General features: G+C 31.0%; 7 protein-coding genes and 1 pseudogene across 15 annotated transcripts; 4 read left to right on the top strand and 4 right to left on the bottom strand.

Moving 5' to 3' along the window:
• Nucleotides 1-41,777: 41,777 nt before the first annotated feature.
• Nucleotides 41,778-44,749, top strand: LOC137809117 (putative LRR receptor-like serine/threonine-protein kinase At1g56140; annotated as a pseudogene).
• A 2,047-nt stretch (nucleotides 44,750-46,796) lies between these two features.
• On the top strand, nucleotides 46,797-56,120 carry LOC150023322 (uncharacterized). Its single transcript, XM_090297807.1, has 2 exons — nucleotides 46,797-47,851; nucleotides 56,072-56,120. Exons 1-2 carry the CDS (start codon nucleotides 46,797-46,799, stop codon nucleotides 56,118-56,120), a joined length of 1,104 nt encoding a protein of 367 aa, XP_090153933.1.
• A 3,914-nt stretch (nucleotides 56,121-60,034) lies between these two features.
• On the bottom strand, nucleotides 60,035-61,461 carry LOC137810695 (protein transport protein Sec61 subunit beta). Its single transcript, XM_068612098.2, has 2 exons — nucleotides 61,336-61,461; nucleotides 60,035-60,438 (listed from the first exon to the last, which is right to left on the bottom strand). Exon 2 carries the CDS (start codon nucleotides 60,433-60,435, stop codon nucleotides 60,187-60,189), a length of 249 nt encoding a protein of 82 aa, XP_068468199.1. The 5' UTR covers nucleotides 60,436-60,438; nucleotides 61,336-61,461; the 3' UTR covers nucleotides 60,035-60,186.
• An 8,650-nt stretch (nucleotides 61,462-70,111) lies between these two features.
• Nucleotides 70,112-87,752, top strand: LOC137810679 (putative LRR receptor-like serine/threonine-protein kinase At1g56130). 2 transcript variants are annotated; one of them, XM_068612069.2, is made up of 24 exons: nucleotides 70,112-70,506; nucleotides 72,078-72,261; nucleotides 72,412-72,483; nucleotides 72,943-73,014; nucleotides 73,108-73,179; nucleotides 74,054-74,125; nucleotides 74,843-74,914; nucleotides 74,991-75,062; nucleotides 75,350-75,421; nucleotides 75,497-75,568; nucleotides 75,652-75,723; nucleotides 76,106-76,177; nucleotides 76,271-76,336; nucleotides 77,547-77,612; nucleotides 79,542-79,589; nucleotides 80,765-80,829; nucleotides 82,513-82,892; nucleotides 83,643-83,841; nucleotides 83,978-84,136; nucleotides 84,528-84,646; nucleotides 85,397-85,607; nucleotides 85,723-85,951; nucleotides 86,266-86,416; nucleotides 87,070-87,752. In XM_068612069.2, the coding sequence occupies exons 1-24, from the start codon at nucleotides 70,395-70,397 to the stop codon at nucleotides 87,451-87,453; spliced, it is 3,093 nt and encodes a 1,030-aa protein (XP_068468170.2). In that variant the 5' UTR covers nucleotides 70,112-70,394; the 3' UTR covers nucleotides 87,454-87,752. The 2 variants fall into 2 exon arrangements, 1 of the variants encoding a protein (XP_068468170.2); XR_016517242.1 differs by having other exon boundaries at nucleotides 70,117-70,506; nucleotides 83,770-83,841.
• Nucleotides 87,753-93,768: 6,016 nt separating this feature from the next.
• AGO6 (Argonaute family protein) lies at nucleotides 93,769-103,732 on the top strand. 6 transcript variants are annotated; one of them, XM_068639212.2, is made up of 23 exons: nucleotides 93,769-93,954; nucleotides 95,490-95,737; nucleotides 95,812-96,017; nucleotides 96,098-96,307; nucleotides 96,431-96,567; nucleotides 96,652-96,749; nucleotides 96,820-96,917; nucleotides 97,039-97,207; nucleotides 97,327-97,443; nucleotides 97,513-97,620; nucleotides 98,032-98,094; nucleotides 98,191-98,304; nucleotides 98,406-98,571; nucleotides 98,652-98,764; nucleotides 98,872-99,003; nucleotides 99,115-99,245; nucleotides 101,377-101,442; nucleotides 102,486-102,549; nucleotides 102,784-102,895; nucleotides 102,979-103,052; nucleotides 103,149-103,243; nucleotides 103,329-103,360; nucleotides 103,451-103,732. In XM_068639212.2, the coding sequence occupies exons 2-23, from the start codon at nucleotides 95,513-95,515 to the stop codon at nucleotides 103,594-103,596; spliced, it is 2,676 nt and encodes an 891-aa protein (XP_068495313.2). In that variant the 5' UTR covers nucleotides 93,769-93,954; nucleotides 95,490-95,512; the 3' UTR covers nucleotides 103,597-103,732. The 6 variants fall into 6 exon arrangements, 5 of the variants coding, with proteins under 5 accessions (XP_068495313.2, XP_068495305.2, XP_090153013.1 ...); XM_068639204.2 differs by having other exon boundaries at nucleotides 93,776-93,954; nucleotides 96,095-96,307; XR_016517124.1 differs by having other exon boundaries at nucleotides 93,777-93,954; nucleotides 96,095-96,307; nucleotides 97,520-97,620.
• Nucleotides 103,733-103,891: 159 nt separating this feature from the next.
• LOC137831531 (cell division control protein 2 homolog) lies at nucleotides 103,892-107,834 on the bottom strand. Its single transcript, XM_068639248.2, has 8 exons — nucleotides 107,659-107,834; nucleotides 107,134-107,512; nucleotides 105,933-106,103; nucleotides 105,114-105,277; nucleotides 104,936-105,023; nucleotides 104,795-104,848; nucleotides 104,144-104,224; nucleotides 103,892-104,054 (listed from the first exon to the last, which is right to left on the bottom strand). The coding sequence occupies exons 1-8, from the start codon at nucleotides 107,697-107,699 to the stop codon at nucleotides 104,001-104,003; spliced, it is 1,032 nt and encodes a 343-aa protein (XP_068495349.1). The 5' UTR covers nucleotides 107,700-107,834; the 3' UTR covers nucleotides 103,892-104,000.
• A 326-nt stretch (nucleotides 107,835-108,160) lies between these two features.
• On the bottom strand, nucleotides 108,161-113,605 carry LOC137831512 (cold-responsive protein kinase 1). 3 transcript variants are annotated; one of them, XM_068639224.2, is made up of 7 exons: nucleotides 113,376-113,605; nucleotides 112,316-112,470; nucleotides 111,853-111,968; nucleotides 111,527-111,737; nucleotides 111,139-111,376; nucleotides 110,269-110,419; nucleotides 108,161-108,897 (listed from the first exon to the last, which is right to left on the bottom strand). In XM_068639224.2, the coding sequence occupies exons 2-7, from the start codon at nucleotides 112,386-112,388 to the stop codon at nucleotides 108,505-108,507; spliced, it is 1,182 nt and encodes a 393-aa protein (XP_068495325.2). In that variant the 5' UTR covers nucleotides 112,389-112,470; nucleotides 113,376-113,605; the 3' UTR covers nucleotides 108,161-108,504. The 3 variants fall into 3 exon arrangements, with proteins under 3 accessions (XP_068495325.2, XP_090153015.1, XP_068495334.2); XM_090296889.1 differs by lacking the exon at nucleotides 111,853-111,968 and having other exon boundaries at nucleotides 113,376-113,525; XM_068639233.2 differs by lacking the exons at nucleotides 112,316-112,470; nucleotides 113,376-113,605 and having other exon boundaries at nucleotides 111,527-111,770; nucleotides 111,853-111,970.
• Nucleotides 113,606-126,241: 12,636 nt separating this feature from the next.
• On the bottom strand, nucleotides 126,242-136,729 carry RECA1 (recA DNA recombination family protein). Its single transcript, XM_068639189.2, has 13 exons — nucleotides 136,367-136,729; nucleotides 133,927-134,018; nucleotides 133,717-133,792; nucleotides 132,850-132,912; nucleotides 132,611-132,740; nucleotides 132,403-132,488; nucleotides 132,189-132,314; nucleotides 131,919-132,023; nucleotides 131,677-131,733; nucleotides 129,371-129,433; nucleotides 129,221-129,297; nucleotides 128,847-128,919; nucleotides 126,242-126,614 (listed from the first exon to the last, which is right to left on the bottom strand). The coding sequence occupies exons 1-13, from the start codon at nucleotides 136,556-136,558 to the stop codon at nucleotides 126,507-126,509; spliced, it is 1,248 nt and encodes a 415-aa protein (XP_068495290.1). The 5' UTR covers nucleotides 136,559-136,729; the 3' UTR covers nucleotides 126,242-126,506.
• Between the last annotated feature and the right edge of the window lie 7,450 nt (nucleotides 136,730-144,179).

The following is a 144,179-nucleotide window of genomic DNA, read 5'->3' as shown; positions in this document are numbered from 1 at the left end:
TAAACAAAATTATACTATAAGAAAACTAAAAGTACAAATTATAATTTAACTTTTAAATATAACCAAGCAAAATCACAAGAAATAGTCTTTATTGATAAATGTTTTATTAATAGAAATTAGGATAAGAAATTAGGTATTTCTTCTAAACTATTCCAAGGAGAGCATTGATCTTTCTCTCCAGTAAAAATCAAACATGGTCCATCTTCTCTGACTACCCAACTGCATAAGTAACATATATTGATATCCCTGTTTGCTTTGTAAATATCAAACCTATGCAAGACAGATTCCCATTGAAAGGAACAATGGAACAACGTTGTTCTAAAAAAGTTATTTTTGAAACTCCACGAAAAATTATCATGAGGATGAAGATGTTGCACACCAAGATCATCGTCAGCAAATTTGCAGTGAAGTAACAGATCTCGACCTCCTTGTAATTCATTTGTGACAATCACAGTAGTTAGTGGTGATTTTGGTACATGAAAAGCATGGTTTGTTGAAGGTTGCACAAGCAGCCAAAGTAAGAAAAAACTTCTAACAGTAACAGACATGGCTCCTTTTCCAATTATCATGGTCCAAGTTTAGTTAGAATGTTATGATTATTAGTATATTTATAGGTATAATCATCAATATCAATATAATTAATAATATAAAAATTATTAATATTCTATATTTAATATCATTTTTATTATTATTCAAATTAATGATACTATTAATTATTATAAAAATATTATTAAATATTATTAACATTATTAAATAATGGAATATTATTAATATTATTAATATTATAAAAATTATTATTCAATATTATTAATATTATAAAAAATATTATTAAATATTATTAAAATTATTAAATATTATTAATATTTTTAAATACTATTAAATATTATTAATATTATTAATAAATATTATTAATATTTTTAAATACTATTAAATATTATTAATATTTTTAATATTTTTAAATAATATTAAATATTTTTAAATATTTTTAAATACTATTAAACATTATTAATACTATTAAATATTATAAAGTATTATTCATACTATTAAAAATTATTAATTTTATTAAGACTATTAAATATTATTAAAGATGATTAAATACTATTAATATTATTAAATAATTATTAAAAATTATTAATATTGTTAAATATTAATAAATATTATTAATATTAATAAATATTATTAATATTACTAAATATTATTAATATTACTAAATATTATTAATATTACTAAATATTATTAATATTACTAAATATTATTAATATTACTAAATATTATTAATATTACTAAATATTATTAATATTACTAAATATTATTAATATTACTAAATATTATTAATATTACTAAATATTATTAATATTATTAAATCATTACTAAATATTATTAATATTATTAAATCATTATTAAATATTATTAATATTATAACAAATATTATTAATACTGTTAAATATTATTAATATTTATTATAATATTAATACTAGCAAAAAAACTTGTATATGTGTATTCACATTTTTTATTTTTATCATTATATATTTATTAAAATAACTATAAATTTATATGTATTCAAATTTTAAAACATTAATTTATCTATATATGCTCTATAAAAAGAAAAAACACTCATTTAAAAATTTTAATTTTAAATATTTGCTTGTAAGTTGAAAGTTCTTGACCATGGGGGAATTCTTTTAATATTTTCTAAGTACACACCTTCAAGGAATGTTTAGTTGAAGAATTCTTTTACACTAAATAATTGGAAAAAATTTCTTTATAACTCTTCAATTTTATTAACATTTTTTAATATAACGGTCATATGCTAGAACCATTAAATTAAGGAAAAAATAATGGTGAAATTTTTTTAAAATTAAAATAGCAGTGAGATGTAGTTAAACTTAATGAATTCAATTATATTTTTAAAAAACTATATAAATTCATTATTTTTAAATTCCACTAGTAACAATCATAATTACATTTTTTTTTAAATTTTGTTTATCTCATTAGTTATTGTCCAAATTATGTAATACGAAAAAACTTTTAAGAAATTTCTTATGTAAAAGATAAATTTTCAATTTTTTTTATGTTTGTTACTGGTAATAAAATCATTATGATTGAATTTTAAATAATAATAACATTTTTAAATAACGATAACATTTTTCTAAAGAAATTTATTTTAATAGTTTAAATTTATTTAAAACTAAAAATTTAAAAAAGAAAATAATTAAATATAATTTGAGTTTTTTATTCTTTTATAAATTTTTAATATTTTAAAAATTTTGTGAACAAAGAATTGAAACCATGCATTAAACTGGATCAAGTATGACTTGTAGCAAACATGTCATAAGAGAGTGGTGGTCCTTAAGGAGTAGTATAGATGCATCAGTTAACACAAAACTCACTTTTTGGTTATAATAAGTGACATTGTGTTGAGAGGAAAAACCAGATTGGACCAAGATTTGCATCAAACGGATTGGAAGGATGAATTGGGAGTGAAGGAATGAGTTGTGAGAGTGACATAAGTTGGTCATACTTATTTTTTTTTATCAGCAATAAAAAATAAATAAATATGAACCTTCTTCACTTTGATTGAATCCGTAAAGAATTACCAAAGGCTATCACACATACATCAAAAAAGTCACTCATACACCTAAAAAGTACATCATGAATTATCACATGTAAGTCGAAGGGTCAAGACACCAATCAGAGAAGGAGAAATATTAAAGAAATAATAATTATCAAATTATAACGCAATTGTTGTAGGTAATTATTTTACAATATTAATTGCATTCATAATAATTGTAGTGTTTGTTCCAAGCAAAATAATAGTTCTAAAAGTACAAATTAGAATTTAACTTTAAAATATAACCAAGCAAAATCACTAGAAATAGTCTTTATTGATAAATGTTTTACTAATAGAAATTAGGATAAGAAATTAGGTCTTTTTTCTAAAGTTTTCCAACCATAGCATTCATCTTTATCAAAAACCAAGCATGGTCCATCTTCTCTGACTACCCAACTGCATAAGTAACATCTATCGTCATCCCTGTTTGCTTTGTAAATATCAAACCTATGCAAGACAGATTCCCATTGAAAGGAACAATGAAACAAAGTGGTTCTAAAGAAGTTAATTTTGAAACTCCACGAAAAAGTACCATGAGGATGAAGATGTTGCCCACCAAGTTCTTCGTCAGCAGATTTGCAGTGAAGGAAAATATCTCGACCTCCTTGTAATTCATTTTTGACAGTCACAGTTGGTTGTGGTTTTGGTGCAGAAAAAGCATGGTTTGTTGAAGGTTGCACAAGCAGACAAAGTAAGAAAAAACTTTTAATAGTCACAACATTGCTCCTTTTTCAATTATCATGGTCTAAGTTTAGTTAGAATGTTATGATTATTATTATATTTATACGTATAATCATCAATATCAATATAATTAATAATATAGAAATTATTAATTATTAATATTCATATATTTAATATCATTTTTATTATTATTCAAATTAATGATACTATTAATTATTACAAAAATATTATTAAATATTAAATATTATTAACATTATTAAATAATATTGAATATTATTAATATTATTAAATTAATTAAATATTATTAATATTATAAAAATTGTTATTCAATATTATTAATATTATAAAAATTATTATTAAATATTATCAATATTATAAAATATTATTAAATATTATTAATATTTTTAAATACTATTAAATATTAAATATTATTAATACTATTAAATATTTTTAAATACTATTAAACATTATTAATACTATTAAATATTATTAAGTATTATTAATATTATCAAAAATTATTAATTTTATTAAGACTATTAAATATTATCAAATATTATTAAATATTATTAAATATTATTAAAGATGATTAAATACTATTAATATTATTAAATAATTATTAATATTATTAAATATTATTAATATTATTAAATATTAGTAATATTACTAAATATTATTAAATCATTATTAAATATTCATAATATTATAACAAATATTATTAATACTGTTAAATATTATTAATATTTATTAGAATATTAATACTAGCAAAAACACTTACTTGTATATGAGTATTCACATTTTTTATTTTTATCATTATCATATGTATATTTATATTTATTAAAATAACTATAAATTTATATGTATTCAAATTTTAAAACATTAATTTATCTATATATATGCTAAAAAAAGGAAAAAACACTCATTTAAAATATTTAATTTTAAATATATGCTTGTAAGTTGAAAGTTCTTGGCCATGGGGGAATTCTTTTAATATTTTCTAAGTACACACCTTCAAGGAATGTTTAGTTGGAGAATTCTTTTACACTAAATAATTGGAAAAAATCATGAAATTTAAATGGTAGAAACTAAAACAATGTGTATAAGAATGGAAAAATGAAAAAAAAAAAAAAAGTCAATGAACTGCTATAGAGAATGTAGAGCCAATAACAAAATACTTTTATACATTTCTCTTTTAATATTTTTTTTTTTAGAAAAGTAAATTGCTAAATGATGGATTTATTGTATTAATTTTGATATGCAGTTAAGCATATATATTATTCCTTCAAATAAATAGAGTTCACCATGAGAGAAAAATAAAATAAAAATCAATTTTTTTCATAAATTAAGTTTAGTTTATATAAGTTAAAAGCAAAAATTTAAATAAATTATGAATAAAAATCTATAAATTAATTTTAATTTATAAAAAAGTTACATTTTTCATTTTTAACTCTCTTCTTTAAAAATTATGCCCACAGCAGCGCCGGTACCTACACCCACGGCACGAGCAACTTCACCAGTAGGAGTGATCATGGATTGGATTTTACAAAATTCAATCTAGATCCAATCCAAATCCAAATAAATGGATTGGATTTAAAATTCATATCAATTTTAACTAGATCAAATTTATTTGGATTTTTCTTAAATCCATTTAAAGTGGATTAAATCCACTTTCGTTATTAGATTAAATCCACTTTGTCAAATATATTAAATCCATTTTGATACAGACACAAACTAACTTGGCTAGAATTGGGCCTAATCTGACTCAACTTGGACGTGGATCGACGCAGACCAACTCGGTTCGACATCGACCCGGGCCGGACCACTCGACGTCCTGAGCCCGAACCACTCGACATCGACTCGGTCTCAAACGAATCGACATCGGCCCGAGCCCAGACGACACAAAATCGACCCGAGCCCGAACGACTCAACATCGACTCGGGCCTGGACGACTCGACATCATCCCGGACTCGGACGACTCGACATCGGCCCAGGCCTGGACGACTCGACATCGACCGGGCCCTCTTGGCTCGACATCGACCCGTACGACTCAACATCGGTACGGGCCCGTACGACTCAACATCGATACAGGCCCGTACGACTCAACATCAGTACAGGCTCGTACGACTTAACATCGGCCCGGGCCCGTACGACTCAACATAAGTCCGGGCCTGTACGACTCCACATCAATCCAGCACCATACGACTCGACATCAGCCTGGGCCCGGGCCCGTACGACTTGACATCAACTCGGGCCCGTACGACTCGACATCGGCTCAGGCCCATACGGCTCGACATCGACCCGGATCCGTACAACTTGACATTGACCAGGGCCCGTACGACTTAACATCGGCTTGGGCCCGTACGACTCGAGATCGGCTCGGGCCCGTACGACTCGACATCGGCACAGGCTCGTACGACTCGACATCGGCCTAGGCCCGCACGACTCCACATCGGCCCGGGCATGTACGACTTAACATAGGCCCGGTCCCATACGACTTGACATCAGCCCGGGCCCGTACGACTTAACATCAGCCCGGGCCCGTACGACTCGACATCGACCCGGACCAGTTTGACTCTACATTGGCCCAGGTCTGTACGACTCTACATCGGCCCAGGCCCGTACGACTCGACATCGACCCAGACCCGTATGACCAGAGATCTGCCCAGACCCGTACGACTCGACATCGACCCGGGCCCATACGACTCGACATCGACCCGGGCCCGTAAGACTCGAGATCGGCTCGGCCCCGTACGACTCGAGATCGGCTCGGCCCCGTACGACTCGAGATCGGCCAGGGCCCGTACGACTCGACGTCGACCCGGGCCCGTATGACCCGAGATCTGCCCAGGCCCGTCTACTCGACATCGGCCTGGATTGTCTTGGCTCAACTTGGATCGGGCCAAGTCTTAACCCAACCCAAAATGCAATTTGGATAATCCAAAAATGTATCCAATCCATATAAGAGTACATACTACCTAAACACCAGCAACTAGTACTGAAATAATCCACCTCATTATCCCTTTGACTGGTTGTAACACCAGATTGGACACCATCTAGATTGCTCCTAGTGCTACACCAAAGAATAAAAAAAAATACAAGAGGACCTATGTGGCAAAAATATGTTACACTAGATTGTAATAATCTAGTTTATATAATTAAACAATTATTTGTTTGGTATTTTATTTTTTTTATATAATAAAGAAATTATTTGTTTAATATTTTATTTCCCTGAGGTGTGCAAATATTTTTATATAATCCAATTATAGTATGATAAAATTAGTAATTATTTTAAAATATAATCCGTATTGTTTTTAATTTATTAATAATGCAACAAAAAACTGTAGTAAAAAGTACGAAAATTTAACATCACAAATGTTAGTAGTTTTAAAATATGTTTTATTCACTTGTAAAAACTATTTTATTCAATTATACTTTTTAGATTTAGTTCTTCTTTAATAATTTAATCCTTGTATATAATAAAATTAGTATAGGTTTAGTCTTTCAGAACAATTATTTTTAAAAACTAAAAAAATAAATTTTATCTTTCATGAATGTATACCTCTGTCTAGTCCTCAATGGCTTTTAACTCCTTTAATATATGCAAATATACAAAGAGGTAAACTTATTTTGAAAAATTGTTTAGATGAAATAGGACTTTCAAAAGAACTAGAGTAGTTGAAATTATTATTACTTTTTTTTTATTTTTTTTAATAATACTTTTTTCATGTGATGATAAATGATTGTTGTTATTTGAAGTATCAACATAGTTGAGATGTCAAGTTTTTTATAACCAAAATTATTATTACTAATTTAAAATATCCTTCCATTTCTTCCATGTTGGTTCCCCTCCCACTTTCATTTTACCATCACCATCACCCTCTTCCCAATCCCGTTTAGTAACATTAATAAAAATTAGTAAAAATCAAACCCTTTCCTTTCATAAACTTATTCATTTTTAGTTAAACATTTATATATGATGTAAGTTTGAAAATTTTCAGTTAAACATTTATATATTGTGTAAGTTTGAAAAAATTCAGTTAAACATTTATATATGATGTAATTTTGAAAATTAAAGAGCAAAAACTAGAAAATTAAAGATTATTATGAGACAAATAGGAGAGAGAGTTTCAATAGATGGATCATTAATAAATAGAAAAATACATGCTTGCTAGATACCAAGTTGGAAAGATGAAATAGGATGATGGAAGTGCCTCCGAAACGAGATTAAGAAATGAAGATAAATTAGGAAGATGAAATAAGAAGATTCAGTAATGAAAATAAGAAAAGTGATTTCTAAAATTATGTGTGCTTACATGATATAATTCCAAAAAGAACTAATAGAGGAAGGCGCCATAAATAAACCTAAGGATGATCGGCATAATAATTGGTGGATTCTTGATAAGATCACAAGATGAAGGAAAAAACCCTAGCAGAGAAATATTATTTCTTAAAAAATCCCAAAATATTCACCCCTCATTTTGATTTCCAAAAGTGTATAAATACAAATTTAGTTATAGGTCTTGGGTTCAAATCCTAACTCCAAGCAAAATAATAATATTATTTTATTTTAATACTCCAAGTATGTTGTGTATGTAAACAGCTTAGTCTTTTTAAAATATGGATCATTCAACAATTGGACCTCCAAAAGATTAGTCGTCTTTAGCTTGAATGTCTACATCATTACAACTAATTAAAAGTGATATGCGCTTTCTCTCTAAAATTGTTAAAAGTTGCCTCCGAAAATAAATGTGTAAAAAAGTGAAGTGGGAAATCAATGGAATTTGTTGTAAAATCACTTAAACTTACAAGAGGTCTCATAATAAATTTAAATTAAAATTAAATATTTTAGTGTTTACAAGAATATCTTAATCGTAGAATGATTAGCAACACTATTCTTTTCAGAAATCACTTGAAAATTTAAACCCTTAAACAAAATTATACTATAAAAAACTAAAAGTACAAATTAGAATTTAACTTTAAAATATAACTGAGCAAAATCACTTGAAATAGTCTTTATGGATAAATGTTTATTAATAGAAATTAGGATAAGAAATTAGGTCTTTTTTCTAAACTATTCCAATGAGAGCATTGATCTTTCTCTCCAGCAAAAATCAAACATGGTCCATCTTCTCTGACTACCCAACTGCATAAGGAACATCTAGCGGCATCCCTGTTTGCTTTGTAAATATCAAACCTATGCAAGACAGAATCCCATTGAAAAGAACAATGGAACAATGTTGTTCCAAAGAAGTTAAGTTTGAAACTCCACGAAAAAGTACCTTGAGGATGAAGATGTTGCACACCAAGATCATCGTCAGCAGATTTGCAGTGAAGTAACAGATCTCGACCTCCTTGTAATTCATTTGTGACAATCACAGTTGTTAGTCGTGATTTTGGTACATGAAAAGCATGGTTTGTTGAAGGTTGCACAAGCAGCCAAAGTAAGAAAAAACTTCTAACAGTCACAGACATGGCTCCTTTTCCAATTATCATGGTCTAAGTTTAGCTAGAATGTTATGATTATTAGTATATTTATAGGTATAATCATCAATATCAATATAATTAATAATATAGAAATTATTAATATTCATATATTTAATATCATTTTTATTATTATTCAAATTAATGATACTACTAATTATTATAAAAAATATATTAAATATTATTAACATTATTAAATAATATTGAATATTATTATATTAATTAAAAATTATTAATATTATAAAAATTATTATTCAATATTATTAATATTATAAAAAATATTATTAAATATTATTAATATTATTAAATATTATTAATATTTTTAAATACTATTAAATATTAATAATATTATTAAATATTATTAATATTTTTAAATACTATTAAATATTATCAATACTATTAAATATTTTTAAATACTATTAAACATTATTAATACTATTAAATATTATAAAGTATTATTAATACTATTAAAAATTATTAATTTTATTAAGACTATTAAATATTATTAAAAATTATTAAAGATGATTAAATACTATTAATATTATTAAATAATTATTAAAAAATTATTAATATTGTTAAATAATTATTAAAAATTATTAATATTATTAAATATTATTAATATTAATAAATATGATTAATATTACTAAATCTTATTAATATTACTAAATATTATTAATATTATTAAATCATTATTAAATATTATTAATATTATAACAAATATTATTAATACTATAAAATATTATTAATATTTATTATAATATTAATACTAGCAAAAACACTTGTATATGTGTATTCACATTTTTTATTTTTATCATTATATATTTATATTTATTAAAATAATTATAAATTTATATGTATTCAAATTTTAAAACATTAATTTATCTATATATGCTCTGTAAAAAGAAAAAACACTCATTTAAAATATTTAATTTTAAATATTTGTTTGTAAGTTGAAATTTCTTGGCCATGGAGGAATTCTTTTAATATTTTCTATGTACACCACCTTCAAGGAATGTTTAGTTGGAAATTCTTTTACACTAAATAATTGGAAACAATTTCTTTATAACTCTTGAATTTTATTAACATTTTTTAATATAACCGTCATATGCTAGAACCATTAAATTAAGGAAAAATGAATGGTGAAATTTTTTGAAAATTAAAATAGCAGTGAGATGTAGTTAAACTTAATGAATTCAATTATATTTTTAAAAAACTATTTAAATTCATTATTTTTAAATTCCACTAGTAACAATCATAATTACATTTTTTTTTTAAATTTTGTTTATCTCATTAGTTATTGTCCAAATTATGTAGTAAAAAAAACTTTTAAGAAATTTCTTATGTAAAAGATAAATTTTCAAATTCTTTTTTATGTTTGTTACTGGTAATAAAATCATTATGATTGAATTTTAAATAATAATAACATTTTTAAATAACAATAACATGTTTCTAAAGAAATTTATTTTAATAGTTTAAATTTATTTAAAACTAAAAATTTAAAAAAGAAAATAATTAAATATAATTTGAGTTTTTTATTCTTTTATAAATTTTTAATATTTTATCAATTTTGTGAACCAAGAATTGAACTATGCATTAAAGTGGATCAAGTATGACTTGTAGCAAACATGTCATAAGAGAGAGGTGGTCCTTAAGGAGTAGTATAGATGCATCAGTTAACACAAAACTCACTTTTTGGTTATAATAAGTGACATTGTGTTGAGAGGAAAAACCAGATTGGACCAAGATTTGCATCAAACGGATTGGAAGGATGAATTGGGAGTGAAGGAATGAGTTGTGAGAGTGACATAAGTTGGTCATACTTTTTTTTTTATCAGCAATAAAAAATAAATAAATATGAACCTTCTTTACTTTGATTGAATCTGTAAAGAATTACCAAAGGCTATCACACATACATATAAAAAGTCGCTCATACACCTAAAAAAGTACATCATGAATTATCACATGTAAGTCGAAGGATCAAGGCACCAATCAGAGAAGGAGAAATATTAAAGAAATAATAATTATCAAATTATAACGCAATTATTGTATGTAATTATTTTACAATATTAATTGCATTCATAATAATTGTAGTGTTTGTCCCAAGCAAAATAATAGTTCTAAAAGTACAAATTAGAATTTAACTTTAAAATATAACCAAGCAAAATCACTTGAAATAAACTCAGACATTATTACAAACAAACTTGATTAAAATACAAGTCCTAGCTCTTGATACCAATTGTTGGGTTTAATAGTGCCAAAGTTCAAGAGGGGGGGTGAATTGACCTTTTAAAACTTTCTCGCAGAAACAGTGTTTAACACAGTTTTACAGAAAATAAATCGATTTATGTGAAAATGAACAGATTTATTTCAGCACTGTTTTTGTTTGAAAAGCTTTTAATACAGCAAGGTTAATCACAAGACTATGCTGATAGATTTTCCAGATGCACACACACAGATATCAGATTGAAAAACAATGAAACACAAAACAGCAAGCTTCAATTTCAAGCAAGTGATTAAAGTTTAATTGATAGCATGCTAATTAATTGAGTGACCTTTGCAAACAACCTGTTCCAGTGGCTTTTAACAGACTATGAGTGTTCTTCTTGATGTCAATCAATTTTCCAGAAATTAAGAACAATGAATCACAGAACAGCAAGCTTCAACTTTAAGCAATTGTTTAAGGTTCAATTAATAGCTTTGACAGTTTCTTGAGCAACCTATCACAGTCAATCTGTTCCAATGGCTTTTAGCAGATTATATATGTTCTTATCAGATTCAAACAACTTTTTCAGAAATCAAGAACAGTATGCACAGTGCCCAGAAAGAACAGATTTATTTTCAATTGAACAGATTTATTTCTTTGTTGTTTTATCAATTATGCAGAAACGAAATTGCAGAGAGTGAGAGAGAATGAACACAGGCAGTTATACTGGTTCACTCAACTGAGCTACATCCAGTCTTCACCAACAACAGGTGGAAATCACTAAAACACAGTACAACCAAGTACAATTCCCACTGTTCTTGAAACCTACAAGAACTTAGGTACTCTTGCTGAAAAAAACCTATTTCAGCACACACACACCCACTCTTCAAGAACACCTATCAAGAAGAGTGTTCAACCAAACTATTACAAGAAATGAGAAGTGAAACGACTACACCTGATTGAGGATACAAAGATCTGCCTTAAACCAGTAGGCAAGATTGCTAGAACAGTAGCAGCACCTCACACCAAGCTTTTGGAACAAAACCAAGAACAAGCACTTTGTGATTTTCGAAATCTTTGAAGAACAAATGCTAATCCTTTGTAAACACTTAACTCTCTGTTGTCAAAACTTGTTTTTGCAAATGTATGAATTGGTATTAATCTCATAAACAAGTTTGCATTTTATAGAAAGCCAACTTATAACAGATTTTTGAAAAACAGTTAAAGCTGTTATAAAATGAACAGATTGAAAATAAAATGAACAGATTTATTTTCAAAAGCAGTTAGAGAATTTGTTAAGTGAGGAGACTTAGTCAACCATTCTGGTGCTAAGATAAAACTGAAAAACGTTTAAGCTTGACATGGCACCAGAGGCAAAAAGAATCTATTCATTTACAGATGAACAGATTTATTTTTCAAAACGAAAACAGAGAAAGTTTAACTATTTGAAACTCAGTCGTTTTGAAAAGAAGAAGACTTAGTCAAAATACCTGATGCACAAAATCTAATTTTTACAAGACTTAGCCAAGGCATCAGTGTAAAAATGAATCTGTTTATTTTGAAAAGAACAGATTTATTTTATGCAGTAAACGTGTTTTTTGTAAAACATGTGAAAAACAGTTTAAGAAAACTTATGCTTGTTCTTATCACATGGCCAGTGGTTATGAGGTGAGTTACTCAGCAAAAAGCCCACTCTTAGACAACCTCTAAGCACTACCTAAGACATACTTAAAGCAAAGCAAAATACAAATGAAATGTACATATAAGTCTTCATCAAACACTACACATAAGTCAACATCAAACACAATCTTGAAGGGGCAACAACCATCTTCAACATCTGTTTCATCTTGTTTTTGAGAGACAATCCATTCTTGGCTGGTATAGCAGCTAGTGGTGACAATTGTTGCTCTGTTGGCGTAAATGTGGGGGTTTGTGAGGTGACCTAGTAACATGTTGATATGACATATGAGCTTGTTGCTATTGAGCATGTCGCTCCCCATACTAGGATGATTTCTCTAACTTGGGTTCTATTTGTTGGAGGAGAGATTGGGGTTATAGTGTAAAAAGGAAAATCAATAAAAGATCCATTGATGAGATAGAGAAAAGCGAAAAAGGATGTGAGAGACATTCCATATGTGCAATGTGTGCCCCATATCATCAAGTTAACGCTGTTGGTGAAAACTTAACTGAAGGGACCAAATTGAACCTTTTTATAAAACTTTAGGACCAAATTGATTTTTTTTTTTTAAAAACCACTATATTGAATTGAATATTGACCCCAAGAGTAGGGACAAAAAAGTAATTAAATCTTTTACAATTTACCTTATAATTATTAATATTAAATTTTTTTAAGTATATTTGTTCTGAAAGATCACATGAGCAAGAGAAAAATGTTCTTAATTCACATTATTGATAAGGAGCACTAGAGTTTGCCTTCTGAAAGGGACAAAGTTTGATGGGCTAAATCTTCTTATGGTATTTGTCACAAAGCAAAATATTTAAGTAAGGAGAGCAATTTAAAATATATATATTACATAAATAGATAAATATTTTTTTATTAAGAAAATAGGTAAGTCGTGATAATGTGAGACGACTTCACCTTGCTTAAGTCGTTTCAAATAAAGAAGATTTAATTAAACAAAGAAGAACTTGTTATGTGTTTCCACAACTTTAGTGTTATATGTGATTTCCCTTTGAGGTCGTTCTAGGTTGGAACGACTTTGATTGAGTAATTTTTTAATTTTCTATCTCACGCCATCATCAAAAGTGCGTGCAACAACACCTTGTACCCGAAGTTGTGCCTCTCAAGCATAGCCTATGAACCCAACTTGGTCGACAAAGCTTCCAGCAATAAAAATTTGATTTTTTTTATCGACTAAGAATAAATGTAATAAAATAGAGTACTTAAGAGGTACTCCAATCCTTATATAAAAACAATCCATATAAGAGTACATACTACCTAAATACCAACAACCAGTACTGAAATAATCCAGCTCATTATCTTTCCACAACCAAAAGACCTTTAACTGGTTGTAACACCAGCTTGGACACCGTCTAGATTGCTCCTAGTGCTACACCAAAGAATAAAAAAAATACAAGAGGTCTTGTGGCAAAAATATGTGACACTAGATTGTAATAATCTAGTTTATATAATGAAACAATTATTTGTTTGATATTTTATTTTCTTTATATAATAAAGCAATTATTTGTTTAATATTCTATTTCCCTATCAAGAGGAGGTGCAAATATTTTTATATAATCCATTTATAGTATGATAAAATTAGTATTTATTTTAAAATATAATCCGTATTGCTTTTAATTTATTAATAATGGAATAAAAAACTGTAGTAAAAAGTACGAAAATCTAACATTACAAATGTTAGTAGTTTTAAAATAAAATATTACAAATGTTAGTAGTTTTAACTCCAAGTATGTTGTGTATGTAATCAACTTAGTCTTTTGAAAATGTGGGTCATTCAACAATTGGACCTACAAAATATTAGTCGTCTTTGGCTTGAACGTCTGTATCATTACAACTAATTAATAGTGATATGCACTTTCTCTCTAAAATTGTTAAAAGTCGCCTCCGAAAATAAATGTGTAGAAAAGTGAAGTGGGAAATCAATGGAATTTGTTGTAAAATCACTTAAACTTACCAGAGGTCTCATAATAAATTTCAATTAAAATTAAATATTTTAGTGTTTACAAGAATACCTTAATCATAGAATTATTAGCAACACACTATTCTTTTCATAAATCACTTGAAAATTTAAACCCATAAACAAAATTATACTATAAGAAAACTAAAAGTACAAATTAGAATTTAACTTTAAAATATAACCAAGCAAAATCACTTGAAATAGTCTTTATTGATAAATGTTTTATTAATAGAAATTAGGATAAGAATTTAGGTCTTTCTTCTAAACTATTCCAAGGAGCATTCACCTTTATCAAAAGACAAACAAGGTCCATCTTCTCTGACTACCCAAGTGCATATGAAACATCTATAAGAATCCCTCTTTGTTGTGTAAATATCAAACCTATGCATGACAAATTCCCATTGAAAGGAACAATGGAACAACGTTGTTCTAAAGAAGTTAATTTTGAAACTCCACGAAAAATTACCAAGAGGATGAAGATGTTGCACACCAAGATCTTCATCAGCAGAATTGCAGTGAAGGAACAGATCTCGACCTCCTTGTAATTCATTTCTGACAGTCACAATTGGTTGTGGTTTTGGTGCAGAAAAAGCATGGTTTGTTCAAGGTTGCATAAACAGCCAAAGTAAGAAAAAAACTTTTAACAGTCACAGACATTGCTCCTTTTCCAATTATCATGGTCTAAGTTTAGTTAGAATGTTATGATTATTATTATATTTATAGGTATAATCATCAATATCAATATAATTAATAATATAGAAATTATTAATATTCATATATTTAATATCATTTTATTATTATTTAAATTAATGATACTATTAATTATTACAAAAATATTATTAACATTATTAAATAATATTGAATATTACTAGTATTTTTAAATTAATTAAATATTATTAATATTATAAAAATTATTATTCAATATTATTAATATTATAAAAAATATTATTAAATATTAATAATATTTTTAAATATTATTAATATTTTTAAATATTTTTAATATTTTTAAATATTTTTAATATTATTAAATATTAATAATATTTTTAAATACTATTAAATATTATTAATACTATTAAATATTTTTAAATATTATTAATACTATTAAATATTATTAAGTATTATTAATATTATTAAAAATTATTAATTTTATTAAGACTATTAAATATTATTAGATACTAGTTTAAACACTTATATATATGTATTCACATTTTTTATTTTTATTATTATCATATGTATATTTATATTTATTAAAATAACTATAAATTTATATGTATTTAAATTTTAAAACATTAATTTATCTATATATGCTCTAAAAAAAGAAAAATGCACTCATTTAAAATATTTAATTTTAAATATTTGCTTGTAAGTTGAAAGTTCTTGGCCATGCGAGAATTCTTTTAATATTTTCTGAGTACATACCTTCAAGAAATGTTTAGTTGGAGAATTCTTTTACACTAAATAATTGGAAAAAAAATCATGAAATTTAAATGGTAGAAACTAAAACAATGTGTATAAGAATGGAAAAAAAAAAATAAGTCAATAAACTGCTATAGAGAATGTAGACAAGCCAATAACAAAATATTTTTATACATTTATCTTTTAATATATTTTTTAAAAAAAATTAAATTGCTAAATGATGGATTTATTGTATTAATTTTGATATGCAGTTAAGCATATATATTATTCCTTCAAATAAATAGAGCTCACCATGAGAGAAAAATAAAAAAGAATCAAATTTTTTCATAAATTAAGTTTAGTTTATATAAGTTAAAAGCAAAAATTTGAATAAATTATGAATAGAAATCTATAAATTAATTTTAATTTATAAAAAAGTTAAATTTTAGTAACTCACTCAAACTCAGTTAAGCTTTTCTCGATCTCTCATAACTCTCTATCTCGATCTTACGACTCGCATTATTGTCGGTGACGATGCTCAAACACATGTACTTGAATTTGATCTTTCAGTATTAGAAGCTTAAAGTTGTTCTTAAAATTTGGTAGGATTTTTTGTTTTTTTTATTTGATTTTCTTTTTCATTTTTGCTTCAAATTTAATTATTTTATTTTGGATCACTTTATTTTAAAATGTTTATATGAAAATTACTTTGAGAATGAGAGTTGTCTCTGCTTATCATCCTATTTATTACTCTTAATGAAATGTAAGTCTCTGGAATTAGTTATGATTGCAGATTAAGATTTTGTTGAAACAGCTTATTGAAATGAGGATCAGTTTTAGTTCTTATCATGTAGATTTTCTCATTGAAGTTTTTTTGGCCCTCACAGGTTTACTGATTTCTGTTTCTGATTTCTCGTTTATCATGCATACTTACTTTATTACTTTATCGTAAATAAATGTTAAGATAAAAAAATGTTACAATAAATAAATTTAACGATAAATAAATTTAACGTAATATATGGTGTCATCCTTTTAAAATGTCACTAAAAAAATAACTCTTTTTAATTAAATAAAATAAAAATAATAATTAAATGAGTTTGTATTTTCCAAAATTAAAGACTCATTTTACCCTCTTTTTCATCTATTTCTTTAAAGACCCATTTTCCCCTTCTTAGCAACAACAACCCCCAATTCTAATTTTACCACCTCTGGCGTCGCCACCCCTACCTGCAGCGTCACCACCATAACACCTCCGATATTCAACACCACCGCCGCAACAGCCTTTCACCTTCACTGTCTAAGTAGAAAAAAAATGTATTTTAGATTGCACAACCCAAAATACCAATTAATGTATTTAATGTATTATAGATTTTAAAATTTAAAATACAAAATTTGTATTCTAAATTTTAGAATTTAGAATATAAATTTTGTATTTTGGATTGTAGAATTTAGAATATAAATAATAATTTATATTCCTGATTGTAGATTCTGTAGTACAAATTTGTAGTTTAGATTGCTCAATTCGGAATGCAAATTTTGTATTCTAAATTCTATAATTTCGGATGTAAAATTTTGTATTTCAAAACTGTAGAGTTAAAAATATAAAATTTGCATTCCAAAAATTAAAATTCGAAAGGGGTAATTTCAGTAATTTTGAAATTATGGAAGTGTAGGAAGAATTTGCTAAAGAAGAAAAACCCATAGGCAATGTGGATCCAATTTTTTATACTTTTGATAAATTTTAAATGTGAGTTTTTTTTATATATATTGCATAACGAAAAAGTTAAGGGTGTTTCTTCTCTCAAACTTACATTTTTTGAAATATCCAAGTTATCCTTGGGAGTTTTTTTTGAAAGCACAACTTTCATGGTCATGGTTGTTTTACATATGTGATCGTTGCGGTTGGTGCTACAAACATTGATTAGCTTCCGGATTACATAATCCAGAAGTCTTTTCTATACATAAGATTAGCTTCCGGATTATGTAATCCAGAAGCCTTTTTTTTCAGATGTGTTATTAGCTTCCGGATTACATAATCCGGAAGTCTTTTCTAAATATGAAGTTGACTTCTGGATTATGTAATCCGGAATATATCCGGATTACATAATCCATAGTAGGGATGGCAAAGTGGGGCGGGCCATGCGGGCTGGCCCGCGGCCCGCAGGTAAAAAACGCGGGGCGGGCTAACCTTTTCAACCCGCTAACCCGCATTAGCCCGCCCCGCATTAACCCGCGACCCGCGCGGGCCAGCAGCGGGGCGGGGCGGGCTGGCCCGCTAACCCGCAAGAAAAAATAATGTCATTGTTTTAATGTGTGTAGATGACGGAGAAGATTATAATTATGAAAAAATTGATGAAAGTTCTTTTAAGGCGACATCCAATGTTATTGAAATGGAAGAATGTCAATAATGTTTATGTTTAATGTTTTTTAATTAATGTTTTATGTTTTGAAATTAGGTATGTTTATTGTTTTGGGAGTGGAAGAATAGTGATATTTGATATTTATCTTAATGTTTAATTTTTTTATGTTTGACTATGTTTGAAAAGGAAGAAATTTTTTTTTGGATTTGATAGTAACAAATATATAGGTTTAATTTGACAATTTTTTAAGAACAAAATATAAAAAAAATAATATTTAATTTAAAAAAAAATGCGGGCTGGCCCGCAAACACGCGGACCAGCTTTTATGCGGGGCGGGTCGAGAATTCTAACCCGCAATAACTTTGCGGGGCGGGTGCGGGGCGGGTGCGGGGCGGGCCAATACGGGGCGGGCTGGCCCGCTATGCCACCCCTAATCCATAGGCTTATTATTTCAAATTCAAGGGGTGGAAGAAAAAGAATAAAATGGTATTTTTATATTTAGTGTGGGGTGGCACAAGAAGGTATGGAGGTGTAGGAAGAAAGAGTCCATAACCTAAAGTTTAAGGTCCATGAGATATTTTCCTTTAGGCCTTTCTTCTTACAACCATCAAACTTCTTCCTTCACCTCCCCACACTCTAGAAAAATTATTCAAAAAAATTCATTCTAAAACGTATTATATATATGTTCTGAAAAGTTTATTCTGAAAATTCTGTGTAAAACGTTTTCTTTTTTTAATTTCAGAATATAATTTGTAAATTCTGGAAAAAACTTTCATAAAAGACAATCTAGATGTCATTAAAAAAAAAATACTTTTTAAAAATTGATAAGGTGCGGGAAGAATTTTGATAGGGTGTAAGAAAAAATACTCTTTCCTGTATTATAAGTTAAAAAAGAAAGGGTTAATTCTCCCTCCATCAGTTCAATTGTGATTTGCACCCATCCTTTTTTTCAAAACCCCAAAATATTACAAGTCCAAGCCTATTACAAGTCTCATATTAAATAAATTAATATTAGTTTGGATTATTTTGATATTTTCTTCACATATTTCAGTGTAAACTCTTGTTGATTCTTTTAGTATGATAAGGAAATTCAGGTCTAGTTTATCTTTTGTTTTATTTAATATATATATTCTATCCCTTTTTTCTTTATATCATTTTTACTGTATGTTAATTAGTTTATATTGGTTACTTATATTTTATACCTTACCTTTCACGTCTAGTGTTGTTGCATGTTTTTTTTCATAAGTTTTTATTATAAAAAAATTAAAAAAAAATATTTGAGAGATATTTCAACTCTTGCACTACAGCCTAACCCTTCATCTCTCATGTTATACGTTAACTTTTAACATTTATTCATATAGTGTTTTTTGTTTTCTTGCACACTATCCCTAGCTGGATTTTTATCTAGTGTTAAATTGTATCTCTAGTTCACTTAACAAGTAAATGAATATAGAGATGAATCTGTAGTATGATGCACAATTTTACTCAATTCTAATATTATTTTTAATTAAAGTCTTGTAAATTTTTTTTTTCAGATTTAGGATTTAAGAGAGAATATTCTTATTCACGAAATTAGTTTCTTTAATCAGGGTTAAGTGTCTTTTGTGCAGAAAAAGTAGTATAAGAAAAAATTAACAGAAAATCAGAACCTTAATGTAGCAAAACCTCAAAACAGTACTAAATGGTGGTGGTGCTGGTTATTATAGAAATGAAACTCAAACTTAGAATAGAGAATCACACCAAAAATATCTAGGGTAGAGTACACCTACGTCTTGCCTTTATTATATAGGAGTTCACTGTTCTATTTTTATACTATCTTTGTTATAACAAGAGTATCTCTCCATAACATATATCAAGAGACATGGCATGGCATATTTTGTTTTGTAATTACAGCATCAATCAAGCTATCACCGGCATGAATCAAATAAAACAGATAAATGATATGATTATATGTTAATACAATTACTCACAGAACTATGGCACCCAAATACTGTTAAACTATACGCGTGAGAAGGGATTTTCGTTACCAACACTTCATCCTCCTCCATCTCATGGTACAGACTCACACACGAATCCATGTCACCCTCATTGTAACACGCCTGCATCAAGGTCATGTACGTGACCTCATCGGGTGGCACGTTTCCAGCCTCCATTTCGTGGAGCGTGGGCAAAGCGTTCCGCGTTCGCCCGACCTTGCAGTAGCCTTTGAGGAGCGTGTTGTAACTGACGATGTCGGGTTTGGGCGAGGCGCTTTCCTGCATTGATTTGAACACGCGCTCCGCGGAGTCGACGAGGGAGGCGTTGACGGTTCGGAATTAAATGATAGTTGGAATTGAAAACTGAAAAAACCTTTATTAGAGAAACTGTGTGTTATATGATGTACACCAATGAACATAAATGCACACCTATTTATACACTCTTCTATTTAGTTTATTCCAACACTCTTCCTTAAGCTAAATTCTGCAACACTTCTAACTCCTAACCACTCTCTTAGTTCTTCAAATCTGTCTAGTCTAAGTGGTTTGGTGAAAATATCAGCCACTTGCTCCTTGGTGTTGCAATGCTTCACTTCTAACTTTCCTTTTCCAACTTGTTCCCTTAAGAAATGGAACTTGGTCTCTATGTGTTTACTCCTCCCATGTGAGATTGGATTCTTTGCAAGGTTGATGGCTGATTGGTTGTCCACACAAAGTTGCACAGGCTTGACATGATCCAACTTCAAATCATTAAGCACAGATTCAAGCCAAACACATTGACAAGCTGCCTCTGCTGCAGCTATGTACTCTGCCTCACAAGATGAGAGAGCAACTACAGTTTGCTTCTTAGAACACCAAGAAATTGGTGCTTTCAGATATTTGAAAAAATATCCATAGGTGCTCTTCCTTCCCACTTTATCACTACACCAGTCTGAATCACTCCAAGCCTCCAAACAGTCTTCAGATTTATTCAAGCTTACTGGAAACAGTAAGCCATACCCTGTTGTCTCCTTAAGATACCTCAATATGTGCTTTGTTGCTGCCATATGAGAGACTCTTGGATTACACATGAATCTGCTTATTAGTCCAACTGCATAGCTTATGTCTGGCCTGCTGTTGCAGATGAACCTTAAACTTCCAACAATCTGTTTAAACAAAGTACTATCTACTACAATCTCCTCCAAGGCTTCTGTCAGTTTCAAATTTCCAGCAGCAGGCACCCTAGCTCCATTGCATTGATTCATATTGAATCTGTTGAGCACTTCATTAATGTACTTCCTTTGATGCAGGATAATACCTTGATCTGTGTATACAAATTCCATTCCCAGAAAATAGCTAAGCATTCCCAAATCTGTCATTTCAAAAACAGCCTTCAATCTATTTTTGAATTGCTCAATCTCTGTCATTGAGCTCCCTGTGATTAACAAATCATCCACATATAGACATACATAGATTAAGCTTTGACTTTGTGACTCTCTTACATACACTCCATATTCTACTGAACACTTTGTGAAGCCTAGCTTGAGCAAAAATGAATCTATCAGTTTATTCCACACTCTAGGAGCTTGTTTGAGTCCATAAAGTGCTTTCTTAAGTTTGAACACTTTGTGGCTGGCATCCTTTACTTCAAAACCTGGTGGCTGAGTCACATAAACCTCCTCTTCTAAAATTCCATTCAAGAATGCAGATTTAACATCCATTTGATAGATTTTCCAGTTTCTAGAACTGCCCACAACAATCACCAATCTAATGGTTTCCAATCTGGCCACTGGTGCATAGACTTCAGTGTAGTCTATTCCATGTTTCTGCAGAAAACCCTTAGCAACTAATCTTGCTTTATGCTTGGCTATGCTGCCATCAGACTTAAGTTTTATCTTGAAAACCCATTTGACATCAATTGGTCTTTTTCCCTTTGGCAAAGACACTAATTCCCAGGTTTCATTTCTCTCCAGTGAGTCCAGCTCTTCAATCATTGCACTCTTCCACTTTCTATCAACTATTGCTTCCTTCCAAGTGATTGGCTCAATGTCTGCCACAAATGCTAAGTGAACCAACTCTCCTTCATCAGTGATCAAATTATCACTGTAAACTTCATGACCTGTTAATCTGGAAGAAGGAAATCTTTGCCTTTGTGATCTTCTAGATTCTGGCTCAACAGTATTTTCGTGTTCTTCATCTTGTTGTTGTCCACTGTCTTCTAAAAAACAATGAATCTGTTTTACAGATTTACTCCAATTCCAGGATGCATTCTCATCTACAACAACATCTCTGCTGATGAGAATTTGTTGGTTTACTGGGTTGAACAACCTGTAAGCACCTGTTGGATGATATCCAATTAAGATAAGAGCTTCACTCTTATCTTCCAACTTCTTCCTCTTCTCATCTGGAATATGCCTGTAGCACAAGGAACCAAAAATTTTCAAATGACTAACAGTTGGTTTAAGTCCAGACCAAACTGTTTCTGGTACAGCTGCCTCCAATTTTTTTGTAGGACACCTATTGAGAATATAGGCTGCAGTGGTGACAGCCTCTCCCCAAAAGCTATGAGGCAGCCCTTTGCCTTTGAGCATGCACCTTGCCATATCAAGCAAAGTTCTATTTCTTCTCTCTGCAATTCCATTATGTTGTGGAGTGTAAGGAGCTGTAACTTCATGTTCAATTCCTTTTGCAACACAAAATTCTTCCATCTCTTTGGAATTGAATTCTCCACCTCCATCAGTTCTGAAAATGGTTAAGGCATAGCCTGATTGCCTTTCAACCTTAACACAGAATTTTACAAATCTTCCAAACACCTCACCTTTCTCCTTTAATAGGTAGATCCAGATTTTTCTGGTGAATTCATCCACAAGAGTAAGAAAATACCTATTACCTCCAAGTGAATTGCTATCAGAGGGCCACATACATCTGAGTATACAACCTCCAAAGGCTTCTTTGCTCTTTGCAGTACAGAGTTCTTGAAATTCTTTCTTGATTGCTTCCCAAATAGGCAACCTTCACAAGTCTTATGAGATAGGTTGATTGGTGGCAACCCTGTGACCATTTGTTTACTGCTCAGTTGGTTCAAACTCTTGAAATTCAAATGGCCAAATCTGTAGTGCCACACCAGATTTGTTTCCTCCTTATTCCCAATTGAAGACAAGCATTGTGCAGTTGATGTATTAAGATTAGTCTTAAAAGTCCTATTTTTAGACAAAGGTGCCTTAAGAACTAACCTTGATTTCTGATCATAGATCTTGATAGAATTCTGCTCCATTGACATTTTGAATCCCTTTTCCAGTAGTTGGCCTAAGCTGAGAAGATTATTCTTCATTGATGGCACATATAGGACATCACTCATACAACCAACTCTTCCATCTTTACAAGTGAATCTGACCTTGCCAATTCCTTCAGCAAAGATCATACTATTATCTGCAAATCTCACACTATTTTTGACATTAGAATCAAAATCAATAATCCACTCCCTGTTTCCAGTCATATGATTGGAACAGCCTGTGTCTAAGTACCAACTTGAAGCATCTTCATCTTGATTTGTAGTGGCCATCAATAATACTTGATCTAAATCAGAATCTTCATCTTCTTGAGCTAGATGTGCTTCATCTTTCTTGGAAAATTTTCCAGTATTGTTACTGTTATCAGCTCCCCAACATTCAGCTGTAAAATGACCATACTTTCCACAATTATAACACTGCAGTTTTCTTTTATCATGGAATTTCTTGGATCCATGATCTTGACTCCCTCTACCAGCAGCCAATTTATGCTTCTGCACACTATTTTGACTCTGGTTCTGATTGCTTGAAGCAGGCCAATCACTTGATTGACCTCCTCTTCCTCTTCCTCTTCCTTTCTTTTTTTCAGCCACTTCTACCTCTGCCTCTGCCAGCAGTTTAAGCATGGAAAACTTGCTCTACCACCTTTTCTTTACCTTTTCTTGAAAGTAACCGCTGCTCATGTGCTTCAAGAGAATTCTAGAGTTCTTCTACTGTCATTTCATCAAGATCCTTGGATTCTTCAATTGCCACAACAATGTGATCAAAAGCAGGAGTCAAAGTTCTAAGAATCTTCTCAACCACCTTTGAATCAGGCAACTGCTCATCACAGCCTCTCATGGAATTTGCAATTGCTTGGATTTTACCAAAGTAATCACACACTGATTCTTGATCAGTCATGGACAACAATTCAAATTGTCTTCAGAGTGATTGAAGCCTCACCTTCTTAACCCTACCAGTATTTCCATAGGTCTGTTCCAGTATGTCCCAAATATGCTTGGCAGATTCAGCTTTTGAGATTTTCTGGAAAATGGCAGCTGAGACACACTGATGCAGTAACATACGCACCTTGCAATCAATCTTTTTATTTTCTTTTGACTGCTTCTCAGACTTTTTCTTCTGCTCCTCTGTTTCAAGCTTGGTTGAATCTTGAAACCCAATCTTGACAGCTTCTTCTAATTCTTGAAAACCAAGAATGGCTTCCATCTTCACAATCCAATCATCATAATCTTTCCCATCAAACACTGGAAGACTCCCTGGAACCACACCAAATGCAGCCATGACAGCTATCACCTACAACAGTCAACCTTCAATTCTTGGCTTGCAAAACAGCAGATCCTCCTCTGCTCAAAGTTCCAGCAACAGTCTTACCCTCACTGCCAGGAAACCACACAAGTCCCCTCCCTATGCTCTGATACCACTCTGTTGGGAATTAAATGATAGTTGGAATTGAAAACTGAAAAAACCTTTAATAGAGAAACTGTGTGTTATATGATGTACACCAATGAACATAAATGCACACCTATTTATACACTCTTCTATTTAGCTTATTCCAACATTGACGAGGGCGTTGAGGAGGAAGTTAAGGGTGTGGAGGGAGGGGAGCAGGTTGTTGGCCGTCATGGCGCGGAACAGCCAGAGGAGGTCGTGGAGGAGGCCGGCGGCGGCAAGGGTTTTGGCGAGGGAGTGGGCGGCGGGGAGGGTCATGGGTAGGTTGGCGCGGCGGAGGGCGTCGAGGGCGGGAGGGAGGAGGGGCGTCAATTTTAGTAACAGAGAAAAATAAACAGATTAAACTTAAAAAAAAACTGATTATTACTGGTTTTGGTTAAAGACAGAAAATATTTTAGTTTTCAAGAATGAATTAAGAATCCAGTACAATCCAACATAGTTTTCAAAAAGCTTTTCTATTCAAACAATGCAAACACAAAATGAATACAAAGAGTTCAATGCTGGTTATTGGAAACATAAATGTTCCGTAGATAGTAGATGTTCTATTTTTTGGATAGCTTCAGATCCTGCTGATCTTGCAGTAGAATTCTTTGGACACAACCCTGTTTTTGGAAAATAGGAATTTGGATCTTCTGTGGGGATCGTGGGTTAAGAATCACAATGTGGGGGAAGGGATGTATGAGTTGGTCCACAATCGGATAGCAAAACATAGGGAATTTTACCAAAGTGGTGCAGTTTTTTTTGAGATTTACGTAAATGGGCGGATTCAGAAAATATTAAAAGAATTGGCATTTTTTTGTCAAAGTTGCTAATGGTGTAGGCAACCTAAATTAAATTCATTAATCCCTCTACTTTTCTTTTTTTAATTAAAGTTTCCAACCTGATTGACAACTTTAGTTTAAATAAAATTGAATATTGGATTAGCAACTTTAGTTTAAATAAAATTGAATACTGGATTGGCAACTTCAATGTATTTTATCTCAAATGAAATTTCCAATTTTGTTGGCAAATCTAGCTGATTTTTTAAAATAATTAATATTTTTAAAAAATGAAAGATGTATATAATAATAATTTAAAAATTATTTAAATTTACATGAAGTGAATAAAAATAAGAATATTAAGAAAAAATGTATTTTTATAGATAATTAATATTAAAAAATTAAACTAATTTTTTTTTTTCACAAAAAAAAAGTTACCTAAAATTAAGTTGGATTTAAAATAGGTTGTGTAATAAATGTAAAATATTTAGTACTTTTTAAATATTATTAAAATTAAAAATATTTTTGTTGTTTTTAAAAATTTGAAATTATGTATGTGAAATAACGTTTATAGTTGATAAAATTATAAATAAAAAGGGTAGCGTTTAAAGAATATTTATACAATCATATTATACATGATTAGAAAATAGAAATATAGGAAAAGTTGTCATCTATGAGAAGTTGTGCCACATGGTGGTCTTCTTCGTTGTCTTCGTGGTCGTCCTTGTGGCTGTTGTTCGGACCGAAGGGTAGGAGGGGGCGGAGGTGGAATGTCATCATCAGTGCCTTCAATTTCATTGTCATCACTCTGATTTGCGGACACTTGTGAAGGCATTGTTGGTCGATAATACTGCATAGATGACATTGGATTGTAGGCAGATGGGGGGGGGGGGGGGGGGGGTCATGGTAGAGGTTGCAGAGGGATTTGACGGGCCAACAAACAATTGTTGTTGAGATGGAAATGTTGAGTAGTTGAAAGGTGGTTGATGGAATGATGATTGGAATGACATGTGAGATTGATCCCTATATCCGAACAACTGGGTCGGTTGAACACCTGGTGGACGAAAAGATTGTTGTTCAAATGATTGAACTTGAGAAGAAGACCCGACATGATGTTGATAGTGAGGTTATGTAGTCTCCTGTGGCATATCATACTGTTTTGAAAATATGTGTTAATTTTGGATGAGTGAATGAAGAATAATAAATAATTTTGTAATTGAACTTACATCATCATCAGATGATGACTGTATAGGCGTGATGTAGCGGATAATATGGTTGATGTACCATTGCATGTATGTTGAGTTGTCATGCAAATGACCATTTCCGTTAAACTGATTTCCGTGAATTAGATGATTACGACGGTCATTCCACATAGCTATCCATGCGACATGATATTGTGGCCAGTATCGATCAGTTCGTCCTCTCATATCCTCTTTGTGAAGTTGATCACGGTTGAATGGGTCACTTGGAATACTCTGTCGAAATCCAAATTGACGCATAACCCTGTCAACCTGATGAAATTCAACAGTTGCAAAACATATGAGAGGAACTATAGCCCGTGCAGTTGGGGAAACTTCAATAGTGATCAAGCGCCTAACATATTCCACTCGATATGGAGTCCAAAGAAACTGAAAATAAATGTTTGAAACATCAGTAATATGAAATATTTAGTTAAAATGATATGTTAGTTTATATATTTGTCACAACCTCTTTAGCTTTAATGCCATCAAATATTGCTCGTATTTGTGGAACAGTGGTTCCTCCTATGTGCGTCCTATGCCTCCTCCGAGTCCACCTAACATAAGCAAAGAAATATTAAGAACTTCGTTTTCTTATCTCGAAAATTAATACAAAAATAACATACCTTTTACCGAGTGGGAAACCAACTCCTTGTTGAACTTCTTCATCGGTCAATGGTTGAAGTTGTGGAGAAATGCATGTTAGGCGTTCCCATACCCAACACTGTAAAAGCAGCGTGCAACCTCCAATATTATCTTGATTAAAGTCTATTCCGTGATCGAGCGCACGATACAGAGAAGCCAATACAGCTGACCCCCAACTGTAATTCCTTATGTTGTTCAAGTCAGCCAACAATAATAGATACATTAAATGTACCTTACTACCTGAAGAATCAGGCATCAATAGACTCCCAATAAGTGTTAATATGTGGGCTCGAGCATGTTGAGCAATAACATCATCGGTTGCATTATGTGGTAGTTCCTGAAAAGTGTTGTTAAGCCAAGACAACTTAATTGCATTTCCTTTTATCGCTGTTGATGGTGGTATAAATCCGAGCAACTGGTCACATAAAGATACTAAATCACCACTAGTAATCCCGGTGACAACCTGTCCATCAATAGGTAAACCCAATATTAATTCCACATCTTCCAAAGTAACAGTTGTTTCACTGAGAGGAAAGTGAAAGGTATGAGTCTCTGTTCTCCATCTTTCCACTAATGTTGTAATTAGTACATGGTTGAAGTCAATGTGCTTAAATTTTAACAAATGTCCAAAACCAGAATGATCAATTAACCGTTTGACTCGTTGGTCAAGTATATCTTCATGCTTTAGTACCCAACTTGCATGTCTTCTGGGTCTCAATAGTCTTTCATTACCTTCCCATACATATTTAGTAACATGTTTCTCTTGGAGTCTCAATATAGACATATTCGCGGGAAGACGATGAGATGCCATAAAATTCTAATAAAATGATTCCTGAAAATACAACCAATTTTTAGAATACCTTTATAGATAATTCCTATTAAAATGATATTATCAATAAACATTAATTTTCTTAAATTAAAGATAACGAAAATACACATACTAATTAAAGAGTACTGAGTATAACATATTATAAAAATATTGATTGAGAGTAATATATTATTTACAAACAATAAAAATATAAGAAAAATAAAATAAAAATATATTTTTTAGCAATTGTTTGTCAATATTTAATATCATTTTTAAATTCTTTTACAAGAGTATAAGTATTAAATATTAAATATTGTTTGTGTGGATAACTATTAAAATATAAAATATAAGTATTAAAACCATGCAACGGTTTTGCAATATTAAAACCAAAGTAATATAAGTATTAAAATATAAATATAAGTATTAAGAGGTTTTGCAATGGTCTTTCGTTAACAATGAACACTGCATTTAATATTCCATAAAATTCTAACCTAATGATAAGTGATCCGCTACTTCATTCACAAACCATGGCTATCACCACCTCCTTAACACTTTTCTTCTTCCTTTTACACTTTTCCGTACATTTCCAGGACGTACACTTGTGATGTTACATAATGGTTGATGTTTCAAAGGCTAGAACCAAAGTAAAGAGTAAAATATAACCTATATCACATGTACCTTTTTTGTCATTTAATTCATTCAACCATATTCTTTTCTGCACATGGATAACAAGTGGAGAATAGCATGGATAACTCTTTTGCCCATTGACTCTTTCTCTGCTCCATCAAAGATTCTTATTCTATTTCTTATTATTTATAAAATACTTATTGTTTATAAAATACTCTTACTTATTGGCTATAATGAATACATTGTATGAAAATAAAAAATAAAAAATATTAGTTGAGTTTTGTTAATGTTTTTAAAACAGATTTCAAGTAGTTAATTTTGTTTACAAATTTAAAGATATTAGTACATTAGAACTAAATTATTATAACTAAATTCTTTTACATGTAATTTTCTCTCATATATATAGAACTAAATTTTAGTTAAAACTAAGATATAATTTTCTTCTGGAATGAACAAGGGTTTATGAGTAATGTCACCATGTAATACAAAAATACATACAGATCCATCCACAAAAAATACAAAAACAATTTATGAGAGGTAAAATATACTAATAATCTTTGTTAGCATGTGCATATGCTTGCTGCTACAATTAAATAAATAATTAAAATATTAGAGAGAACTTACCTTTTGTGATTGAATGTCACCCTTAAGCACTCTGGAACAATGGCAAAGCTTGAGAGTGTTTTGCATAGGACACAGACTCTATTAAATAGAGTTGCTTGTGTGAGTTTCAAAAAATGAAAGTTTGAATTCAAACTTCATTTTCAAAAGAATCTTTGCCATGAAAACTATAGCCATGACATAAAGCTGGACACAAAATAAAGTATTGTTTGGTGGTGCACGAAATTGCAAACAAAGTTGCCAACCATGAAGGCAACTTATAATATAAGTTGCCAATGGTGAATGCAACTTCTTCCAAAGTTGCCAATGGTGAAGTCAACTTCTTTATTATGAAATTAGAAAAAATAAAAATAAACCAAGTGTAGCGTGGAGTGATGGCTTTCTGTAACAATTACATGAGGACTTGACTTATGAATAAAAATTATTGTACTCATACAGAACATTTGTTATATAATGGAACAACAATGCAACTCTCTAGCCTTGCATTCCTTCTTTGTTCTACATTTTTTCTTCTCTTGATTTCTGCATCCAAGTTAAAAAAATTGAGCACAAGGTTTGTGAGATATATTAATTTCTCCTTCTAGTTTAAAGTTCAAAGAAAGTTGTAAAGGTAATGTAAATTTTCCGTAACATTCTTATTTATCATTTTTTTTTTAAATGCAGATGGACACGTGGAATGTCGGTGGAACGTCACTAAGCCAGCATGAAGAACCAATAATTACAGACATTGTGGACGACATAAGTGAAGATGGAGATAACTACGACTTTGATTTGGATGATGAAGATGAGTTCAACAGATCTTCACAATATATTCCGTCTGGCAGTCAATCCGGACATAACATCGATTGTGAACTTAATGAACACATGTCTTTCATATCAAAGGAGGCGACATTGAATGCCATAAAACGATACCACATAGACAACGGTTACAAATTTGTTGTCATGGAATCAAAGCCAGATAGATATGTGGCTCGGTGCATACATCATGATGTAGGGTGCGAATGGAGATTACGAGCATCTTTTAGTAAAATCCGAAGTCAATGGGAGATAAAAAAAATTGATGCACAACATACTTGTTTGTCAACAAATCTTACGGCAGACCATGTTAATTTGGATTCAACCCATATTGCGTCCATGGTGCTGACTTCAGTCAAAGCAAACCCTTCCGTCCCAATTAAAAGCTTAATTGCAGAAATAAAAAATCTGCACGACTATACTATCACGTATAGAAAAGCTTGGTTGGGAAAACAGAAAGCTCTTGCTTTGGCATTTGGCGATTGGGAACAGTCCTACAATGATCTTCCTAGATGGTTGGAAGCAATAAAAGAAAGCAATCCAGGGACAATTGTGCAGTATATTGCTTCTCCTTGTATGGTTGATGGTGTTCAAAACAATTCGTGTTACACGTTGGATCGGGTAATATTAATATTATTAAATATTATTAATATTATTACATATTATTAATATTATTATATATTATTAATATTATTATATATTATTAATATTATTAAATATTACTAATATTATAAATATTATTAATATTATTAAACATTATTAATATTATAAATATTATTAATATTATTAATATTATGAATTATGATTTTATAATTCTTCATATTATATTAATATTATTAATATTATTAAATATTATTAATATTATTAAATATTATTAATATTATTAAATATTATTAATATTATTAAATATTATTAATATTATTAATATTATTAAATATTATTAATATTATTAATATTATTAAATATTATTAATATTATTAATATAATTATTTATTGTTAATATTATTATATATTATTAATATTATTATATATTATTAATATTATTATATATTATTAATATTATTATATATTATTAATATTATTATATATTATTAATATTATTAAATATTAATAATATTAATAATATTAATAATATAAATATAATTAAATATTATTAAATATTATTAATATTTCTAAAATTATTAATATTATTAAATATTATTAAATACTATTAATATTATTATATATTATTAAATGTTATTATTATTATTAAATATTATTAATATGTTTAAATATTATTAATATTGTTATTATATGAAGAAAAAGAAGATAAAGTTTCTGGAACATAGTAGATAGTGTTGAGTGGCATATTTAGATGTTAGGAGTGAGAGAAAAGTTTATTTTATTAGTATAATGTGTGGAAGAGGATAAAGTTGTGTGTAATGTGTAATATTTATAAAATTATTATTTATTTGTAATGCAAACTATTACAGTCAATGTCAATGAAGATGAATATTCCTTGCTTTGTGTGGTGCATCAAATGGAACGCACGTAATCGCATTGGAGAACTGCATCGACACTTGGCGTGAGAACCATGTGACGTGCTTGGTGTGCCGATATTCTGAGATGGGTATAGAGGAGGAGCTTGTGACGGTGGGAGGAGGTGAAGAAGAAGAAGATGCATAATTCTCAAGGTGGGAGGAGCTTCTGTATAACTAACACACTCTCTCTTCAATTCCTTTTCCTTTAATTCGAACTCTTAATTGCGTTATATGACTGTTGAATTTATCTGAGAGGTGTCGCTCTGCTTCACATGCATGGCCTTAACTCAGCAACGAAGTCTGCATCACTATTACTACTCTTTTGCGGGAGTTGGAAGACAGTAATTATACGAAGATTAGACACGTCTTTTAAATGATGTGTTTGTGTCGAAAAACATATCGGATACTGATACTCGTAGGACATTTGTAAAACATTTATCTAATTGAAAAAATATTTGTTGAATTTCTGAAAATTCTAGTACGATTTTAACATAATTTTAAATAGGAAAAATACATTAATTTTCTAAAAATTCAATTTATTATATATATTTTTATTATGATTATAAAAATAAGGAACAAATCATTTTGAATCCGTCATAAAAAAAAAACATATTTGTACACATAAATCTTTATTATCAATTTATATAATTCATAACTATATAATATATAGTTCCGTATTCCTGTGTTCTACGTTTTGAAAATTATACGTCTCTTAAATAGTGTTTTTGTGTCGGATACATATATCGGATACCGATATTCGTAAAATAGTCGTAAGACATGTATCTAATTGAAAAAACATTTGTTAAATTTTTGACAATTCTAATATGATTTTAACATAATTTTAAATAAGACAAACACATTAATTTTCTAAAAATTCAAATTTATTATACAAATTTTTATTGTGATCATAAAAATAAAGAACAAATCATTTTGAATATGAGAAATATTTTTGTACACAAAAAATAACTAAAACATATTTGTACACTAATCTTTATTGTCAATTTATATAATTAATAATTATATGATATATAAATTTGTGTTCTCATATATTTTACATTTTAAAAATTATACAAATATCCGTGTCAAAGGTTGCACAAGCAGTCAAAAGTAAGAAAAAACTTTTAAGAGTCACAGACATTGCTCATTTTCCAATTATCATGGTCTAAGTTTAGTTAAAATGTTATGATTATTATTATATTTATAGGTATAATCATCAATATCAATATAATTAATAATATAGAAATTATTAATATTCATATATTTAATATCATTTTTAATATTATTTAAATTAATGATACTATTAATTATTACAAAAATATTACTAAATATTATTAACATTATTAAATAATATTGAATATTACTAATATTTTTAAATTAATTAAATATTATTAATATTATAAAAAGTATTATTTAATATTATTAATATTATAAAAAAATATTATTAAATATTATTAATATTATTAAATATTATTAATATTTTTAAATATTATTAATATTTTTAAATACTATTAAATATTATTAATACTAATAAATATTTTTAAATATTATTAATACTATTAAATATTATTAAGTATTATTAATATTATTAAAAATTATTAATTTTATTAAAACTATTAAATATTATTAGATACTAGTGTAAACACTTATATATGTATTCACATTTTTTATTTTTATCATTATTATATGTATATTTATATTTATTAAAATAACTATAAAGTTATATGTATTCAAATTTTAAAACATTAATTTATCTATATATGTCTAAAAAAAACACTCATTTAAAATATTTAATTTTAAATATTTGCTTGTAAGTTGAAAGTTCTTGGCATGGGAATTCTTTTAATATTTTCTAAGTACACACCTTCAAGGAATGTTTAGTTGGAGAATTCTTTTACACTAAATAATTGGAGAAAAAAATCATGAAATTTAAATGGTAGAAACTAAAACAATGTATATAAGAATGGAAAAATACAAAAAAAAAAAAAGTCAATAAACTGCTATAGAGAATGTAGACAAGCCAATAACAAAATATTTTTATACATTTCTCTTTTAATATATTTTTTTTAGAAAATTAAATTGCTAAATGATGGATTTATTGTATTAATTTTGATATGCAGTTAAGCATATATATTATTCCTTCAAATAAATAGAGTTCACCATGAGAGAAAAATAAATGGTGTCATCTTTTAAAATGTGACTAAAAGATAACTCTTTTTAATTAAATAAAATAAAAATAATAATTAAATGAGTTTGTATTTTCCAGAATTAGTATTTCACTAAAAAAATAATAAATATAGATTAATTTAAAAGAAAAATAATAATATTAATGAAGTTAGAGAAAGAAGGTGAAAAATTAATGGAGACTGTAGCACATGTCATAATTATAATTTACCTTGTTTGTGAAAATAATAATAATAATTTAATTAAATTACATGTTAAAATTTAATGGATTTTCTGAATAAAAACGTGTTTGAGAGAGAAGAAGTAGCACATGTAATTATCATGAGTTACCTTGTTTGAGAAAATAATAATAATCATTTAATTATATTTTGTTTAATAAAATAATAATTAATTATTTTGTTTTCTAAAATTTGTAAAGTAATTATAGTTTATGACTTTTATGTTATACAAAATCAGCTAAAATCATGTTACTATAGTAAAACTTTTACGTATATAAAATATAAAGTAAAATTATATATATTTGACACAATTTTTCGTATGAAGTTGTGTGATTTATCTAAATTTATAATATTATTTTTTATGTTAAAATCATATGTATAAATAAAATAAATTTTCAGTATAAAACTAACATTTCATGGATGGTAATGTTGCTAAAAAAAACTTACTTAATTCTATTATTTGTAAAAGTTTATTGATTTGGACACAACTTCTGAGAGCTATTAATATAAACAGTGTGTAGTCACAACTTAAGTTTTGTAAATGCCATGTAATGTCATCTCTGTCAGTAGTTTCCAAAAGTCATTCTCTGCCATCTAATTGTCTATTTAAAAACTAACATGTTGAAAAACACTCAATATTGTTAAAGATTAATCCCACTTCAACATTTGACAGAACTCTTTGATTATTTTACTGCAAAAACATAAATGTAGAAAACCATACTGAAATATTAGAAATATTAGAGAGAAATATTAGAAAATAAAATTATTTTTAGTCACCTTTGCACATCATGCAGAAATTCAATTTGATCTTCAATATTACAAGCTTAAAGTTGTTCGTAGAATTAGGTTCGGATCTGCACATGATTTCCATTGATACAAAGCAACGATACAGAGCAACCGTGTGACAAGATTCCTCTTTCTCTATAAAATGGAAGAACAACGGAAAATCAGAGCAACGAGACAGAGCAACCGGAGAAACAACCATGCAGCAAAGCTTCGCCGTTCCTCCTCTCCTTGGTTTCTCGCCGCCGCCGCCACCGCCAAGAACTGCAGGAAAGTCCAATAGCTTCAGTCCAAAACTTGCTTACATACTTCTGGTTGTCTTCATCATCGTCTTCTTCTTCGTCTCTTTTATATACTTCTACATGCGAAGGAGCTCGATGAACCCCACGGCGGTCGGCAACATCCAAGGGCAAGCGCCCGTGGCTTCGAGACCTCTGACTTTGGTGGTCGTGGTGGCCGAAGCAGCTGGGGAGTGCAGTATCTACCTGGAGGGGGTGGCAGAGGGAAAGGACGTGAAGATGACTGCCCATTGCAGGCACATCTTCCACGCGAACTGCATCGACACTTGGTTGGAGAACCATGTGACGTGCCCGGTATGTCGATATTCCGAGATGGGTAGAGAGGAGGAGCTTGTGACGGTGGGAGGAGGAGGTGAAGAAGAAGAAGATGCAACAGAGTAGTAGGGAGTGAAGAAGATGAAGTTTCTGTGTTGAGTGGAATATGATGTGAGAGAAAAGTTTAGTATAATGTGTGTAATGTGTAATGTGTATGATGTGAAATATTTATAAAATAGTGTATTTGATTCAATTTATTTGACATTGTATCATAATATTTTAATAAATAATCAAATTAAAAAATAGGTTGTGCGGTGGAGGTGTGAAATTGGAGGTTAAGGTTGTGCAGAAGTGTGATGCGTTTGTTGGGACGGAGGACCGGTTGTCTGATTCGGTTCTAGTGCGTGAGGATTTCAGGGGAGTGAAGAAGAAAGAGAAGGTGGGTTTGAATGATTTTTTTGATGATAGGGTTCTTGAGCTTGTTGCCACTGAGTTTGGTTGTGAGTGGCGGCGAAAACAGATGCCCATTTGGGAGATGCTGTTGAGTTTTTTTGTATAAAGAAGATTGTTGGGTGTTGGTGGTTGTTTCTAATGGCAAAGGTGAGTCATGTATTGGTATTCTGAGACCTTTTACTGTGCTTGCTGGTCTCCTGACTGTGTTGGGGGATCCACATGGGGCTAGTGGTCGATGAAACTGGGGAGTGTACTATGTGTCTGGAGGGGGTGGCAGAGGGAGAGGACGTGAAGATGAATATTCCTTGGTTGGTGTGGTGCATCAAATGGAGCGCACGTAATTGCACATAATCGCAATGTAGTGATGCATCAAATATTATTAATATTATTAAATATTATTAATATTATTAAATATTAGTAATATTATTATATTTTATTAATATTATTATATATTGTTAATAATATTAAATATTATTATATATTATTAAATATTGTAAATATTATTCTATTATTAATATTATTATATATTATTAAAATTATTAAATATTATTAAATATTACTAATATTATTAAATATTATTACTATTATTAAATATTATTATATATTATTAAATATTATTAATATTATTAATATTATTATATATTATTAATATTATTAAATTTTACTAATATTATTAAATATTATTACTATTATTAAATATTATTAATATTATTAATAGTATTAATATTATTAAATATTATTAATATTATTATATATTATTATATATTATTAATATTATTATATATTATTAATATTATTATATATTATTAATATTATTATATTTTATTAATATTATTAAATATTACTAATATTATTAAATATTATTACTATTATTAAATATTATTAATATTATTAAATATTATTAATATTATTATATATTCTTAATATTATTAAATATTATTAATATTATTATATATTCTTAATATTATTAAATATTATTATATATTATTAATTTTATTAAATATTATTAATATTATTATATATTATTAATATTATTAATATTATTATATATTATTAATATTATTAATATTATTATATATTATTAATATTATTAAATATTACTAATATTATTAAATCTTATTAATATTATTAAATATTATTAATATTATGAGCAACCGTAACAAGATTCCTCTCTATAAGATGGAAAAACATGAGACGGAAAAATAGAACAACGTTAATCTTAGAAAAGAAAAGAAACCATGCACTGAAGAATGTTCACCGTTCCTCCTCTCCCTCATGCCCCAAACGGTTTCTCGCCACCGCCGCCAGGAAGTGGTGCAGCAAAGGCCAGTAGCTTCAGTCCGACCCTTGCATACATATTTCTCGTTGTCTTCATCATCATCTTCTTCTTCGTCGGTTTGATATACTTCTACATGCGAAGGCGATCCCCCTCGACGAACCCCGCGACCAGCAACATCTAAGAGCAAGCGATGTCGAATCCCGTGGTTTCGAGACCTCTGACGGTGGTGGCTGTGGTGGCCGATGAAGCTGGGGAGTGTACTATCTGTCTGGAGGGGGTGGCAGAGGGAGAGGACGTGAAGATGAATATTCTTTGGCTAGTGTGGTGCATCTAATGGAACGCACGTAATTGCACGAAATCGCAATGTAGTGATGCATCAAATATTATTAATATTATTAAATATTAGTAATATTATTATATTAAGAAGATTGCTAGTTTATCTATTATTGAAATGTTGATTGTTGTTAGAATGTTAATTGGAAATTGTTGAAATATTTTATATATTTTCACCCTTATTGTTTATAGTCTTTTTTTCTATGACTACTCCAAAATGAATTTTTGTGAATTGAAGTAAATTAATTGAGGGAAGTGTTAGATTTGTGTAGAGCTAGTTGGTAACAGAAATGGTAACATTTGGTAGGAAAATAGGCAGTGTAATTGATTAGATTCCCGTGAGCATGATTGTGACACCTTCCCATATCATGATGATGCAAAGTAATCGTACTTATAGTATGATTAGTAATTATTAAAATATAATCCGTATTGCTTTTAAAATATAATCCGTATTGCTTTTAATTTATTAGTACCAAACTGCCCATATCAAATAACATATTAGTAGCAATATTTTTTGTGCGAAAAAACAGAACCTAAAGTTTAAGGTCCATGAGATATTTTCCTTTAGGTCTTTCTTCCTACAACCATCAAACTTCTTCCTTCACCTCCCCACACTCTAGAAAAATTATTCAAAAAAATTCATTCTAAAACGTATTATATATATGTTCTGAAAAGTTTATTCTGAAAATTCTGTGCAAAACGTTTTCTTTTTTTAATTTCAGAATATAATTTATAAATTCTCGAAAAAACTTTAATAAAAGACAATCTAGATGTCATTAAAAAAAAACTTTTTAAAAATTGATAAGGTGCGGGAAGAATTTTGATAGGGTGTAAGAAGAAATACTCTTTCCTGTATTATAAGTTAAAAAAGAAAGGGCTAATTCTCCCTCCATCAGTTCAATTGTGATTTGCACCCATCCTTTTTTCAAAACCCCAAAATATTACAAGTCCGAGCCTATTACAAGTCTCATATTAAATAAATTAATATTAGTTTGGATTATTTTAAGACTTTCTTCACATATTTCAGTGTAAACTCTTGTTGATTCTTTTCGTATGATAAGGAAATTATACGTCTCTTAAATAGTGTTTTTGTATCGGATACATATATCGGATACCGATATTCATAGAATAGTCGTAAGACATGTATCCAATTGAAATAACATTTGTTAAATTTTTTACAATTCTAATACGATTTTAACATAATTTTAATTAAGACAAATACATTAATTTTCTAAAAATTCAAATTTATTATATAAATTTTTATTGTGATCATAAAAATAAAGAACAAATCATTTTGAATATGAGAAATATTTTTGTACACAAAAAATAACTAAAACATATTTGTACACTAATCTTTATTGTCAATTTATATAATTTATAATTATATAATATATAAATTTGTGTTATCATATATTTTACATTTTAAAAATTATACGAATATCTGTGTCAAAGGTTGCACAAGCAGTCAAAGTAAGAAAAAACTTTTAAGAGTCACAAACATTGCTCCTTTTCCAATTATCACGATGTAAGTTTAGTTAGAATGTTATGATTATTATTATTATATTTATAGGTGTAATCATCAATATCAATATAATTAATAATATAGAAATTATTAATATTCATATATTTAATATCATTTTATTATTATTTAAATTAATGATACTATTAATTATTACAAAAATATTATTAACATTATTAATTAATATTGAATATTACTAATATTTTTAAATTAATTAAATATTATTAGTATTATAAAAAGTATTATTTAATATTATTAATATTATAAAAAAATATTATTTAATATTAATAATATTATTAAATATTAATTATATTATTAAATATTAATAATATTATTAAATATTATTAATATTATTAAATATTATTAATATTTTTAAATATTATTAATATTTTTAAATATTATTAATATTTTTAAATATTATTAATATTTTTAAATATTTTTAATATTTTTAAATATTATTAATATTTTTAAATATTATTAATATTTTTAAATATTAATAATATTTTTAAATATTATTAATATTATTAAATATTAATAATATTTTTAAATACTATTAAATATTATTAATACTATTAAATATTTTTAAATATAATCAATACTATTAAATATTATTAAGTATTATTAATATTATTAAAAATTATTAATTTTATCAAGACTATTAAATGTTATTAGATACTAGTGTAAACACTTATATATGTATTTACATTTTTTATTTTTATCATTATCATATATATATATATATATATATATTTATATTTATTAAAATAACTATAAATTTATATGTATTCAAATTTTAAAACATTAATTTATCTATATATGCTCTAAATAGAGAAAAAAACACTCATTTAAAATATTTAATTTTAAATATTTGCTTGTAAGTTGAAAGTTTCTTGGCCATGCGGAAATTCTTTTAATATTTTCTAAGTACACACCTTCAAGGAATGTTTAGTTAGAGAATTCTTTTACACTAAATAATTGGAAAAAAAAAATATCATGAAATTTAAATGCTAGAAACTAAAACAATGTTTTTAAGAATGGAAAAATAAAATAAAAAAAGTCAATAAACTGCTATAGAGAATGTAGACAAGCCAATAACAAAATATTTTTATACATTTCTCTTTTAATAAATTCCTTTTTAAAAAAGTAAATTGCTAAATGATGGATTTATTGTATTAATTTTGATATAATGTTAAGCATATATATTATTCCTTCAAATAAATAGAGTTCACCATGAGAGAAAAATAAATGGTGTCATCCTTTTAAAATGTCACTAAAAGATAACTCTTTTTAATTAAATAAAATAAAAATAATAATTAAATGAGTTTGTATTTTCCAGAATTAGTATTTCACTAAAAAAATAATAAATATAGATTAATTTAAAAGAAAAATAATAATATTAATGAAGTTAGAGAAAGAAGGTGAAAAATTAATGGAGAAGTTTAGAATTGGTGAATGTATAAGTTTATATAATGCATGAGTTTATTTAACTGTTTGAGAGAGAAGAAGTAGCACATGTCATTATCATCAGGTACCTTGTTTGTGAAAATAATAATAATAATAATTTAATTAAATTACATTACATGATAAAATTTAATGGATTTTCTGAAGAAAAACGTGTTTGAGAGACAAGAAGGAGAGTTTTCGTTTTTTCAAAAAGAGAATTTTGATTCATGTTCAAATTCATGGATTTTCAACTTTGAACTCCACCCGTGCCCTGGATTTAGAACCTGATGGATCTGCACATGATTTCCATTAAACCCTTAGATACAATAATCAAACTCCAAACACAATCAAAACGTTTTCTCTCACATTCTATTTTTGCTATAAAGATGAAAATGTCTCAGAAAATTAATAGCATCCCAAGCATCTCAATCAAACTCAAGTAAAGGACAACCAATTGTTGAGGTTAAACTAGAGTTGCAGAGTTCATTCTACTAGGAGCAACCGTGACAAGATTCCTCTCTCTCTATAAAATGGAAGAACATGAGACGAAAAACAAAGCAACGAGACGGAAAAACAGAGCAACCGTAAATCATAGAAACTTAGAAAAGAAACAACCATGCACCGAAGAATCTTCGTCGTTCCTCCTCTCCCCCCAAACGGTTTCTCGCCGCCGCCGTTAAGAAGTGGTGCAGCAAAGGCCAGTAGCTTCAGTCCGACAATTGCTTACATACTTCTCGTTGTCTTCATCATCGTCTTCTTCTTCGTCAGTTTGATATACTTCTACATGCGAAGGCGCTCGACGAACCCTGCGGCTGGAAACATCCAAGGGCAAGCGGTGTCGAATCTCGTGGCTTCGAGACCTCTGGTGGTGGCCGTGGTATCCGAAGCAGCTGGGAGGGGGTGGCAGAGGGAGAGGACGTGAAGATGACTGCCCATTGCAGGCACATCTTCCACGCGAACTGCATCGACACTTGGTTGGAGAACCATGTGACATGCCCGGTGTGCCGATATTCCGAGATGGGTGGAGAGGAGGAGCTTGTGACGGTGGGAGGAGGTGAACAAGAAGAAGATGCAGAAGTTGTTTCTGGAACAGAGTAATAGGAAGTGTTGAGTGGGAGGAGGTGAAGAAGAAGAAGATGAAGTTAAGTGTTGAGTGGAATATAATGTGAGAGAAAAGTTTATATTTTATTAGTATACTTGTGTAATGTGTAATGTGTAATGTGTGTAATGTGAAATATTTATAAAATAGTGTGCTTCTACTATTTGATTCAATCTATTTGACACTGTATCATAATATTTTAATGAATAATATTTATATGTTAGGGGTGAGAAAAATTTATTTTAAGGTTATTAGTATAATGTGGGCAAGAGTATAAAGCTATTGTGTGTAATATTTATAAAATAATCATTTATTGTGAGATACGATTGACTATCACTCATACTCATTCTTAACCAGTCTCCTTTACTTGATAAAAAGGTTTTGTCCCACATCCTATTTTTGTAATTTAGATGAAAATATTTCAGAAAATTATTAGAGTCACCATTTAATGCTCGATTAATTGCAAAAATGAAATGCCCCCTCACACTGTACTACCCTCTGTCTTTGTGCCTCCTCTCCCTCATGCCATAAACGGTTCCTTGCCACTATAAGGAAGTGCAGGAAAGTTCAGTAACTTCACTCCGAAACTTGCCTATATCTTTCTCATTATTTTCATCATCCTCTTCTTTTTCGTCTTCGGATTGGAATTTTTCTACATGCAAAGGCGCTCCTCCTCGACGAACTCTAAGGCCGACGACATCCACTGGCAAGGGGTGTCGAATCCCGTGGCTTTGAGATCTCTGACGGTGGTGGTCATGGTGGCCGACACGGCTGGAGAGTGCACTATATGTCTGGAGGGGGTGGGAGAGGGAGAGGAGGTGAAGATGACTGCCCACTGCAAGCACACATTCCACGCGAACTGCATTGACAATTGGTTGGAGAACCATGTGACGTGCCCTGTGTGCCGGTATTCTGAGATGACTGAAGAGGAGGTGCTTGTGACGGTGGGAGGAGGAGAACAAGAAGATGCAGAAGTTTCTCGAACAAACTTGGAGTAAGAAGTGTTGAGTCTCTTAGAGGGCATATTTATATGTTAGGGGTGAGAAAAGTTTATTTTAAGGTTATTAGTATAATGTGGGCAAGAGTATAAAGCTACTGTGTGTAATATTTATAAAATAATCATTTATCTTGAGATACGATTGACTATACCTCCTACCCATTCTTAACTAGTCTCCTTTACTTGAAAATAGGTTAATAGACTTCTTCAACTCAAGCGTCAAGATAGGATGAGTGATATGGAAAGGTTTTCAGGATGTTGAATGGATTTGGTCTTTGGAATGGAGAAAGTTGTGGTTCCAATGGGAAAAACCACTATTAAATCATTCAATGCTAGAAATTAACCAAAGCATACCAAAACGAGATGAAGTGGATACCTGGATATGAAAAGTAACAAGGTTTGGGAACTAATGTAGATAGCAATAGTATGGTCCTTATGCTTTGAAACACTTATACAGTTGTGAAGAAAATTTTATATATTGATATTTGGAATTTTAGCTTGTTTAATGTAATAATTTTGTTGGAACTATTTGTTCTTGTAGGGGACACTAAATGATGGAAGAGCTATTGCTGTGAAACGACTATCAGTAGGATCCAATCAAGGGAAGAGTCAATTTGTGACTGAGATTGCTACCATATCAGCTGTGCAACATCGTAATCTAGTCAAACTATATGGGTGTTGCATTAAAGGGAGAGAAAAACTTCTTGTTTATGAGTATCTAGCAAATAAGAGTCTTGATCAACCATTATTCGGTATAAGAAATTGATAAGTTTTATGTTCTCATTTTCATTTTCACAAATAACAAAGGTTTGTTTAGGCAGGAAATCGTTTAACACTTAATTGGTCCACACGCTATGATATTTGCATGGGTGTTGCTAGAGGTTTAACTTATTTACATGAAGAATCACGTCTCTGAATCATACATCGTGATGTGAAGGCTAGTAACATTTTACTTGACAATGAGCTTATCCCAAAAATATCAGATTTTGGGTTGGCCAAATTGTATGATGATAAAATGACCCATATGAGCACTCGTGTGGCTGGGACAATGTGAGTCTTCATCATCTTTCATGTATTTTTTTTCTGTATCTCATTTATATAAAATATTGATATATATACTCAAATTCTTTGATGAAGTGGATATCTTGCACCGGAGTATGCCATGCGTGGACACCTTACAGAAAAAGCAGATGTGTTTTCCTTTGGTGTTATGGCTCTAGAGTTATTCAGTGGCAGACCAAATTCTTATTCAAATATGGAAGAAGAGAAGGCGTATCTTCTTGAGTGGGTATGCATGTTCTCTTCTTATACTAATTATATGGTAAAATTTCTATATAAACTAGTTTTAAGTAGTTGTATCTTCTTGATTTTTTAAATTGTTTGATACAACAAAACATTGTTGTCATTTGAGCTTTTTGGTTAATGTTTTGTTTTTAGGCATGGGAACTTCATGAGAGCAACTGCATAAGCGATCTGGTGGATCCTAGACTGATAGAATTCGATGAGGAAGAAGTAAAACGCATAGTAGGAATAGTGCTTTTATGCACTCAAGCATCACCAATATTACGACCATCAATGTCACGTGTTGTGGCAATGCTTTCAGGAGACATGGAAGTGAGTAGTGTCACTACAAAGCCTGGATACCTGACTGATTGGAATTTTGAGGATGTGAGCAGCTTCATCACTAACATAACAAGTTATGAGAATTCACCATCAAGTGCCACCATACTTGATGGACTTCACCAGTCACCAATAAGTGCTTCTAAACCGATCCTTTATAAGAATGTTGCAGATAGTTAGCCTTCAAATCATGCATGTATAGAAACAATTTGATAATGTCATTATGTTGCACAAATGGTTTGGTTATTGTTTTGTCTATAATTTTTTTAATCTATTCTTGTATTTATATAGGCAGTTAAAAATTAAAGTTGAATTAAAAATTAAAAATTATTCTTGTATAAACAAGAAAGAAGTGTTGAAGATGGTTGCTGCCCCTTCAAGATTGTGTTTGATGAAGACTTGTATGTTGTGTTTGATGAAGACATTTATGTTCTTTCCATGTATTTGTGCTTTGCTTTAAGAATGTCTTAGTTAGTGCTTAGAGGTTGTCTAAGAGTAGCTTTTTGCTGAGTAACTCACCTCATAACCACTGGCCATGTGTTAAGAACAAGCATAAGTTTTCTAAAACTGTTTTTCACATGTTTTACACAAAAACACGTTTTACTGCATAAAAATAAATCTGTTCTTTTCTAAATAAACAGATTCATTTTCTTCACTGATGCCTTGGCTAAAGTCTTGTAAAAATTTGATTTTGTGCATCAGGTATTTTGACTGAGTCTTCTTCTTTTCAAAACGACTGAGTTTCAAATAGTTAAACTTCCTCTGTTTTCGTTTTGAAAAATAAATCTGTTCATCTGTAAATGAATAGATTCTTTTTTGCCTCTGGTGCCATATCATACTTAAACGTTTTTCAGTTTTATCTCAGCACCAGAATGGTTGACTAAGTCTCCTCACTTAACAGATTCTCTAACTGCTTTTGAAAATAAATCAGTTTATTTTATTTTCAATCTGTTCATTTTATAACAGCTTTAACTGTTTTTCAAAATTCTGTTATAAGCTGGCTTTCTATAAAATGCAAACTTGTTTTCTGAGTTTAATAACGATTCAAACAGTTCATACATTTGCAAAAAAAACAAGTTTTGACAGCAGAGAGTTAAGTGTTTCAAGGATTAGCATTTGTTCTTCAAAGATTTCAAAAATCAAAAAGTGCTTGTTCTTGGTTTGGTTCCAAAAGCTTGGTGTGAGGTGCAGCTACTGTTCTAGCAATCTTGCCTACTGGGTTAAGGCAGATCTTTGTTACCTCAATCAGGTGTAGTCGTTTCACTTCTTATTACTTGTAAAAGTTTGGTTGAATCCTCTTCTTGATAGGTGTTCTTGGAGAGTGGATGTGTGTGTGAGTGCTGAAATAGGTTTTTTCAGCAAGAGTACCTAAGTTCTTGTAGGTTTCAAGAACAGTGGGAAGTGTACTTGATTGTACTGTGTTTTAGTGATTTCCACCTGTTGTTGGTGAAGACTGGATGTAGCTCAGGTTGAGTGAACCAGTATAATTGCTTGTGTTCATTCTCTCTCTCTCTCTGCAATTTCGTTTCTGCATAACTGATAAAACAGCAAAGAAATAAATCTGTTCAATTGAAAATAAATCTGTTCTTTCTGGGCACTGTGTATACTGTTCTTGATTTCTGAAAAAGGTGTTTGAATCTGATAAGAACATATAAAAACTGCTAAAAGCCACTGGAACAGATTGACTGTGATAGGCTGTTCAAGAAACTGTAAATGCTATTAATTGAACCTTAAACAAATTGCTTAAAGTTGAAGCTTGCTGTGTTGTGATTCATTGTTCTTAATTTCTGGAAAATTTCTTGACATCAAGAAGAACACTCATAGTTTGTTAAAAGTCACAGGAACAGCTTGTTTGCAAAGGTCACTCAATTAATTAGCATGCTATCAATTGAACCTTAATCACTTGCTTGAAATTGAGGCTTGCTGATTTGTGTACCACTGTTTTACAAATCTGATAATTGTGTGTGTGCTGCTGGAAATTCTCACTGCATAATCTTGTGATTAATCTTGCTGAATTAAAAGCGTTTCAAACAAAAACAGTGCTGAAATAAATCTGTTCATTTTCACATAAATCGATTTATTTTCTGTAAAACTGTGTTAAACACTGTTTTTGCGAAGAAGTTTTAAAAGGTCAATTCACCCCCCCTCTTGAACTTTGACACTATTAAACCCAACAATTGGTATCAAGAGCTGGGACTTGTAGTTTAATCAAGTTTGTTTTGTAAAAATGTCTGAGTTTAATGTGCTTTTTGCTGAGGGTTCTGCTGTAAATAGACCACCTATGTTTAATGGTTTGAATTATGCATTTTGGAAAGTTAGAATGAGAATTTTTATGGAATCCATTGATGCATTAATTTGGGAAGCTATGGTCAATGGACCTTATGTGCCAATGCAGATTGTCAAAGATGAACAAGTTGAAAAGCCAAGGTCAGAGTGGAGTGATACTGAAAGGAGAAAAGCTCAACATGATCTGGTGGCCAAGAATATCATAACTTCTGCATTGACAATGGACGAGTTCTTCAGAATATCTCAATGTAAGTCAGCAAAGGAGATGTGGGAAGTCTTAGAAGTGACTCATGAAGGGACTGAGGATGTAAAAAGGTCAAGGAAACATGCACTCATCCAAGAGTATGAGCTGTTCAGAATGCAACCCGGAGAGAACATTGCTGATGTGCAAAAGAGATTCACCCACATTGTGAATCACCTCACTGGCTTGGGAAAAGAATTTGATAAAGAGGAGCTCAACATAAAGATATTGAAGTGCCTCGACAGAAGCTGGCAACCAAAGGTGACAGCTATATCTGAAAGCCGTGATCTGTCAAAATTGGGAACTACTGCACTGTTTGGAAAGCTGATGGAGCATGAGTTAGAGCTTAAAAGACTTAAAGAACAGGAAACAACAGAGAGGAAACCCAAAGGTTTGGCACTGAAAGCAACTGAATTGGATGAGATCAAGGAAGAAAAGGAAGATGCTGAAGATGATGATACAATCAACCTTCTTACAAAAAGATTCAGCAAATTTCTGAGGAAGAAAAGCAAAAATAGGAATCAGCAGAAAAGAAGGTATCCTAAACCTAATGATTTAAATTCCTCTAAATATACTTGCTTTGGATGTGGCAAAACAGGGCATATCAAAACAGATTGTCCAGACAATCAAACTAAGGACAAATCTGCCAGCAAGAAATTTGAAAGGAACAAAGGAAGAAGAGCCTACATCTCATGGGAGGAAAATGAAGTTTCCTCAACCAGCAGTTCTTCAACAGAAGATGAGGAGAACAATCTGTGTTTTATGATGAAGGATGAGGAGTCAAGCTCTGAATCAGTAAGTAATTTCTCTGCTGATTCTGATAACTATGATGATTTGCTTGCTGCCTTCAAGGAAACACATGAGGAAGCCAATAGGCTAGCTGTAATATGCAATAAGCTGCAAAAGGTAAATAATGTGCTTGCACCTAAAGTAAAAACACTTGAGGAAGAATTGCATAAGGCCAAAACAGATTTGGTAAGCCTTGAACTGACTTGCTTGCATGCCTCTATTAAAAACTGTGAAAACTGCAAAAGATTGGAAAAACAAGTTGAATATTTGCTGAAAACCCTTTCCAATTTCACCAAGGGAAGAGAAAACCTTGAGTCTCTCCTTGGATCACAGAATGCTGTTTTCAATAAGAATGGACTTGGTTATACCCCTGGAAATACAACCAATGTCAAAAAGCTTTCAAGTTTTTTTGCTCCAGCAAAATCAGTTTTTTCAGCTTTTAACAGTGGCAAAAAGGCATCTCATGTAACCTGTTTTTACTGCATGAAATCTGGTCATACATCTAGGTCTTGCATTGCTAGAAGACATCTTGTGCCTAAGAACTTAGCTAAGTGGCTACCAAAGAGAAGGTGTTAATCTGTGCTGGACCCTATACTGAAAAGGGTACCATTTGTATATTTTTTTTATTCTGTTTTGCAGATTGGAAGCAAGAAGAACCAGTGGTACTTGGACAGTGGCTGTTCCAAGCATATGACTGGAGATCTTACAAAGTTCACCAGCTTAAAGCTCAAAGCAGAAGGACATGTGACCTATGGTGACAATAACCGAGGGAGAATTTTGGGCAGAGGAACTGTTGGAACAGGAAATTCAACAACCATTGAGAATGTGCTGTATGTAGAAGGACTTAAGCATAGTCTTCTCAGCATAAGTCAGCTTTGTGACAAAGGATACAAAGTGAATTTTGAGTCAAATGGCTGCACAATCTCAAGTAATTCATCTAGTAAGGCACTGTTTACTGGTAAGAGAGTGAATAACATTTACTTGTTGAATATCATGGAAACTAACTCTTTAAATGAGTGCTTGCTGTCCAGAAGTGATGAGTCTTGGTTGTGGCACAGGAGGTTAGCTCACATACACACAAATCACTTGAATAAATTGAAATCTAAAGATTTAGTTTCTGGTTTGCCTAACATTAAATTTCAGGATAACAGGCTTTGTGATGCTTGTGTGAAAGGTAAACAAATCAAATCCTCTTTCAAGTTAAAGGATATTGTCTCTACCAAAAATCCATTGGATGTGTTACATATGGACTTATTTGGTCCATCTAGAGTTGCTAGCTTGGCTGGAAATTTGTATGCTTTAGTTGTTGTGGATGATTACTCTAGATTTACATGGACTCTATTTCTTGCACATAAACATGATGCTTATTCTGCTTTTAAGAGATTAGCAAAAATTCTGCAAAATGAAAATGGTTGCTGCATTAAATCAATTCGAAGTGATCATGGGGGAGAGTTTCAAAATGCTAAGTTTGAGAGGTTCTGTGAGAAGCATGGGATAGCTCATACCTTTTCAGCCCCTAGGACACCCCAACAAAATGGTGTAGTTGAAAGGAAAAATAGATCACTAGAGGAACTTGCTAGAACTATGTTAAATGAATCTAAGCTTCCTAAGTACTTTTGGGCTGATGCTGTTTATACTGCAGGTTATGTCTTAAATAGGACCTTAATAAGACCAATTCTCAAGAAAACCCCATATGAATTGTATAAGGGCAAAAAACCTAGTGTAAGTCACCTTAGAGTATTTGGGTGTAAATGCTTTGTATTGAATAATGGCAAAGAAAATCTTGGTAAGTTTGATGCTAAATCTGATGAAGGTGTGCACATTGGTTATGCTTTGAATGGTCATGCATATAGAGTCTTCAATAAAAGGTTGCTTATAATAGAAGAATCAATGCATGTTGTTTTTGATGAAACTGATCATAGCCTATCTAAAACTGCTGATGAACCTGACAGTAATGAATTTAAATCTGTTTTAAATCAAAATGAATCGATTCATTTTGATACTGCTGATACACATGCTATACAAGAATCTACTGCAGCTGCAGGTTTGCCAAAAGAGTGGAAAACCCCAAGAGATTTAACACTTGATAATGTCATTGGAAACATTGAGAAAGGAGTGTCAACTAGAAAATCCTTGAACAATTTCTGTGAAGCAATGGCCTTTGTATCTCAAGTTGAACCCAAGAATTTGAAGGAAGCTCTCAAGGACAGCAACTGGATTTTAGCTATGCAAGAGGAACTGAATCAGTTTGCTCTTAATGAGGTCTGGACTCTTGTTCCTAGAATACCTGAGATGAATGTGATTGGAACAAAATGGGTATTTAGAAACAAAATGGATGAGCATGGAGTGATCACCAGAAACAAGGCTAGGCTTGTAGCTAAAGGGTACAATCAAGAAGAAGGAATAGACTATGATGAGACATATGCACCAGTGGCTCGGTTAGAAGCTGTTAGACTGCTGCTTGCCTTCTCCTGCATCAAAGGGTTCAAGCTATTTCAAATGGACGTGAAGAGTGCCTTTCTAAATGGCTATATAAATGAAGAGGTATTTGTCTCACAACCACCAGGTTTTGAAGACCATCAACATCCAGAATATGTGTTCAAACTCCAAAAGGCTCTCTATGGACTCAAGCAAGCTCCTAGGCAATGGTATGAGAGGCTAAGTGATTTTCTCACCTCACAAGGCTATGACAGAGGCACATCAGATAAGACCTTGTTCATTAAGAAGAAAGGAGATGACTCAATTCTAGTCCAAGTATATGTGGATGACATCATTTTTGGATCAAACAATGGAGAATTGTGTGAAGCTTTCGTGAAAGTCATGAAGAGTGAGTTTGAAATGTCAATGATGGGTGAGTTGAACTACTTTCTAGGTTTGCAGGTCAAACAACTCAAGGATGGCATTTTCTTGAGTCAAGCAAAGTATTGCAAGGATTTGCTGAAGAAATTTGAAATGGACAAGTGTAAACCAATCAGCACACCCTTCTCAACAAGCTGTCATTTGGATCATGATGAAGCTGGAATTTCTGTTGATGAAACCAAATACAGAGGACTCATAGGATCACTACTGTATCTCACTGCCAGCAGGCCAGATATAATGTTTGCAGTGTGCATGTGTGCAAGGTTTCAGTCTGCTCCTAAAGAATCACACTACAATGCTGTCAAAAGGATTTTGAAGTATTTGCAAGGAACTAAAGAAGTTGGCTTGTGGTATCCAGGTAACATTTCATTAAGCTTAACTGGATATTCTGATTCAGATTTTGCAGGTTGCAAAATTGATAGGAAGAGCACAAGTGGAACCTGTCATTTGCTTGGATCAAGCTTGATCTCATGGCAATGCAAAAAGCAGGCTTGTGTAGCTCTTTCCACTGCTGAAGCAGAATACATTGCAGCAGGGAGTTGCTGTGCTCAAACTATATGGCTAAGACAACAATTGAATGATTTTGGTATCTTACTTAACCATATACCTCTGCTGTGTGATAATACAAGTGCAATCAACTTAACCAAAAATCCTGTCATGCATTCAAGAACCAAACACATTGGAATAAGGCATCATTTTCTAAGGGAACACATATCTAATGGAACATGTGATATTAAGTTCATTGGTACTGATTTACAACTTGCTGATCTGTTCACAAAACCATTAGCCAAAGATAGGTTTAATTTTCTGCTTAATGAATTGGGTATTTTAAATGTAAATTGTACCTAGCAGTGAAAAATTAAATCTGTTTATTCGCAATTAAATGTGTTTATTTTTTGCACTGATACGCATTGATGACTAGGAAAGAGAAATTCTGATCTTTGACTGCTTTACTGACTTAGTGGGCATTAACCTCTGTATCTTTGACGGTTTTGGTCATGGTTATGTAACCGATTTGATGGTTTGGGTGCTCAATAAGAATTTGAGTGTATGCATCGTGACCCTAAAGATTTGGTGCTTATTTTCAAAGATACTCTGCACAAAATTCAGAAGCATAAAATCTTCATGCATATCTACTCATAACTGCCATATCAATCCATTTATTCTGCTATAAATCTGTGTGAATACTTGCTACCCACATTGGCCATTCTCTTTCTATTCTCACCATTTGAAATCAAGAAAAGAATTCAGGTTAACATGGCTTCGTCTTCAAGACAAAAACAGAAAGGCAAGGGAAAGCAAACCACTTCTCAAGGTGTGTTAGAAGGATGGTTCGCTGGAAATGAAGAAGGCATCAATGCCTACATTCATGAAACAAGCAGGAAGCAGATCAACATACCCAAGGTGCTGGATTTCAACTGGCTGAAATCTGAAAAATTGGTAGAAACAAGGGCTGTGTTGAAGCACCAGAAACTGAAAAAGATGCTGGAATTAACGGGTAATGTCTATCCTGACTTGGTTAAGGTGTTTTATACTAACCTCACATTGGATGGGAAGAATGTTGTCTCTTATGTGAAAGGGACAAAGATGAAGATCACAAGTGAGGTGTGGAATTCTGTGGCTGGAATAAAATATGCTGGACTGAAAGTAGGGAAAGGGAACACCAGTGGAATTTCAAAATTCAACAAGCTGCAATATTACAAAAGTTGCATGAGGAATCCTACAGAAAGCATAAACAGATTCCATGCAGGGCATTTGAACCTCACTCCACGTCTAGTTGCATACATCATAGCTTGGCAACTGATTCCAAGAGGAACAAACCATGCTGTCCTACATGAAGAGGATCTAATTCTCCTATATTGCATCATGAACCAGATTAAGGTAAACTGGGTGTTCATTGTCAACGAACACATGCTCAAGTCAAAAAGGTTGGCTGATTACAGGTTTCCCTATGCTATTCTTGTTTCCAAATTAATTGATTACTTTGGTATTGATGTTACAAATGAGAGAAATGACCCTATCAAAGCTGTAAGTGAGATTGATACTTCAACTCTCACCAAAATGGGTTTTCACAAAATTGAAAACAAGTGGGTGGCTCTCAAGGAGAAGGACACTCAAGCAGAACATGAGGATGAGGATGAAGCTGTTGCCATGGAAGATGACTCTCCTGCTGCCCAATCTGAACATGAGGAAGTTGCTTGTTCCTCTTGGAATCAGTTGCCAAGCTATGATGTATGCAACTAGACGTGGAGTGAGGTTCAAATGCCCTGCATGGAATCTGTTTATGCTTTCTGTGGGATTCCTCATGCAACTTTTGTAATATTGCAGCTTGTTGAATTCTGAAATTCCACTGGTGTTCCCTTTCCCTACTTTCAGTCCAGCATATTTTATTCCAGCCACAGAATTCCACACCTCACTTGTGATCTTCATCTTTGTCCCTTTCACATAAGAGACAACATTCTTCCCATCCAATGTGAGGTTAGTATAAAACACCTTAACCAAGTCAGGATAGACATTACCCGTTAATTCCAGCATCTTTTTCAGTTTCTGGTGCTTCAACACAGCTGCAAATGCCATAGTTGCCTATCAAAGTCCAGAATACCGTGGGGAACCAATGTCTATGTTTGAGAGGCAAGTGTTGTACCGTCTTGATGTCATGTCTGCAGAACAAAGGGCACACTTTGAGGCTACTCATGCAAGGTTCCAACACCTTGATCATCAGATTGAAGGAGTTCAGGCACAGCTTGCAGAGCTTTACTACAAGGATCAGTAGTTTTTCTGTTTTTAATGCTTTCCTTATCAGTTTTCAAGTTTATGTAATGTTGAACAATTTGGTTTCCTGGTTCTGAACTATTATGGTTATAATTTCTGCTTTATACCCCTGTATTCCCTATGCTTATATGCTGTTTGATGAATCCAAAGGGGGAGAAAAATAGCTCACCATGCTAGGTGATGCTAGCTGTAACAGGGAGTTAATTCTGCACCTTTAAATCAATTCATATGCTATGCAATACTGCTGTTTTTTCTGGTTTAAAATCTGGTGCAGTGCAGGTGCAATTTTGGTTTAAAATCTGGTGCAGTACAAGTGCTTAAAGCAACAAAGCTATGAGGTTTAGCTATGGGGATTTGTCTCCATCAAACAGGGGGAGATTGTTGAAGATGGTTGCTGCCCCTTCAAGATTGTGTTTGATGAAGACTTGTATGTTGTGTTTGATGAAGACATTTATGTTCTTTCCATGTATTTGTGCTTTGCTTTAAGAATGTCTTAGTTAGTGCTTAGAGGTTGTCTAAGAGTAGCTTTTTGCTGAGTAACTCACCTCATAACCACTGGCCATGTGTTAAGAACAAGCATAAGTTTTCTAAAACTGTTTTTCACATGTTTTACACAAAAACACGTTTTACTGCATAAAAATAAATCTGTTCTTTTCTAAATAAACAGATTCATTTTCTTCACTGATGCCTTGGCTAAAGTCTTGTAAAAATTTGATTTTGTGCATCAGGTATTTTGACTGAGTCTTCTTCTTTTCAAAACGACTGAGTTTCAAATAGTTAAACTTCCTCTGTTTTCGTTTTGAAAAATAAATCTGTTCATCTGTAAATGAATAGATTCTTTTTTGCCTCTGGTGCCATATCATACTTAAACGTTTTTCAGTTTTATCTCAGCACCAGAATGGTTGACTAAGTCTCCTCACTTAACAGATTCTCTAACTGCTTTTGAAAATAAATCAGTTTATTTTATTTTCAATCTGTTCATTTTATAACAGCTTTAACTGTTTTTCAAAATTCTGTTATAAGCTGGCTTTCTATAAAATGCAAACTTGTTTTCTGAGTTTAATAACGATTCAAACAGTTCATACATTTGCAAAAAAAACAAGTTTTGACAGCAGAGAGTTAAGTGTTTCAAGGATTAGCATTTGTTCTTCAAAGATTTCAAAAATCAAAAAGTGCTTGTTCTTGGTTTGGTTCCAAAAGCTTGGTGTGAGGTGCAGCTACTGTTCTAGCAATCTTGCCTACTGGGTTAAGGCAGATCTTTGTTACCTCAATCAGGTGTAGTCGTTTCACTTCTTATTACTTGTAAAAGTTTGGTTGAATCCTCTTCTTGATAGGTGTTCTTGGAGAGTGGATGTGTGTGTGAGTGCTGAAATAGGTTTTTTCAGCAAGAGTACCTAAGTTCTTGTAGGTTTCAAGAACAGTGGGAAGTGTACTTGATTGTACTGTGTTTTAGTGATTTCCACCTGTTGTTGGTGAAGACTGGATGTAGCTCAGGTTGAGTGAACCAGTATAATTGCTTGTGTTCATTCTCTCTCTCTCTGCAATTTCGTTTCTGCATAATTGATAAAACAGCAAAGAAATAAATCTGTTCAATTGAAAATAAATCTGTTCTTTCTGGGCACTGTGTATACTGTTATTGATTTCTGAAAAAGGTGTTTGAATCTGATAAGAACATATAAAAACTGCTAAAAGCCACTGGAACAGATTGACTGTGATAGGCTGTTCAAGAAACTGTAAATGCTATTAATTGAACCTTAAACAAATTGCTTAAAGTTGAAGCTTGCTGTGTTGTGATTCATTGTTCTTAATTTCTGGAAAATTTCTTGACATCAAGAAGAACACTCATAGTTTGTTAAAAGTCACAGGAACAGCTTGTTTGCAAAGGTCACTCAATTAATTAGCATGCTATCAATTGAACCTTAATCACTTGCTTGAAATTGAGGCTTGCTGATTTGTGTACCACTGTTTTACAAATCTGATAATTGTGTGTGTGCTGCTGGAAATTCTCACTGCATAATCTTGTGATTAATCTTGCTGAATTAAAAGCGTTTCAAACAAAAACAGTGCTGAAATAAATCTGTTCATTTTCACATAAATCGATTTATTTTCTGTAAAACTGTGTTAAACACTGTTTCTGCGAAGAAGTTTTAAAAGGTCAATTCACCCCCCCTCTTGAACTTTGGCACTATTAAACCCAACAAGAAGGTCATGTGCTCCTCGTTCTTAATATTCTTTTGTCTCTTCGGTTTTCGTATCTGATAGGTTTCGATTGTTGATCTCCAGTCAAAGTGAGTGTACCTATAAAAAGGTCATTTGATGCTCAAGTTAGTACACAATATTTGGTAGTTAAAAGTAATAAATGTTATTAAATGTGTATCTTGACTTAACATTGGTTAATCTATTTATATTTTTTATTGTTGATCTCCAATCAAAGTGAGTGTACCTATAAAAAGATCATTTGACGCTCAAGTTAGTACACAATATTTGGTAGTTAAAAGTAATAAATGTTATTAAATGTGTATCCTGACTTAACATTGGTTAATCTATTTATATAGATGTGTTGACCCTCAAGTTTGTAGGCCTAGATTAGCACAAATATCCTAGTTAATCCTTGTATTAGTTTGACATCAAGTACAAGTTCTCTGCGAAACCAACTATTAATTTACTTTTAAAAGAAATTTTAACTTGTTTCCCTTGACATTGTTGACAAACCTCTCACGAGATTATGTTTCAATAGGTTAGAGATTAATCTTAAGCTAGCGTAACCACACTTCTCGTGCCACAAGCAATTATCTTCTTTTTCAGACATGAGACTCTTTGATCTAATAACTCATCCATATCTATTTTATAAAGATTTTGTCATCTATTGGTTGCAAACATTTTGGTTTCATTATTATGATAGATTGTGCAATGGTCATTGTAAAAAACAACATTGTTCCCATTGTCGCACAATTGATTTATGCTTAGTAGGTTGTATTTAAGACCATCTACTAATAAAACATTGTTAATATACATGGAAGGTTTCAAAGTTACCTGCCCACCACCAATTACTTGGTCGTGCTGATTTTCATCAAAAATTACTTTTCCTCCTTTCTTCATTTTCAGGTCTCAGAATATAGACCTTCCTCCTTTCTTATATGAAACCCATATGCAAGAGGTATTATTTCTCCTTTAGGTAACCACACAGATCTATGTCCTTTATTGTTAGGCTTTCCTAGTTTATTCTTAGAATGACTGTGAGACGAAGTACGGTACTTTACAGAGGTTTTAAAATGTATGGTACTTTACAAAGATTTTGAAACTCATGGTATTTTATGGAGGCTCTGAAATTTTCATTTTATGAAGGCTCTGAAACCCATTGTATTTTATGGAACCTTTAAAATTCATGGTATTTTACGAATGCTATGAAACCCATGGTATTTTATGGTGGCTCTGAAAATCATTGTGTTTTATAGAGGCTCTGAAACCTCCATTAAATACTTGAGGATGCAAAACCGTTGCTAATGTTAGCTTTTCTTGAGGTTAGAAAAAATCTCAAGGAACACGTTCCCAACGAATGGTTTGCCTGGGAAACAATAACCACGATTAAAACTATATAGATTGATTTAATAACATCGATTTTAAAAGGTAGACTCTATGTAATGTCGACACTAATTTTTAAATTGGCTTTTACTTGAAGTAATTTAGTGTCACCCAGTCCAATACTAATGCCTTTTGATGTTAAAATTTATTTAACTTAGTGTTGGGCTATCCAACGCTAAATGAAATTTATTTAAATTTATTTTTAATATTAATTTAATTGGTATTATTGTAACTAATGCTAATGACAATAATTTAAACAAAATCTTGTACAAATATTTCATCTTCAAAAAATAAAACAAAAAAAAATGTAGATAAAGGAGATAAGTGCAGATGAAGGAGATGGGTGTGAATGAAGAACATGGATGTGAATGAAGAAGATGGGTGTGGATAAAGGAGATGAGTGTGAGTGAAGGAGATAGTTATGGGATGATTTGCATAGAAAAGTAATTGAAAATATTGTGAGTGAAGAGATTTGTTATCTTTAAATATGGATCTTTGGATTAAAAATAATTTGCGATTCCTATTCGTTGTTATGGAGATACACAAATTCATAGCATATAAATTAGCATTTGTTTAACCGATACTAACTTATATTATAAGAGTGTCAACCTACTTGATACTAACTTAGATAAATTATAAAATAAATAAAATTAGTATCAGCCTAGTCGACACTAACTTAAATAAATATAAATACAAAAATTAAAGAAGATTAACATCAATTAGATTAACAAGATTAACATCAATTAGATTGATATCAACAATTGATATCAACCTTATTTATTTTTAATATTTATTTTTGTTAACATTAGCTAAGCAACACTAATATAATTATAACACAACTATTTTTACTTTTAAAAAAGTTAAAAAATTATAACACAAATATTTTTACTTTTAAAAAAGTTAAAAATAATTAGTGTTGACTTAAAGTCGAATAAATTAGCTCTACTAATGTCTAATGAGTAGACTCAATATTAATCTGACATAAACACAATTTTTTTTATTTATTAAAAGGTTAAGATCAACTTAGTATTGACTAAATTGACTCTCTTTTTGTATATAGCGTCAACTTAACCAACATATACAGTTTACATAATATAAAATTTAAAAGTAATTTTACTAATTTTAACTTTTAAAAAATAATTAATATTTTACTTTGAATTAAAGTCAACTTAACAAACTCCAATAAAAATGCATTTTGATCAAAACTATTATTTGGAAGCTAATTTAATGTTTTAGTGTTATAATTGTTTAACATGTAAATTTCAATTAATATTTTCTTACAAAATTTTAGTTGTGTTTCATGCTAGTATTAGGTGACACAAAATGAAAGTCGGAATATGAAATCAACTAGAATGTACAATATGAACCCAAAGATAAACATGAAATATAGTGAACCAAAATTTAATAGAATACTTGAAATGTATATTAAAATATTTTCAAATACTTTCTAATTTTATACAAGATTTAAACATCAATACTTAGACTTTAACCTAGATTTATTTTCTCTATATTTTTCAAAAAATGCTCTAAATTAGTGATTGCATATATCTCTGATTTTTTAAAACTTTCTAGTTAAACATGGTTCATATGAAAACTTTCTAATATTGTTTCTACCTTAATCATTAAGGCTTATTAGTACTAGAAGCACTTTGCAATCATCATGCATAATATATTTTTCAGGATGCTTTGTTTTTCGTTCAAAAATACGAAAACTTTCATAAGATTAATCAATCAAATATTTTACTTGAAAAAATTAATTTTTGTAAATTAATATCATCAAGTAAGGTTCGAAAACATTAAAGCAATGTTACAAAAATATTCTAAGACCATAGCAATCAAGTATAGACACTCTCTTATACATTAGGTAGTCTAACGTGTAGATGACGAAGTGACCGTCTAATATGTATAAGTTCCAGTGACCGTCTAAGACGTTTATTAGCATTGTATCGTTTGACTTTTTTATGTTTTTGGAGTCGTTTGGCATGTTTAGCCTTAAAAGACGGTCTAAAAAAAATCGTTTAGCACATCCTTGTACTGTGAGATCATCTAGTACGTTTGTGTACAATTAGACTGTCTAATGGGTAAATGCTTTATATTTTTGTTGCTTAATTTTACTAGTGAACCAAGTTTTATCCAACCCTTGCAACCATGGCAACCTGTTTGATCATCTAACCATGTTAAAATTTAATAGAGTTTAGAAGTTTCTTACCAGGAATCTTGGACTCCTGTTCTGTGAATACCTTTCAGATAATTCTAAAAATTAAATGCTTTAATAATTATTTATATTTACAACCATCAATTATTATACTCGACTATAACCAGAATTAACTTTTGTTAAAGTAAATTTACTAGAACAAAAAATATAATTAATTTTCTTTAGGTAATAGAAGAACAAAATCAACTTTTATATAATAAATTAAAAAAAAAGTATGAAAAAAGAAAAAAAAAGTTAATAAATTTGAGAGTAACTCAGTTTTTTTTCTCAAACATAAAATAAACTTCTAGAAAAATAATCATAACCTTCATTTAGATATATAAAATAAAAAATGAAAACAGTTTTCTTTTTGTAAATTTAAACAAATATTCTCAAAACAAAAACAGCCGAAATCCAAAATTTCAAGTCATCCCTGACATGCTCTAAGTAGGAAGTAGCAGCAAGGCAAGTTGGCTCCTTGGGAGATACATGCAGCCAAAATCAGTCCAAGTCATTATTATTACACCAGTAACACCTTCAGCCTCATAAATTTGAATAAAAGGTTTGTTATCTAGAAATTCTGCTATGCATGGATTTCTTACTGATCAACGAAGAACAAAATATAAAAGTTAGCCTGGTTAGAAATCAATTTACAGTAACTTCTAATACTTCAGTTTTCATCTCAGTTAAGCGACTCAGGGAAACTAAAACACACGTCACCAATTGAAAAAACGAAAAGATCTAACAAAATACTTCTTACCAAAGTATTTCAACTGTTTTTACCTTTAAAAATAGCAAAGGATTGTACCAAAATACAAAAGCAAGGAAAAAATTTGAGACTGTTTCATAAGAGAGACTGTATTAAAAGTCCAAAAATAGACCTAAATCTCTTCTCTAAGCCTCCCTACGCACAAAATACAGCTTGCCCATCACATGAAGGACAGCAACAAATGCTATAAAGCCAATGCTCATTACAAGAACCACATTTGGGGAGATCTTGAGTCCAGGGGCATCATCAGTGTAAAATTGGAGCATAGTTCCAGCTGCTCCTCCAGAGGCCCCACCACCGGTTGTTCTCCTTCTCCTCATGTTTGCAGTAGCTGCTGCACTTCCTCTTGGGGGAGCTGTTCCACCTAAAGCCATTTTCTGAGACACATTTTCATACATACATTAGGAATCTTGAATATAAAAAAAACAAAATACAAAACCTCAGAAATCAAGTACTACAACTAAATCTTCTCACGCTAACTCAGTTTCCCCTCCAGAACAAGTAGAAACTCAAGATAAAGGAAAATCTCAAGAACTCACAACTCTCAAATGAATGAAAAAGCAATGTATCTCTAATTCAAATTCAAGATTTGACATGTATACATTTAATTTTAACAACAAACTCTTCAAACTCATTCATTTATGCTTCACTAAAGTAATTCACAGAATAAAAGCTTGCATCAAATCAAAGGTCAATATAGATTACTGAGATGAAACGGTAATTCTGATAGAAGAACAACACTAAAAGCATCTATGAAAATGCATCCAAAACTGCATCTGCCTTTTCCCTTTAAGAAACTGCATCCAAAACTACATCACCCAACAGTACTAATGAAGTTAGAATTCCAGATCTGCAAAACTCTAATCTTCTCTACATCACAAACCTACCCAGATCCCAAAAACAAAAACGATCAAATTTCCCGATCGATGTACTCTGTTAAACAATCATAAAACCTAAAACCTGAAAATCGATGTACCCCTTGGTTACAAAAAAGGAAAAACGAAATTGGATCCACAACATCACAGTTAACACTGATTACAACAGCAAGCGGGATCGTTCACGATACGAATACTAGAATCATCGCAATTTAACATATGGAACATTTCAAAACGTGGAAATATACTACATTCACATTTAAAAAATTAAACGATACACAAAAGAAATCATCGAAGCATAACAGAGGGAGATACAGAAAATCAATTTCAAAACCCTAACATTTAAAAGGAAAAAGCCTCAGATCTATTATCAGCAATAATACATGGGAATAAAGGAACCTTGATATGAATTTCCGGTGAGTGATGTTGGTGGCTGCTGCAGATTTGAGAGAAGAAGTCGCCGGAGATATAGAATACGGTCACCGAGTCGTTTCACGTTTACCACTGTTTGACTTTACAATAATATGTATATATATATATATAAGTATAGAAGCTGAAATTTGACTTTGCCACGTGAAAACAACCAATCACATTATGCAATGTCACCATGTGTTGCTGATTGTTGATACTGTGTTTTTTTTCTGCACTCCAGTATTTTTCTTCTTGCACCCCTACATTCTACATTCATGTGTAATTACAAAAGTATTTTTGGAAATTTTTAAAAACCCTAAAGTAGAAGTAGCATGGTGACTCTTTCTTTCAGCCTTCTCAGCATGTGCACATAGCAAACACAAAGCAAGGAGTCGTGGTGCATTGGGTGTTCCTAGTGGTTTCTCTTTATGGAGTTGGTTTGTTTTTCGAGGTTTGGTGGTGGTTAAGTGGTTTTTGCGATGACTCTATTCAAAGAGGAAGGTAAGTAATATTTTTTGTTTACAGATTGGGTGTCTCATATTTTTTGGCGGATTTGGGATTTCGCAATACAATTTTTAGGGTACCGAAAGAGGCATTCTGTAATATGCCATTAGATTGATTATTTTGAAAATTAACCGGACTGATGTGTTTGGAATAAAATCGGATTTGCAATTTTAGTATGCGATTTTGTGTAGTATCACTTGTTGAAATATCTAAAAAGCTTAATCGTGTTCATATCAAATGCACTAACAGCAATGGTATGCTCCTTACACCAAATGAAGCCAATTCGTAAGCACAAGCAAGCCCGTGGGTAGATCTAAGGGTGCACCGACAACGAGATCTATCTAAACCAACATATTCAACTCGACCACTCTCTTATGCAATATACGACAAAGCATATTTTGATACAAAGTCAAACAATTTCTTATATCTTATTACATTAAAGACATGACCCACCACATGCAAACTCTTTTCTGATGAAGATTTAATTGCATTATATTGGAAGATGATCCTCTTGTTCATGGAATCCCAACAAAAGCATAAGTCTCTCATTGACATCCAAGACATTCTCTTGAGACTCCAATGTGCATACTTAAAACCTTATTACTTGTCGTGTTGTCTAAGTGCATGACCTTATCTGTCAAAGCTTAACAAACTTTTCTTTGTGTGGATTTAACCTGGTACACATCACATATTCAGTAAACATAGGTCATGGTGAACAAACAACATGAAATGCCTTAACACGATGCTCATAGGCCTCTACATTATCACAATCGACAATAGCTCCCCAAGGCTTCATCACATTATCTCATGTCTCTCTTGGATGAACAATCATTTTACGTTTTGCTTTGACATTTTTAGTAATGTGGAAACGACATAACAAATTAGCAACTTCGGGAAAGACAACATCTATTGCATTCATTAGAGTAATATCTCTATCACTGACCACGACCTTTGACTATGAATCAACTCTCAAAAACAAACCTCAAGGACCCATACAAAGTTATGATATAGTTTTGATGCAAGTAACATAAATGCAGCACTGAAGATCAACCCTGGTGAGGTAACACCAACAACTTCAAGCAAGGGCATCATGTACCTATTAGTTTTGCACGTATTGTCTATCATCAACACAATGTTAAAGACATTTAGCTTCACTAAAGCAGAGTGTGTCCAAGATAAATCTTGCACGACATTCATCCCTTCCTCAAACCTAGACCAATGGACATACATATCTCGCTCAAGTAACAACATCAACTATTGCATTTCAGTTCTGTCACCTCGATCTGATTTTCTATACACATATCGTGCATTGTAAACTTACTTTAAGGTGGTTACATCTTTCTTGTTATGCTTTTTCATTATCAACAAAATATTTTTAGACTTCACTACATTCTCTATCATATCCATAAGCATTAACTTCTCACCGGATGTGAACCTACCAGCATATGGATGACCAACCAACGTATTTGCCAAGTTATGATTATGAGACTTACAAAGTAATTTCAACATTCATCCTTCACCACCTTTTATTGGGGTTTTTTGACCATGATGGGGTTATTTTTTTTTGTTTTTACCAAAATGGGTCCGTTTAAAAAAAATTACAAATTTAGGCAAGTCGTGCCAATTCGGTACGACTTCATATGCAGAAGTCGTCCCAATTAGGTACGACTTCTGCCATGTCATACTAAAGTCGTGTCAACTTGGCACGACTTCTGTCCCGTCATACTGAATTCGTGCCAACTTGGCACGACTTCTGTCCCGTCATACAGAAGTCGTGCCAAGTTGGCACGACTTCTGCCACGTCATAATTGTTCGCACAGACAAGCGTAATAATAAAATTCAATTCAAGTTTGATTATTAATTTCCTCATTTTCTTTATCTATGTATTCATTCATTCATAACACTCTTAGAACATTCATTTTCTTTATCTATCTATTTATTCATTCAATTCAAACATGATCCATACACAATTATCCAATTTTTTTGTTCCTTAAAACTAACACTCTTAGAAAATTATGTATCAAATTAATTTTTAACATTACATAACTTAATACCCAATATATAAACAATAAAATTAAAAAAAAATAAAAATTATGACGTGGCAGAAGTCGTGTCAAGTTGGCACGACTTCAGTATGACAGGGCAGAAGTCGTGCCAAGTTGGCACGACTTTAGTATGACATGGCAGAAGTCGTGCCTAATTGGGACGACTTCTACATATGAAGTCGTGCCGAATTGGCACGACTTGCCTAAATTTGTAATTTTTTTTAAACGGACCCCATTTTGGTAAAAACCAAAAAAAATAACCCCATCATGGTCAAAAAACCTTTTATTGGATGCCCTCATAATCTAAATGGGCACTCACATTTCCCACTTACACTCTCAGTAACCTGTAATTCCTTCTTACATCGCTTGTATTTACCTCCTCTCTCACAACCTAATAATATAAATGTCTCCCTTCCTCGTTGGCCATTTGAAGTATCCAACCTCAATATAACAATAACAAAGCAAAAATGAAACATAACTTTTCTAACCCATGTCAACCGAGTAGGAAGTATCTACAGAAGTTATCACAAGTTCATATTTAATTTACCAAATAACAAACAACCTAAACATACTTTACAAGCTTCAACTTTACCTCATTTGTAGTAAACACATTTGTACATTCATATGACTTTCATATATTGTTTAATGCTTTGTTGGATATTGACTTCTCAATATCATCATCATTTAGACCCTCCCACACATCAACCTCATCATATAATCCTTGTTTGAATTCTTAAGTATTGTCCATAGTTCTACAAATTAACATCTTACCATCAAATTTCAACAAATTTTTAAAAACCATAAGAAACACATGGAAAGTTAAAAAATCCATTATGGATCCACCAATCCATATGTCAAAAAATGCATTCTGGATCTACCAATCCATAAGTCAAAAAATGTATTATGGAACTATCAATCCATAAGTCAAAAAATGTATTCTAAAATGACCATTCCGTAATGATTTTTTTTTCAAATTTGTGAATTCGTTATACATAAATGCATATGGAACACCCCCTCATCTAGAATACAAAAACTTTACTTATGGAATACCTAATTTGTATTTCATTTTTTCACTTGCGGATGGTTGGTCCATAATACAGTCACAGAACCCGATTTCCAAGAACCTCTAAATCCCATAACAACCCAATCCCAAAAACAAAACTTAAATCACCCTCTACCAACACCAACAATCAACCCCCAAAAACAATGGTAGCCATGGACAGTGCCTTTTGAAAAAAAAATAACAAGGTTAATTTTGGTATTTTAAAAAATGTAGGGGTGCAGGAAGAAACACCCTTATTGATATATTCTCCTAAGAAAATTTGGTTTTGAGCCATTTAACTCGGTCCGGTAAAGTTGGGATTTGGGCCCATTAGTACTGGTTAAGCAATGCGGGCAATTTATTCCTACACTTCCATAATTTCTTCTTGTACCTTTATAATTGATTTGTTTCCAAAAATATCTTTCTCCAAACATTATTAGGTTAAGGGATGTTGTTGGAGTTGAATAAGGTTAGTGGTGCAGTGGTGTTGGATAGGTGTAGTGGTGGCTTGTGGTTTAGGGTTTAGGGTATTTACTATTTTCGTTGAGAGTTGCAATAGTGGATTTAGGGTTTAGGGTATTTACTATTTTCGTTGGGAGTTGCAATAGTGGATTGTGGTTGTTTGTAGTGGTTAGTGGTTGTTTTTGGTGCCTTGTGGTGGTTGGTGGTGGTTTTTTCTTGTAGTGGATGTGGTGGTGAGGTAGCTTATTTTATTTAAGGTAATGTGGTGGATTATTTTTTTGAATTAAAAATTCTATAATTCATAAACAGTTTTGAATTTTACAATTTGGAATATAAGTTTGTATTTAATTTAGAATACAAAATTATATTATGAATTATATAATTCGAAAGCTTTTTCTTTTACAACACAATGCCTTCTGAATTGTATAATTAAGAATACAATTTTGTATTTCAAATTCTACAATTTGAAATCCAATTTGTGACTCCATAAAATACCTTTTGAATTGTAGAATTTGGAATAGAAAATTATATTTTGAACTCTACAATTTGGAATATAACATTGTAGACAGTCCAATTGCAATGATTATTTTTTAATTTTTGATAAAATTATAATAAATCTATATTTCTTATTTATTATTGGATGTATAGGAGTGAAACATTAATTATGAATAATAAATAGGAACTTTGGAACAAAATATCATATGAAGTGGATAAGATGTCTGAAATGGACCACTAGTTAATGAATTATGTTGTCAATGGAGACAAGGCAATTGCTTCCTGCACCCGATCAATTGTGACTAGCACCCGATACACTTTTAAAAATCCTAAAATGCCCTTGTCTTCTTCATTTACGAATAAAAATATCCGGAACTGCTCGTTGCTTACGGATAAAAATATCCGGAACTGATCGTTACTTACGGATAAAAATATCTGGAAGCCACAGTTGTGCCTACGGATAAAAATATCCGGAAGCCAGCCACAGTTATGCCTACAGATAAAAATATCCGGACCCAACTATATTCCGGATAAAAATATCCGTAAGTCAAAACAAACTTACGGATAAAATTATCCGGACCCCAAATCCCTTACGGATAAAAATATCCGCACCTCTCAAAAGTCACTTGCGGATAAAAATATCCGCAACTCTCACTCACTTATAGATAAAAATATCCGGAAGCATGACGTACCTTCGAATCTGGTGCTCTGCCTGCGATAATGGAGGTCACGGTGGGTGCAGAAGAATGGAGAAGAACGTCGCTCACGGTGGTTGGACAATAAGCTTGCTCACGGTGGCTGCACAACACGGTGGCTTACGGTGGCTGCGGCAGGCACAATGAAATGGAAGAACAGAAGAATAGGGTTGGTGCAGGTCATTGGGTGCATATCACAATTATAGTTTTCAAGATTTCATTAAGGATATATTCGTCTTTTACTATTAAATGATTGGGTGCCAGTTAGAATGTGTTGGGTGCAGGGAGAATGTGCCTGGAGACAAAATGGCTAAAGGAGAATGTTAGGCCTTTTAAAACAAATGAGGTGAAAAAAATTAAACTCATGAAGAGTTATACCCCTAACCATGAAATCAAATATTTAATTCAAATATTTTCTAAATCTTGGTTAATTAATGTCTTTAATTAGATAAAAAATTATTCTTAACATTTTAAATTACTTCACTATAATTAATAATTAAAATTTATGTTGTAAGTGTTGATGATGTAAGTTTTGTATATTTTTATTTTCAAATAATACAAAATATTTTAAACTATTATTTCATTTTAAATTTAAATTTAAGAAAAACAATCTAATAGGTTTGTCTTGCCTTATTTTGGCTCGTTTTACGAAAGCGGGTGGATAAACTAAATATGATAATTTGTTTTGCCAAATTAGTGGTAGCACACTATCTCTTTTGTTTTTCTTCTTAGACTCGAATAAATTAAAAAAAAAATCTAAAACATCATTTATTAGTTTTTTAATCCCTAATTTGAGCAGTCTGTAAAAACAAATTTTTTATTGCAAATCTAATCATTATAAAAGAAAAAATAACGACTAATAATTTGCTATTTATTATAAGTAAATAAAGAAACATGAAAAAATATAAAGTTAACCCTGAAATAAAATATAAATTTCTACTTATAAATATTAATAGCAATAAAATAATAAATAAAAATATTTAACTATATTCAACGGACAAAAACAATATTACACAACAATTAAAATTAAAAAAATAATATCAGTTGTGAGATGAGATGATCCGAACTTTGATTCGTCCAAACTACGACTAACTTTTAGGGATAATTCTCACACTTTTATTTTAGGCTTTGTTTGGATTAGAGAGTGGAAATGAGGGAGTGAATTTAAGATGATTTGAAGGAAAAGTGTGAAGAAAGTAATGTTGTTTGGATTAAGGTAAATAGAGTAGAAAGTTTAGAGAAAGTTTATGAAAGTTTGTGAGTGATGTGATAGATGTGATTGAAATTATATTTTTTAATTGATAAAATTATAAAATTATAAATTTACAAATTTACTTTTATATTTAAAAATTATTAAAAAATTAATTGGATTTATTTATTTATAAATTAAATAACTTTATTATTTTTATCTTTATTTTTTTATAATTAATATAATTATTATATAATTTTTTTATTTAAAAATATATTTATTATTATTATTATTATTTATATTTATTCTTATAAATAATTAATTATGTTATTTTATAATAAATATTTTTTTACAGTTTTAATTATATTTTATATTTGAATTATAATCTTATTTTAAATAAAAATAATAATAATTTTAGTTTAAAATAAAAAAACTAACCTAAATTATAAAGCAACTTTCGTTGCAATTCTCTCATACCACGTGGAAGAAAGTTTTAAACAGAAAATTCCCTTCGTTTTTTGTGTGTTTATATTATTTAATACCTCATTTTTTTTTTTCTATTCACAAACAGTAAATTTTCTCTTTTCTGCTTCTAGAAATAAACGAAGTCTTAAAGCATATTTTTGTTCTTTTATAAATAAGTATTTTATAAGTGTCACACATAAGATATGAGTGTCTTAAAGCATATTTTTGTTCTTTTATAAATAAGTATTTTATAAGTGTCACACATAAGATATGAGTGTCTGAGTTTCATAGTTCTTATTACTTTTTTAAACTATTTTTATTATAATATTTTATTTGAAAAAACTAATTAAATAAAATCAAATATTCTATTTACTTTTTAATCAACTTTTTCATGCTTCTCGAGACACAACTATAATTCACTTGTAATGAATGACTAGGTCAACGTTAAACATATAGAAAACAAAATCTAGAATTATCCGAACTCACACAAAGAATTTGTGTGTACAAGGACAGCGCCACCTAGGATACCAATATTCAACTCTGAATTCAGAGTCATAAAACGGCACCGTACACGCGGCCCAAAATAAATACGGTTCCATCATATAACAAAAAATATAAAAATAAATGAATATGGTTCCATTATTTTATTATATGATTGTAAATAAATATAAATCATAACATTCAACATTCACCAAATTAACGCAGCCAAAAAGTTGTAATTTTTTAAACATTGCAAATAATCACGTTTGCAAATTGCAATGCCAAGTCATTCCCTATTGGATTAGTTAATTCATGAGAATGCTTAACTTTAAATAAGTATTTTTGAAGTACTTTTTTAAATAATTACTTATACACACAATAGATAGAATTTAGCTATTTAAACAAAATACTAATTTTAAAATAAACAACCTTTGACATTTAAATATACACAAAACCATTATTATTATTATTTTCATTAATATAAAGTTATCACATGTGCCAAAAAAGGTCTATGTACAAGCAAAGACATTCACATGTATAATTAGTAAAAAAAATACCTACCTTAGACTTAATATATTTATAGTCTCTTAATAAATTTGTACTTAAAATTAATAAATCTAGATTAAGTTCTCCAATTATTTTCCATATTATTAGTTTTAAATATAATATCAAATACTAATTATAACTACATTAACAAATACTTAAACTTTTATTGTGATTGCCTTTCTCATTAAGATTGAAATAAAAAAAATGTATTTCTCCCACCAAAAAATTATTAAATAAAAAAAATTTTACAAAAAATAATAATTAATTATTATAATAATTAAATTAGATAATATTTTATAAACTAAATAAATTATCGATATTTAAAATAATTTTTATAAAAATTTATAAACTATTTTTTACGTTAATATCAAATTATTATCAAAGTTTTAGCTATTAATTACTTTAAATTTTAAAATTGGATAGTTTAAATGTTGATAGTTAATTATATATAAATAAGTTAATTAGATATCAATTTAAAAATTAATTTATAATTTTTTATTAATAAAAAAAACTATTTCAATATTTATAATTTTTTAATTTATAAAATAATATCTAATTTAGTCAAAATAATAATTTATTACTTTTTTATTCTAAAATTATTTTTATTTAATAATTTTCTAGTAATATTTTATAAACATTAAAAAAAATATTTATAATTTAATGAAAAAACACACAAACATGAATACATAATGCATATGGCAATGATAAATTCTAAAGATATTTTTAGGGTAAAAACAAAAAAAATGGTACAGTACCATTATTTGCAAGTTGGGTGAAAAGAATGTGGCCAACTAAATTTTAATTATTGGTATTATAACATGGTGTTATGTTGACAATTGATGCTTCACGAGGCCATTTGGTGTGCCATGACAGAACCTGACGTAAGCTTTTGACATAGCTCAAGCTGAAAATTGAGGTCAGAGACGCCATTTTTGTCTCTCTTTTTTCACAAAAGTCTTATAAATATAAAGTAGGGTTCCAATTTTTCAACCCAACACTGCCGTTTCTCACCAAATACCATCGTTCTTATCATTCTGTGAGGTCGATTCCTCAAGTTTCAAACTACTACAAAACATTTTTTTAAAGATCGTTCTTCTGGGATAATCAGTTGTTCATATATCAGGATGTCACAAGGGTTTGCTTTTGCACTTGTTGCTGTGTTCTTCTGTCACTTCAGCTGCTTTCTTAGCTCTGCACAAGCTCAATCTGCAAACGCCACCACTGACCCTTCTGAAGGTAAGTGTTTTTCTTTTTCCCTTTCTGGAACAAGTTTCTTTCTTCTGCAGAACTTCATGCAAACAATCAATGGGTTTGGGTTTCTTGTTGGGAAATTTGAAAAAGAAAAACTTTTTACTTTGATTCAACCATGCTATATGATGTCAAAGGTTATCTTAAAAATCCCATCGACTACACTAGAATGAAAACCTTACTCTCGATAAACCGATTTTATAGAATTGATTTAGACTTAAAATACTTTTTTAATAGGTTAATCAATTTAAATTCTTCTTTTTAATAGCTTAATCAATTGATAAATTTAGTGTAAACATAACCATGCCATTGATATATATTTCTCTTCATATTTTCTTATTTTTCTGTTGTTTAGCTCCAATTCACTAAAAAAATAGAGAAGACATAGTTTTTCCTCTTTGACCTTTGATGAAACAGTAAAACTCATTTCACTAATTTCTGAATCTGAATATGTTAGAAACTAGTCTTAAACAAAGTTAAGTCCTTATCAAAGAAAACCTTTAAAAAAGGGTGAAAAGAGCATTTAGTGAATAATTTGTTTGGGTAAATTTTTGTTTGTTTTGTTTAATGAATAATCTGACAGAGAAAAATGAAATTATTGGTACAGTACTACAGACCAGAATGTTTGGCATATTCTGCAACACTCTGATATGTGATATTGGTATTTAATATTTAGATTATGATATTTTTAAATGTTATCCACAATAAATATTAATATTTATAATAAAAGAATTTAAAGAAAAAGAAAATAATTCTTAAATAAAAATAAAAATAAAATATAAAATGTTTTAAAATTTAAAAAAATATAAATTTTTATAAATAATTAAAATATTAATATTTATTGGTGCAACTTACAAATTGTAAGGTGGGGCATGAGAATGGAATAAACAATTTTGTTAATATTTATATGTTTTTTATTATATTAACTTTTTAATTTGTAGTTGTACCTACCAAAAACCAGATATTATTCTCAATAGAATATATGTTTGACTTTTTGACTCTTCATTTTATAGTTCATACATTCTTATATGTAACAATCCTTCCACTTAATACAATAAAGTTATTAAATAAAAATAAAATTAATAAAAATCACTAAATTAACTAAATTATATATATTTTAAATATTAAAAAATTATTATTATATAAAATCATTTCTGTTCTTAATAAACTAAATTAATAACTAAAACTTGATAATTAATTAAATATCAATTATTATTTATTAATTATATTTAATTTGGTTAATATATTAGTTTATATTTAGTGATTTTGGTGTAGTATATTTTAATAGCTTTCTTTTTTTATTTTTCATATTTTTTATTAAGTTCGTATTATTATTATTATTACTATTATTATTTAAATTTTGACTTAATATACTAAATTCTCATAATATATCTTATTAAAATTGTTTCTAAAACTTCATCCTTAATTTTAAAGATACCATTTCATTTAATTATTTATACGTGATAAAAAAAATCTCATTTCACTAAAATATTAATAATAAATTAATTCTATGGTTAAACTGAGTGCATTTCCCTGAAAAAGTGAAGTTCTGAATGCAGCAAGAACTATAAATTCAATCTTCAGCAAATGGGGTAAATCCGCAGACACAAGTATATGGAATATAAGCGGTGAATTGTGCAGTGGAAGAGCCATTGATAGTACCTCCACCCCTGAATCTTACAACCCATTTATCAGATGTGATTGTTCCTTTGACGACGGAACTACTTGCCGCATCACAGCACTGTATCTCTCTCCCTCTCTCAACTTTACTTTTTCAGTTTTTCAGATAAAATTTCTGTGTTGATGTGTTGTACATTGAATTTGGAAGCTTACTATTGCTCTAAGCAATATAATTTTTACTTTTTTTGGGCTTTTATGCTTTGAATGGTACAGGAGGGTCTCTGCACTGAATGTGGTTGGTGAAATTCCAGAAGAGCTATGGACTCTCACCTATCTCAACAATTTGTATGTTTTCTTCCTCATGAACTTCGTTAGAATAAGTTCTGCACATGCTTTATTTTTATTACCAGAGGAAGCTCAGACACTCATTCATGTGGGTTCACATTTTGTTCCGTAATAAATGTTACTGCATTAATATTCGATAAAAAAAACAGTTATGATGAGAGTAAAATTGTAAAAAAAGGTTTGTATAAAAAACAATGATCAAAATTCGTATATTGATATAGATTACTCTAAACTTAATTTTTGGGCACTATCAATGAATCTGCCAACCAATTAAAAAAAAATTATTTATGATTTTTAGGGTAGTTATTATAAACAGTTAACAATCTATCATACATGTTAAAAGTTATGATTGAGTGAGAATGTAAAATTATTTTGATGCACTTTTAGCTTTTGATTTGTTATTCTCAAGCAAGAATTACATGCTTTTTTGCTGTACTAAGTTCCATCAATTGCAAGCAGAAATCTTGCGCAAAATTACTTGACGGGTTCTCTACCTGCAGCTATTGGAAATCTAACTCGTATGCAATACTTGTAAGACAATTCGACCCAATTTCAGTTCATAATATTCTATGAATTTAATGTTGTGACACATAAGTTCTAACAGATAAGTTTGCTCTTTGTTAGGAGCTTTGGAATCAATAATTTATCAGGGGAGCTTCCAAAGGAATTGGGAAATCTTACAGAGTTATTATCACTGTATGTTGTTTGCTTTGAACTTTTCTTCCTATGGTTATGAAATTGCCAATGGGTTGATTTTTCAGGATCAATTAGTCACCAAAAATATTTGGTGTCGGTTATGAGTCTTAAATTTGATAGAAAATGAAGTGGTATTTAAGCGATGGGGTTATCCCACATAATGAATTAGTATTTTTGGTTAAGTTGCCTCTTTGTGCCTAAGTCATAGTATTGTCTCTTGCAGTACGAGTGCATGTTTGGTTTCGTTTTGGATCAATTCAAATGCAGATCCATAATACACATCTAAGTTGAAACTATTTTGAATAACTTTCACATCTGAAACAAGAATCCGAGGCTCCAAAGGGAAAACCAAACACACAATGAGTCTTGGGTGCTAGTTAAAAGTTTAATTAATGGTGTGAAAGTGAGATGGACCCAAATGTAAGATGGAGGCCAATGCCTATTCCGGCCTTTAAATTAGAATGACATATACACATAGACAAAAGATATTCTGGTCTTGTGATTGATCTTATGATATGACAACTGGATTTTGTTTCCTGTAGTAATGAGTATGAAGTGTCTAATAGATAAGGGGTGATTATGAGACAATAAATGATAAATTTAATTAACCGAAAACATATATTGTACAAAAATTGAGTCATGAATTGATAGAAATCCACATGGAAAATTTTGGTTTGAGAATATTTTTTTCTTTAGACACACAATATTAGTTATGATGAGTACCTAAATGGATAAAAGGAAATTTAATGTTTTTCATAAGAATTTGCTCGCACAAAGCATAAACCAATATTGTTCTGTTGTGGATACATGATGGTGTGCATGACAAATTTCTCGTGATGGCACTAGTGAGATTTATTATTTGTTAAATTTGTAGGAGTTTTTCGTCAAATAAGTTCTCAGGATCTCTCCCATCTGAACTTGGGAAACTCACAAAGTTAACCCAGCTGTAAGTATTTCTGCAGTCTTAGGTTCTATTTGTATTATATTTTTTAATCAAGTTTGAGTCATATAAGGTTGCTATTTTACATATTTTTACACACATATCTATTGACTTTACTCCTTTATTGTTTCCTATGGTATACTAAAATATTACACCTAGCAAAATGTTTTCTTCTATTAGAAGTTTAGTGGCAAAAGTGAAATTTCTGCATGTTATATATATGCAGCCAGTTTAAATTTTGGAATGGTTGGGCACATGCCCCCAATGCATTCATCCTTGCATTTTGCATCTCAAATACTTTTAGTCCAACATTAGTAAATTCTTTCTATTTCTAATGGTAGTGAATCCTATCTCCACGTTGAAGTGATACCCCCCTATGTAATTTTCTATATCTTTGTGTAGAATATAGTCATGGAGATGGATGCATATATTACTACTCTTTCAAATATGGTTTGTGTCTACAAACAGCAACAATATCCTAGGGGAACTACGATACAGTATTTTGGTTACTAAACACATGTTACAAGCAATTATTTATTATTGTTCATAGTCATCAATTAGACTTGTCATAACTTCATAAGCATACATTGTAGTAAATAATGAGTTGGTCGGTTCTCAATAATGCAAGTATGTGGTCATTTTCAAAATTACACTTTGTTACGCAGTTTCATACCTTTGTTGTGAGCACAAAGAGAATATTAATTTCACAATATTTCCTTGCAGTTACATTGATAGTTCAGGAATTAGTGGTCCAATTCCGTCCTCATTTGCGGACCTAAGGAGTTTGGAACGAGTGTAAGATACTCCCACTTAGATGTGCCTAAAGAAAGAAAACCTTGTACAACAATAAAGATTTTTCTTTTCATTTCAGATGGGCTTCAGACACGGAACTCAGGGGCAATATACCAGACTTCATAGGGAATTGGACTAGACTTCAAGTCTTGTAAGACAACATTACCAGTCAACTCTGTTTTCCTCCTTAATTGAATTACCTTGGTGGAATGGAACACTTTTTGATAAAATAAATTATATTGGGTGTGGAATTAAAATTTTCTTTTTATGGCTACTTTCGTTTTCTGTTCCAGAAGTGTGTACTAACAGTTTTTGTGAATTATTGTCTGTCTTGATGTTCTGTTACCAGGAAATTTTAATTTTCATGGTTACTTTCGTATTCTATTCCAAAAGTGTGTCCTCCTGACAGTTTTGGTGAATTATTGTATGTTTTGATAGGAGGTTTCAAGGCAATTCTTTTAATGGCTCAATACCCTCATCATTTTCCAACTTGACTTCTTTAACAGAATTGTGAGTACCAACTTGTTTCTTGTATGGGTATTATTGATTGATGAAACCTAATAATTATGTATGATATAAATGTAGGAGAATAAGTGGTTTATCTGATGGGAACTCCTCACTGGAATTTGTACGGAATTTGAAATCTTTGAATATCTTGTAAGCCCCAACTTTGCTAATCTTCGTAACTCACTCTGCTTTGCCGACTTAATTTTTTTACTTATTTGTTACAATTGTTGCAGAGAATTGAGGAATAACAATATTTCTGGTTCGATTCCCTCCTCCATTGGAGAGTTGCACAATTTGACCCAGCTGTGAGTATTACCTGTTTGTGTCAAACTATATTCAAATGAAATTATGTAAAAGGTGTTGACTAGAAAGAACCAAATTAGTTAATTCTTTGTGGCTATTCCACATATATCCAATCTGATTACTGACTGGTGGTTATACGAGGGATATCTTAAAATAAGTATTACTCAACATGTTCATTACTTACTTGTGTTCATTTAATTTTTTGTCTTAGTAATTTTCATTGTTGTATGGTAGAAAGATACCAGTTTCCTACTAATTTATCTTAGGGATAACATAATTGGACATTTTCTTTCCTTTATTTGAAAAGAGAAAACAAGTATCTTGTCTTATAGTTCTATCCTTTCCCAAATCAAGGAAATTATATATTTATGCTGGTTTTTACAGGGATTTAAGCTTCAATAACATCGAGGGACAAATTCCGGGATCAATTTTCAATTTGAGTTCGCTCTCTACCTTGTAATATTGCATTTCTTAGAAATTGCATATTCATTTGTTGATACGCTTTGTACATGGTTTAAAGGACGTTTTGGTTTTTTCATCAAATTGCAGGTTTCTTGGAAATAATAAGCTAAATGGCACCCTTCCAACGCAGAAAAGTTCATCATTTCAATTTATGTGAGTAAGATTGACTTATTTGAATTATGGAGGATGAAATTCATTACTTTAGGATTCAAAATACTAGGGCCAAATCCAAGGTGCCCCTAAACTATTGGTTGCATGTGCTTTGAACCTCATAACTATCGGTTGCATGTGCTTTGAACCTCATAACTATCGGTTGCATGTGCTTTGAACCTTATAACGATTCCTTAAACTCACCAAACTCCAGTTATTGACCAATAAGGTCTTTTTTTGCACATGCAATCCAGGATAATTTGGTGAATTCAAGAAGTTTAGTTGGTGATTTTTAAATCATCTTGCATTGTCGGCATATGACTCATAGTTGGATGGGCTTCCCAGTGTCCTGCCCAAATTTTTTAGCTATACACTTAGTTGCTATTTTAAATTTTCTAAAATTGCACCATCTGAATATAAAAGAGATTGATTGGAACTTTGTCCTACTAGTTTAAAGACTAAAATGAACAGAAAAAATGTATTATCATAATGAGAGGAAAGAGCGTATGCTTTCCCATGTTGTTACTTGTCAATTTTCTATTTGTATTTATTTTAAGTATGTGTCCACATGTCGTAGTTGTTTTAATACAACTTGGATGCTTTAAAATTGGTGTTATATGTGTTGTTGTTAGATAAGTATCTGTATTCCTTGGACATCATATGAAACTATAAGTATACATCGTGTAATTTTATTTATTTTTTAAATCGTTTGCTGATATGTGTGGGTAATCATATGTATTGGCTAAATGGTAGTATCTATCAAGTCTATAACGACTAAATACTAATGCTGAAAAAGAAAAGCCAATAACATCTATGTTGAAGTTTATTTGACTTTCTTCACTTTTCTTGCTCGTGGAATTGTTCAACATATAATTTTTTTAATGATGTTTGCAGTGGCTTTATTTGTTTATATGATGTTTTCTTGAGATGATTTACAATTTACATAATTTTTTGTTAGTGTTTTACTTTATCTTATCATACTTCATTCGTAATTTTTCCTATGGGTGTCATATCTGACACCTCTGTCCACACTTGTATGTATTTGTTTTACATTAATTTCTACAGGTTCAATCAATATTTAGTGTACTTGTAACACACATAGTTTGTCAACTCATATGAATGTTAGAGTTGGCCTATTTTGGCTACACCCTTTTCAATTGAAACCATCATTCCTCAAGTATCCTTGATTTGGTTTGACTTAACATGCTTGCAGAGACTTGTCATACAATGATCTATCAGGTAGCCTCCCCTCTTGGGTAAACGATGCAAATTTACAACTGTAAGTAGTGTGATTCTTTTTCTCTCCCTTACATATCAATTTGTTCGCAAGCTCCCAATAAAATGAGTCTAAGTTAGAAAGATAGAGAAGGAGTAGTTTTGGATTGGATGACATAATGGTCTACTAGGCTACTAAAGAGGAGAGGAGACTTAGTTAAGTAATTAAGAATTGTTAGAAAACAGACCAAGGAAGTTGAACATATCATTCTTGTATTCATTTTATTTATTGTATCACATATGAACATGGGTCCAAAGATAGAGGGATTTTTCAATAAACTATCATTCTCTTCCTACAATATGATCCACTTCTATTTCAATTTCAACAATATTGTTAGACTTTGGGATTATACGTATCCAATATTGTGAGAAGTGGATCATATTGTAGTATTATGAGATGTTACACATATCCAACATTCCAATCCTTTTATACGTCATATTTCCTATGATTTTGTTTGATATTATCTAGATCAATTTTGATTTTATTTGATAATTTAACATGCAACAAGTTTCTAGTGATTGAAGGAGCATGCAACAAGTTGTTAAGTTTAATAGTGATGTTTGAATTAGTAGGTGATAGAAATGAAGAGGAACCAACATAAAAAATACATAAACTTTATTGTTCCCTATGAAGATTTGATTCAGACCATCAAAATGGCTAAGTTGATTGATATTTTGTGGCTCACCGGTCACATGGAAACCAACACCTAAATCTGGAATCCAAGAGGTGTTGCCATTGCTTTGAGAGCTCAAGTTTTTTAACGTTGCACTTGGTTGAGTCGTTTCCTAGAATTAACTTCCCACGCATCATGTGTAGTATTAAAAATAAAGGAAAAGAAAAAAATAGGATAAATTCCCTTGTGTATATTGAACATATAAGGTTATGTTTTTATAGAGAAAAACATACAAAAAAAATATGGGCTAAGCCCATTACATAAATAGAAATATCTATAATATCTAACATGTAGGATAGACATAATCAAGTTTATAGTTCTCATTGGTGAAATAGCGCTTCAAAACCACCGGATTTACAACAAATCGTTGTAACTTGTGTGATTTGATCATTGGTTCTATATGCTGCTTCTAGTCATGATAGTTTGAATCATTGAACTTCTTAACCATGGACTTATAAATGATTGAGAGATTGAGGATTGAGATTTTGAAGCCATGAATGCAAAGATCGAAGGCTCAGAGTGGATGAAAACCTTAGAATGTTCGAAGAAGAAAAGGCTTCAAAAAAAGGGCTCTAGATGCCCTCTAAAATAAACCGACAAGAAAAATGTAACTAAATGAATGGAATTTTATTAGCTTGAATGTAAAGATGGTTACAAGAATAATGTTTATAGCTATCTATAGTAGAGAAGAAGGTTAGCCTTTGCTAACAGCTCTAAATATACTAATAGTCAAAAATACAATCTCAAACACTAAAATGATTAAATGAATAGCAAGAGTTAGCAAATGCAAGTTGAAAATTTACTTTAGTGACGAAATGTTTACTAAAGTGATCTACATTTGAAAGAAATTATAATAAATATAAATACAATTCAAGTTAATGACATAATTTTTTTTACTCATTTGATCTTCCTATGATTCATTATACTAAAATAATAAAATTGTTGATGTCTCCTCTCACCTTTAAATGTTCAACTATTTTTGTTCATACTTTAACATCATATATTGAAAACTTGCTTGATGATTATCTCTCTTTACATATATATGTGTGCACACTTGTGTGTTCTCTAAGAGTAACACTGAGAGAGTTACTCCTCATCATCATTTAGTGTTAATGAGTAACTAATTATAACTATTAGATTTCAAGAAAATAAAAGGTGATGATCTTGGAGTAACTTGACCCTTATTTATATATGTGTGTGTGAGAGAGGGAGTATGTATTCTGAAACTCATTGCAATAATTTTTGGGTTTGAGATGCAGGAATTTAGTTGTTAACAACTTGACAATAGATGATGATTCAGATACCAGGTGATTATTATACACTTTCTCTAATGATGATTGTTTTAATAGTTCTTTTAAAACATACTGCATATAACCTATTTTTGGCTATAATATGAATTATGATCTTGCTTGGATTCTGTTCCTCAGAGTCTAGTTTAGATTCATATGCTAGTTGCCTCCATTTGAAACATTTTCCTTTCCATATAAGTGTACTGTATCTTGCTTGCCATCAGCCGAAACGCATATCTTATTTAACAACTTCCAAAATTTTATTTCATTGTAGTTGATGTTTTCAGTACCCCGTTTATTTCTAATTCTCTAGCCCATGGTTACATATATTCTTCACTAATATCTTTTTGCCATGCTTATTTGATATGTTTATTAATTGCTTTATTAGCTACAAGTTAACTTGTGTAATGTGTATTTGATACAATGATTAATTGATTAATTTGATATTTTCATTAATTACTTTATGTACTTTTAATTTCCAAAGTAGATTGTCATCACTAGATGATAAAAGTGAAGAGCTATTTTACAAGAGTTTTCTATTTCGAACCTCCTTTACGATTTGGATAATCAGAACAAGGATTCAATCTTTAAGGTTTTTTTTTGTTACAGAATAATCTCTATGATTAAATATAAAGACCTTTTTTGACAAAACAGAATAATCTTTAAGGCTGTACTTTTTTTTTGTTTCATAGATCTACCAACTTAGGGATTTCTGCAAAAACTAATTCTCATTTGGTAACACTTAACCAAAAAATGGTTCAGTAAATTCAAAATTGTGACCACTCTTCAAAAGTTGTTAATACGTGCTTGGTTGATTTTCCTAAACTTCGGAGATATTTTCACAAGAATCACGAAGTTGTAGTTCTCATTTGTATTGGGGTATAAGTAAAAGCCTTAACATTTGTTAGAGATCCCACATCGAATAGAGATTAGAGCATTTTATAGTATATAAGTGGGTGCAAATCTCACCTTATAAGCCGGTTTTATGAGGTTGAGTTAGGTTTAAAATCCACTTCTTAATTAGCACTCGGATCTGTTTCTGATTTTGAAACAAATTTGCAACATCTGTAATATCTAGTTATATCTAATAATATCTAACAGCATTCAAATCTTAAGATCTGATTTCTATTTATATATGACTTGGAAAATTCATTTGTTGACCAATCTTTTATTTGGTAACTTTTCTTTTGCAGTGGCTTGCCAAATGGGCTCAACTGTCTCCAGAAAAATTTTCCTTGCAATCAAGGTGTTGGAAGATGTAAGTTTGACTTTAAGCTATTTTTTTTCATGTGTATGTAAGTCGTGCTAGGCACTAAAACTCATAAGAAAATATTTTCTAAAAAGAAATTGTTTACCATTATAGATATCTTAGAGGGCAAGCCTTTGGGCAATGGTAAAGTCCTTACCTCGCCCTTTTTACTATTAATTATATCATAATTATAAACCAAATTCTGAACTCAAATGAGGCAAAATTTGACGTTTCAGAGTTAATTGGCCATCACATGTATCTACTAATACTATGGCCTTTTCAGGAAACAAATACCCTTCAATCCAATTAATTATTTCTCATAAGATTCTCCTAGTTACTTAATTTAATACTGTAAATCAGATAAAATTGAAGGTATAAGTTTCCTTTACAAGGAAAAGTTAATACTTAACAACCAGAAGCTCCACTACTAGTAGAAAATTACAGTAAAAATTTAGTAAGGAGAAAAATAAATCAAAACTGAAACTAAATATAAGTTTGAATTCAAGGAAATCTACTTTCCAAAGAAAAATAAGTGCTAAAAAAATAGTAACACAATTACTGGAATGGAAGGTTAAATGAATACAGCCTCTGCCCTCTTGCCTTGAGCCACCTAACTATTATTGAAATATCTGTTCTGTTCTGTCTCTATTATTTTCCATCCCTTATTATTCACTTTTTTTTTCTCTTCTATCATTGCTTCATTCTCCTCTCTAATTCATTACTGTCCCTGTTCATTGTGTTACACTCTCCTGATGCTATTTTCTCCTCACATCTGGTAACATTTCCATTGAAAATCATCTTGTTTCCTTCAAGTTTTTACCTTCCCTAAATCTAACTATTTTGTCATTTCTATCCACAATATAAAAGTTTATGTTGCTTCTATCCATTGTCTTTACACATTATGGATTCTTCACTTGGCCAACCACCATTATTTAATTATTTTTGTTGGACTTGTTAGAATAACCTACCTTAAAATTTAAAAAATAAATTCTTAACCTTTGTTGGACTCGGATCTGTTTCTGATTTTTGAAACAATTTTGCAACATCTGGATTAATAGATTGACAAAGTGTTGGTTACTGGCTCAAAATGCTAGGAAACTTTCTGTTCTAATACTTTCAATGTGAAATCAGGATGACCTAAAGGATTACTAATGGGTATTGTTCACTCCAGTGTATAAGAATGTTGTCTGCAGTACTATTAAGGGACATGCAGGAATAATAATAGTTTATTTCAAATCAGTCCTTTATATCTATAACTAATTCAAAATCCCTGACTATTGGATTACTATGACTGAAGGATTTCCATGTCTTCTTTTTTCATTACATAGAAAAGAAATAGGATAAATTGTGTTTTAGGTCACTCAATATTTGGTTAATATTGGTTTTAGTCCTTACCATTTAAAAATGGTGGTTTAATCCTTTCATTTTCTAGCATATGGTGAATCTTGTCCTTGGTCAAATTAAAATGAATCACGGGATTAAAGATGAAATTCATCATATTTCATAAGTACAGGATTCAAAACTACTGTTTTCAAAATGTAGGAACTAAAGTCTGAAACCATTTTGACCGTATCTAAACGAACCTAAATCACACTTCACTCAGAGAAATATGGGGCTCTATCTGAAGTCAATCCTGTTATTTAATACTCCTTTTCACTCATTCATCAGTTTCTTATCTATGATTCTATGCAGATTCTGACTTTGCAATCAAGTGTGGCGGTTCCCAAATTACGTCCACAGAAGGAATAGTGTATGAAACGGAGAATGAGACACTTGGTCCTGCTACATACTTTGTTACTGATACAAGTAGATGGGCTGCTAGTAATGTTGGATTATTTACGAACAATAATAATCCAAAATTCACAAAATCTGTGACTAATCAATTCACTAACACTATGAATTCGGAGCTCTTCCAAACAGCACGACTCTCTCCTTCATCATTGAGATATTATGGCTTGGGGCTGGAAAATGGCTTTTACAACATCACCCTTCAATTTGCAGAAACAGCTATTGAGGATTCTACTACAAAATGGGAAAGTCTTGGGAGACGAGTCTTTGATATATATATTCAGGTACTTTTGTATTTACCAAAATACTTGAAAATCATAGATGATAGATAGTGCAACAATAATGACAATGAAGAACTTGTAGATCTACCCAGGGTGTTAAAGTATCATCTGCTTTTGTTCTCTTATTTATGGAAATTCGTACAACATATAACACATTTCCATAAACGAGGTATAAAAAGAAGATGATTTATATTTGATAGACTAAAACTAAATATTTTTTCAATTTCCAAGTACTAAAAGCATATTTAACTAATTTTATAATATTAATGTATTTGTACACGTTAGGAGAAATTTCCTAATAGACTAATAGCTAATTTTTTCGGAAGTGAATCCAACATCTCACATAAGACCAAGTGCTGGTGTCTTTGTGTAACTTATATTCTATTTGGTGTCCTAATCTGGTGAAGAGAAAACTCTTCATTAAGTATTTAAGATGCCATCACCTTGAAATTTCTACTAAATATTATAATGATTTAAGGTCATGTGTGCATTATTCTTAGCTTACATTGGCTGGATGAAAATTGGTTGGAAAGGATTTTTTTTTTCTTAATTATCCAATTAAATAGTATTCCATCTCGAGCGAGCATATTTCGTCTTTGTCCAAATGAAATTTGTAGAACCAAGTTATGTTTTATGTTAAATATTTTGAATCCATGTTGTGTCATTGGTTTGGGACAAAAAAACGATTGTTTGACCCTCTCTTTTCTTGCCTTTTATTCTACCTTCATTTTTCTTTACATTTGAATATTCTAGGGGAATCTTTTCTTGAAAGATTTCGACATACAAAAGGAAGCTGGGGGCATATCATTCAGAAGTGTCCAAAAGCAATTTAGGTTTGAAGTGTCTGAAAACTATCTTGACATCCATCTCTTTTGGGCAGGAAAAGGGACTTGTTGCATACCAAATCAAGGTACTTTTGGGCCCTTGATTCAAGCCATCCATGCTATCCCAGGTAAAACTATAAAAAAAAAATTGGCAATTCAGTTGTTTAATTACTAACCTTTCACAATGTATAATCTCTTGCAGTAAAATATTCAAAATTTGTTTATTTTTATTTTTATTTTGATAAAGTTGCCTGTATTGTACAGATTTTATACCTAGTGTCAGTAACGAACCTCCAAGCAATAAAACAAATAGAACTGGCCTAATTGTTGGAATTGTTGTTGGAGTTGGAGTTGTATGCTTCCTATCAGTTTTTGTGACTTTTTGTATCATTCGGAGAAGAAAACGTCAGCATGAGGATGAAGGTAAATACACATCAGAGTATTTGTATAGTAATGCTCTCGTGATATTTAAGCTGTAACAACTTCTAGGAGAAAAAATTAAGAAAAACTAAAATAAGTTTCTTCGTAAATTAAAATTAATTTATGCATAAGTTAATTTGTAGAAACTTTCATATAGCCTCTCTGAATTTTTATTTTTTAACTTATAAGTTAATTTTAACTTATTGAGAAACTTATTTTCTTGTTCTTCTTATTTTTCTCTTATAATTTTTTTTATAGAGAAGTTTATCCAATCAGATCCAATTTAGAGAAAGGATTTCTCTAAACATGAAAAGCAAGAAAGCATCATCCCAACTTTCATCAAAATAAGTCTCGGGTTCCCTAACTTTAACATTATTCATGTATGATTTTGCAGAGCTTTTAGGAATTGATACAAAGCCATACACTTTCAGTTATTCTGAGTTGAAGAATGCTACTAATGACTTCAATATCGAAAATAAGCTTGGAGAGGGAGGTTTTGGACCTGTTTATAAGGTAATATTCTGTCCCTTTAAGATAAAGGTTATGTTCTACTTAAAAAGTTATCATTATAAATACTGCTTCAAATAATACTCATGGCAACTGGTAGTCAATGTTGAGCCCACAATCATTCTAGAGGAGCTTAAACTCCTTTGATTATTTTATTTAACTAAAAAGCATTTAATTAATGTTTCCATAAACATTTCCTGCTTCCTAGTTACCTTAAGACTTTAGTGCTTGTTGTTGTAGATATCTTTGGATATGCCTTTGGCTTGTTTAATATAACTATTTTGTTGATAATTAAGTTTTAGTTCTCAAAAGACAAATGGAGACTTTGTTCTTCCCCTAGCCAAAGTATAACTTAGCCTCTACTAATAGTTATACTTATGATATGAAAGTAAATTTGTATCCTAATATTCATTTTTTTGGGAAAATATTAGAAGTAAAGGATAGTTTGTTACAAATTGAAAAAAATAAGTGATTCTAATGTAAAATATTTTGGTGATTATTTTTATAAAAAGCAAAAGCTAATTTATGTTTATTTGCATTCATAGAAACCACTTTTTTCTAAAAATAGTAGATGCTTTCATGGAAAGTTATTCAAAATAGCTTCCAATTTAATCAGATTTAGATTCTTTAAAGTATCTGATTACTTTTAAAAGCTGAAACAACTGCATAGTGATTTTTCTGAAAGAGAAAGTTGTACCAAACAGGTCCTGAATCCTTTCTCTAAGAGAATGTTATTTTTCTTTTTTGCTCTTGTAGGGGACACTTAATGATGGAAGGGTTATTGCTGTGAAACAACTGTCAGTAGCATCCCATCAAGGAAAGAGCCAGTTCATAACTGAGATTGCTACTATATCAGCTGTGCAACATCGTAATCTGGTGAAACTATATGGATGTTGTATTGAGGGAAACAAAAAGCTTCTGGTGTACGAGTATCTGGAGAATAAGAGTCTTGATCAAGGATTATTCAGTATGAACAAAATATATAAGTTTTGTCTATGTGCATCTAAACTTATGAATGCCTACTTGTTTTCTCATTTGCTTGTACACAAATGACTAAGGACAAACTTGGTTTGTTTGGGCAGGTAATTCTTTAACCCTCAATTGGTCCACACGCTATGATATCTGCTTGGGTGTTGCCAGAGGTTTAGCTTATTTACATGAAGAGTCTCGTCTCCGTATTGTACACCGTGATGTGAAGGCTAGCAATATTTTGCTTGACTATGAGCTTGTCCCCAAAATATCAGATTTTGGGTTGGCCAAATTGTACGATGATAAAAAGACCCACATAAGCACTCGTGTGGCTGGAACAATGTGAGTCATCAATACTTCGGGAATATGGCTACAAACTTCTCTTAGCAGAAAAAAAAAATGAAATTTTATCCATGAGTTAAAATTATAAGATAATTTGATACAACTCTCATAGTTTCTCTGAACTTTTACTTCTAAATTATACATAAGCCAATATGAATTTATGGAGAAGTCAATTTCATTTTTCTTGCATACTTGTTTAAGAGTCCTTATGGAGAAGTTCGTCCAAATAAAATCCTTTAAGTTTTTGTGGTTGGAATTCATTTTTGTCTTAAATAATTCTAAACTGTTGATATACTCAAATTCTTGTGATGAAGTGGATATCTTGCACCGGAGTATGCCATGCGTGGACACCTTACAGAGAAAGCAGATATATTTTCATTTGGTGTTGTTGCTCTAGAGTTAGTCAGTGGGAGACCAAATTCTGATTCAAGCTTGGAAGGAGAGAAGGTGTATCTTCTGGAATGGGTATGCATTCTGCCTCTGTTTTCTATATTGGTTAATGTTAATATCTGTGGTGTTTATCTTAATTATACCTATATTTTCTGCGAAGCATTACAATCCAAAGGTTAATACCTTTTCATCTCGATTTTGGTATTGCAACCGAGTTCAAATCTAATCTCATTAACTGTTAAACAAGTAAAATGCCATTTGGTTTACAGGGTAACTTTTTTAAAAAATTGATATTTCATTTAATAGGACAACAAACGAATCTCACATGATTACGAACATGGTAGTTGAATCGTGAGTCCTATGTGAATCGGAGAGCTTTCAAATCATGAATCAAATTAAACACTTGTAAACATACATCTTTATCTTTTTAATGTCAGTTTACTTGAAAAACATATGTTTTCAATTTATATGGGTTGATTTGTCATGGGAAAGTTAACAATTGCTTTTGCTTTCTAATTATCAAGACAAATATCCAACTACCATAATATGAAGTCATTTTCTTCTGAACATTTGTAGGAAATGTTGTATGTTGATAGTAGTTGACTCATGTTAAAGCTTAGTAAAATGAATTGAGGATTCCCTCCTCTTTGACACCAACAATTGTGCACTGAACATTCAAAGACATGTTTGTCATTTAACCTTTTTGTCATTGGTTTTCTGTTTCTTAGGCTTGGCAGCTTTATGAAAACAACCTCTTAATGGATCTGGTGGACCCTAGAATATCAGAATTCAATGAGGAAGAAGTAAAACGTGTTGTGGGAATAGCACTTCTGTGCACTCAGACATCACCATCATTAAGACCATCAATGTCCCGTGTGGTGGGAATGCTTTCAGGAGATATTGAAGTGAACAGTGTCACTACAAAGCCTGGATACCTTACTGACTGGAAATTTGATGATGTGACCAGCTTCATGACTGAGAATGCAATTGAAGGATTGAATACAAGTCACCAGTATTCATCAGGAAGTACCAGCATTGTGGGTGGTACAGACTTTTCACCATTAAGTGTTTCAAAACTGAACCTTAATGATGGTCTTAGTGAGGGTAGGTAAGAATTGGTGTACTCATTACTGTTCAGATCAAGTGTAGAACAATTATCATGTCACTGCTCCAAAACTTGTTTTCTTTTTCTCTTGTTTTGCATTTTCTTTAGCCATTTGTTTTATTGTGTAGTTAATGTAAATAGCCCCCTAAGTTTCAAGAGAATGTACAACAATGTGTCGCTAATAGGCCTCAACCAGGAAAGTTTATAGGGGATTTTTTTGTATAAACACTATTTTCTTTGTTGTGATTTTTGTTTTGAACTACCCTTTTCTACAAATGAAGTCATGGAATAAATTATTTGTTGTAATTGATAGCTGTTTGGAATTTAGAGTGTGAGATGTATTCAATCCATTCAGGAGATCAACCTTTAAAAGTGTTAAAATTTTAATGATTTTGGAAACTAAATTCCTTAAGTCTTAAAATTGTAACATCAAATTCTAGAATTGAAACGAAAGGAAGAACAAGCACCACAACTTGAAACCAGAAATTAAACATTAGAAACTTGATTAAATGTTTAGTTTCCTTAAAAAAGGTGTTTTTAATTTTAGTTCCTATTATTTTATTTTGTTTGATTTTGTCCCTTTTAACTTTCTTTTGTTGTTAGTCTCTCGAGTTAACTTTCCTCATTAAACTTAATAATAATAATATAATATAATAATAATAATAATAATAATAATACAATAATAATAGTGCCATAATAACATTATCACATGTCAACAAAATAGTGAACAAGAAAATGATTATTACAAGAAAATCATTAAATAACAATTAAATTTAGAAAAAAAAATAACTAGTCAATATATTGATTAATTAGATATTATTTTAGATACTAAACAATTATTGATATCTAAAGTGATTTCTATTATTAATAAAAATTTATAAAATGATTTTTAAATTGGTATCTAAATTAGCTATCAAGATTTTAATTATTAATATTTTAAATTATAAATTAGTCTCTAAAAGACTAATAGAGACTAATTTAAAATATAAAATAGTTAGTAGTTAAAACTTTGGTAGCTAATGGTTAGATACCAATTCAGAAACTACTTTATAATTTTTTATTAATAATAGAAACTACTTTAGATATCAATAATTTTTTTATTTTATAAAATTCTCTTTAATTTAGTCAATATAGTAACTAATTATTTTGGTCTCCAAAATTAGTTTTTATTTAATGATTTTCTTGTAGTGGATGATGTTATTAAAAATATTTCATTAATACACGATGTCATCATGTACTCCACAAAAAATAATATGTGTAGCCATTTTTTAAGTAGTACATGATCCAATACCTATCAAAAGATCTCATTATATGAGTATTTATATGATTTGGTTATAACAAACACTATAAGGTGTGTTGTGGTATAAAAAATCTCACTCGTGTGAAGTATAAATTAAGACTAAAATAATAGAGTAGATGAGAAAGACTCACCAGCCAATACAACAACATAAAAAGTTGTTGGACGAAACAATGAAACATGCTCACAACAGAAGAACTTAAGACAATCCAACCTTCATGTTTATACTTTAAGTGGTTAATATATTAAAAAAGAACATTGGAAATAAAGAAGTTGCGCATGAAAGACATTTGATATAAAAAAAAGAATTGTTGATCGTCTAGAGCCAATTACGGCTACGGTTGACCATCTGCCTATTTCCAGTGAAAGGTTGACCTTTTAGATCCCATTTATGCAGTTTTTCATCTTTTTAGCTCCCAAATTCTAATTCTCACTTTTTCGCATTCTTCCATGATTTTTAGGTCAAATCAACTCCAAATTAGCTATTCAAAAGTAAATGATTTGGATGAATCAATTGGGAAAATTGGGATTGTGGTTCATCCTTCTCATTCATTTGTATTTTTAATGAATAAAAACATATAACATTTCATCTTGATTGACATTGATGCACATATAAAAATCATTCATATTGATTCCTCATATACAAAATTATTAAGAATGTTTCTTAAATATCGATTCCTCGCATATTTATAAAAACCTCTTATCATTACGAGCAGATGTTATAAAATAATTAACATTTCAAATTTATTCCTCTCATTCAAATATGTTATGCATTATCATTAGGTAAGATACATAGAAGTACTTTTCAGTCAAATCTAAGAATCAAAATCATGAATAAAGATTCAAACTTTAATAATAAATTGACAATACCAATCATCAATTAAGAACAAAATATTATAAATAAATATCACCTCAATACATAAGAGTTTGAAGAAACTACTCTCAATTCCATAGGGTATTATTAGCCACTCATATTGGCAATTACAAGCATGAAAAGCAAGAAAATAATATCCAAGGTGTTACTCCTTGACGGTTGTCTCCTCTAGGGTTTTTTTTATCTCTCTATATCCTCCCAATGATGTTTAGGGTTATGTCTCACACCTTCTATTTAAACTAATTGAGTTTAGGTTAAGAGACATATCGCTCAAGTGATATATTGATTGCTTAAGCGAGTTTCACGAGAAAAAGTCCAACTTCACTGGAGTGAACTCGCTTAAGCGAGTCTTGGGCAAGTTCCTCTAAAATGATCTTACTTAGGCGAGTTTAAGCGAGTTTGACTGAGTTTTCAATGTTTCAATTTTGTCTTTTCATCTTGTCTTTCACTTGTCCATTCTCCTTTAGCCCTTTTATCTTTATTTCCTCCCAAATTCCTAAAATTAACACAAATTTGAGAATAAATTGTTCATATTCATCTTATAATCCAAAAAATGTAAAAAGGCTAAAATTTCTAAATTAGAGGTTGAATTATAAATATTTTATCAATCAAAGTGCATAAGTGTCTATCATTTTGTATAAAATATTATTAAATAATGATACTTATAAAGAAAACAAGTAGAATACATAAGAAAAAGAAAGGTTGAAATTTGCATTGAAAATTTTCGAAGATTTTGGTAATATCAACTTATGATGAAATATGGTCAGGCGTAGTTTTAACTTGTCACATGTAATGTGGAAAATTGTTTATAAATCTTGTGGAAATGTGGTAATGTAGAAACACATTTAAAACAGATTCAAGACATTCTAAAAAGTGAGAATGGAAGAATAAAAGTTAGAACAACTTATCTCTTGAAGACCTAAGCTCTTGATACCAAATGATGCAATCTTAGCTTGCATTGCTATGAGTCTTTTATTTTGTATTTTGGGGTGCGGAATTTGGTGGGATTGGGTGGCTAAAATGAGTAAAAGAAATTGTGTTGGTGTATGGAAAATGATAATGAAGCTTAAGTGAGGTTAGGCCAACTCCTAAGAAGATTCAAACAAAACACTAATAGAAGTGCAAAATTGAGAGTGAGAATTTGAAGACAAATGAGCTAGCAACTTGGACACCATTTCATTATCAATTCAAATCTAATTTACAAGGGGGCTAGCACTTGTATTTATAGTGCTATGGGCAGCCAATGTGCAAGCTTTAACCCTAAAAATTCTTCAGATGGTCTAGAGTTGCATTGGATCCAAGGAGACCCAATTGTAACTCTAGCTAGACTCTTTCTTTTTCTATTTACATCATACTCTAATTGGCTCAATACATGACCCATGAAAATTGGCCTATGGCCCAAGGTAATGACCGAAATACAAGCCCAAAAAAAGTCTATACTACTTTGTACAAATTTATAAGACTAGGAAATTTGGAAGAAAAGTTAAAAATTAATTCTCTATAAAAATAGAGTTTTCTGAACTCCTTCTTCTTCTTCCACTCTTCTAGCCATGGTCCTAGTTAAAGGCACAATATGTGTCCTTCCGGATGGTCCTCCATCATTTATTATCCTCGTTCTCTTCGTGTTCAACCATTTAGTTTTCTCTGTGGGTGGTTTTTTTTTTTTTTATGAATTATGAAACCTTAACTCTGAAACTATTTTCTAGAAAGACATGTTGTCTTTAAACCTTTCTTATGAGATATTTCTAGAGTCACCATTGTTCTTACATTTAAATAATTTTTAGTATAATATTAGATCTTATGAAATGCTTTAGGAAAATTGTCCAGAGTTATCTTTACTTTGAATTTGAAACATAGTTCCTAATGTGATGAAGTTTTAAATATAGTTCATATTTCATAAGTTGGTTAGAGAAGAAATGGTAATGTATGTCTCTAAAAACGTATCACTCAAAGAATGGATAAATCTAAGAGAATATGAGAATCCCCTAGGTTAGAATTCCACAAGGATGTAAATATCGAGAATTTGTGGAACAAAGGAGAGAAGCACTTATCAAAATGTTTGAGCTCAACATTATGTCTGTAGAATAAAAAAAGAAAAATTAAAATTTTTTTAGAGACAATCACACCTTACAATTCTTGAGTTCGATTTAGTTACTTAAATCTATATAAGATATGATTTATTTTATTATTTTTTAAATACCATCTTATAAAATGTTTAATCATAAGATCATTTACTTTATGTTATTTTACCCATTCTTCATAACTCTTATCCAACACACCCCTCTCCCATAGGTATACACATAATAAAAGTTGATTAAAGTACGTAACATATAATTAAAATTAAAAGCATTATTTACATAAAATATTATATTGTGTATGAGTATAAACTAAAATAATATATATTATTTAGAAAAGTAAACTAAGGATTAGAGAAGACATAAGACTTAAGTCTAGAAAGAAGTAAATTGCCCTTAGATGAGGACAATCTGATAGACAATCTCTTACCAAAATTTCATAAGTTCGTTAAATAAAACTAAATCCTTACCTTTCGAATTAGTTACTTCTTAAATATGTTTTTCAGTGTATAATGGGATGCTTGAATTGATTTTCCCCTATAAATACTATATTTGTATAGATAAAATGAGTCTAGATAGTAATTGAAATTTGTTGTACAATTGTTGATGTGCTGGTTGCCTCTTCGTTCCTCACTTGAAGTGTTCTCTTTTAATTGTTGATGCTCGGTTGGGGTTAACATGAAAAAAGTACTCTGTGTTAAGAGTGTATAGTAAAAACCGATTAAAGCGTATCTTACGCCTCCATAGAGGGTTTATTTATAGTGTTTAGTCATGGATCTTTGTTGTAAGTGATCAAATAAGAGTTAACTGATTTATAGCATGATTCCCAGATTTATAGGGAGGTATGTTGGTATATCTGGAGAATGCCAGAATATATTTAATAAATCAATATCTTCTATTAAATCAGTGTTCTAATTTTCTCAAAAGTATTACCCAAATTTGATGGGATATGATCATGATTCGTGGGAGTTCTCATAACTGTCATTGCTACCATTTATTGAGCGCCTTAAATGTATATTCATGTAATCGATCACCAAAATCGAATGATTAATTTGTCCAACACCGACAAGTAGAAATACAATACATCCCACATTGAAAGGAATACTTCGAACTTTTTAACTTAAAAATCAATCTTACTTTGAATAATAGACTTTTTCTCACTTCATTAAAATTTGTGAATATTTTTTTTTTCTATTTCCATTAAATTTGATAGGTGAAGAAATTTATTCTTTACCTATTTTAAAATAAAAGAATATTTACCCGTACTTCTGAATACACATCATCATTTTTATGAGTTAAATTATAATGGAAAACATGTACAAACCAATAATCAATTTCAATCATATTAAAATATGAACAACATTAAATTTAATGGAATGTCAAAATAAAACCAAGTTAAATTTAAAACATTGAAGACAAAATTAATCTTTTTTAAAAAATAAGAAATTAAAATGAATCTAGAAAATAATTTAAAGAATCAAATATGTAATTTAACCTTTAATTTTTTTTTAAAAAATGTCTATTAAAAAAAAGCAATGAGAAGCAAAAAAGTTGCATAATTACAATATAAAAACGTAAATAAGCCCATGTTTATTTTGTTAAGTACCTCGTACAGGGTAGTGTATTACTAAAGTGTGAGAAAAAAAAAAACTCTAGTAAATAAATAGAATATAAGGTTAATTATTTTTTTTAATGATTTTTTTTCAATTTAAAATAAAAAAATATGATTATAAAATTTGAACTAAGGATGAGGTATTGGTTATTCATTTCGTATATTCTTGTTCTAATGCTGTTATAACTAATTTGATAAAGAAAACACATGAACTCATTTAAAAAAAAGTGAAATTAAATTAAAAATGTTTAAAATAATGAGAAAATACTTTTTTTTAAAAGAAACAGTATAGTATCAGACCTAATACAAATTGTAAAAATAAATATATTTTATGCTTTGATGAATTTTTTAATATTGAATTCCCCTCAATTTAATAATGTAAAACTAAAGATTAAAAAAACATGAAATAAAAAAATGTGAATTTCGGAGATTAATTAATTTATTAATATTTAATGTTACGCTTTGTTGAGAATGGAGGTGTTGAAAGTGTTGCAGTGGTTTCCCTCCTCTCACACTTCCACCATTTAAACGAAACGAAGAATCGTTGATGCAATTTTCGAATTCTTCTTCTTCCCCAAAACCCTACTCTGCAACTGCGACGCTTCGTCTTCTCTGCATTTGGTTTGATCGCACCAACTTGTTTTGAGCTTGTGAGTTTGTAATGCGTGCATTGTCTTTGTTTGTGTGTGTATCGCAACTTGATTTTGCAAAATGCTGGTAACATGCATGGTGTTGTTGTTCTTCTGTGGTGCGTTTTGGTCACATTCGTAATGTTTTTTTTCTCTTCAAGTTAAGTAATGGGTTTTCCGGAGCCTACGTGTCTGTGTTTTAACATACTACTGATTGCCACTGAAAGGGTTTTTTTTTTTTTTCAGTGTGGTGAATCGAGATTTTGTTTTGGTCTATGTTGTCCTAAGGTTTCTCTTTAGTAAAATTTGATTTAGGACTTGGGTTAGTGTGTTAATTATTTGTGCTCAAATCGTTGGTTGTGGTGAATCAAGGTTTGAACCCTCTCTGAGTGAAGTGCCAAATACAATTGGGTTTTAACCCTTCTCATTCTCAACAAAAATAACCCGCGCTAGAGCAACACAAATTGTTATGATTTATAATTTGCTCTATTTTGCTGATTCATTGTCTGAATTTACGAGAGGACAAAAGTTGGATGCAGTAGCTTAGGTGCCTGTGGTGATGTTCTACAATCAGTGTTTAGTTTCACTATGAGAACTTATACTGACTTTTCATGTAAACATTTATTATGGGATTATCGAAAACTAAACTCCTATTCTAATGGAGAAAGAAACACTAAAAGTGCTTAAGGGACTGCATTTAAGTATCTTTACTGAATGGAAATTAGGGCATTGATTTGTGTAAAACAGTTTGTTATTAGTACTTTTAGTTATATGTTATGTACGTGTATAATCTTTAAAATGACATGTCTGCAGTTTGACATTTTGTTTCTAATATGCTTTTGCTTTGCTAGCTCATGTTTTTTTGGTTGAACTAATAGTTTGGTAATCTTCATCTTCTTTTTAATATTTTATACTTCAGAATAAATATATTGTCTTTGTTTGTTTGCTTTATCTTGGTATATTGTTAAAATGGTTATTCACTACAAATGATTTGTTTTTCGTTTACACAATTGGTTCATATTGACAGGGATTATGATGCCCTACTTTGGATTTCTTAATGGAAATTTATAAAGAAAGTACTGTCACTAACTAATATTAAATCCATTTCCTTTTCTGACATAGTTTAGTATTAAAATTACCGTTGCTTTATCAATCAATGATTTTAGACTGATAATAAAAAGAAGACGACTGTGCCCATTAGTCAATACTAAACATCGAAGTAGCCTAAACAAATTTGAGCAATTTGTTCTTGTCTTTAACTACAGACCCATATTTTAGTAAAATACTTCATCTGTTTTCAGAAACCAGATAATGGTGTGTATGGCGTAGTTTTCAACAATGGGTTGCTCTAGAGAACAATCATGTGGTGTTTGTTATATGGTGTCAAACTAGCATTTGACTTACTAATAGGCAGAAAAGTTGAAAGGATATTTCTGATAATTGTACAACTGGAACACGTTATTGTAGAATCTCTGGAAATCCTTACCTTGTAACAGAGTATATCAGTACTTCAAATTTTAACATGGTCTATTCGTTTTGTGATTGATGATTTTCAGTGTCATTTGTTGCCAAGGAAAGAATGACAGAGGTAGTTCCTAGAACTGAAGAGGCTGCTGAACCTCCAGCATCACCTCAAACATCTCCTGATGTGCCACATAATATGGAAACAGAACAATTCACTCCTACAAAGTATTCTATTATCAGTAGGAATGGGGTTGGGACCACAGGAAAACACATATCTTTACTTGTGAATCATTTCAAAGTTTCTGTCAATGCTCCAGACACAGTGTTTTTCCAGTATAGTGTATGTTCTGTATTTCTCCCTCTGCAATTTCGTTGAATCTTATCTTAGACCTTAGCTCATTGTAGCATTTCCAGGTTGCTATTACTTTAGAAGATAAGCGAGCAGTTGAAAGCAAGGGCATTGGGAGAAAAGTGATTGATAGGCTTTACCAAATATACTCTTCTGAACTTGGTGGCAAAAGGTTTACCCATGATGGAGGGAAAACTTTGTACACAACGGGTCCTCTGCCACTAAATAAGTATGAGTTCAAAGTGTTTTTGGAGGAATCGTTTAGAAAACGGTATGCCTTTTGTATGACTATTTTATTTATTTGTGCCATGTTTTTTTCCCTTTAAGCTTATACTGTTCCAACTCTAGCAGTAGTGCTGGTGCGGATGGAAGTCTTCGTGAGGAAACTAAACGGTCAAAAAATTCTTTTCAGTCAAAGACATTCACGGTGGAGATAAGTTTTGCTGCTAAAATACCCATGCAGTCCATTGCTGTTGCTCCGAAAGAGGTTGACTCAGATGCCAATTCTCAAGATGCGTTGAGAGTGCTTGATACTGTACTGAGGCAGCGTGCAGCTGACTGGTACCCAAACATCTTCTGAAGATAAAATTCGAAGAAATATAGTGATTTTTTTAGTGGAATTTAAATTTTAATCATAACCTCTTTGGTCTAACTTAATTGAACCATTTTCTTTTGAATGTGAAGTGGATGTCTTTTAGTAAGGCAGTCTTTTTTTCATGATGACCCAAGAAATTTCACTGATGTTGGGGCTGGTGTAACAGCAGTCTCGGGTTTTCATTCGAGTTTTCATCCCACACAGCGAGGATTGACTCTCAATATGGGTAGAACGGTTTCATACATATCTTGGAATCTTATTATCGTAAAATTGTATTCTTTTCGTTGTTAACACTTATTTTTTTTTCTAGACGTGTCAACAACTATGATCATAAAACCTGGTCCTGTAATTGATTTTCTGTTATCAAATCAGCAAGTGAGGGAATCCCGTTATATTGACTGGGAAAAGGTGATGAACTTTGTCCATGAATCAAAATTAGCAATTACCTGGTAATTTTTTAATTCTTGATAATTTGTAGGCCAAAAAAGTGCTTAAAAATTTAAGGGTGCAAGCAACTCATCGAAACTTGGAATTTAAAATTTCTGGCTTGAGTGAGAAACCATGCATTCAGCAACTGTAAGTTCTTGCCCTTTGAAATTCAAGTGTCTAGTATATTTACATGAAATAAGAAAAATAGAGAAATAAAATCTTAGGGTTCTATTGACCCAAAAAAGCTCGAGTCTGATTTCTTCTGCAGTTTTAGTATGAAGGTTAAAAATGACAACGGCAATAATGAAGGACAGACGGTGGAGATTACTGTATATGAATATTTTGCCAAACATTGTGGCATTGATCTGACCACATCTGCCTATCTTCCATGTCTTGATGTTGGAAAACCAAAACGGCCCAACTATCTTCCTTTGGAGGTTGGTTGAGGTTTTATTGTGGCTAAACCTTGTTTTTATTTTTACTTCAGTCTATCCCTTTGGACCAATTATATGTGACTATTGTTTCCTTCTCTTTTTCTTTACTTTTGGTGGAGTAGTTATGTTCACTTGTGTCCCTCCAACGCTATACAAAGGTACTCTCTCCGATGCAAAGAGCATCTTTAGTTGAGAAATCACGCCAAAAGCCTCAAGATAGAATCAAAATTCTGAAACATGTAAGTTTATAATTATTGGTATGTTGTTCCATTTTATCATTAATATGTTAAACTCATTAAAATCTATAGGCTGTAGGAAACTATTGCTACGATGATGATCCTGTTCTTGCTGCATGTGGAATTTCTGTTGAGAAAGAATTTGCTCTTGTTGAAGGTCGTGTTCTTGAGGCACCAAAGGTACACAGTGATTGAATATATAGTTCACATTTTTTTTGTGCACATGAAATATAGAGTTGACTAGTGAGATGAAAGGAAAAATGGCATAAAAGAAGTGGTTTTCTTATAGATATCCATTTGTTGTTAATTTAGTGTCTGCTGGTGAGGTAGTCAGCTAGTTATTTTAAGAAATAAGTCATGTTGCCTTTAAATAAGAGGGGTTGAGAGGGAGTGATTTCTAGTCTTTTGGTGAAATATAATTGGGATTTGGGACAGACCTGAATAGCTTGAATATTCAGGAATTCTTTGAACAGATACACTCAATCAATAAAGAAATTCTATTTTCTTTCATTTTTCATCCATTTTCTATCATTTCTTTCAATTATTTGAGAAATAAATGCTCACATTGATACAATTCTATTTGAGACACAGTTGAAGGTTGGTAAGAATGATGTTTGCATCCCATGTAATGGAAGGTGGAATTTTAATAAGAAGGTTTGTGTTATTCTTTCACATTCAGAAAGTGATTAGAGTTATCTAAAATATGGCTGACTAACTCAGAAAAGATGATGCTATATTTCCTTTTCGTAGACACTTCTACAACCATCGCATATTGATTATTGGGCTGTTGTCAACTTTTCTGCAAGATGTGATACTAGTTACATATCAAGGGAGCTGATCAGATGTGGAATGAGCAAGGGCATTGTATGTCTCTGGGCATTATATTCTAATATCTATGCTATATTTATCTGTTTCCTGTTTTTAGTTTGATTAATCATTTCAAATGTACTTAAATATTTGTGCAGAACATTGAACGGCCGTACTCTTTGATAGAGGAGGAACCACAGTTGAGAAAGTCTAACCCTGTTGCAAGGGTTGAAAGAATGTTTGACCTGCTGAAGTCAAAACTAAATAAAGAACCAAAGTTGATTCTTTGTGTGTTGCCAGAGAGGAAAAATTGTGATATATATGGTATATCTTTAGGCAAATGTTTCTAGGGTTTCCTTTACATCAATTTTTTTTTTCATCTTACGATCATTTATCAACTTTAGGGCCTTGGAAAAAGAAGTGTCTGAGTGAAATTGGGGTTGTCACACAGTGCATTTCCCCTGTCAAGATCACTGATCAATACCTTAATAATGTACTTCTTAAAATCAATTCCAAGGTAACTGAGTACTTTATGATTGATATTTGTACAAACATAACTTATAACTTATTTTAACTTGGTAACTTTATGTAAAGTTTAACTAATTTTTTATGACTTCAATATAGCTGGGAGGAATAAATTCTCTGTTGGCAGTGGAGCATTCTGGCCATCTTCCCCTTATTGAAGATACCCCAACAATGATTTTGGGGATGGATGTCTCTCACAGAGGTCAATTAGATATTCCATCAGTTGCAGCTGTAAGTCGAGTTTGGTTTTGTGTTTTCCTCTATCTTCGTTGTTACAAAAAGCTTCTTGTACCTTTGTATTTGCATTTTTTGTTATCTCCGCAGCATATTGTTGAATTGTAGGTTGTTGGATCTCGATGTTGGCCACTGATTTCAAGGTATAGAGCGTCTGTGAGAATGCAGCCATCTAAGGTGGAGATGATTGATGCTCTATACAAGCCACTGGAAAATGGGGGTGACGATGGTATTATCAGGTTAGAATAAAAATATATATTGAACTACTGCTTTGTATTTTATAAGGAACATGCACAAAATACCCTGAATTTCCATCTCATTTTGAAGTAGCCTGATAGGATTCTATGTATTAATTTTGTAAAAGAAAAAAGGTCATGGGTTAGTTTAAGGTAAAAAAGAAGAAGAAGTGATACTGGTATAAAATAGTTTATTGATTATCTTTTAGAGATTTTGAAAGAAGTGGAAGTTAGATAGCTCACTTTTTAAAATTAGAATTCTTTTTGAAAGTGAAGCAATTAATTTTATGAGAAGCTGTTTTAAATAGCTTCGGACTGTGGCCATTTTGTTTAAGATTAAAAAGGAAGTGGTAAAACAATAATTTAGTGATTATTTTTTAGAGATCTTAGAAAAAATAAAAATTAATTCATGTTTGTTTTTACAAGAAAAAAAACTTTTTTTAAGTAATTAATCTTATGAGAAATTGTTTTTAATAGCTTCCTTCTGATTATAATCAGATTTCTGATTGTTTTGAGCTTCTTATTATTTTGAAACCTGTAATAGACATAATTTTTTTAAACCATGTGATTCTTATTACAATATCATTCAATGAAATTTGGAGAAAGAAAGGTTTTATTAACACTGAAATATTCAATAAAGCACATATTAGACACTATGACAGTGCTTTGCAAGCTAAGGCTACTGTGTTGACTTAGTACTGATGTGACAGTTAACAAAACAGTTGTAACAAATTGAGATATTGTTTGTAACCAAGTCAGATACAGTTACCGATATTAGGACCACCTACTAAGATGCTATTGTACTTTTGTGTGGACTACACTAAATGACATATACTAACATTCCTTCTTCCTCGCAAACATAGGATTGTTGAAAATAGCCAATGACCTTGAGTTTTTCTCTTACACAAAAACCAAGCCTTGGTAAGAATATCAACAAGTTTGGTCACATTTAAGCACATGAGTAAGGACGAATTTAGAATTTTCTCTCAAACAAAAAGGATGTCCAATTCTGTGTGTTTTGTCCCAAAGTCAAAACAAGATATGATCAAAAAAATAGTGCTTTGATTGTCATAGTAAATGATTGGGGAGGCACAATTGACATTCAGGTCTTGAAGCAAGGATTGAATCTAGAGAGTTTTTTCGAGGCTATGATGGCAATACTTTGTTATTCTACCTTGGCAATGGCAATTGTCCTGGCAACCAAGGATTGCTTCTTGGGCCACGAAGTGATCACCTACTTTAGAGACTATTGTAGTAATGTGGACTACACTAACAATTCTTGAGTGGAAAAAGCTAAACAAATGGGATTTATAATCAAATTTCCTATTCTTTTTGGTTTTTTTATTTTTTGTAAAGTTGTAACAGACACAAGATAAAATAAGTGATTTCCTTGAGAGATTATTTAGTGAAGGAAACTTAAATAAATGGGACTTATATTGTGTAAATGGGCAAGTGGAGGAACAATCGTAGTTATTGGACTGTCCAACAATACCATGTATTTGAGGATATATTCTAGAATATAGAAAAATTACCGAGGGTAGAGAATGCTATTGAGCTGGTTGAAGTTTTCTTGACATAGTGGAATGATTCTTGGGAGGTTAGGGGAATTTCGCTAATTGTGTGAGAAAAAGTGCAGTCATCTATGTATCCAATGCTATAACAAAACGACATTTTAATATTCTTACGTTTTCTAAAAAAACACAATTTGGAACACTATGAAAAAAAAGTGTATTTTTTGGGATGAAGATTCTGGAATGTGTAATGAGGAATTATTTTTTACTATTCCAGTTTGATCATTTTGAAACACCCATAATAAAATGTCACTACAAATAAGGTTTCCAGAACTATTTAAAATATATTCTGGAATGTTAAAATTAAAAATTAGAACTTTCCGGATTATGCTTTCTGGAAGATAAGAGGTGTGGAAAGAAATTAAAGAGGTGCAAGAAGAAATTGTCCTATATACATTGTGGATAATTGTTATACTATGTTAAATGTAACAATTATAACTTATATATGCTATTTATGCTTCATTATTTTTTGTACCAAATGTAGTTTGTTCATATTGTTATCTATTTATCACTGGCACATCAAAGTCATTGTAAATTGTAATGATTAAAATATTTTCTTACAGGGAATTGCTTCTAGATTTCTATGATTCAAGTAACGGCCGCAAGCCAACTCAATTTATTGTCTTCAGGTGTCATTCTATCTGATAGATAATCCAATCATATATGTTCTTTTGGTGAATTTGTTTGTAGGTCAAAATGTTATAAATTAGAAGATGCTGATGTTACATATTATAGCATCTCAAAATTATTAATCAATGGAGGAGACCACTAGCATTGTTGAGTTGAGTATGACATGGATATTTTTAAATAATTATTCTCATTTTAATATCTTGTCATTCTACTATTTGGTTATGTATCCCTACCATTATTATTGGTTGTAAGGATTGCATTGTTCAGATACTTTATTTGATTTTTTCTTTTTCATCTTTTTCTAAAATAATTCCTTGTGTATAAAAGGCAATGTAGAGATTGACGATGGTTCTTTTGAGGTTTTATGCATGGTTGTTAGCTGGTGTGATCAAAAGTATTTTATATGTTCCGTATTTTCCATGTAGTTCAATCTTGTCTCAGTTTTGTGTTCAGTTTTGTTTGGACAATGAATTTATGCCTACTGTTAGTTAGTGTTACTAGAGATAGAGAGCATGTGGGTCAGGAAGGTGGAGCTATCAGGCGTTGTGGGAATAGACCTTGTTGGGTGGATGGATTAATAAATTGGAAAGGTTCTTTGTGTAGCAAGACATTCACCCATGTGAAGATACAATGGGCATTCTGGAGTATGGAGGGTGAAGCCATGCTTTGGTTTCAATGTTGGTGCCAAGAGGATTTCTTTAGAATTTGTTTGAGAAGGTGAAGAAGGAACCAAAATATTGTCCTTAGAGGAGAGAGGGAGATGCCACTAAATTCTGGGAAAAATGACTGAGCAACGAGAAATTGAAGTGTGGTAGTGACAAGACCGATTCTTGGTCCTTAAGGATTTCGGCCAGCCTTGTGCCATCATTGAAATTTATCATAGTAAAAATTCCATGGGCTAAGCTAATATTCAACAAATTATATCTAAAACTAGTACAAACTCTACCAGTATTCCTTAAATTTATGAAATATGGATTCACTCTTGGTGATCTCAATTTCCTTTATCACTTGTTAAATATCTGAACTGTGTTTTCGTGTTCAGGGATGGAGTTAGTGAATCACAATTTAATCAGGTTTTGACAGTCGAGCTCAACCAGATAATCAAGGTTACACCGCAACTCTTTCACTGTTCATTTTGATAATGTGCTTGATTGCTGGAATCTTACGTACACATTGTTCTGAGTGGGTGCTTAGATTACACATTTCTCTCTTTAAAGAAAATGGGAAAAAGTTAATATTTTCTACAGCCCCTACCTCTTAAAAAAAATAAGAAAAATGTAGGTGAAAAATGCAACCAATTAAACAGATGTTTCCTCCTAATTATAGGATTATAATTTCAGGCCTATCAACGTCTTGGTGAGGATGATGTTCCCAAGTTCACCGTGATAGTGGCACAGAAAAATCATCATACTAGGCTGTTTCAGGCTAATGGTCCTGAAAATGTTCCTCCTGGTATGCTACTTGTTTTGTTTACTTACTTGCATACAGGTAACGCACAGGATCATTGTAATATAAATTTTGCTCTTCTTCTTCAGGGACTGTCGTGGACACAACAATCACGCATCCAAGTAATTATGATTTTTACATGTGTGCTCATGCGGGGATGCTGGTATGTTTACGTAGCATGAGGTTTTAGAGAAATGTTTGATTGTGAATTAAATTGGTATTTGTTGTTTTGTTTCCTGACCATATAATAAATACATAGGGAACATCTAGGCCTGTACATTATCATGTGCTACTTGATGAGATTGGTTTCTCCGCAGATGGCTTACAAAATTTGATCCATTCGCTGTCCTATGTGTATGCACTCAATCTTTTGTTTATATACATGCTTTCATTATTACCCTAAACCCTACTTAGTTGCTTCTTTATATACTTATTTCAGGAACCAAAGAAGCACAACTGCAACCTCAGTTGGTACATATACAATAATAGTGTTTTTTCATCTGACAGAAGTGATGTGATTAATTTGTTTCTAATAATTTATCCTCATTTTTTATTCTTCAGTGGCACCAATATGCTATGCGCACCATGCTGCGGCTCAGATAGGACGGTTTTTGAATCTTGATGATTTATCAGAAACGGGCTTAAGTTCCATCCCAGAGCTTCCTAGATTGCATAAGAATATCAGGAGTTCCATGTTCTTCTGTTGAGCTCATCAAATCAAAGCGTAAATGTACATTTAGTAATACTCAGCCCAAATTCTGTTTGATGGGGGAAATGGATTCTTGGGCATTGAGACTTCTTTGCGTACATTGTTAGCTATGAAATACGTATTTCTCTTCAAAATGTGATTTTAATTCATGCGTAAGATTTAATTTAATTTTATGAATTAATAACTTAAACAATGACAATATTTTTGCTCTATGCTTCTGAGTGAAACGACAAGGACAGATATTTGAATGCATTAAGAGAATTTTGGAATACAGTTTTGATGGTACCAAAATAGAAAAGTAAAGCTTGGCTTTGAATTCTCTCCCAATTGTACCTCATTCAAATGTAAAGAAGTAAAAGAATTGTAACTTTATTAGAAAAGTAGTAAAGAAGGTGAAAAAAGTCATGGAAAAGGAATGCATCTCATCCACGGCTCCATTGTCTTTCCTCCAAAACTCTAAATGAAAATAAAAGAAAGATTAATCAGTTCAAATCTAAAACCATCAAACCCCACATATTGGTCTAAAACGTAGATTATGAACATACGAAATCCTCATCCATGAAGTAAGGATGCTTTAGAGCAGCTGTCGCAGAAATCCTTTGGCTTGGATTCAAGCAAAGCATTGCCTGCAAAAAAAAACCGATAAATATGGCATCAGAACAAGAATTAAACAGTAAACTTTTTCTTTAAGGAACATCCATCTTTTCCTTTCTACAATTTTCCAATTCTTAGTATCATAATGACTTAGTTCTTTGCAGAGTTTCATGACCTTTTACAAAACTTAACAGTAAGACCTAATGACCTTTTACATATGTAGAAGCCAAAATAAGTATCCCTTCTTCCAAGGATTAAATTGAAAACGACTTAAATATTTAAAAATCAAATTGATTGCTTATCCTATTTACAGTATTCATTCTATAAATTTTTTAATTCAAAACATAATTTTTATTTGAAATATTCTCTTTATCAATTTTTCTCTTGCAAAACATAACCTATTTGTATAAGCAATGTTGCATAAATTTTATTAACCAGTATTGCTCAACTTGGAGTAACCTAGGCTCCAGACACTTGAATTCCTAAAATAACACACATCTCCAAATTGCTTCTTTAAGGACAGATACTACAGAAATTTATTTATTGTTCGTAGAAACTGTCCGTTGCTTAGAACCAAAACAAAACTGTGGAGTAAAACTTACTGATAGAAGATCGAGGCCATTTCGTTCCAGTCCAGGAAAAAGTGTTTCCAGGCCCTGCATAGCAGAGTAGAGTTGTAACTTTTAAAGATTCTATGAAAAGGCAACGAGCCAAATAGCCATTGAGAAATGAGAATTTAGTACCACTGGTTGAAAAATCGGGAAGAGATGAAGGTTACGTATTACTCCAGAGACTCCTGGCCATGTTTCCTCTGTGGGGGTACCTAACAGTCTTCACAGAGAAAATTCTTTCTTGTTTCAATCATAAACGAGAATTGCATGCAAAAGTCAAGTGGATATTTTTATGTGTGTCAAATCATACCTGAACATTACGTCTAACTCATCCCGGCCTTCAATCAGTTGGAGCAAAGGTTGTCCAAGTAGCATCTCAGCAAATATACAACCAACAGACCACAAATCAATTGCAGCTGAATATTGATAGTTGTCACACAAGACTTCAGGTGCCCTGTACCAGGAAGTTCCTAACTGACTAGTGTATTAGTGAGGTGTCCACTTTATAATAAGACTTTTATTTATATACCAAAGCTAAAACTATACCTAATCATTTGTGGAACATCATTATTTTGTAATAAAGCTTTTATACCATACAAATGTCTTACTAACCAATCATAGTTTGTGACAGAAAGAACAAGTTGAAGAAAACATGTATGCAAGTTACAACCGTCATCAAAGTTTTTCTTTTACTTTTCTCTATTGATAAATCAGTTCACGAAAACAAATTTCTAGCATATATTTTATTCATTATAAATATTAACATAGAAGTAAAATATTATTAATAAAAGACTAATGAATATTATCTTGAATTTTTAATAATACATATAAATCAAACATATTTTTTAAATCTCATGATTAAAAATAAATGAAAGGAGTAGCATATTTCTTATTTTACATATAAAGAGGGACCGTGATTTCTATGTTTATATGCTATGTATATATATGCAAATGAAAGGATAATGCAAGCAAAATATACAGTTCAAAGGAATAATGAAATACTGGAAGATATGATATTTATAATCACGGGATGAACTTAAAAAGAAAAATTAGAAACTTGAAAACATAATATATAATTAACCTAAATAAGCCAGAGAGAATCAATATGTTCCTTTCAAGTCAATTATACCTTCTCAGAATACATCAGGTCATCTCTAAACTCTCTAGCCAAACCAAAATCCGCCACTTTGATCAACATTGTAGGTTCATGAATCAGCACATTCCCTGGTTTCAAATCTCTATGCAGAACCTTACGCGAATGGCAGAACTCCACAGCAGAGAGTATCTGGTACATGAAACTCTGCAAGCAAAAGAAATTTAATCACGGCAGTTACAGGAGTTTTAGAATTTGAGATTCGTTTACCTCAATCTTAAAAGTATTTATAGATAAAGTGATTTATATATAGATGGATAGATATAGATATATATCATTAGTGAGAATGTATGTTTGATCCGTTAATGATAACAGGAGTTTATTTGACTTCAGTCAAATCTTATTTTACAAAAGGATAAACCCTCAAGTATTAATATTCTATAAAAAAAAATCTGAAAATATAATTTGTTTTTCTTTTTAATAGTATCCTACATACTTAAATAATTGTTTTCCACAAACTTAATTATTTACTACAGTTGTATTTTCTAGACTTAACCTCTTACTGTTTATCTTAATTTCTAAATTTAATAATTTACTTTTATTTTAGTATCTACACTTAACTATTTATTATTATCAGTATTATTGTTACTATTATTATCTATATTCTTAAATTCAATTTTCGGAGTGAATATAGTTAAGTTTAGAAAGTAACATCATACGGGTTGAGTTCAGAGACTAAATGAATATGCAATAGTTAATTTTAGTAACCAAATTAATAATAAATGGGTCGTTCAATTTACTAACCACTAAACTAAATTAATATACAAATTAAACCTTTTAGAGATTTTTATGAACTTTAATAATTTTAGAACTTAAATGACAGTTCACTATACAATCTATTTATCCTTCTTAACAGTGATAAATGTCAGGTTATTCTAAGCAAAATTGATTTTAACACAAAATCACAATTTAATTAAAAGTGATGATGAACAAAATTTACTCTAAATTTTATAACAAAATGCCTTTTATTGAAATATCCAAACATAAATCACTTTATTAAAATCAACTCTAACTAAAATCAATTTAAATCTAGGTTTGCTTTCAGAATTCACATTTAATGCAAAATTTCTTTAGATTCAAAAGATCCTTTAAAGATCCACATCCAACAATGCCTAATGCATTTCTGAACAAATTAAAATCAAATTCATAAAACAGTAGTAAAAGCGCACTGTCATACCTTTACAGTCAACGCATCCATGGAAAAACGACTGTCATAAATGAACTCATGAAGGTCGAAATCGAGATGCTCGAAGATAAGATTGACATATCTGTTTTCGGTGAATCCGACTCCAAGCAGCCTGACAATGTTGTCATGGTAGAGGTCTTTGAGGAACGACACTTCGCGGATGATCGAAGACGGAACACCCTGGCTCATTCCGACTAATGTGATCTCTTTCATGGCGACGAGTGCGCCGCTGTTATGATCAAGGCACCGGTACACTCGCCCGTAGCCACCTTCCGCCGCCATCTCCAGTATCTCCAAGTTCATTGCCGACGTTTCACTGTAATCGTCTCTGCCTTTATCGCAGATGTTGCACCATGCCAGACGTGTCATCCTACTCCACCACAAATATAACCATTAATCACTCAGATGTAATCGAAAGAGGAAAAAACACAGAAAAACGATAAACATCGATTAGGTTATCGAATCCAAATATCACTGTTCTTGAAGCAAAGACGAGTGATAAATAATAATAATTACAGAGAATCGAAGGAGTCAATCCAATTGCCAAACCACCACATTCTGAAAGATTGTTTGATACAGAGAGACGATAGCAACTGTAACAGAATTTGGACCAAACTTTGAAAGAAATCACTGATCACTGAACCCACTCCATTTTTATAGCTTTCTTTGAGTTACAATTTCCCGCGAAAAAGAATAACAAACTTTTCGCTAACCAGTAGAGGTCTGCCACGTGGCAAATATATTGTTAGTTTATTGCTGTTAGGTAACGGTTACTTAACCGAGCAAAATATTACACGGGTATATATTTTTTTTAATTATTTTTTTATTTAGATAGCTAATTGATGCTTTAATTGTTTAATTCAAATAATTTAATGTAATAATCTATTCATATTTGAAATTTACTTAATTATGTTTCCTTCTTGCACTTTTTTTTTCTTTATTTTAATAGTTATTTCTATCAAGAAATTTACATGACTAATAGAGAAGGAACTTAATCTTAATTGAAAAAAAAATAATATAAAAAAGAATTACAATTTTATTAGGACAGAATATTAATATTGAGGATTATATTGAAACAAAATATTTTTGAGGATGAAACCATGAAATCAAGTATTTTGTAATTTTCTGAACCCTTATATACCTGCATGGTTTCTGAACCCTTATATACCTGCATGGTTTCTGAACAACAAAGTTCTTCATATTTACAAAATAGTGTACATTGGGCAAAACTTCCTAGTCACGAACAGAAGAAAATATTAACACACAAATTTATGGCACCCGCAGCAAATTTACAAGGGAAAGGGAGACCTCAGAAAAATGAAATAATTTCGAATCAAAGTGGCAACCATGGACAAATAATGTTTACAAGCTTGGATCATATTTAACAGAGAAGGTTGCAGTTGTACTTGCACTTGCAGCATATGACATGGTGTTACCCTGGCTATCTGAAGCAGAGGATGCATTGTAGGAAGATGAACCCTTGGTATCATTATCAACATCTTTTTTGTCTCCTCTGATTTTCAGGTCCATGAAATCTGAAATCAAGCCTGGTTTTGTTATCTTACTTTCATCAATGTCCATTTCTCCAGTGAGCATCTTCACCACAGAAGACATTGGTGGCCGGAGTTTGGATGTGTCCTGAGTGCAGAGAAGTCCAACTTTCAGAAATGTACAGGCCTCCTCGGCATCGAAATACCCGTCTAGGGATGCATCTACAAGCCCTACCAGTTCCCTTTGCTGATAAAGTTTCCATGTCTGGACAGAAATGTTAATCAAGTGTAAGTTAGAGTCCCACATTATGTAGAAATGAATGAAATGAACAATATACAAGAAAAAACTTGTAAACCTATTGTCTTAAGATTTTTTGAGAGAACCCAACAAGAAGCTCAAATTAAGAGCTGGTAGAAAACTATCTTAATGTCATAGAATATGAGTACTTGTAGCACAAACACTAAACAATACAGCACTACACAATGCGGACCCGGACACTTCAACATGTGTAATCTTCAAAATGTAAGACACGAAGACACGAATCTATATATTATTTCATCATTATGAATTATATAAATTCACAATCAGGATTTATGTAAACAAGTTTAGTCAAATATAAGAAAATGAATCTAATTTGTCTATCTAAAATCCTAAAGTGAAAAAAGAATATAATTCATTTAGGGCATTTTATCCCTTTCTTGACCATCATTATTGAAAAGGACACTTTAGTTTAAATTTATTTAAAGACAAATTAACAACTTTAAAAAATTTCACATTATATGAAGATGTGATAATTCAAACAACAAATATTCTTTCAGATATGATACAGTCTTTTGATAGTAGTATCAGAACTGTCAGATGGGTTTACCAAATATAATTTTAGTCTAGAGGTAGACTCTCACAACTTCTGGTTCAATGTTCCCTATTTAAAGCATAACTCTAAAATTTCAATGTTTTTTCATGCTGAAGGAACAAAAGAAATTTGAATGTTGAGGCTTCCAATCAGGTACACCTTAAGGTGGGGTTTATAACTTCTTAATCAATCACAATTGAATGGAGCTTGGATGGAAAACTAAAGTAGAAAGAAGAGAAAGTGAAGTTCTATAACAAAAAAATTAGTGGAGACTAGAACTTGGACCTATTTGGATGAGTTTCTTCATAAGCACTTCTTGGGGAGAAAAATAAGAAAAATTAAACTTAGCTTCTCTATAAGCTAATTTGTAGAAGCTTTCCATCTAGCTTCTCTAAATTTTTATTTGCATAAGCTAATTTTAGCTCGTGAAAAATTTGTTAACTGAAAAGAAAAAATAACTCAGAAGAGGCTCCATATTTATTGATCAAGGTTTACAATCATTCTGTTGTTTAAACTCACCATCTTCTGTACAGTTTCTATACATGCAGGACCAATTTCACAGGTGAAAGGTAGTTAAAATCCACAAAAATTGAGTTTGTTAGACACAAGATAGTGTAGTATGAACTAGCCATCACTGATGAGGTTGCAAATAAGGCAACCCCCATAGAAGACACAATTAAAGCTTTCCAACATTTTCCATACAACTTGAAGCTTTCAATAAAAGGTTATGTTATCACATACTTGGCAGTGAATAAACAACTAAGAAAATAGAAATGACATACCGTTTCTAAGAGAAACTGCTCTCCTATCGGTAATCGTGTATTAGTGTGACATCTTCCACTCACTATCTCCACAAGGAGTACACCAAAGCTGTAAATATCTGCTTTACGTGTCAGGTGCCCCCTTAATGCATACTCTGGTGCCAAATAACCTCTGAAATAAAAGATGCAGCATTAAGTAAAGGAAGTCAATAACAGTAACAGGAGAAGAGAAGCTTTCCTCTTTATCATGTGAGAAGTGAAAGTTTATGAATGAATACACGGGACATAATATACAATTAATCTCTAGGTCCAACCAATTTTGCTGTGATAGATTCTGATAAATTCTGACACTATCTTAGAAAGTAAACTTCAATATAGTAAGTATTATTCAACCATATCTCTAGTCAAAGTGGGATTTCCAACTCAAGAGGAAGAGAATTGCTCCAACAAATTTATCAACCAATTTATGTATATTTCAATAAAAGAATCCCTGATCTCTATCAAGCACTTCAATGATCTCAGTTGTGTAGTGGTTGATGATGAATTTACAACAAGCAAGATTTCGTGTGTGCTGCATTTAATGGACTAAAACTCTTGCAGAGCAAAGGCTCAACCAAAGGAATCCCTTGTCAAGATTAAAGAAAAATACTAACAGATAATCTAAAGTAAGTTGAACATAAAATTCAAAGTCACCAATTTACAACAAAATGAATTCATATAAATATTGAACAGAATCAATAAAGTCAATTACATTCTAACATTCTCAAATTTTTCAGTATTATGCTATATAATTCTTCTGACCATTCAACAGAGATGAAGTCTTACTTTTGGGAAGGAAAAGGAAAGTAAAAGTTTCCAATTTATGCACAGGATGTTTATTAAAATACTCACATTGTTCCTGCCACACGAGTGCTGACATGAGTCATGTATGATGGAATAAGCTTTGCAAGACCAAAATCTGAAATCTTAGGTGTAAGGTCTTTGTCAAGGAGAATATTGCTTGCTTTTATATCCCTATGAACAATATGTGGTTTTACTTCTTCATGTAGATAGGAGAGCCCACGTGCAATCCCAATGCAAATCCTAGATCTTGTTTTCCAATCAAAAATATTGTTATTGTGACCTGAACCTGCAATTGAAGAGAAAATAACTTATTCAGAAAGCATAGGTAAGGAAAATAAATTAATATAACAACTCCATGATATTCTAAATGACACAATAGAATTTCTGTTCTCAAATTTTCTCAGAAAACTTTACCACAAAATTTCAAAGCATTTACCTAAAATGGTTTGCGCAAGGCTATTGTTCTCAAGAAAATTGTAGACTAATATTCGGTTTTTCCCTTCCACACAACAACCATATAGCTTAACCAAATTTTCATGCTCTATTTCTGAGATGACATTAATCTCTGTCATAAATTCTTTCACCCCTTGAGTTGATTCTTCTGAAAGAACTTTTATAGCAGCTAGTTTCCCATCTTTTAGTAATCCCTGATCATCCACCATAATATTGTTAAGTTTTCACTGATAAGGAAAGGAAGAGAAAAATAATGATCAATCAAATGGATACGATGATGCAACCAATATTCAAAAGCTACTAAATTACCTTATAAACAGAACCAAAGCCACCCTGCCCAATTTTATTGGACTGACTGAAATTGTCAGACGCAACTTTTAGTTCTTTGAAGGTAAAGATTCTTACATTTTGAATGCCTGAGAATTCTGTTCACAAACATATTCAGTCAAAATCAAGCACTCTAACTAGATTTTTTATGCATTTTTTCATAGGTATATTGATTCTACAACAATATTCTTAGATTATGTTAAAGATTAAACTCAAAACCATCAGTTTTATTTTCAGTAAGCAGGAATTTGAATGACCAAGAATAATTACTTTTAATGCTAGTTTTACATATCATTTATAGCATAATTCAAATTTTGAATGTCATTTATAACATAACAGTTATCAGGAAACAAATGTGAATTTGAGAAGTCTATTGTTCGGAAACTAAGTGAAATAAAAATATATTATCAGTTCCCATATTAATCTAATATTATTGTTAAATTACCTTCATCAATATCTGGATCGAGTTTTGGTGCAGAAGGCACTTTCCTACTAAATGAGAATGGGAAGCAAGTCATGACTAGAGGATGAAGTATTCGAACACGGCCAATAATATGAAATGGAATAAATATCTTTGAATTAAACCACTTAAAAGGTCACCTGGAAGAACCACATAGAAGTGTCTGTCTTAGAATAATAAAGTGGAAGTCCAATATAATGATAACCATAATGCTAAAACTTCAGATCTTAAAACATGAAAGCAAACAAACTACATTCACAGATTGCTAATTACTATATCAGATGAAACATACAAAAAAGTAAAAAAGTAATAACTAATATCATGGTCAAGGCTCCAACATTTTTTTCAATATTCCAAAGATATCATCAGTTCTATTAAACTAAATTAAATGCACAAACATCAGCATCATATTGCAGTTCAAGTAGTCAGATTTTCACTGATTACAAATACTTTCTTTTCAAGCAAAACATGTTTGAAAATTTTATGAAAGACGCAGGTGACAAAAAAACAAGTATATTTGACAGTTCCCAGAGCCATATAGCTAAAACAAACTAAGGATGCATCTATAGTCCCCAAAATCATTCTTCTTTTGCTGCCTTCCAAGAGGGTTCCTGAAAAGATGACTATTTCTCCAAAATTGACCCAAAACCCCCTTCTCCACATCTATTCTTAACTAAACTAATTATCTGTATCTCAACCACTGAATTCAGAATTTCCATATGTCGGAAAAGCATAATCTTAAATGAAAACCATTTTTTTCACCTATATCCTAATTTTCATACAGTTCTCTTGCTCTAAACTACAAGTTTGAGCATTTCGTGCTTCATTTTGTGCTTGTTTTTCAAATCTCAAAGAGCATTGTGAATAAAAATGTGAACTTGGCTTCCTCGGGAACTAAAATAAACTATAAGAGAGAGAATCAAGAGCCCAATCATAAATTTAGAGAACAAGTAAAAAATTAAATGAAGCAAAAGATTATCCACAGGAACACCCATAACAGAAGGATAACGAGAAACTAAAAGTGCATTACATGGCAGAAACGAACCTTGGAAAGTAGTGAAAACAAGAACAAAAATTGAAACCAAAAAGAGAAGATTTTTCTGAGAGATGAGAAGAAAGGGTGAGAGTTAATGGGTTGGTTGGGTTTGGTCAACAAGGAACAGTGTCTGAGATTATTACGATGATGTGGTGTTGTGGGTTTCTATTCTCTGTGCAGCTTATTAATACATCTTGCCGCGTAGTGTGAAGGGACCGCGTTTGGAATGTGAAATCGCTTCTATCAATGCAATTAATTGACTTTCTAAATAAATTAACAAACTACTAACCTTTGATAATTCTGAAAAATAAGTCAAGTCATAACTACTGTCTTCTGAATATTAGTTAAAAAATTTAAATATACTTTATTATTTTATTACAACTATATATATATATATATATATATATATATATATATTGCTGTAAAGACTAGTTTCCCAACGGTCAAGTTGCAAACTTTGACTTATCGTACATAGAAATAGAAATGTTGAGAGTATATTAAAAAGGTATAAAGTATACTGGTAATAATTTAATCTAAATTTTATTTTTGTACAGTTCAGTTGTCACGTGAATTACTATTATATGAAAGTTGTGAATATGAAAGCTAGAATATGTCATTATACTCGTTCTATGATATATGTTTATAATGCAAATGTTTGTCGAAGTTGGCTAGGTTTAAGAAAAGTGAATTTTTCTGTTCTGATCTTAAATTTGAGAGATATTGTCGATTTTAAAAGTAGATATTTTGTTACAGTTTTATCTTTAAAAGATTGTCTTGAGTAGTGTGAGACTACTGGAGACTATATTGAGGGATTATATTAGACTATATTGACTGAAATATTATATAAGTGTTCCAGTATGCTAATACAGTCCCACATCGTTTAAGAATGGAGGTTAAGGGCAGTTTATATTGACTTAAGGTCGGAACAATGGCGTCCACCGTGAGGTCGAAGAGGTTCCTTCGCCCCTCAACTAGGGGATCCACTCCCCTTAGACCTCGACTGGGGGGCTTGTTCCTGTATGCCAATACAATGTTTAACCCGCTTAACTCACAACAACAAAAATCAACTAGATTTTAATATTATTGAAATTGAACAACAATAAAAATGTTTCGAAAGTAAGACAAGAAGATGATGATTAATCAAAAAGTTTTTATGGATTTTTAGTATGTTAGACAATAGTTTCTTTTTATATTTCCTTTTTATGAAAGATTTATTTTTGACATATTTATTTATTTAATTTAGATGTTAATCTTATCTTTATTTAACTTAAATGGTAGAGTAATGTAAACATATGAAACATTAAAACAAAATTATTATGCATGTAGCTTTTATAAAAGATTTTTCTTATGCAAGCAGGGTTGCACAGTCGCAGATCAATTGTGACATCCCTTTATATATATTTATATTTATATACGATTTCACTTCAATTCAAAACTTAAATATGTTCTTTATTTGTAAAATTAAATTTATATTACATGAGGTAATTATATCTGTTTTAATTTGATATCTGTTTTCTAGAATTTTTTCCTTTGTTTTGAACTTTTCAATAGTATTATAATTTAAAAAAGAAATCACATAAGAGTTTGTACTTTTCAGTTGTACTCTTTCCCAGAGTCACCTTCCTTATTGTGTATAATTTAATAATTATTTAATTACAGTAATTGATTTAATTTTTTAAGTGCGTGAATATTTTATCAACAAAAATGTTTAATTATTTTTCAACTTGCTTGTGCCACATACTTTCGTTAGGTGAGATGATCGCTGCAGGCTTCATGTGCACGTGGTCAATATTCAACATCAACAATTTTTTATAATCAAAATATCAACAACTTGAAGGAAGAGATTATAACAAAAAGGCTTAAATATGGATTTAAATTTAATTAATAAAAAAAATTATTTTAAACTTTTTTAGAAAAGTTTTATTTTACTATTTTAGTCCAGAAAGTATTTTAAAGAACGTTTTGAACAGTAGAATAAAATGGCATCAACAGTATTTTTGAAACTAAAAATAATTAAAAAAATATAAATATTAAAAACGATAAATGGAATTTGTTATTTTGTTGGTCATTATAAAAACATTTAATTTCTTTTGGTTTATCTTGATCTAACATTTTAGTTTCTTTGGAGCTTCCGATCTTGAGATATCATTGTTTAAATAAAAATACCTTTTATTGTTTATGTAAGAAATGAATAGTTGTATTCTTTTAAAATATAAATAAATTATAAATATATTAATAGTTTAATTATTTAATGTTTTTAATTTTATTAATATATGAGATAGTAGCTTATAGTTTTGTCCAAAATAAACTAAAAATTTGAGTTTAAGTCTAATTCATCTTAATAAAATTATTTATTTAAAGTGAAGTTTATCCTCACATATATACCATAAATTGGTCATCAATATAAAAATTTAACATTTTCTACATTTCAAATACTAAATTGTACCCTTTTAAAAAATCATGATTTATGTAAGGGTTTTTGACCATAATGGATTATTTTTTTCTTTTTACCAAAAATGGGGTTCGTTTAAAAAAAATTACAAATTTAGGCAAGTCGTGTCAATTTGGTACGACTTCATATGCACAAATTGTTTCAATTTGACACGACTCTGCCATGTCATACTGAAATTGTGCCAACTTGGCACGACTTCTGCCCTATCATACTGAAGTCGTGCCAACTTGGCACAACTTCTGCCACGTCATTTTTTTTAAAAAAAATTATTGTTTATATATTGGGTAGTAAGTTATGTAATGTTAAAAATTAATTTGATACGTAACTTCTAAGAGTGTTAGTTTTAAGGAACAAAAAATTGGATAATCGTGTATGGATCATGTCCGGTGCCATTAAATATTAAAATATCAAAAAATTTGCCCACATGAGACATTAAATATCAAAATATACTTTTTGGCTAGTGGGAAACCATGTCAGGCGACAATGTCCTTAGGAGTTAATGGCTCAAAGTTTGAATAAGCTTATTATCCAAACATGATCCATACACGATTATCCAATTTTGTGTTCCTTAAAACTAACGCTCTTAGAAAATTATGTATCAAATTAATTTTTAACATTACATAACTTATTACCTAATATATAAAAAATAAAATTTAAAAAAATATGACGCGGTAGAAGTCGTGTCAAGTTGGCACGACTTCAGTATGACCAGAGCATAAATCGTGCCAAGTTGGCACGACTTCAGTATGACATCGCAGAGTCGTGTCTAATTGGGACGATTTGTGCATATGAAGTCGTGCCGAATTGATACGACTTGCCTAAATTTGTAATTTTTTTAAAATAGACCCCATTTTGGTAAAAAGCATAAAAAATAACCCATCATGATAAAAACCCTTTATGTAATCTGTATATTTTAAAAATTATCAAAATTATTATTGATAAAAAATTATTCTTTAAATAATGAGTATTATAATTAAATATAGTTCACTCTTAACCAAATTAATTATACTTTTGTTAATTAAAATTAACTAGACTACTTTTTAACTTGATAAATTTGAGTAAATTTAGTTATTTGAAAATATTGATAGTTTTCAATTTTGGAACAATATTTAGAAAATAAAATGACTAGATGAAGATGTGATGTGATGTGATGCTTCATTAGATTCTTTTATATAAAATCCATGACACTAAATTGATATTCCAATTAACACAAGCCGTGGTGAAAAATTAGTGTCTTACAAAAACAAAATTAATATAATATTAGATTTTTCAATTTTCTGTTGACCTTTTACTCACTTTTTACATTTTTATGTATTCGAGAACCGGGCTGGCTCTAGAGAATTATTGAGAAGATTTTTCTTTATCTTCGTCGGTTGGTCGTAGTGCACTTCAATTTCATTCTTTGCTAGCTTCTTTCTTCTCCTTACTTGTCGTCGTAATACAGACTCGGATGGTACCTGCAGAAGGCAATCTGATGCTCAAGTCAATAAAGGTGTTCGACACTCGGTTGTCAGAGCACGGTAGATGATGACGTACCTGGACCTTGAAATGTGTGCTATTTATATTACCTTTAGTGGACTTTCCTTATTGGACCATGTTAGGGAGTTGAACCGCGATTAAGGATGCATTACCTAGTTCTTAATCGTGAATTAGCTTTATTGACTATGTTTAAGCGTAACTGGATTTGAGGTGTTGATCGGCCCATTGATATAGTTCATGACATTGGTCGACCCAATAATAGAGACTGATACATGTGATAGGTCGTACAACTTTCACCAGTATATTTTATATTATATTTATTACTATCTTTTGTTTGAGCGTAAATCCATTTACATCGTTTAAATATTTAATTTTTTTTATTATAATAATGCAGTTTGAAGATTAACTTTATACTGTTAAAAATATAATTATGAAAATCTAAATACGAAAGTTAAGTTATTATAAATAAAAAAACCCACAACATAATTTTAAGATCTTGAGGTTGCTTATTATTCATTATAACATGTTTAGCACTAAAAATACTTTTGTCTGAATCTAGTTGTTCTTCGAAACTCTAAAAGAAATAAACTAACATTCCAAAATATTTTTACATTAATTATCTATCTGATAATTTTTTTATTTGTAGAAGTATAACTTTATGAAACGTGAAGATATTTCTCACTAATTTTGGTGTAATTCTATATTTTAATTATTAAAATAGATATTTTTTAAAAAAAATTAAAAAATAGATAAAATATGACAAAATATCAAAATGATATGAATTAAGATGGCACCAATTGAAATCGTCTCAACACCACACAATATAATCAAATTTTAATTAAAATCATATTATCTTAACGTTACTTATTATTTTAATCATTTTTAAAAAAATATTCATTTTATTATTAAAAAATAAAATTATATTATATTAATAAAAAATTTACTATATATATATATTATGTGTGTACTATTCTGTATTATTTTTGGGTGCTATAATCTATTGATGTAAAATAAATTTTAACAATAAAGTATAATAACTTAAATGTAAATTTATTGATAAAATATTAGAATTAGAAGCATACCTACAAGAATTGATGGCTTCAATAATAAGTAGTTGTTTTTATTTATGATAATAGTTTGAGTTGTGAAGTTGCAACCAAACTTCTTGAAGCCATCAGAAACCCTATCATTGACTTTTCTCAAATATATATTATGTCATCTTGATGATGTAACACTCAATATTCATTTCTTTACGTCTGCAACTTGCTTTCTTGGTTAGTTCCACTTAGTATTTAAAAAAATAAAATTGTATAGTAAATTATAAATTTTAAAATAATTTCATTTTCATAAATTTTAAATAATTCTTTAATTATCATTTATTTTAAGTGGATCACGATGGCTTAAGAAGAGCATGTGAATGACTGTGATATTAGGGCCCTTGGTCTTTAGAGAGGCTACATTATTGTAGAGAGACTCTCCTGGGTCAAGCAATTCTTTAGAATATTTAAATTAAAGTTATTAATAATAGATATAAATAACTATTATTTATTAATTAGATAGTATGATACTCTTACTTGCACTATTAAGTGTTGTAGGAGGCACTTCACCACTTCTCTTTGTAGATGGCATAATGGATGCCATGCTCCCACCTAGTTGGAAAGGCCTAACAATTGACCAATATGATGGAACTACGAATTCAAATTTCTATGAGATCCAAATTAGCTTGCCTATGTCGCTTGTTTTTCACATCTTTAAAGGGTGACATTGAGTTAGTTCACTAGGCTTCCACCCTTCTTGATTGACTGTTTCAACATGTTTGTAGCCAAGTTTGGAACACATTGCGACCATCTAATCACATCACTTGACGTTCATTGCCCTAGAAAATATTCAAGAGAAAAAGGGAGAGTCATTAAGACATTTTACAAATTTTTTGGGAAGGTATCTTTGAACATCTGCAACCATAACCCCGAAGTAGTCATGCACCATATAGTCACAACCTTGAGATTGAGACCTTTCATAGATAGCCTGTGCAAAAAAAATAGTGGTTGGCCTAGACGAACTATGACAATGAGTCGCGAAATTCTTGCAACTAGAAGAGTTGTACGACTTCATAAGTAAAGTAATGAATGAGATGATACTTAAGAAAAAGCACAAAAAAAAGGAGAGATCAGGTCGAAATCATCATGTTGTGAGGCAAAGAGAACATCGGGGACCAAGATTCTATTTGTAATCCCCCGTGAATGCATACCGAATTGGAATCCTTGAAGATGTCTTTAGTGTCGAACTTATCCCAACTCCCAAGAAAGTACCCACCCTACCAAATGTTGACACCAACAAACCCTATAGGTATCATGGAATTTTGGTCATGCCACCGAGGAGTGCTTGGCCTTAAAATACAAGATCAAGAAATTAATATAGGCAGGCCACCTACAAAAGTTTGTGAAGGATTTCAGATATCAGATAGTTGGTCACTTGCCTAGGCGAAGGGAAAATGCACTCTCCCGAGTCATGACGAACATAACCATTAAAGCGATTTTGCACAAGATGACAAAGAACAACATAGGTTGAACCAATGTTCCCAGTTAACACAGAAAGAGAGGGACCGAAAAACACATCTATGAGGTGTCATTAACACCATCGCAGGAGTTTGCTAGGGAGAAGCGTCGACTTCCACAAGAAAACGACATCTCTGGATAGTACAATCATTAAATGTTGTGGCATCATGCCCCCTGAAAGTGAATGTCGCCCGTTACCTTCATTGATGTCGATTTGAAGGCCATAGACCCTATGCTGGATGACCCAATGGTCATCACGATATAAATAGAAAAAATTGCAGTTATGAAAACCCTAGTCGATCAGGGAAGCTCGGTGGACATCCTCTATTAGAAGATGTTCCAGAAGCTACAAATCCTCAAAAAAGGATATGCACTCTTATGATAAGATTGTAGGGTTCTCGTGAGAAAAGGTAGATACAACATGTTACATTGACTTGTATACAAAGTTTGATGAAGGTGGTCTATGAAGCAAAACTATCAAGATTCGTTATCTAATTGTCAACACTAACACCTTGGATAACACTCTCTTAGGGAGATCATCTCTAAAAAATTTAGGGGCGATCATAACAACACCTTAACTAGCAATAAATTTCCCTCTGCGTCAAGTGACATCATCACGGTCCATGTCATGAACCAAAGGATAACAAGAGAATGTTATGCCACCAATTTAAGGATCACACCTCCATCTCTAAACCATGAATGGCCATGACCAAAAAGGGACAATATGGTAGCCATGAATGATTTCGACCCAAGATTAAATAATGGTCTCTCAGTAGAGATCGACGAAGACACCACCCTATTGTGGCTCAAGAATGAAAGACAAAACACTAGGTTAAGAACCTCTTTAACCAAGTCTGAGGCTGAGATGCTATCTAAAGTCCTAAAAGACAATGTCGGTTTATTTGCATGGATGATATCAGATATGTTGGGTGTGAATCCCGAGATTTATCATACACAAACTCTCAATTACAAGGAAGCACGACCAATGTCAAAAAAAAAAGAAAATTAGAAGAAGAAAAGAAGAACACAGCGAAAGAGGAGGTTGATAAGTTTATCAACGTCAAATTCATTCGAGAAGCTTGGTATACTACTTGTCTGACAAGTGCAATTACGGTAAAGAAAGCCAATGAAAAGTGAAAGATGTGCATCGACTACACGAAAACACTGACCATATACATTGAAAAATGAAAGATGTGCATAATTGAAACTATATACAGATACAAGATTGACATGGTCTAAGACTTGCACGGTTGAAGAGATCTAGGAAGCTTATCGAATACATGTTGGAAACTAACAAATAATTAAGTATGAGATTAATCCATAATCAAACATGTTAAACCATTTGTATTACTATAATAACACGAGGTTCGACACCTTTGACCATATCGATCGAGGCCCATCCTTGTGAAGGCACATTACCACTTGTCACCATTGGTGTTGCAACTTCTTTGGAGAAATTCATGCTAAATTTCTTAACAAGATCACTACATTACTTATTATTATGGGAGATAAAGAAAGAGTTTACCAAAATAATCACAACTGAAGCATACAAGGTTCTTTTTCTGTACAACAATACATGGAATCTCAAATCTTGTAAGCACAATTTGAGAATATGAAAATTTCTTAAAATATCAAAATTTGAATTGCTTTTGTGATTGTAATAGTTCTATAAAAGATTGATATAAAATTTTTGTTAGTTGAATTTGAAAACAGTTAACACTTTCTTTTTTACTGATTATGGATGTGTTAATTAATTATTTTCACTTTACAATTAATGCAAATAAAAATGTTTAATCGATTATGAAATAGTGTAATCAATTAATATCTTGTAACATGGTTTTCGAACTCTCTCGTTTAATCGATTATTAAAGAGATAATCAATTATCCTATTCTAAATTTCATTAGGAACTAACTAATCAATTGTACTAAAACTTAATCAATTAATAAAGTTAAAATCTTTTGAAAACATTTGTTTTTCACTTTTAAAAACTCATTTAATTTTTAATTCATTTTAGTATGGTTGGTTCCCAATTATAATGTTATGAATACTACATGTGAAACACTCAACAACAAACAAACCATGAAAATCAAAACTATCTAGACATATCTAGACATCTTGAGCATCTTTATCTTTAAACAATGTCATCAAAACATTTTTACATGAGACATGAATCACTTTTCAATTCCAACATCTTAAAAAAACTCTCATTTAAGAAAAATATCTAAAACTTCCACAAGCAATTAAGAACAGTTGTTAATTATGAAAACTATAGTTGTACTTTTTTAAAGAGATTTGAAAACCATTTTTGTTAAATACTAAAATAATTATAAATAAATATAATCAATTATTATGTTATTAATGTGATTTATAAAACATTTAGAACCAATTTAACAAATTATTATTAAATATGATTAATTATTTAAAAGAAATCAAATTGTTTAAGATAAATTATTATTATTATTATGTTTAATTAAATACAAAAATTAATTTTCAATACAAATTTACTGAAAATTATTTTAAAAATTAATTAATATTTACATTTAATCACTATAAAATAGTTGAAAGTACCCTCATCATCCTCTACGTCATCAAATGTAATCATGAATATGTCATCATTAAGTGCCGTAGTCATCTCTTTCTTCTTGAATATCTAATAATATATAATATACAATATTGATTTATTTTCATTAATTATCTAGATAAAGATAATAAAATACAAACCTTATCCCATTACATATTTATATCATTATATAAATGAAATTATAAAGAATTATACTTTCAAATATTAAAACAATTTGAAACAAATTTTAAATATAAGAAAATATATCTCACCAAGACATCGTTTAAACGACAATTGTTTTTTTCAAACAATTTTTTAATAAAAGAAAAATATTATTATTTTTCTTATTCAAAGAAGTGCTCAAATGACAATATATCACTTCAGTTATGAAACTTATTGGACAAGAAAAATAATTACATATATATTTTAAAAAGTGGTTTCTCAAGTCTGCAAGTTTAACAGTCAAATATGCTAAAATGAAACTAAATCCCATTAAAATAAGTGCTGAATAATATTATCGGAAAAGTAAGAGGACATAACATACATTAAGAAATATTTTTTTTATGTTAAATAACGATAAATGAAATTTATAATATAAAAAATAATTCACAATCTTCATCCAATTATGTAAATCACGTGAAAAGACTTAAAATTCCTTTTAGTTTAAAAACTTGAAGTGAATTCTACTTTTTTATCTCCAAGCTTAGATTTAAAAAAATATATTAAATTTACTATTCAGGGAATTAAAGTGTAAAAAAAAATGTTCCTTAAATTAAGTTTTTAGATTTTTATTTTTTAAAGATTAAATTGTTTTCTTTTTAATTTGGAAGAATAAAAAAAATTAAATACTAAAACGTTATAAAAATCTGATCCAGAATTAAAAGATAAATGAAATTAGATAATTCAAAGAAAGGCTGCGTCCTTAAAAGCTTTTCCATGTATCTTAGTTTTTCAGTTATAACTAGTATGCATTTTTTTATTATTACAATCATTGTCAAATAATTAATATAATTGTATTAATAGTATTGCCCGCTCAAATATTTATTTTTTTTATAAAAAATAATTTTTTTATTATTATTAAAATAGAATATGAAAAATCACCTCAATGCATGTTGATTGAATATCATTCTTGAGTTCTGAGGGTAAATTTCTTGTGAAGAAAATTTTCGTATGGATGTTGTAATAATGAAAGTTATAATTATGAGTTTGGAAACTTAGTTCTTGAAGTTTTCTTTAGCAAATATTGGAGATCTTTTGGGTTCATCAAGAAGTTTTCATATGTGTTGTATTTGGTTTAGGTGTAATTGTGACATTTTTGCTGGTTAGGGGTTCTTGGTTGGATTTCTTGTGTTTTGCTAGACATGGTGTTCAATGTTGTTTTCTGTAATACAGTTTTACTTTTGTATATTGAGCCTTTTCTGGTAGGATGCAAGAAAATGGTTTTAATATTTTGTAATATTTTCTTTTGTTAATAAGTTTGAGCATATAACTATAAGAAGTAATTCTCGAAAAAGAATAAACCAGTATAAATTTTCTGTTGTCTCGTCCTTGATCTTTTAATTTATGCACTAATTAGTTGTTATCAATTAGTTTAGAAAATTAACTTGTTAAAAGGTTATCTGTGAATCTTTCAATCTAATGATTCAATATAAGAAAGATTATAATTTTTTAAATTTGCAAAAAGGTTTTAAAGTTCCATTCATCCCACCCGTCTTAAACTTAGTTATATTATTTCTTACCATTTTCGATTAAAATTTATCCTTTCTAGCGTACTATTTATGTTTTTTTTTTTTCAGTTTTAGGGTTTGTGTTTACATGTTATACTTTTAACTTTTAAAAGGTTTTAAAGTTCAAGATTTAGGTTTATGGTTTAATTTTTCAAGTGTACAATTTAGGTTTCTAAAATCAATTTTAATTAAATTCATTTTACACTAAAAAAACAACTTAATCTTTCTTAAATTATTCCATTACTACAATTTTCTATTCATTCAATAATTATTCCATCATTCAAAATAACAAAAAACAACTTTGTTTTTTATAAGAAAAAAAGTGCAAAAAAACTTAGAAATGCAAAAGTCGTGCATGATAAGCACGATTTCAACATTTCGTGTTCAACAAAAGTCATCTTCCACACTCACGATTTCATTGTTAATCAATCTCGTGTGCATCATTCACAATTTCTGTGTAAAGCTTGTTCATACTGAAACGTGAACCTTGAACACGACTTCTATTATACAATCTCATGCATGTTAGTGCACGACTTATCTATTATGGAAATATTTATTTTTTACCTATTTCAAGAATTTAGGTTGTAAATTGCACCAAATTGATAAAAAACGAAAGAAAGAAGGAGGAAGAATAAAGAGCGAAAACTTACTTTTAAAATACAAGAATGTATTCATGTGCTAGGTACTTAGGATTTAATTGTATCACGTTTATCATTTTAAGTAGCTAAATTTTTCTTTGTTGAGATTGAAAAACAATATACTCATTTGTACTCTTTTGATTCAATACGTAAGTATATTTTCTTCTTATCTGATTTGATTTATAATAGTTAGTTTTTACCACTCTAACATTAATGCAAAACAAGAGATTCATTATGTGCATGTGTTACAAAGTCTATTCAAACTCAACACCTTATTATACTTCAACTTCTTCCCATTCCCATTGTATACTTATTCTTATTATTCTTAGTTCTTGGACTTCTTCCCATTATATACTTATTCTTAGTTCTTGTCAAACATTACTACTTGGTCCACTTACCGAAAGGTAAAATAAACCATCATCAAGTTTTTTTAAGTGGAAAGGATGAGCATGCCTTTATCATAACATATTTCAAATTATAAAAAAAAAATATCATATTACTTAATATAAAATAATTCTGAATTGTATAATCCAAAATCTTATTTTAAATTACATAAAAACAATTTTAGATTATCTAATCAAGATCAAGATTATGTAATTAAGTTATAGTATCAGATTTTATAATTCAAATTATCTAAAAATTTCCCAAATTTCATATTGTAAAATATAATTTTATATTGACAACAAGTGTTATGATATTAGGGGATGTAAAAAGAAAAAAAAAAATCGATTTCTTCCTGCACCCTAACAAATGTCTTCTTGCACCCATCATTTTCAAAGAAGATTGTTTTACCTTTTAAAAAATGACTTCCGAATTGCTCTATGGAATATATTTTTCAAAATACATTTTATTAATTCCAGATTTCCCAATCCAGAAATCAAAAAAATGTATTCCAAAAAAGATATTTCAAAATGACTTTTTGTATTCTGGATTTCTTATTCCAGAAACACGTTTTGCTTACGAACTCCTATTCCAAAATCACTTTTTTGCTTATGGAACCCTATTCCAAAATCACATAAAACTATTTAAGGATAATTTAAGTATTTAAAAGAATGTAGAGGTGTAGAAAGAAAAATGTAGGGGTGTAGAAAGAAAAATGTAGAGGTGCAAGAAGAAACTCCCCAATTAGTGAACCTACCAGCAGAATAGCTCAACAACCCAAAAAGAATAACAAAAATGGGAAGCAATAATAAATTTTCTACACCTCTAGAAAATAAAATGTCATGTTTAGTGAATTTAAATATAAATAAATTTCAATTTTCCTAGTACTGTCTAATGCAGTTATTTAAAAAAAAAACTACTTACATTTAAACTTAAACACCATCTCCAATAAGGATAATTTATAAAATATATTTTATTTTATGAAATCAAGAAAACTAAATGAAATTAATTAACATTCTTTATCAGAATAAAATCTAATTTTAACCAGAGTTTTTTGAATCAGAGGTTTTTCAGCTATAACAGAAACCAAATATAAAAATCTAGATTGCATTACTTGGGACTCAAGAACATTTTGAGTTGAAAATCAGTCCTTAAAAATCCTATGTTTCACTGTTATCCTTTTGTGCATGTCTCATGCCATCAGTTTCCTTAACACTTACCAATGGATGAAGATGGATGAGCCAATAATTGGTGTAGCCATCAAAGCCAACTCCACTAACATTTGTTGTGAAGAAAGAATTTCCCAGTTTCTGGAACCAACCACCCAAACAAGTAATAAGTCCCTTATCACTGACTTTCCTCAAATATATCATCATCTTCATGTAGCACTGGACTATTCTTCATGTGTGCAAGGCTTGCTTGGTTACTTCCATCAACCAATGAAGACCTAACTACCTGCAAATAAATCATTTCTTTTCTTCATCAATCCTATAATTGTGTGTAACATAGTAGAACAAAATTTGGAAACATAGTTTCCTGAGAGAGTTATTTTTTAAAAATATACCAAACATGAGAAACAAACATTCTCTACATTAAATTTCTGGAAAACTAATTTTTTTTTACTGACTGTCCATTACAGTAATCTAGTTACTTATAACTAAAATCTAAGATCAGTGTAGTCTAAAACCAAGTATTAATAATATTGGAGATCCCATATCAATTATAAATTAGGACATTTCATAGTTTATAAGTGAGTGCAGACCTCATCTTATAAGTTGGTTTTATAAGGTTGAGTTAGACATAAAATTTACTTCTTAATATGATATCAAAGTCATTTAGAGTCTATCCAATGAGAGAGGCTACTCTTTGAGTTGCATCAAAGAGATGTTGAATGTCATTAGCAAAAATATAGTGCTTAGAATTTCTAAGACATGTTCAACTGATTGCCATGGGAGATCATACTACTCGAGACGCACATAACCGATTTCACCAGAACAAAGCCGATGGTGGACAGCAGCAGCAGGGCAGTGATTACCAGAGATAGTGGACAGAGGTGACCAGGGCTATTGATACCAACTTGAACAAATGAGATGGAGAAAGTACAGTGTATAAAACTTACACTGTTTTACCTTTTTATTGATGTATGTGTGTGTGTGTATATATATATATATATATCTCAGTGGAAAGAGGCAAGGCACTTAATTGGAACCCTAAACTAAAGCTGGGTACATACAAAAGAAATAATAATAAAATAACATTACATTTCAACACATGCAACATACTAAATAATGGCGACATATAAAGAATGCACCAGGTTGCAAACTCCTATATGAAGACAAGGTGACAGCTAAATTGTTTGTTAACCTAATGGCAAGAGATCTAACTATAGTTATGCGTTCTTGTAGGGGGAATTTGATCTCATGGAGAACTAAGATGCAAAATACAATTGCTTGATCCAGCAGAGAAGTTCAGTACTAAATTGAAATTAGCTTCTCCACAAGTTAAAATTAACTTATGCATAGACTCATTTGTACTCTCATAGCTTATTTGTTTTTTACTTGGGAAAAAACTAATTTTAGCTAAGAAGGAACTTATTTCTTTTTTTTCTTCTTAATCTTCTAGAAGTCCTTTTGGAGAAGCTCCCAAACAGGCCCTACATGTTACAAGGCTTAAGCAACATCTCCAGTAGTTACAATTTGGAGATATTTAGGGACTGACCTATCCATGACAACCAAGTTGCTCTTCATATTGCATCCAATCTAGTCTTCCGTAAGTGAACTATACACATAAGATAGATTGTCCTTTCGTGGGAGTAACTGCTCTCAAGAAAAAAAGCGACTAACTTTGCTAGCTCTAGTGACCAACTGATCAATATTTTCACAAAATCTTTCATGGGATCTTGCGTAGATTGTAACAAGCTTGGTGTATGACATATACACTTTAGCATGAGGAGGGTATTAAAGATACGGTTGTGTAAATAGGGAAATATTGTATAGTCTTAATTTTAAGGAGTATGTTTTATGTTTCTTTTGTTTCCTACTACTGTATCATTACTATTCCTTATAAATATAAAATCATGCATGTGCTCATAAGACAAATTCCTATAAATCTTTCTATATTCAAGATACAATATAGTTTTGTATATTCTAAAAGATCAATGATACTCACAACAAAATCCTTGCTTCTTGTTCAAACTCAAAAAAAGAGACATAAGTAGTCCAGCATGTATGCTTTATAGCTATTATGTAACCCAAAAACAAATTGTTGCTTGATCAAATGAAGCTCAACCCTGAAATCTACCATCAAAATGGTAACTGCTTTGACCATGACTAAATCAAACTCCAAACATACCATCAGTGACTAAAGATCTTGGCTTTAACTAAGACCTTCGATGAGTCCAAACAACAATTGCCAATCCCAGTAGGCTTCACCACTTCGTGACCAGATGTATTTGGAGACATATAGATTACAAACAGCATAAAACCGGGTACACAATTTATACCATAAATTTTCTGGGCAAGATCATATGATATTACATTCTCTACCGACAATAGACAAACTAGTATAAAAACATAATCAGGAAGCAAGCACACATGCAGTTTATAATTTTAAGATACAAAAGAATATACAGCATAAGATCTAATTTTAAAGTCGATAATAGCATATAACAGGCTCAGATAATGCAACCTTTTCAATTTCTTCTAAAAGATTCGTATTCTCCTTTAAGTACTGTATTGCTTTGTCCCTTCCCTGTCCCAACCTGTTTCAAGACACCAATTGGATGGTTAACATTAAACCATGCAGACTTACATATAAAAACAACCCACCAACCATTTGGACAAAGAATGGGGAATACAAGGTAAAGGGAGAGAAGAAGGCATTGAAGAAAAACCAACTTTTGTTTCACAACTGATTAGCTTGCTAATAAATTTTACATTATATATTATTGCATTGTTAAGTCCTTAATTTGGAGGACACACCCAGATAACAGAGAGAACAATGAAAGAGATCATTAAATAAGTAAAAAATAAGTACTAAGATTCAGAAAGTAGAGACAGTACCGATGGTCTCCATAGCTGTACCAAGAGCCCTTCTTTAAAACAATATCCGTCATTTCTGCACAATCTAAAATGCATCCCTGCATTCAAAAGAAAGAGTTAAAATAATGATATAGACTAACAGGTCTAAAGCTTTTATGCTGCAAGACTCACCAGCTTACTGATTCCCTCTCCAAATATAATTTCAAATTCAGCTAGTTTGTAAGGCCTTGATACCTACAACAACTTATTGAGTTAAGGACCTCTTAAACATAGTTTAAAGTCAATGAAAATACAGCATAATATTTGCTAAAATATCAAAGATATATCTCCAAATATCTTGGTTTTATCTTTAGAGTAATTTAGAGCACCTTAGATGAACTCAGGATTGATTTCCATATTTTATTATATCTCCTAATTTGAAATTAGGGGTTAGTGCTTTGTATAATAGTGACATCTCTTAATGTTGTGTTGTATACCATACATATGCTATATTTAAAATCTTATAATAGGGCACACGAGAATAAATCATGGATACAAAGAACCAATCAAAATCCCTAATTTGTAGTAACCTATATTTCCATATTTGCATGTAATAGATGTCCTCATTCAAAAATATTTTTACAACACTCCCACCTTAAGCTGAAGCAAACATGTCATATGAACCAGGCTTGTTAAAATATAGACAGCATATGATCCTTTAAATGACTTTGTGAACATGTTGACCAGTTGGTCACTACAGCTAACAAAGTCCGTTGTAATTTCCCTTCACAAACCTTTCTTACAAATCTACAGACTATCTTTATGTGTTTAGTACATTCATTGAAGATCTGTTTTGACTCAATGTGGAGAGCAACTTGATTGTCACAAATAGGTTCAGTATCTTCAATGTCTCCAAAGTGAAGTTGTTGAAGGAATTGCCTAAGCCATGTAATTTAGCATGTACTTGCTATCAATAGTATGGGAACCACCAAAACACTAGCGCTATTGTTTCAATTGCACACACTAGTAACTCATTTGCTAGCATCTCTTAGTCTTCTTCCCTTGGTCCTGGATTGTTGACACTCTGCATTTAACCACATTTCTGGTAATTGTTCATTTTCTCTTTCCTTTTCTACATTTGCTTATGCCAATGATTCCCAAACCTAGTCCAAGGGGATCAACACTAACCACTAACCAATCCCATTACTGTTTAATTACCTTTACAAAAGACATTGCTACCACGCATGCCTAGAGTTTAGGACAGATGATTGTCATTGAATGAGTCTCATGGCCTCTTCTTTTTCTCTACTCCATCATGCTTACTACTTGGGATACTTTGTCTCCCTTATCTTCAAATATTGGTCCCACAGATGAGGTTTCTCAATAGGACCTCATGCATGGACATATTAGAGGTTGGTAGAACCCCTCCGTAATGGTCTTTAAAAGGTTGCTTGGTGGGACCTCACATTTAATTTTACTGAAGGTGTTGATAGGAAGCACCTTTGTAAGTACTACCTGTAACTAACCAGAAATTTGTATTGCTTATCGAGGAACCAGGTCCTAGCCACGTTCCGACCATGGGAATTGATTACGATGAGTATGATCCTTCAAAGGTGTTTGATTCCTAGAATTAGGAATGGCCAATTATTTTTTTATACTATCAAGGTTATTTTTCTTATTTTTGAGTAGTAGAGACATGAGGCACATAGTTTTAATTCATTACTTGTCATGGACAATCAGTACTTTATCAACAAATTCCTTCATTTCCTTTTTAATTCTCCTATGTCTTTGGATGTATGTTGTTTCGGTGGAGCAAAGAAAAAAGAATTACTCATTTTCACAATAAATTAGCAAGGAGTTTTGTCTAAAACTGAAATTTTCCGTTAGTGTTTGTGATGTAGTGAAGATGGCTTGTTACATGAAGAATAAGTGGAAGGGCAGAGTCCAGTAAAGGAATTGGGACTGGGGAAGAGTCTGGCATGGCCTCACAGGCAGGAACAGCGGCATGTTCATGCTCCACAATGGATTATTGGTATCACTGGTATGTTTGAAGAGGGAGTCCTCATGTTGAATTTCCTAAAAGACGCAAAAGAAGGACAAGAGGAACAAGAACAACCATTGAAAGAGACTCAGGAGATAATGTAGCAGACTTAAAAGTGTCACACAGCTGAGGAATCGTCGTGTTGAATCTCCTAGAAGACATAAAAGAAGAACAAGAGTAACAAGAACAACCATCAAAAGAGACTCAGGAGATAATAGCAGATTCAAAAGTGTCACACTGCTATCCAATTTTTATACACTGTCACGATAAATCTAGAATAAATTATCACAAGAAACAGAGAGACTGATAAATGACAAGTAAAAATGAATCAAAATTGCTAACTTTGGAAAGTATAATAAAGGTCAAGTTTCAAGGGATTATGTTATGCAGCACTATAAAAAATGAACAGAAATGTTTTAAACAGAAAACTTCAAAATTTACAAATATTGTCGCTTACCTTGCTCTTTTGTACTCTTAAACGAACTTTAAGGCCAATTTCTTCATCTCCTTTAGCCTAAAAGAAATTGAAACCAAAATGAAAATGCAACCAGTGATGCTTCATTCAAACAACTTTGACATCGCAGTCAAAAAGATAATTTCAGTAAAACTGCTGATAGTTTGTAGTTGAGATGCCTCTGGGAAACAGGAAGGTTTAAGATGATATAAAAGATTATGCTATGATGGTGTTATTGAGCTTACAGACTTTATCTTCCCTGCAGGACGAACTTCTAGCCGAAGTGACGCAAAGAACTTCAATGCAATCCCACCACTGGTCACTTCTGGATTTCCATAATAGACACCAATCTACAGAAGTAAATTAAAAAAAAAAAAAAAAAAAACTAGAGGTTTAAAAAATCAAATATAGACATTGAACTCCATTGATTGAGGAAGCAGTTGGAATTTACCGTAGTCATAACGAAATGTATGCAGTCATCCAAAAGGAAAGTTAGACTAATCAAACACAAGTACCTTATATCTTATTTGATTCAAAAATATAAGAGTGCAACCAGCTTTAGATGCATTCCCAGACATTTTACGCAAAGCTTGGCTCATAAGACGAGCTTGTAATCCAATTTGTTGCATTCCAATCTCCCCCTGTGCATTTAAACGAAAAATCTAGTTAAAAAAATGCACTCCTTAAATTATAACCAGGAGTACCTAAAATCAAAAAGTAGTTGTTTACTTCAATTTCAGCTCGTGGAGTGAGAGCTGAGACAGAATCCACACAAATGAGATCTATGGCTCCAGATCTACACATTCGGTCTGCAACTATAATATGGAAAGTTCAATCAATTCATAGACACCAAACAGCACCCTGCTATTGCAATATGGACAGCGCAAATATTATCTTTTCCATTTGAACACAATCACATTAAAGGCAAATATATTACTCTCAAGAGCCATCTCGCCATGATCAGGTTGGCATACAATTAAATTTTCTACATCCACTCCTAATGCTTTAGAATATGCAGGATCAAAAGCATGCTCTGCATCAACAAGCATTGCATTGCCTCCTAACTTCTGCACATCATAAAAAAATAGCATATTGATCCAGAATTCTTTTTTTATATTAAGTGATTCTTCATGATCAATAATTAATGATTTGAAAAACTCCAAACAGAAAAGTTACCTGCACTTCTGCAATAGCATGAAGAGCTAGGGTGGTTTTCCCACTACTTTCTGGTCCAAATATCTGGAAAAGATATAGCAGATAATATCAGCTTGACCCATGACAGAACAAATGAGTTAATAGTGTGTGTGAATGGGGATTTTAAGAAGGTAATATACTTTTATAGAGAATTTGAAATATTTTATGATAAAATATGTTGTTTAATAAGGAATTTGAAAAGAAATTGAAATTCTAAAATTTTATGAGTAATTTGAATTTCAAATTTCAGCAAAAGTAAGAATTCAAACTTTTCATATGTTCAAATTTATGTCACTTCCATTTGTACTCTCTCCTTGGCTCAGCCTTAGTCAAGGCGCCATCAACTCAGTTAAAACCAATCAAGGTGTCGTTAACTCAACATCGTGTTTTGACCAATGTTGGCAAAGATTTCTTTTAAGCTAAAGTCAACCGAAGTTATTTTTCATCTGACCTCGTTTCGGTTATTTTATTGTCAATGTAGGCCAGTGATACTTCCCAATCAAAGTTGGTTAGGGTTTATTTGGTCAACATCAATAGTATTTTTCAACTGATGGCAAACACAATTTTTCGGAGTCTCGGGCCCACTTCTCTCTACCACATAAGCAGCACTTGACGCGGTAAGGTGAGATTTAATGGAAATGACCAATTTGTGTACTTTTTAAAAAACATAGGGACCAAATTGATTTTTTTAAAAACCACTATACTAAATTGAATATTGACCCTAAATGTAGGAACAAATAAGGTAATTATACCATAAATATATATCTCATTCTTCCCAATCCATAAATGTAAATAGGTTATATGATCACAAAAAGAAAAGAACAACAACGAGATGTATAAAGGCAATACCTCTACAATTCTTCCTTTAGGAAGACCACCACCTAAAGCACAGTCCAAGGTCAAACAACCACTGGGGAAAGTTTCACTGCAAACATTCAAGATGAAATACAAAATCTGTGATGCCATTTGATTCACAGAAAATAGTGACAGGGTATATAAACTGATGTTTCTCTACAATTTAGGTGAGACAGAGAACATATATATGGAGAAAATGCATACACCAAAGCTCCACCAGCACTGCCCAGTCTTGTAACACTTCCCTTTCCAAAGGAGCTGTTTATATCATTCATTGCTGCTTCCAGTGCTTTTTGCTAGAATGGAAATTTATTGTCAGATTGAATACACTTAAAATTAGAAACATATCTCATCAACAATTTATAACTAAGGAGAAACCCTGGTAGAAGAATAAACTACTAATTTTATGACCGTGACTGACTATATTTTCATCAGAAACCTAAAATCAATTTAGGCTTAAATATGTTTTTAGTCCCAGCAATACGATTAGTATGTTTTGATTTTGGTTCCCTAAAAAAATTGTTTCTTTGTTTTCCATCCTATAAAATTTGAAAGCACTAAGTTTAGTCCTTATAAAATGTGAGTTTCAATTTAGTCCCAAAAAAATATTTTTCACTGATTTTCATCCCTCAAAAATTCCAAATCACCATTTTTAATGCCTACTATTCATTTTAAGATAGATAAATATAATTTATTTTATGAATCTTAAGAGTTTCTTTTACCTGTTGCATGCTAACATTACATCACAATACTGGTAATGTGTCACTTGGAATGGTCACTTAACCTTTTGTTCAACACATAACCAGTTCATTAGTGTCATGATACTAGGGATCAAAAAGTAATAATTTCCAATTTTAAAAACAAAGAAATTTTTTTACAGGGACCAAAAACAAAACTCACTTATTTCACAGGGACTAAAACCATATTTAAGTCATCAATTTATAACAAATATGGAACCATATATCCTAAAATTGACATGCTAAATGAATCTAATGGACCAGTAAAGGAAACATTATACTTCCATGAGTAATGAGATCAGGGAAAGTGCATAAAAGATGATATGGTGAAATTTTCTATATCCTTATGTCTATCCAAAAGGTGTATTGAATATACGATGATGTCAAACATTTCTAGAAACAATAAAATATCATACAACATCATACCCAGATAGAATAACTCTTCATTCTTTTAGAGTACCATATCTCTTCTATTAAACAACAATTCTTGATAAGCAGAAATTTATTCAATTCCTTCTAGCACTATCCATAAGCCCCACTAACAGAGCATGATGAGATGGCATTGATTAATGACTATAGGTTGCCTACCAACAGTTGACATGGCTATAATGTAGCTTAGGTGGGTAAGGACATAAAATTGATTTTGTTAGGAGGTTGTGGATATTTTGATTAGTTCTCTTCTTAACTTTTATTTCTTATGCCTAACCATAGACACAACCAACTAGACCAGCCACCACTGCTATCATTACCAACTTCCCAGTTCCCATGTCATCTACAGAAAAGGAAGGCAAAGAGGAGGCCAAGAAGGAACGAATGGATGTGAAAGCAGGGTACATGACTAAATGAGGAAATAGAAGGAGGATATTGAGCCCCATGGTGAAGACTAACTAAGACCATGGTATCTGTGGCTGATTTAAGAACCATATTAAGAACATGATAAAATTGCAATGCTCATTTCACAAGTCAATATTTTCTATGCAAGGATATGAGAATTTCCACATGCATACTCCTCTTCGCTTCTGTTCACAGGAAAACGAACACATGAACAACATCATACAAATTCATTTTACATTGCTCACTTTGAATTTGGTATCCTTACGGTTTAAAGAGAGGATGAAGAAGAGATTTAGATTTCGTGTAAAATGAACTTTTAACCCCAAGTGATTACTATCAAGTATAAGTAGCTAACTAATCTGTAAAACCTAACTGAGTACAAACAAGTATATAAGCTCTATAAAGCTAACTTAGAGTTAGGTAGGAGGTTAGAAGACGCAGCTGCACTACTATAGTAGCCGTTATACCTATACTATTGCTGTACTAAAATAGAAAAGAAAACTATATTTTTGCAGACTAACTATACTCTAATATAGCTCAATAGAGAATGTCACAAAATGCAAACAAAACTTCGTTTCAACATTTTTTAGTGATTGTCGTCCCCTATCCCACCTACATGGCTAGAGATTTTCAGAACTATACATACAAAGAAATCAACAAGCCCACCAAATTCAAGTAAGCCCTTAGGCAATGTCTTATGAAATGTCCTTCAAAACCTAGATTTTTGTTAGTCCAATTTCTCTATCTCAAGTTAAAGCAACACAGCCACAGCATAACATCAAACACATATATCCAATGATCACTGAACCAAGCACTTAGTAATGCAACTCAAAATAGTACAATAAACAAACAAATAAAAATCTCTTCCAAGTATGTTTAAACAGACAATAAAAACCACACAAAAAAGTCCTGAAAAGGTGATCTTTTTTTCCATAAGTGAAAGTACCAACAAGAGCACAAACGCAACCACCCACTTCAAAAGGAAAGTGAAACCTTCGTGAATGAAATATAACCAGGGCCCAGAAAGCAAAAGGGTTCATAACCAATAACAACAGCAGCAAAATGGAGCATACCCTATCAATGAAGCGAGGGTCGAAGTCACCGGAGAGAGCACCATTGGGTCGGCCTTCAAGTTCGCATTGAATATTTGCATGCTTGAAAGCGGTGACAGCACGAAACCTTAGAGGAAGAGGGAACAACAGAGAAGAAAAGAGTGGTGCCTTGAGAATAACACTATGGGGTTTCAGAGGGAACATCAAATCCATTATTGCTGGAACAAAAATGAAGATACAAAAAAACGTGTTTTTTTGTTGTTGTAACAGAGATAACAGGGAAAACAAAAACCTGCCCAGACAAAAATCTATATCTTCGGTCTCGTTAGTTGTTCAGTATAAACATATAAACAGGGTAATAGAACATAAATCATGAAAATCAAATAATCATCTAAATGCACTTATTAATATTTATAATATAATATTAGAATGTAATACTCTAATATATTTTCAATATTTCTAAAAAAAATATTTATCTAATTTAAATTAATGTTGAAAAAATTACTATTTCAATTTTTTCAGACATAAAAAACAATTGGTAGAAACTAAAATCAAAATTCACTAATTTTTTTCATAATTAAAAAGAATAATTTTAAATTTTAGAATAATGAGAAACGAAGAAAAATTATATGTACCCAAATAAAAAAAATGAAAATAGAATACTAGAGTAAACTTATAATTTTTTCTAAAATTCAAGAATTAAAATAACAAAACGAAAATAGGGAGACTAAAATCTCAAATAAGAAATTAAAGAGACTAAAACTCCAATTTAGCCAAAAGAAATAGTTTCTAAAAAGATGAGTTTTAAATGTAAATGTAAAAATAATAAATTGAAATTGGTTTTAAATAAAAATCTAATTTTAGTTTTTTCAGAAAATTAATGATTACTTTAATAAAATTGTTAAAGAATTAAAAGTAAAAAGTTTTTATATTCACGTGCATAAGAATAAGAATATGGTCCTTTCATTTTCTAAAATGGACTGGTCCGAGCTGAACAAGTCACATCATTCAACATTGGAAACCGATAAATTGGATGAATTGGTTATATCAAATAAAATAAAAAAATACGTAATAAATAAGGTAATATCCTCTAAATTTGGTAACTATGCGATAAATCAGGTAATATTATTTTATTAAAAATATATATTATATATGACCCATAAATGAAATAACTCACTATTAACATTACAAATAAGCATTGCTATGCAAGAGAATGTACGCTTTAATCAATATATTATTCACTCTTATACAGAGTACTTACTTTATCATTGGAGAACCTTTTACAAGTTAACTCTCGACCAAGAACTAAGGAATGAGTACGAGAAAGGACGAAGGAGGAGCTATCATGTACTATCTAGGCCTTATAACCCTATACAGGTACAATTGGCGCCCACCATGGGACCAAGATAGAGTCAAAGAGCAGCAAATGGTTTCGACAAGGCATATGGCAAGCGAGAAAATGAAGGAGGCCGAGCAAATAGCTATGCTCCAAACCTAACAAAGAGATGGCAGAAATGTGCCAGAAGAACATGGAGGAGATATGAGTCCTACGTCAGAAGAATAAAGAGGAAATATGAATCCTTCGAGAATAGAATGATCAAATGAAGCAACAACTAGCCGAGATCGCATCTGAACTAGGACCTTGAAGGCCAGACCCAAAAGTCAGGAGACCACCACCTAGATGGGGTCCTCAAGGATTTGAAAGTTAGAAGACAAGCCTCCCCAGAAAAATTCGAGAATACAAAAAATTAGGAGAAGACTACCATTCTTCGAATTCAAACTCATCAATCCTCCACGCCCCATTAATCACAACATGCTCTCATTTTGGAAGAGGAACATATGAGACATCCCTTTACTGATCAAATCATGGAAGCAAAACTTCCTCCTAATTAGAAAGAAGAATGGAAGGAAGATCAACCAAAACTTTATAAATAGAATATGACCCCCAAAAAGTGGAGCCCCCTTCATCTCATTGTGACTTCCACACATCTAAGAAGTTTCAATTACGACGAAATTTCGAACCCCATTCGGCTGAGGAAGTTTTGTCTTAACATGACAATCCCTCTTGATGCCCAAAGACTTGACTCGGTTAAGGAAGTTTTACCCTAACAAGGCAATCCCTCCCGATGCCCCAAGGCTCGGTTCAGTCAAGGAAGCTTTTCCCTAACATGGCAATCCCTCCTGATGTTCCAAGGCTCGACTCGGTCAAGGAAGCTTTGCCTAACATGGCAATCCTCTCGATGCCTAAAAACTCGACTCAGTCAAGGAACCTTTTCCTCGACATGGCAATCCCTCTCAATGCCCTAAGGCTTGGCATGGTTAAGGAAGCTTTGCCTAACAATCAACAATCCCTCCCTATGCCTAAAAATCTCTACACTTCGGCTAAGGAAGCTTTGCCCCAATGTGGCAATCCCTCCCGATTAGTGATAAACCAAATAGTTAGCTCGGTAAGGAAGCATTGTCTCAAACGACAATCCCTCCCAGCAACTAACCTAAAATAGCTTTTAACCACTCCTACATGTGGGATCATTAAACAAGAAAAATGCAAGGTAAAGCAACTAATCAAAATTCAACTTATTAAATTGAGCGGAGTAGAACGTTCAGTCGAAATTCATACTTATGAAAAATTGCAAAGCAAAAACACATGGTCAGCAAACCATTAATGATCAAAATTGTCACTTCCTACCTCGAGACACCAAATGGTCATATCTAGGATCTTCTGGAAGGTTCTCCCTTAAGCTTGGGGGACAAGTGTACCAGTCGGAGCCGAACGAGCCACATCACTCGACATCGGTGACCGATCGAATGAATTGATTATATCAAATAGAAAATAAAGAGATACACGATAAATCATGTAATATCCTATAAATCTGGTAACCATGCAATAAACCAGGTAATATTGTTTTATTAAAGAAACGTATCAAATAAGGCTCATAAACGAAATCGATCATTATTAACACTCTAAATAAGCATTGCTACACAATAGAAGGTAAACTTTTATCATTATATCATTCACTCTTATACAGAGTACTTACTTGATCGTCAGAAAACCTTTTGCAGGTTAACTCTCGACCGAAGGAATGAGTACAAGAAAGGACAAAGGAGGAGCGATCAAAGGATCATAGATAATTGTTCCAACCAGTATCATGTACTATCTAGGCCCTATAACCCTATACAAGTACATAAAGTACTCTAATGATTTTGAATAAAAAAACTTCTTTTTTTTAGTCTTTATCTATAGGTTGGTATGGTTATATTATTTGTCCCTTGGTTTCTCTTTGTATTTTTTTTTCATTACAAGTGTAATAATTTTATGTTCTAATTGGTCTAGATTTGAGGTTCTTTTTAATATATGAGAATAATTATAGCGAAGTGACTGATGGCAAAAGTGATTATAATAATGATAATAATATGTTCATTGATTATTTAATAAAAGCATTTATGTTAGAGAGGTGATACATTTATAGCAATACTTATCTCTACACCACTCCAAGATGTGATGTGGCATTTTAAACAGCATGGCATTGGACGTGTTGGTGGATGTGTGGCAAAGTATGAGGAGTAGAAAAAGGATAGTAGAGAGCGTGAAGGGTTATGTGTTGTCCCTTGTGTGAAGGTGTGTTGAGCTTAAGTTATGGCTTGTGTGTCAGAGTGGCGGTGTGGGCGACGAAGGCATAGCAACGAGGTGGTTCAACCAACATGGATTGTGAAGGTTAGTTACTATAAACTATGTTTTTTCAGAAAAATATTGCAAAGTAGAGGGAAAAATTATTGTTGGTGAATGTTAGGGTAAGGGTGAATGTTGTACCCTTTTGGAAGGGGGCGTGGATGCATAGGGGGCGATTGTATTTGTGGCATTATCAATGATAATTTGGTGCCAATTTCCATATTTGTTTTGAAGTCATGTTGGAAAGTCGTTGTAGTTGTTGATTTGGATAGCATGGTATGTACCAAAATTGAAAAGTAAATCGCTAGTTGTTGTTTAAGGAAATATCTAGCCATGGTTGAATTAAGATGAATGTTGGTCCATTGAGAAAAAGTAGGCGGATCATGTTGAATGTTGAAAGTACCTTTTGAAGTTGAAACACTCCTTTGGAGAATAGGAGAATAGTGGAGTATTAGTGAATATAGATCAGGATAGGTTGGCCTAGAAAAGAATTAGATGTGTGTTGTGTGTAGGTAATTTATAGTAATGTTGTAGTTGATAGTTGGATTTGATAGTTGGATCATAGGAAGTACATTTAAGAAGGAAACAATAATTGGGAAGTGTTACAATATAAAGTATTTATGTTTTCTTATATATTTTGTTATTTATTGTTTTGTAGATGCATTTGAGGCATGAAAAATGAAGGAAATGGATGGAGGATTGATTTGGTGCAATTTTCGCTTAAGCAAAAATAGTTTCATGCAAGCAAAACTAGGGTCGAAACCAATATAATGTCACTCAAGCTAAAACAACAAACTATAATGCAATTTCATTACTAGTTTTTTCACTCAAGTGTGGATTAAATCGCTCAAGCGAAACAAACAATAGTGAGATGATAAATGTTGAGGTCGATTTCGCTCTAATGAAATAATGTTGTCTTAAGAGAAAGAAATAAAGCAATGTCAAGTTTCACTCAAGTGAAAAAAAAAATGTCGCTTAAGCGAAACCAAGATTGATACAAAGCCTACATTTGAGTCCCATATCACTCAAGTGAAATACAACTGTGTTAAGTGAAAAATGGTATAGGTTCACAAATTTGGACATGAGGCGACTTTCGGTCAGGCGAACCCATCATCGCTTAAGCAACCTCGTGCATGGATTAAAAGCTAATTTTGCAGTCAATTTCGCTCAATCAAAAAAAGAACTCGCTTAAGCGAAAGTGTGATTGATATGATGCTTAGATTCAGGCTTTATATCGCTCAAGCATAATAATGTTTTATTAAGCAAAAAATTGTATGGAAAAAGGTTGGATACAGGGCAAATTTCACTCAAGCGAACCCACCATTTCTTAAACAACTCCATGGATGGATTGAGAGGTAGTTTCAAGGTTATTTTCGCTCAAGCAAAAAAGTGTCGCTTGAGCGATTTATACTGACTAGCAGTTTTAAAGAGAGGGAAATAAGTTTTATAATTTTTGCTCACACTAAATTCCCACAACCAGGGAGTCGCTCCAACTCTGTTACATATTTCTCTTCCTAACCCTACTCCATTCGACGAATCTAGTTCTTCAATTACCACCATAAGTTGAACAAAAAGCACCCAATTAATTTGTCATTCTTCTATTTATTTTTTATTGTGTTATTTGTTGTGCCATTCTTCTAATTGTTTTATTTAATGATGAATGTAATATGTTGGTTCATTTGCACTTGTTGTAGTGAGATGAATTTCTTTTTCTTCATTGGTAGTGTATTTACTTAGCATATTACATGTTCAAGCATGAATTAAGGGATTGCCTATTAAAATATTTGATAAAATGTGTGAATGATATGATATGTTGTTCTTCAATATCCACCACAACTTGAAAATAAACCACTCAAGTAAGTTGTCATCGATTTGTTGTCTCATGCATTGGTTTGCACTTGTTGTGTGTTGAAAGTATTTTTCTTTAGTTTGAGTATTTTGACTTATGACATTACACGTTCATGCATGAATGAAGGGACTAGCCATGAACTCTTTGATGAAATGTGTGAACGATATGTTTTCTTGTGGATTAATGTAAAGGGCTAGTTCAGATGTATAAACTTTGAATGAACATATTTTGACATATTGTGTGGAGTTGAATGTGTGACTAAAATTTGATTGCATCTTAAATTGTGAGTTTATATAATTCATGGGTTTAGCTTTGAAGGAACAAAAAATGGTGAGGTTGTGAAGTTGTAGTTCTTCATAAATTGTGTGACTTTTAAGGGTGGAGTTACTTCAGAAAGGGGAATTGAATGGAACTTAAACTCTAATCGCAAACCTAAAAAACAAACAAACACAGAGTCCAACAAATAATAGATAGATAGATAGATAGATAGATAGAGAGAGAGAGAGAGAGAGAGAGAGAGAGAGAGAGTAATGGACACTAAATGTATACTAGTTCACTCTTCAGCAAGGACTACATCAAGTCCCCTTGAGCAGCTCACTGAAAAGCCTTTTGCTAAGTCTTCTCTTACCTCTCGAGGTAGACCAGTATTCTAGACACTACAGGTTCTCCAAGTATTATATCCTCTCCAAGTAAACAATCCTAATTTCCTCCTAAGATGAAGGACCTTTAAATACAATAAGAAAACGTTATTTCAAAGAGAACAATGAAAACTCACAGGGTATACTTCAAAATAGTTAATGATTTACAATGGTTGTGAAAAAAACTCAATTATCACAAATTCGCTCTTCACTGACAGATATGAAAAATGTATAAGCACAATTCTAGACACAATTGCTAAAAGATTTTATGTACACTTGAATGTTTCGTATGATGCTCGTATGTACATGTATACTTGAATGTTTCGTATGATGCTCGTATGTACTTCATTGTTGTGTATTTCAACATTGAGATCTTTATATAAACTTCTGAAATGTGTACATTGTAGTTTTAGGGTTTCTTTTCTTCATAGTAGCCCTTATATGCTTGATATTAAAACTATTGTTTTGATTGATCTTCACGTGTAAGGCTTTTAAAAACTTTCTTTTTCTTCCTCAAATATGAATATTGACACTTTAATCTTCATTACTTCGAGTATTAGCTCAATCTACCACGTAGTTCTTCTTTTTTTAATACGCTAGATATGGAAACTTTTGTTATGATGCAATTTGTGTTTCCTTAAATATTATGAAAATTTTCAAAATGTTTCTTTATCTATATTTAATTTGAACATTGAAGCTTGAAACATTTATGCAGTTAAATATTTCCATTCCAATTTTGTTCATCGTCTTCCACATGTTAAACAATCAATATGGAAAATTCATATATGTGTCTTCAATGCGTTTTACTGTTTGTGTTTTGAAACATCTTTATATCTGAATATCTTTGTTCTTATTACCTTGATATTGCTTTATGCTTGATCTGCGCAAATCTTGCTCATCAACTTCATTTCTTTCCTATCAGAAGCTAAATATGGAAATTTTGGCTTTTGACTTTATATGCGTCTTTATGTTCCTTTGACAATTTTAGGGAACAAAATCAGTATCAGTGAATATTATAATTAATATAATAAATCATTGTATCACTGAAGCAAAATCTTTATAATATTTTCTATTTACGGAGACTTTCTTTTCTCATATTTTTTATTTTTAATGCACTTTCAAATTCTTTCTAAGTTAATATTAAATCAAAACTAGCGTATTTACATTTAACCTAGATATTATTCCACTAAACATATTTTGAAAAAGTCTTTGATATAGAAAATATTCCTCTGTTTTTCGGAATCTTTACACTAAAATACTCTTCATACAAAATCTTTCCAATACAATCTTAAATTTAATTATATTTGCACATATGTATTAAAAATATTTAAAATCAATATGGAAAACATTTTTCATTCACAAAAAATTTAAGCAAAAGGTATTTGAGATTTTCAAGATCTTTGTGTTACATTCTCAAATACAAAAACTTTCCAAAATCCTTTAACCAATAATCTTATATGAAAATAATGTTTTCTATGATTTAGAAATGTCAAATAAGATTTGGAAACATAAATACAATGTCATAAAACATTTAAAGAATGTAAAGATTAAGTATGGACACTTCCCAGGTGTAGTGGTTCATTTGATGAGTTAAAGATGCTTGTATCATCTGATATATGCAATCTTCAGTGTACATCTGATGCTCGTGAACTTGTACATCTGCCTTGTGTTGCCCAAGGG

The sequence above is a fragment of the Phaseolus vulgaris genome, chromosome 11 (assembly GCF_051622355.1).
Source record: "Phaseolus vulgaris cultivar YP4 chromosome 11, ASM5162235v1, whole genome shotgun sequence".
Lineage (NCBI taxonomy): Eukaryota > Viridiplantae > Streptophyta > Magnoliopsida > Fabales > Fabaceae > Phaseolus > Phaseolus vulgaris.
Note: the sequence above shows the minus strand (reverse complement) of the source record. Positions and strands in the feature narration are given on the sequence as shown.

Coding starts and splice junctions, on each gene's coding strand:
- LOC150023322 (XM_090297807.1), top strand. CDS start 46,797: ATGTCTGAGTTTAATGTGCTTTTTGCTGAGGGTTCTGCTGTAAATAGA. Junction 47,852..56,071: donor GAAGATGAGGAGAACAATCT/GTGTTTTATGAT, acceptor CTATTTATATAG/ATGTGTTGACCCTCAAGTTT.
- LOC137810695 (XM_068612098.2), bottom strand. CDS start 60,435: ATGGCTTTAGGTGGAACAGCTCCCCCAAGAGGAAGTGCAGCAGCTACT.
- LOC137810679 (XM_068612069.2), top strand. CDS start 70,395: ATGTCACAAGGGTTTGCTTTTGCACTTGTTGCTGTGTTCTTCTGTCAC. Junction 77,613..79,541: donor AACGATGCAAATTTACAACT/GTAAGTAGTGTG, acceptor TTTGAGATGCAG/GAATTTAGTTGTTAACAACT. Junction 86,417..87,069: donor AGGTGTATCTTCTGGAATGG/GTATGCATTCTG, acceptor TCTGTTTCTTAG/GCTTGGCAGCTTTATGAAAA.
- AGO6 (XM_068639204.2), top strand. CDS start 95,513: ATGACAGAGGTAGTTCCTAGAACTGAAGAGGCTGCTGAACCTCCAGCA. Junction 97,208..97,326: donor CCAACTATCTTCCTTTGGAG/GTTGGTTGAGGT, acceptor TTGGTGGAGTAG/TTATGTTCACTTGTGTCCCT. Junction 99,246..101,376: donor GGTGACGATGGTATTATCAG/GTTAGAATAAAA, acceptor ATTTTCTTACAG/GGAATTGCTTCTAGATTTCT.
- LOC137831531 (XM_068639248.2), bottom strand. CDS start 107,699: ATGTGGTGGTTTGGCAATTGGATTGACTCCTTCGATTCTCT. Junction 106,104..107,133: donor TGGATGCGTTGACTGTAAAG/GTATGACAGTGC, acceptor TTTTGCTTGCAG/AGTTTCATGTACCAGATACT. Junction 105,024..105,113: donor GAGTTAGACGTAATGTTCAG/GTATGATTTGAC, acceptor TTCTCTGTGAAG/ACTGTTAGGTACCCCCACAG.
- LOC137831512 (XM_068639224.2), bottom strand. CDS start 112,388: ATGACTTGCTTCCCATTCTCATTTAGTAGGAAAGTGCCTTCTGCACCA. Junction 111,377..111,526: donor CCTTGCGCAAACCATTTTAG/GTAAATGCTTTG, acceptor CTTCAATTGCAG/GTTCAGGTCACAATAACAAT. Junction 108,898..110,268: donor AGCAGTTTCTCTTAGAAACG/GTATGTCATTTC, acceptor ATTTCTGTCCAG/ACATGGAAACTTTATCAGCA.
- RECA1 (XM_068639189.2), bottom strand. CDS start 136,558: ATGGATTTGATGTTCCCTCTGAAACCCCATAGTGTTATTCTCAAGGCA. Junction 134,019..136,366: donor ACCCTCGCTTCATTGATAGG/GTATGCTCCATT, acceptor TTTCCATTCTAG/CAAAAAGCACTGGAAGCAGC. Junction 129,434..131,676: donor TAAGAGTACAAAAGAGCAAG/GTAAGCGACAAT, acceptor AAGTTGTTGTAG/GTATCAAGGCCTTACAAACT.